Genomic DNA, 144179 nt, shown 5'->3' on the forward strand with positions numbered 1-144179 from the left:
TCAGGAAAACAGAATTCTTCTGCCAGGTAGAGACCATTATGCTTTGATGCCTTATTTCATATATATTTTTTTTCTCTCTTTTTCTTTTTACACTGTGCACTGCTCGCTGTGTTACTGAGAGAAAGCTGTTGCCGTCTCTTTTAATGGGTGCCGTGCACCATTCTCTGCCACTTTAATGTTCCCGTGGTAACACCCCCCAGCTGAGTCTTGTGAGAGCACACGAGAGCAGCAACCTTGCCCCCTCCTCTGCCTCTCTCCAGGCTCCCTGTCAGCTAAATCTTATGTACTTACCTAAAATTAAAGCAAATATAAAGTGCTCCCAGCTGGAGCTTTGGTGTGCCAAAGCCACTGTTGCTGTCCCTTTAAATGGCCAATTGTACCTTTAATTTTTATGTAACAACTTGAAAAGATAGCTTTTGTGAGTACAAGAAGTACCCTTGATTTACTTTTTGGTCCAAATTCACTATTTGCCTAGTTAAACTGATTTCAATAGGAATTATAACTACTTAAGCAGGGATGAATTTGTGTTCTGAAGGAGGCAGTAAGCACAGGAAAGAATGTGAGAAAGGTGGTTGTTTTAGACTTTTTGTGGTTTACAGATTTCAGTTACTATCAGCTCTGATTCAGACTATCTTGAAGCAAAAAACAGAACCAAGTACCATGAAAAAAATGCACCCTGTCCTACACTATAAAATGAAAAGTTACTAGGTAAGGGACATGCAGGTTTGGACACAAACCCAGACAGGTCCTGATGTGTCTAGATATGGTCTCCCTCTCCCCTCTGCTTCCTGCAGAAGTCAGGGTAAAGCACGAAAAAGACCAAGAGACAGGACCTAACATGTCTGGTAAACAAGTCTCCTTTTGCGGTAAGAGCACGAGTACTGGCCACTGCTTCTTCCTGACCAGGCCTATGTTTCTGCTTTTTATGGCCACAGCCTGGGAGAGTCCCTCTTCATCGGGGAACTGTTTGCTGGCTTCAGTTTCCCTATTGGCCCAATTGAATCTCAGGCAAGATATATGTATAGGCTGATTTGTAGTCACGTTTGCCTTGCCTTTGCCTTGCCTGCTTGGACCTGCCTTGCTTGAAGCTGCCTTGCCTTCAGTTGCCTGGCCTCAAGTTGCCTGATCAAAACCTGGGATAGAAGCCGTGAGCCCTACGCACTGCAACCTAGAGAAACCATGAGTCTTAGGAGCTGGAGCCAAGCCTTGCTTCCCCTTGCAACTAGAATTTTGCTGTGCTTCAGTTTACCCAGGAAGATGCAAGAGTCCACTGCAAGACGCATCGTAAACAGCCCGCCATCCTGCTGAAGCCAGATCAGCCCTGACACCGTATAGCATTCCTGCCAGCAAGCAGCTGTGCCTGGCGCACGAGAGCACCCCAAAAGCCTCAAAGGCTAGCACAACAGCAGGACCCGCCCCATCTAGGGGAGAACCTTTAGTGAGTAATTAATTGATTGCCTCCCTGTATTTACTGTTCTTATCGAGTCTCCCCCACCATGGTCGAGTGCCATTTTGTGCCAGGGAATTCTCTTTCCCTGTTATTTCCCCCAGTTTGCTTAAAATTGTTAAAAATTGTTATATTGCATAAATACTGTACATTCCCATGGTAAATATATATTCCAGATGCACATCGAACCTATTTGATATGTTTTTGGTAATTTTCCATATTAATAAAAAGTTATTAATATTTTAATGAATATTCATATTTGCCACATCTTAATTATAAATTCATAAATTCATTATATTATCTACATCTGTTACGTTGACCTAATTTATGAAAAGCAATATGTAAATCAAATAAGCAAGAGAAGTGATGCACACATGTTCATGGTTGGAGCAGGCTGCTCACAGAGGTGGTGCAGGTGTGGGAATTATTCTGGGTTCTTACAGTCCCTATTTGTCGCTATCGTGGCAGACTGAGCGTGACATGTACACATTTATAGTCACAAAACTGAGTAGAGTATCAAACATAGAACACTTTATTATTATTAACAGCACACATTTATATGTTTTCTATGCTACTATGGCCACTTCTAATTGGTTAACAAGTTGTTTTTAACACTCTTACTGGTTATTAATGTATCACTATGGTAGTAGCTATTCTTGCTAACTTTCACACGGGATGATTCAAACCTTTTATCTCCCATTTTCCCAGGCACTTTATGTCCTTGCAAACCACCTGCACCTCTGGGGCCTCCCATATCTCTACTGATACACAGTAATCTGCCCAAGGCCAAGCTCTTCTTTCCCAGGCAAGGAATCTGCGGACCTGCCACAGTCCCCCACAATTCTCCCTCTCTGTAACTGTGCCAAAAATGCTGTGTTGACTGCTCGCTGCAGGGCCCTTTGCAACAGGCTAGCCAGACAAGGCAACATTAACAGCACCACCATCATAATCACCAAAATCAATAACCCTGACTTCATGATCAAAAGGAGCCATCCTGTTATTCCCCATCCTTTAAGCAATCCCTCAAACCATCCCTCATTATCTACTTGCAAATGCATTATCCGCTGTTCCAATTCTTGAGTTCACTTATGTATAGATACTGAATGATCTGACAGGTTCATACAACACATCCCTTCAAAATCCTCTCACCCATGCCCATGTGCTAACAATAAAAAAATCTACCGCTGCTCTATTTTGCAAAGAAGCATGTCAGACAGAATTCACATCCAACAGGAGTTCCTTCAGACCCAGGGAGGAGGCATTATTCTGTTTTGCTAGCCAACACCCCAATTTGTTTAGGCTTGCTAAAGCATGTGCCCTTCCAATTCCAGAAAATATACTTGTTATGATGCGTTTCTCTATCCTCCAAAACTCTACCCTATCATCACAATCCACCTCAAAGGCATGAGTGTTACGCTTTTGCCTTTTCTTAAGATGATCAAGAATCATAGAAGTGTTCGGCATCAGCATGGTTAAATGACCGAGACTACAAGGTCCTCCTCTGATTCGTGAGGGCAGAGCTGGCCAGGCTCTATCCGCACAAATAAGGAAAACACCTGCAGGCAGATGACGAGGATGCCTCTTCACTTCTATGAACTCAGTTCGATTGCACCATGCAGTATAATTTCTGTACCCCCTCCCTGCTGGAATAACATCCTGGATATCTGTGGCTTTGTCTAATGTAGAATTAAACACAACACAGTAATCCATTCTTACCGATCCTAACATACCTATCTCTTGAGGCTCTAATTCAGCTATAGGAAGACATTGAGTCCAATTGTTCCAACCCTTGGCCATATACTTTAGTGTCAGATTTGTCTTTTCAAATCCTTCCCACCCATAACCATGAAAGTCCCCCATGTGTCTTATTGAAGTGTATCAAGAAGCACATGTAAAATGATCTTTTCAAGTTCACTGGCTCAATTTTCTCAGTGATGTCCTTCCACCCATTCACCGGTATGCCCACCAGACAGGTGCTGAAGGGATTGGTGGGCATCAATATGGAGATGCACAGTGTGTCTTGTCCTGTGGCCTTGGCGAGTGTGACTCACACATTTTGCTGTGGCTGCTCCAGGACCTGCAAGGCCGCTGCTGTGGTCAGCATCCGAAGGGTGACAAAAGCACCAGTCGAACACATCTTGATCGGACCCAGTGTGGCCCAGAACCTGTTGAGACACAAGCATATCCTCTACCCCAGGTTATTAATTCACAAGGATCAGACCATTGACATGTTTCTGGATCCCGAAGTTTTACTTTGACACCCAGTGGCAGTGTACTGGTGATGGTCAAAGAATTGAAATGATGTATCATTGGGGTTTCATCCCCATCAGAGAGCTGCAAAAAATTTAAAACATACATAGCTTTGTTTAACCAGGCCTCTGGAGAATCCCCCGCCATTCCCCCTCTTTGTTTTTGCAAAAGTCGTGTGTGGCAGTTTAGGCTGGGTGCCCCCTGCTACTGCCACATATGTTACACCTCTGGTGTCCTGAATGTCCACCCAATAGGGGTGGACACAGGAAATGGCGTATTTCTACCCATAAATCCTGCACCCTATAAACCCATCTGCAAAGTCATTCTCTGCCTCTTTCTTCTCTCTCTGCCCCTGTGGGAGATGCTCTCTCTTATTGGGTAACGGCGGGGGAGTATCTTAGGCCTTTTAGGCCTGTCTAGGCCTAATGCCAGGAGGAGAGTGGAGGAGGGGGCAGTTTCAGACCTGGCCAGCCTAAGAGTTGCCTAGCAGTGGCGGGGAGGGGGGGGAGAAGAAAGAGCCCTGGGGGTTTTGGGTATACCCTCAGGTGGGAGGAGGGAAGGATTGGGAAGCTTGGGAATTATGTAAGGGGCTCTGTATGCATTGGGATGTTCTTTGCCACTATGCTTTGTAGTGTTTTGTAGTTTCACCAATTGCTTTTCCATTTAAACTTTCCATCACTCTCCAATCTGTTTGTGTGAGTCTCATTCTTTTGTCCCTCTCGGAGCAAGAGACGATGTCTGGCCTCAAACCAGTACAGTCATGTCAATGTGCCATGTGCACATTCAACAATAGCTTGACGCATGGGGGAATGGGGAATACCAGTAACATGAGCGACACCCCACAGTTGTAAAAATGAATTAACTTTACCAGGCTGGGGCATTGTTTGTTTTTATCTGATGTGGTACTCCAACAATGGAAAAGGCTCACTGTCAGTGGCAAATGGCATCTTTAGCAGTTTCTCCTGTACGAGCAGTAGCAATGATGACTGAGGAAAATGTATCAATAGTTACATGAACAAATTTAGCTGGCCAAATTCAGCAATATGAGTGACATCTCTTTGCCAGACCTGGAGAGCTCGCAACCCCCTAGGGCTGGTTCCATAGTAATGAGGTAATGCTGGCCCTGGCAGTCAGGGCATGCGGCAACAATGGCATGGGCTTCAGCACTGGACAAATGAAATTGATGCTTCAGGGCACAACAGCCTTGATGAAAGAATTTATGAGAAGCTATGGCTTGTTGTTTAATGTCTGGAGTAGGCCCCATTGCTACGCCAAATACAAGTGCATCTGCTTTTGCATTCCCTTCCACCAAAAACCCAGCAAGGGTCGTGTGGCTTTTAATATGTAAGACATAATAAGGGGAATGCCGTTTTTGGATTTCAGTCCACAGCAACTTTAGAATCCCAAAAAGTCTCTCCTGAGTGACGTGACCAAGGACAGCCTTGTTCAAGTGTTGCACCAAGCCAGACATATAGGCTGAATCAGTGACAACATTGACAGGACAAGAAAATTGCTGAAATACCATGGTCATTGCTCTTAATTCAACAATCTGAGGAGAGCCTTCTTGGTGTTCCACTTTGTTTTGCCATTGATGTCCATCATACCAGATGATAGCAACCTTCTCTGTCTTCCCGGAGCTGTCAGTGAACACTGTGGAATGAAGCACAGGGTCAGAACTACTTCGTTGTTTTTGTGCAAACCAAATTTGACCACCCATTTTTATTAAAGGATGAGAAGGGAGACGATAGCCAATTTGACCTGTATAATTTGTCAGCACTGCTTGGAGCGTTGAACCGTTGGCAAGGCACCACTCAAAGTATTCACTCTGTACTGGTATCACAGTTCTTGCAGGGTCTCTTGCCAGCAGTTGCACACACCGAGTTCTTGTTTTCATGATGATCTGAGCCAAAAGTTCAAAAAGACTGGGGGCAGTTTTTTTAGTTTTGAAGGGTAAAAGGGTCCATTCTAGCACATGCAGAGGATCCTGCCACTCAGGATTCCACTGTGCGAGCGTTGTGATGGGATTAAGAGTAGGTAGTGTCTTTACAATGAAGAATTGTCTAAGAGGGGGCTGGAAGAGAAAAGGAGGAACCAGACAGTTTATCTATGTGTATGTTAACAACAAAGGGGCCTACTTGGTACCTTACCTTTAACCTTGATGTAAATCATTAGGGGATCTGTCAGAAGACATTGAACACAGCCTGAACTTCTGAACTTTTAGGACAGAGTGCAGGCTTAAGAGAGTACTGAATATTAACTTCTCCACCCAGAGAAGTGAAGAACCTAATTTAAATGAAGATACGATGTATGTAGCAGGGGGGTTGCATGTTAAGGGGGACTTGTAGTAGGCGTTCCAGGAAAGACTGTAAATCCTGAGTACCTGAACCAATGGGGAAAGGGAGAGGGAAATTCACATCCAGGAATTTAGGATAAAAGGGGAGCTGTGTCTCCCAGCAGTTTGAGAGACCCCATGGGGAACTTTCCTGTGGACTCTCCCTTTATTCAAATAAAGTTTTAAAAGACTCCTCTGTCTTTGTTGTGAACAGGAACTTCTAAATCAGATTAATTTTTCCTTACAATTGCAAAAGGTATCAGATTGTCTATCAAGACAAACACTTGCACGGATATAGCCAGATCAATTCTCCACACATGTTTTTTGCTGATCACCTGCTCCACCTCTTTAATGACTAGCTTCACTTCTGGAGTCAGGGATCGTGGTGCAGAAATGTCCGAGCCCCCTTTTAACAATTCTAAAAGCAGCTGCAGTTTGAAAGATGTAAGCCCCAAATAGGGACGCACCCAATTGATTGTCCCTGCTAGTTTCTGTACATCCTTTAAGGTTTTAATCTCTAACTGCAGCTGAATTGGTTGTGGCATCACTGTTTGATCTAACACTTTCATGCCCAGGTACAACCATGGCTGTTGGCACTGTATCTTTTCAGGGGCAATTACTAATCCATGATGGTGTAGTGACTTTCGTGTTTCAATTTCCATTTCAGCCAGCATTGCCTGAGAGGGGACAGCCAATAGGATGTCATCCATGTAGTGGTAGCAATACCCAGATGGGAATGCATCTCGGACAGGGTTTAAGGCCTTTGCCATGAACCACTGACAAATGGTGGGAGAATTTTTCATACCTTGAAGTAGGACTTTCCACTAATACCTTTTGGCTGGTTCACTGTTGTTCACTGAGGGCACCGTGAATGCAAACTTCTCCACATCCTGTTTGGCAAGAGGAATGGTGAAAAAACAATCTTTTAAATCCACTACTACAATTTCCCATTGCATTGGTATCATGGTTGGTGAGGGCAGCCCTGGTTGCAAAGCCCCCATGGTTGCCATCACTTCAGTAATTTTTCTCAGATCATGTAACAAATGCCACTTCCCTGATTTCTTTTTTATCACAAACACAGGGGTGTTCCAAGGGCTGTGAGAAGATTCTATGTCTCCTGCAGCCAATTGTTCCTTTACTAGAAGGTGCAGGGCTGTGAGTTTTTCTCAATCGAGGGGCCATTCTTCCACCCAGACAGGCTTCTCTGTTAACCACGTTAGTACCAGTGTGGGTTGTGTGACGCCCTGCAACACAGTGGCCCCTGGCAAAAATCCATCATATTTACCACTCCCCACTGCCCTAGACAGTCCCTCCCTCACAAATTTAGAGGTGCTGTAGTTATGCATGGCCTAACTGTGGCCTTTTGCCCCTCAGGGTTGGTGATCAAAACAGGTTTGACACTCAAGAAGCTGTTCGCAATTCCTCCAAGCCCCACCACACCTGCATCATTTGATACCAGGGGCCAGGCAGGGGGCCAGTCACACCATGCAATGATGGTAACATCTGCTCCTGTGTCTAGCAGTCCTGTTATTCATGTCTGTGCAGGGGATGCATGATCCATGGAGAGTAAACAAGTTATCTGTGCCCACTTCTCAGAAATTGTTTGGGACCAAAAGACGGATGGCTGTCCTGTTGATCCAAATGCCCCGTCGCCACGGACAGTCTGTTCCGTTCTGGAAACACAGCTCATAAAGGGTACAAGTTGAGCAATTTGAGTCCCTTTATCTATTGTCACAGGTGGTGTTGCAGTGGATACCAAGGCGCAAATTTGTCCCACATGATCAGCATCAATTATCCCCACATGCACCATTAATCCCTGAAGGGTGCTACTTGATCGTTAGCAAGGCACTAAGCCCCTTACCAATTGGTGCCCAAGTATCTAGAGGCACTTTATGCACCTCTTTGTCGGAAATAGTTGTTACATCTGCTGTGGATACATCTATCCCTGCTGATCCCCTTGTTTTGCCTGAGAGCCTGTCACATAGGGTGAGACCAGCTGAGCTGGACGGCTGGCTTTGTGGGGTATTTGTATCGTCACACGCCCCTTCGCATTCTTCTTGCCGTTTCCCTGTAGAGGGTGACCATTCATGTGAAACTTAGATCTGCATTGTCTAGCAAAGTGGCCAGGCTTACCACAGTGATTATCACAAAAGCCCCCTAGGTTAGTTTCCAGCTGTGCCTTCCATTGCTGACAATTGGCCTTAATGTGCCCCTCTTTCCCACAATTGAAACACCTCAGTGGGTCTCCTGACTTCAGGGTGGCTGCGAGTGCGGCCATCTTGAAGTCAATAGCGCCAATCTTAGAGCAAGCGGCAACCATATCAGCTACGGATGGCTCACCCGGCAGTGCCTCAATAATTTTCTAGCAATCCTCATTTGCGTTATCTTTTGCTAGCTGTCGGCACAGAATTTGTCTAAGACCCTCATCGTCTACCTGCTTTTCAATAGCAGCAGAAATCTTTTCCACAAACTGCAAGAATGGTTCCCGAGGACCCTGCTTAATCACTGTTTAATGAGGGCGTGGAGATGCAATCTCCATTGTTTTCCGAATTGCAGTCATTCCATGTTCTTTGACTCTGCTTGAGTATTGAGGGATGTCAATGGGCTTGTGTGTTCGGGTTAGAAAACACAGCTCCTGTCCCCTGAGTGCATCCACCCCCATCACCAAAAAAGGATCACCCTGGGCTCTCTGCTTATTCTGAATTGTGGCTTTCTCAGCTAGCTTTTTCCAATTAGATTCAAATATCAAGAACTGAACAGGCTGAAAAATCACTTGTGCAATGTGGTTGATATCAAATGGACACAACAAATCCGTATCTATGACACGTAAAAGCTGCATCGTCTCGCTTGAATTCACACCATACTTTGCCACTGTGGATCACAAATCCTGCACAACTTTCCAGCCCAAAACTTGATGGTTATCCTGCTGACCAGTCCCCAGAGCCGCATTTTCCACAGGGAAAGTCATGGACTCACTAGAGTCATCAGAAACACTTATAAAGGAATATGACTGCACGGGCACGTGGCACGTACAATTACTAAGCGTAGTAATTGTACGTGGCACCTCCAGCTTTTCCACTAAGTCCCAATCACCCTCTGCAGCAGCTCTCTGACGAGCCAACTGCCAAAATCTGGCTGGCAATTGAGGAGTCACACTTACACCACAGGGAGGCTAAGTCCATGAAGTAGACGCACCGGTAAATCGACGTCCCCCCCCTCCCCCCAGTCTTTTGCGACCTCACAGCCCGGGGTGAGACCTCCTTCTCACCTTCTTCCTCACTGTCAGATGGCAGGGGAGAAAATTACTGATGCTTTTGGGGATCATTAGGCTCATTACAATCCTCATTTTCCAAGTACTCCTTCAACTGATCGTGTGGAGTTTGATAGACCAATGGCAACTGAGCAAATTCTCGGGGACTTTTCCACTTCATAAGGATCTTAAGCTGCTCATTGGGAGAAGGATATTTCTGCACTTCAGCACCCTTTTCCTCCAGCGCTGACAGAGTGGCTCGGCAGCTGGGGGTGGGGGGTGAGGGGGGCAGAAGGCGCCAGTATTCCCTCTACCACTTTAGTTATCTGCTTCACTCCCATCTCAATGCCCTTTGCTTTTAGCTCCATTTTCAGTTCCTCCTCTTTTTTATCTTGCTCTCGCGTGGTGTCTTTTAGTGTTTCATTAAGTATTCCAGGAAGTAGCCATATCTACAAGTTCTTTATCTCCTTTTGTTATGGCATCCCATAAATGACAACCCAGCTTCTGCCATGCAGTAACACTAAAGGCAGTGCTGCAAGAGGGCTTGAACCCTTGCTGCTTGCCTCATAAAAGCAGCCTCCTTAGATCATAGTCACTAACTTTTACACCTCTATGCTTAAGGAGCGTTTTCCAAGTTCCAAGGGCTAACTCCTCTTCCTTTGTTAGATTCTGTCCCATTATGTTCCTGGTGGCTCACCTTAACAGGTGTCTAAGCACAGGTCCGGACTATGCAGATTCCCCTCTGCTCTCAGCTTCACCAGGCTCTGCCACACCCGCAAGTCAGCAGCAGGTTATCTAAAAGCACGTCGGAGGTCACCAGATGTCTCTATCATGGCAAACTAAGCGTGACATGTACACATTTATAGTTACAAAACTGAGTAGAGTATCAAACATAGAACACTTTATTATTATTAACAGCACACATTTGTATGTTTTCTATGCTACTATGGCCACTTCTAATTGGTTAACAAGTTGTTTTTAACACTCTTACTGGTTATTACTATATCACTATGGCAGTAGCTATTCTTGCTAACTTTCACACGGGATAATTCAAACCTTTTATCTCCCAGTTTCCCAGGCACTCTTTGTCCTTTCAAACCACCTGCACCTCTGGGGCCTCCCACATCTTTACTGATGCACAGTAATCTGCCCAAGGCCAAGCTCATCTTTCCCAGGCAAGGAATCTGCGGACCTGCCACAGTCCTCCACAGCTATTTAATCTTATTATTTGTGGATTGAATGCATAGTGTACATTGAGGTGAAAATGTATGGGAATTAATAATGGTATAGAACAGTCTAGACTAGACTAGAATTCAAATATTGTAGGAAGGGACCTACAATGACCATCTAGTACAACTGCTTGACTAAAAGTTAAAGCATGTTACTAAGGGCATTGTCCAAATGCCTCTTAAACAGTGACAGGCTTTGGGCATCAGTCATCTTATAGGAAGATTGTTCCAGTGTTTGACCATCTTGGTATTGGTAAATAAATGCTTACTATTGTCAAGTCTGAACCTCCCCTGACAGACACAGCTTTGCATTTCCAAGCATCCTGTCGCTGGATCTCAGGGAGAAGAGATCAACACCTCCCTCTCCACTTTCCCTCTGGGATGCTGTGAAGAGCGATGATGTCACCCCATCTGTCCCCCATCCTCCTTTTATCCAAACTCGACAAACCAAGTCCTTAGCTACTCCTCACAGGACATGCTTTCCAGCCCTTTCACCAGCTAGGCTGCCCTCCTGCAGAAGCAATGAAACACTTTAACAATGTTTTAAAATTGTAGGACCTGGAACTGCATGGTTTGAATCTATGTTTCCTTGTTCATAACTAGTATGCAACCAAGAAAAGTCAGGAGTCTCAGAGCTTTTGGTTTGCTATGTTGTATTTCAAATATCTATGTTCATTTTTCTGAATTCTTTGATTTTCTCCTTTGCAAACGTCAGTAGCTTGTAATGCTGGTCTTTTAAAATAAATGATGGAGATGTTAGATACAATGTTTTAAGTCTACGTATACTCCCATCCCTTACCCAAAGAGGAATGAAAGTTACCAAGAATCTGAGAACAAATGAGACAGGAGTTTCAAATGTGTGAGAGTCGATGGGTTCCTCAGGCCAGAGGAGCTCAGCCTTGATGAAACAAAGTTATGTCATTGAGATAAGGACAAATGCCATAAGGGGAGATTTCCAGTGGGAAACAGAATGTTGGTCAACCTCCAGCAGCTAAAACAAAAGAGAACTGTGCACGGTGGCAGAAGACCAATCACCGTTTGCAGTAGAGTATGTGAACTGAAGGCTTTACTCTATCAGATGCGTGCTGATAGTGTGCAGTTTAGCAGAAATAGTATATAAGTACAAAAAATGTAACAATAAATGTCTCTGATCTGCAGAAAGTCAGGGTCCATGATCAATTGCTGCAAAAATGAACTTCTACTCTGATTTTTAAAGACTCAGAAGAGTTTTAATATTTGTATTAACATACAATAAATAATAATCTTATGAAAGGAGCAGTTATTCTCTCCTCTGGAAAAGTAGATTTGAAGCTTATCTTGAGATTCTCTTATATTACAGGTATTTAGTTTCCTGTACTTATCATTTATATTGCTTGATTAAAACCAAAGAATTTCTTACTAGAACCTGTCAACCACATAATCCTGTTTAGATTAGACCAATTACCACAAATCAGGCCCAAATGACTAGACATCATAATTTCCACATACAAGTTCCTCTTTTCCATCAACTTTATGATAGAAAAAATATACACTGACCTCAACATAGCTAGAGAAAGTAAAAAAAATACACCTAGTCATGTTCAGTGTTATTTTAGAAAGCTGCTTCTTTCCTTAATAGCAGATTACATGAAAATTCTTACAAGTCTGAACTGGAAGTCTATTTTTACATACTACATTCATACATTATGTGGTATTGTAACAGTGTGAGAGCTGAAATCCCTGTCCCACACCAACAATAACCAGGCTAGCTCAGTCTGGAAGCAAAGGAAAGCTATATTTACAAGCAAATCTACAATTTATGATGAAATGCAATGAATATGTACAAATATACACTATTCACAACATTTATAAATGTGTACAATCAACAGAAAAGCACAACCAAGCCCCCTTTACTTCCCCCCAAGGGGCCTCCCCCCCAGCCAGAAGGAACCTCCCCAGACCCCCCCTGGCAGAAGGCAGAGAGTCAAGAAGCAGAGAGGCTGTTAGACTTAGCTTGTCAAGGTCCGTGTGTTCTCTTCAGCCAGAAAAAGAAGAAACAGACAGACAGAAACCTATCAAGCTGAGAACTGCCCAACTCTCCAACATTTTTTTGAGCAGTAGTTCTTAAACATTTCTCTCTCTCCAATGCAAGTGTTTAGAATAATCATTATTTTGCTTTGTTACATCCAATGGTGACTTATTTACATTCTTTCGCTTTCTCTGCTTGACCTTGGTGAAGAAAAATTAAAAAGACAGTCTTAAAACCATCACAGGTGTGGTGGCAAACTGGCTTTCATCTACTCTGGTTTTATTTTATTTTTTAAGCAAGTACATTTTAGAACTGTTTTCTATTATGTAAAGATTCTTGAAAGGTCTTTGCCACACTAGCTTTTACCTCTTTTATGATATGGATGTTCTCCATATTTAGTGCATCCTCTTGCTCAGACATACTTGGATTTTTCTAGTGTGAACTGCAAATAGAATTTGCCTCCAAAATACAGATGATTTGCAGGACTCTCATATTTTATCAGACTTCACCTTCTTCACTGAATGAAAACAGGGGGGATCAGAGATAGAACTGCACTACTCTTCTTCCATGATTTTTTCCAGAACTGACTTTTTAGAAAAGTTTTTGCAATTTCTTCTTTAGCAATTTACTTATGGGTCCACCAACAATGTAACTCCTGTAAATTCATAAAGAAAAAATATGGGGAAAATGCAGGAACTTTATGCTCCCATCTGTGTTAGATGACAGAAACCAGTTTTAAATGCCTGTATTTTGCCCCTTGAATATTCTGTTGCATTGAAATGACTACTAAAAGTCTTTGTTACATCTTCTTTTGAGCTCTGTTTTAATGTTATTGTTCAGTGTCTGATCATTATTTTTTGTATACATATGTGGCAGTTTAGGCTGGGTGCCCCCTGCCACTGCTACATGAGATACACCTCTGGTGTCCCGGGTGCCCACCCAATAGGGGTGAACACAGGAAACGGCGTATTTCTACTCATAAATCCTGTGCCCTATAAGGCCATCTGCAGAGTCATTCTCTTTCTCTTTCTTCCCTCTCTGCTCCCGTGGGAGATGCTCTCTCTTATCGGGTAATGGTGGGGGAGTATCTCAGGCCCCTTAGGCCTGACTAGGTCTAATGCCAGGAGGAGAATGGGGGGGGGGGGGGGGAAACAGTCTCAGACCTGGCCAGCCTGAGACTTGCCTAGCAGTGGGAGGGGGAAAGAAAGAGTCCTGAGGGTTTGGGTATACCCTCAGGTGGGAGGAAGGAATGATTGGAAGCCTCTGGGAATTGCGTAAGGGACTCTGTATGCTTCAGGATGTTCTTTGCCACTATGCTTTGTAGTGTTTTTGTAGCTTCACCAATCACTTTTCCATTTAAACTCTCCATCACTCTCCAATCCATTTGTGTGGGTCATTCTTTTGTCCCTTTCGGGGCAAGAGACGTTCTGTCTGGCCTCAAACCAGTACAACATATGTCCCCAGGGTTGTTTATATGGATTCCTACAAAACTGAACTGTGACAGCACATCTGCTTTCTTTTAAATTTTACTTGCTAGTGTAATTATAGAGAAGTTAAATTTATGTCTTATTAGTAACAAAGAAGCATAAATGAAATAAAAAAGGTTTAAAAATAATGAGTTTTTACAAACATTTTTGTGCTTTGATCTGTTTGGTAATGCTGCTTGACTTTTAAAGGAAATGCTAAAAGTTTACTCAACATTTCAGGGTGGCAGTATTTCAGGAGTTACATTCACACTCAATCATTGATTTTCTGTCAACTTATTATTTGACCTTTACTTGGGATAGGACATACAGTTCAAAAGTTTAGTGTGAGACAGAGTACCACTGCATGAAGAAATTGGACTAAAAAATTAGTTCAAATCAACTCTGTGGTTCTGCCTTATTGCCAGAATAGTAACAGGAAACAGAAGAACATTCATAAGGGTTCTGTATTTAATGTTACCATCCTGGAACATGAGGAAGCACTGCAGAATGTTTGAATACCATTTACATTTTTGAGGAATAATTTCAGTATAAAATGATAAAACCAGTATCTTACCACCTTTTCAGTAATTTTTCTAATATCCAATCTAAATGTACCCTGGTGTAATTTTAGGCCATTTTCTCTTGTCCTATCACTAGATAGTAGGGGGAAGAACCAACCTTCTGCTACAACCTTCTCTCAAGCACTTGTAGAGAGCAATCACGTCTTCCTCCCTTCAGCCTCCTCTTCCACAAAATAAACAATCCCAGTTCCCTGAACCACTCCTAATACTTGTTCTCTAGATACTGCAACAGCTTCATTGCCCTTTTCTGGACATGTTCTCGTAGTGAAGAGCCCAAAACCACACTATTTGAGGTGCAGCTTTCCCTGTGCCAAGCTTGGCAGGCAGGTGGGACTCGATGATCTCTGGAGGTCCCTTCTGACCTCTAATGTTATGTGAAGTTCAGGGGCACGATCACTTGTCTATTCCTGCTGGCCACTGTGGGCATGTGGCCACACTGCTATAGCTCATGTTCAGCTGGCTGTAACTCAGTACCCCCAGGTCCTGAGGCACCAGGCAGCTTTCCAGCCACTCTGCTGTAAGTCCATAGTGTTGCACAGCCTTGGTGTGACTCAAGGGCAGCATCTGGCACTTGGCTTTGTTAAACATCATACAGCTGAGCTTGGCCCATTAATCCAGCCTGTCTGGATTCTTCTGCAGAGCCTTCCTACTCTCAAGCAAATCAACACTCCCACCAAACTTAGTGTCATCTGCAAACTTACTGAGGGCACACCCAACCCCTCATTGAGATCATTGATAAAGATATTAAAGAGAACCAGTCCCAGTACTGAGCTACTAGTGATTAGCCAATGACCACTCTTGGGCCTGGCTGTCTATCCATTTTTTAACCCAGTGAAGTATCCACACATCCAAATCCTGTGCAGCCCATTTCTCCAGGAGGATGCTATGGGAAACAGCATTAAATGCTTTATAAAGTCCATGTAAGCAACATCTGCAGCCTTTCCCTCATCCACTAAGAGGGTCACCTTGTTGTTGGAAATCAGGTTCGTCAAGCAGGAACTTGCCCTTCGTGAACCCACACTGGCTGGGCCTGATCACCTGGTTGCCCTGCATATGCTGCATAACGGCACTCAAAATGATCTGTTCCATAACTTCCGTATTAATGGCTTATTTGTAAATAGTTTTCCACCAAGATCACCAATTTAAGAACTCACTGTACACCACATATATGCTTAAAAGAAAACAAAGTGCAGGTAGGTTGCCAGTAACATTTTTATTTCAGAGCACAATAAAAAAAATTATGCCACAGCTTTGGTTGACTGGAATGATATGCATACTTAAATTTAACAGTATGTTTTTAAACAGTAAACAAGTATACATTCATCATGTGCAAAACTACCACCATCAATTACACAATTACACTATAGAACATTAAATGCCTAAGTATGTAGCTGTGAAACCCTTCATATTTTTGGTATTTACCTAGCATTGCTAGAATTAGCCTGCTGAAGCCATTTCCTGTGCAGTAAACACTGAAAACAGAGCCCATGGCAAAGTGAATTTAATTACAGTTGCACTGGGTCTGGAGTAAGAACCGTATTTAAAAATATTACTCAGAAGATGTCTTCTGAAACCCAAATGTGAATTACCTAACTTGTAGTTTATGAAGTCTGTTATTAGTAGACTGCCACTTGAACTTACAAAGTGGACAATATTTGTTCACATCTGAGATAGTAATAGTAATTAAAATATTTTTCATGCCACAATCACAATAACTGCTGAGACCAGATGATTAGTTTACATAACCCAGTAACTCAAAGTTCTACTAACTTCTAATGCATCTCACAGCTCTTGCAAAATCTGTATTTTTGTTGTTGTTGTTGGTTTTTGGTTGTTTGTTTGGTTTTGTCATGAGAGCTGTTGTCAACCACCTAGACTGGAAGGAGAGAGAGGAGTATCCCCAGGCCATGATTCATCCTGAGTATTTTGCGATAGTAAGCACTGACTTCTGGTAGACCCCAGTCTCTGTCTACCCTGAATGGATAATAACAAAACATTGATGGAATATTTACAATTTTTAGGATAAACTTTCTATCAGATCAGCTGAACCATTTCTCTTTTTACAAAACCTGCTTTTTAACATCACCTTTTTGTAGAAACATATGGCAAAGCAAATAAAACTGCCTTTTCAGTAAACAAAAGGTTTTGATGAAACATACTAAAACCAGTTTTAACTGCTGGATGATACGCAGGTACCCGTATACAAGCATGTATACTAAACAACAAACGAGAATATTTGAATGTTACAGGTCTGATGTAAACACAGAATAAAAATAAGAAGAGTCAAAACTGACAATACATTAACTCACTCTATCATGCCTAATTATTGCAGCATATATGATATAAAATAATTCAAAAGCAGAAAACATCTGCTTATCATCCAAACCAGGCAAAAGAGATCTCTTTGGAAATGTAGTTAATCCAAAAAAAAAAAAAAAACCTTCTGGCCATGATATGTGTTACCTTTCAGCCCACAAAAGAAATTCAGGTGATTATAAACCCATGAAAATAATGTCAACAGACAATGTCTTCATTAGAGTGACATCAACAGAGCCACTGTAAGACATACCACTGCACTGGTATTTTCTTTTTGTACAAGCTTACAGTAAATATTTTAAGACACTGAAGAGGTTCATGTGCAGCTTTTCCATGAAAGGTGTGCCATTCAAACAGAAAAAAATCTATTTCCTGAAGTGTTATAGAAAATGAGAAAAGACATTTGACCTAAATATGTAGCATGCACACTAGTTAGCCATATATAAACTGAAGATTCTTAGGTGCACTATGAACTACAGATATGAATGGCTTTTGAAAGCTCAGTAATTTAGATGAATGCACAATGAAGAATTGTTTAAGAAGTTGTTTCCATTTTTTTACGATCAACTTTATTTCTTCTCACACAGCTTTTCACCACTAAATGCTGCATCTAGTGATGCCTCTTCAAGAGATAACTTAACATTAGATAGACAAACAGAAGATCCAGGCATAGCTGTACAGACAAAGAAAAAAGTATTAGGTTTTACACTTAAGAATATCCATGCTAAAAAGCATCAAATGCAAGAAAAATGCCAGTTACCTAGCACAGAAACACACAGAAAACTAAACTCTGTTGAATGAAATCAGCAATGCAATGGTATTTTGTTCTAGAGGCCCTCTAAACAGCATGACCATCCAAAAGCAGACAGTGTAGCTGGCTGACACTTCAGACTGAATATACTAATGATTGAATGCATCATGTTACTGGAAGCTTTAGTCAGAATCTGGTCACAGAACTGTATGGTAAATGCTCAGAAAACATCTTAGAAATTCTGCTATTTACCTAAATAAATTTCCTTCGTTTGTCTTACATGCAGATAGCTGGAAATACTGTTCTACTTCAAAACAAAAAAACCACAACCCCAAACACCATGAATTTGCAGGCCTTAAAATACTTTCAAACACTTCAGAGGTTAAGAGAAAGTAGTTATTAACACGGTTTAACTAGTAGAAGTATTCTTGCCATGCTACTGAGTTCTCTCTGACCCACAAAAATGATCCCACTTACACAGGGAATTTCTATAAGAAATAATTCTGCAAGTAAGAATCCTTCTGATGGAAATAATGTAATCAGATTGGCAATTCTGTCTCTGACAGAAGTTACTTACATAAGGTTGTTTTCTCTATTGCTAGTCTTTCAGGCAAAGTTTCAAGTGGTGTTGGTTGAATTTTCGCAGGGGTATATGTGTTCAAAGGAATTTTTCGTCCTGACAGTGGAATCATATAAGATGGAGAAGCTGAAATGGGGGAGGAGAAGGTACACATCATTAGTAATAAAAATACTCTCACCTGAACAAAAAGTCAGAAATAGTAGGCACAGAACTGTGTATTTGTCCAGGAACAGAGATGCTACAGTTATACAACCAATATATACAAACAGCATATACAACTAGTAGCTCAGCTACTGATTTTTTTACTCATGTCAAAACTTCAAAGCATGGAAGATAAATCATCTAGTCCACACCTCCATGCCAGAGCAGGTTCACCTAAGAGCAGGTTGCACAGGATGGCTTCCAGGTGGGCTTTGAATGACTCTAGAGACAAAGACTCCACTACCTGTCTGGGAAGCCAGTTCCAGCACTCCACCAACCTCAACGTGAAAAAGTTCCTCCTCATGTTTAGAAGGAACTTCTCCTTTTTACCTCAGAAACCAACACAACTTCATGATGCTAAGGGTGCTAAGCTGAATTTCTGTATCAGCTGCTTTGCCACAAGTCTAGCAAAAGCATTACTACTTCTCATAGGTTATTAAGATTGCACTGGAATAGGCATTTTGTCCAAAATGCCTATAAAAAAATGCATACACAGTGCATTGTCTCTACACATCTTCCAAATGTTACAGGAAAACAGAAGGAGAGCAAAGCACCTATATCTGCAATGCTATCAAGTCTAATTTCCAACCACTCTTTGTAAAAAGGTGACGAGACCACTACAGAATTATGACAGTTTCTTAAAAATACTTTTTTTGTCTTCTGTACTCTGAATTCTGAGCTGATTTTGCAGACACACACACTTACAAACCAGTAAAATCATTTGAATAGCTACGAATTTTAAAATACCTGCAAGTCTGAGTTTTTACAGTAACATCAGATTTCTTAAATTGTTTTATCTTCTCAGATATAAAGCCTGCTCTATCAAATTAGCTACTGATTAAAATCTAAAATGTATGAAATTAAAACAACAAAAAAAAACCTTAACAGAAAAAAAAAGAAAAACAGAAAAAGAACAACTAGGTAATCTTTATGTCAGTACTACAAGTACAAATTTTCTGATGGAAGTATAAGTCTTTAGAAGTTTCCTCAAGAAGAATGATTTTCAATCATTTGACACATGAATTAAAAGCGTCATAATATATGGTAAATCTGACCTAACTGAAACCACTTCCAAAGACAGGAATGCAATCACACTGGGAAGTAACCCCAGAGGCATGCACATAGATAGAACATGCATTTCAAGATCACTTAAACATGCAGCACCAACTATTAACAAATAAGAACCAGAAAGAAACTTCAGAGATGAAATCCCAAGTAATAATGAAAGAAACAGGAAATAAACAGTTTTAAGGTATAAAAGGCTTGTAAAAGGCAACCCTATTCTGCTGATGTTACTGCCAGTAAAACAGTACAGTGTCAAGTTGGAAAGAATGCATGCCCACTAAAATTAATTACAATTTCATTGACTCTTTAATTTACTACCCCAGTCAACAGAGACATTACTTGAATGACATCTAGACAATATTTAACAATTTAAAATTAACATAACTACAAACTAAAATCAGTACATGTCTCCTGTAGATTCTCCCTTGATGGAGCAGCAACAGAGGCCAGAAATTCATCCACCTGCTTCAAAGACAAAGAGTTGTGTAGCGTTTCCAAAGGGCAAATAGAAGGCACCATGGAATAGAGTTCAAAACCTGAAAGAAAAATAATAAATAATAAAAAAGATTTCTAAACACAAGACAGGATTTTAGCTATTACAGGGCCAAATATTTATTGATTACAAAAAGCACTTATTTTAAATCAGCATGTGCAAAGTATTCTTGAAATCCTGGACACTAAATATTATAAGCATCAGAACGCGATCTACCAATTTCCAGGGTGAACTAAACTAAAGGTACCACGTAACATACCATGGGATACAAACCCCACAAGAGTATAAAGTGATAAAGTGGTCTTCAAACATCACAACTGTTCTCTACTCCCAAATCAGTTAATGAAACAAGTTATCCCTAAGACACACTTAGTAAATAATTTAAAGAAAAACAAGTCAGGAAATGGTAGTATTTCTCCTACTCAATTTTCAAATCTGGCACAACAGTAATTAGATAACTCATTCATGTAAGTAAAATACAATAGCTGTGTTTTCAGCTGTTAGAAAAAGAGCTAAAACTGCTGCAACTTCCAAGAAATAAATTTGCAGAATTGATGTTCTATCATCTTCAGTATTCTGTGAAAACAAACTGTTGCCTTCAATATCAAAGGAAAACCACTGTTAGCAATTTTGTACCTTGAGGTTACACGGTTATCTTTGGATAATACATTTACACCTACCTTGGTGCACTTAAAAGCAGTATTTACAAGACTATGTTTCATATGATAAAACAGGTAAGTATAGCAACCCAAAATCTAAAAATTTATTGGAATTTGCTTTTCTACATTAGTCTTGACCATACACCAACCATGCATATCCATATTACTATCATACTTTTGAAAAGCATATAAACATCCTGGCAAAAAAAAAAATCGTAGGTCTCTAAAGTGATGCAGGTTTTGATATCTCAATGAAGAGCTCTTCATTCAATTGCAGTGCAGAAGAGAAAAATATGTCCATCAGTGTTGTCAATATAAAGCTGTAACATTACAACTTTGCAATTCAGTATTGTATGGTTTCTAAATTTCATTTAAGGTAACTAAGTGAGAAACAATAGTGAATGAGATAATGTTTATAAAATTAAGTTCAAGGTACATTTATTGGAGATACCATTATTACTAAGAACTATCCCCTCCCCTAAAATAATAAGCATTGTTATTCCCGTGATATCCAGTGTTGCCCTTTCATTCCCCATTTAATGCCTTGCATAGACAAGTAACTCAAAAAAATTTAATCTCCCTGGTGTCTGTATTTATATTTGCATCTACATTGGCCATACTCAAATTTGAGGGACAGTCATTACAAATATACAATCAACTGAAGTCTACTTATGTCAGCTTCAATGTATTACAAATAAATGTTGCATATCACAGAAATTTGGTTTTCATGTACAAAAGAAACACCATCACATTCTTAATTTCTGTTTTCCTACAAAGGCAGTAGCTAAGCTTCAGTGTAAGCACTAAGATGTTTGGCATACATATTAATATCCTAAACAACTATGCATGCATGCAAAGCACAAACCCTTTCTTTGCATTACAGTAAAATGTAAGATTTACCTCTACCCTGACAGAAAAGTCACCATCACTCAAATGAGAATTAACTTTTTTAATTTTGCAAATAACAATGGGACAATGTCAGGTTAACTTTTCAATAACTACTGCTGTTATAGAGCAGTATTACAGAAAACCAGAAAGGAATTTCAAAATACACCTATGCCCTGCTAAAGTTGGGTTTTTTTCAGTAGTTTCCCCTCCACAGGTTTTTGTTCAGTTTTGAGAACTCTGCAATCAGCCATATTTCAGCATGCTGTTGTAGTATCTTTGCCTAAGGGATATGACTTAAAATGTACCCTAGAATCTATCTGCCCTGTTTTATTTGAATATTTAATGATAAATATTTCATTACGAGAAATTTGAATTTTCATAATTAAGAAGCCTGACAGTATCCCTTTAAAAAATGCAATTTCTTGTAAACTAACAGCCTTTGAGCTCTAGCTGTATTTATTCTTAAGACACTGCCCCCATCAAAAAAAGCAAGACAATGAAAGGGTCAACGCAGAATTTCAAAAAAGCCACCCTGTTGTCTTAAGTTTCAAAACTATAGAAACATACCACTGAAGCCTAGAAATTCCACACAGGAAATGGACCAGCACCTAAAGAGGTGTGGGTGTTCTGCACACAGGCCCAGAAAATAAGGTAAAGCATTGTCAGAAGACACCTGTTTCACCATGTTCCTTGAACTAAAGATGTGGGGGTAAGTCTGAAATGAGTTAAGAGGATGTGATAACAACATAAATAAGAACAAACAGAGTGAAAGGGACAAGGAGAATCAAAATGATAGTCCAAAGGACAGACAAAACAACATCAATATGTTCTTATGTTAGTAGAGAACCCTTGGAAACCTGCAACGCACTTAGGATTCATAGGAGCTCATACAGCATGCACAAATCTTGTAAAAGATGGGTGGTAATACTGCTGTATTAAATGAATCAGATCAAAGCATTTGTTAAAAAACAATTTAGATCCTTTTTCTAAAGAATGTAGCCACAAAAAAGATAGCACTAAGTGGAACAGAAAGTAATCGTGTTACTAGACACTGATACTCAAATGCAGTTCTTACTTTCTGACCTTTTATGTTTTGGAAATGTTATTTGGTTTGAGCCTAAAGATTAAAAATGGACTCCTAAATTTCCTATTTGAAATAGAATACTGGAATTGGCCTTTAGATCAAACACAGTCTTAATTGTATTAATTGAGCCTTACTTCAAGAGGCACTTCAGTGCAAAAACTCACTATGGATTCCAAATGAATGTAATAAAGACTACTTCCACCTACCAAAGCTAAACAAAACCACATTTCTTTTAACCTTGTTTCTAAGATGATTTATTTTGAATGTAACTTGAAAATGCAGGTGATTTCCATTGCAGTTTCAGTAATATTACCGTCACTGTACTCAGCCAGCAGTCACACACATTTTAAAGCTTGCTATTAAAAAATCTGTAAAAACTACATTAAAATCTGGTGTGTAATGAAGACTGAGTTTTCATGAACAGTATACATTCTGGGCCTATTTAATAATGTGTATTGCTAGACACTGAATGTTTTACTGAGGAAGGAAAGACATACCTCTGTCCTGTGTGTTACACCACTTTTTTGTGGTAACTATGGTAGACTGAAGACAAGTTAACCCTCACTCTTGAAGTTCAAGAGGTCAAGGTAAGCAACATCTCTTACTGTGATTTTTTAGTGCAATATTTAAGTATTTTGCACATCGATGAACAAAGAAGTATGGTAAGGTAAAATAAATTTTCATCCCATGATAAATATAGAAATTTAGCAGAAATTGAACCAAAGTTTTGGCTTTGGATTTTTAATTTATTATCACTTCAAGAAGACAGTCATAAACTCCAGTTGTCATTTCAGTGCCTTATTTTAGAATCAGGAGGCTTAGGGGAAACAGCAGAAGAAAGACAAAGAAGAAGTAGCAGCTATCAGGAACTGTATGCCCAACAAAGATCAGATTTAATTCTTTTTTTATCTTGCACCATACAGTCTGAGCGTACAAGAAATTGTGAAGAGTAATTTGTTATGGAGATCACGATTAACAATAGCAATTCAGTTTTTTCAAGGATCTTTGTAAGGAATGGATTTGGATGTATTTATACTAATGGAGGGATTTAGGATATCTAATGATTACAAATATATTCGGACTTGTGCTTAAGTTAGGAACGACAGATGGCTGGATGATACTGTACACCCCGTATTTGAAATAAAAATAAAAGGGATGAAGCAAGGAACTTTCTGGTTTTGTTTTTGTTTTTAAAATAAAAGCAAAACGTACCATTGGTTGGGTGTCGAGCAAATGAGATAGAAAACCTTTTAACAGCAGAACCGCGTGTGGTGTCTGAGAAAGAGAAAAACAGGTACCTGAAATTTGTAACAGCTATCAAAAGAGGGACATTTTTAAAAAGGAAACGAAGAAGAAAGAAAAAAGGATGAGAAGGTATTAGAACTGAGTGTCATGCAGAAGAGACCAAGGAAAAGGGCTAAAATCTAAATAGAGGTTAAGAAGAAGAAAATTTGTTTTGTTGGTAGCTACAGATGTGTAATGAAGTGTGAAAACAAGCAGAATGAGCTGGTGATTCTGGCATACAAAGTTATATCAGGTTAGAGCTGAATACTGAGTTGTGGGGGAAAAAACAGCCTGAATACTGTTTCACCTCGGAGTTGTAAAGGCGTGCTTTGGCATCTTTACATTCTGAAATCTACTATAAGAGTTTCTTCTTTACCCCAGATTATCCCAAACAGAAAACTTTCTGCTCCTTTGTAATAGAAACCCCACCAAAAAACGGTCAGGAATCATAAAATTTTCACTGCCAGTATTTAACTAATTAGTTTATTACTTATTTCATTCATTCTGCATGCTCTAAGTAATTAATTCCAAGATCAGGAAGCAATGATAAAACCCTAAGCTTATAATGAAAAATGAACTTCAAATCACAAATTTTAGTTCACTTAGAAAATGCACTTGCTGAAATAGCCTGGCACGTATCACAAGTCTGTGACCTAGTGTTCAAGAAAGAAACAGGAATTAACTGTGCTAATAAGTTAAAAACAAGCTATGGGCAATAAAGAAGCAATAGAAACTCATACAACTAATACTAAGGCAAAGGATTCTAGGATTCCATTAAAATCACTAACCTAGGATTTATCTTTAGAAGCTTAATGTGGCACATGGGTTTGTGCGTGCATGTGCGAGAGTGTGCACATACCATCTATGAAGCCAGAAGAAGTCAGCTTTTTACGATGAGTACGAGCATAATCCTGTAGGTTAGGTGCACTTGAAGAACCCCCGAGCACTGAGGTGCTAAACAGGCCCGCACAGTGAGACCCTGATGGGAGTTAGAGAAAATACATACAACAACCAGGTGTTCGTCCATTCACATTGGGGATGCATGCAGCATGCAAGCACATGGCTCTTACCACACAAAAGGCAGCTTTTGGCAGTGCCTTGGACAGGTTCACAATATGCTTGTAATGTCAGAGAGGTACTTGTAAGCTGAAACTATCATAATTTATTTTGCTTCTACTTATGACACAGCACCCTCTGCTATATGTGCAAAGAGAGGACTGGCAAAGTGAGTTCTTGTCCTGTTTTCACTTTTAGTAAAGAAAAATTACCAGTTAGCGTCAATGTAAATATAACCAAAGCAACAAAATAAAACCAAGATGATGATGACGTTATTGTTTTAAAACCTACATTTCTGAAACAAACTGGAAAAATATTGCTCATTGATTTAATCCAAATCAAATCAACATTTGACAAGCTGCAATGAATTATTCCCGCATTTCCACAGACTTAATATGAAAATAATTACCTTCTAACCCCAACAAAAAGTTAACCTAATTAGAAACACCCTATTTATATTTCAGCTGCCATCACTAACAGTGTTACAAACTGATAATACCTAAAAGTTCCTTCGTTTAGCTTGACTTCCTTTCCTAAGAAGACTTTTGTAGATCTCCATGCAAAGTCAGAGTACTATTATTACAACTCATACATTCCTGCCATTAGGGGATTTTAAACAAACTACTGAGAGTCACAGAAAGAAAAGTAACTTCTATAATCATCAACCATAGAAAAGTAACTTCTATAATCATCAACCATAAACAAAATTTGCATACAACAATGAACAAAATGGGGAAAATGTTGCAATTTTTTTCCTTTGTTTTTGCTACTAGTGGTTTTTCACTCAGAATTTATCTTTCACATTTTAGATTAGTAGCCAACTTTTTAAAAAACTAACTATCTGTCCAGTGATATATCCTTTCATTACGTTCAATGAACTGGTGAAGGGAAACATTACTAGCACATGTGACCAATCACAGCCAAAATAAATTGGTGCCTGGTCTGTGGCAAAAGCCTTTCACACCAAATGCAATATCTTCATCTACATACAGAAATACATCAACTTCTACAAGCCATATTGTGTCAGACACTGTCAAATGAGAAGTTGTTCAACTTTAGCAAGCACACAATAAAAAACATGACTTTGTTAAGTAAGAGCACCTGATGTATGCATTTTACTAAGGGAAAAATATAATAGAAGAAAAATATTACTGAAAGATTACACATACAAAAACTGCAGCTCTTTCCAAAGAAAAGATACTTCTAAGTTTATGCATATAGCTTATCCATTTTCTACACTTATTTTTTCATATGAAAACAGACAAAGAAAAAAATTGCAATATCGGTTTACAGTAGTGCAAGATTTCGTGCTTTTGCTTATCACTCATATGTATGCCTGTTTCCAAGAAGCAACATAAAAGCACCACTTGGCTTAAAAGAGTTTTAAACAACTCATTGAATTATAACATGATTTATTTCAATGCTGAAAGGAAGAAAATTATTTTAGAAGAGGGAATATGTACAAATCAAGAAACTTGAGGTTTGTTCCCCATTCTCTTACCCTTGGTAAAGCACCTTCAATTCCATCAATTGTCACAATATGAAATGTTAATTTTCAAGAAAATTGTTTTAACGGTCTCCAGTGTAGGCCATTTCAATTCAATAGCTTCTTGCAAAATCCAAAAACTCAGTCATCTACTTATCTATCAAACTATCTTAAATCTAAGTTTTGTTAAAAATAATCCTATGTACCTGTTGTGAGCAGTACAGTCAGTAGTGTGAACAGTATCAAACAATTTTCTCTTTTCAGTTACAATTTATTTAACAACTGCTGCTGCAGAAAGAATTTCCAGTTGATAGAGACTCAGCATATATTATTGATAACGAGTACAACTGGGTCCTGTTAACGTAAAAGCTATTCAAAGAATGTACAATTGTACAGAACAATGGGCAGATGAAAAGCTTCTAATGCCAAACAAAATTTCAATTGTAGGCACATACCTAGACCACTCTGCTTTTGTTCCAGAATAGTTCTTGGTGTTCTTAAGTTACTATTGCTTTCTGATAGGACCTGGATATAAAAAACAGAAAAATAAGGGAAAGTAGGACAGCAGCATGGAATGCCCATGTAACTTGATAGAGCGGCCTGTTTCAGACAGACAAGTGTTAATAAGCCGTATGATAAATGTTAGTAAAAATATGTAAAAGAAACATGAAAGATCATGCAACATCCCCTTCTGAATGGAGTTCATTTCACATACGAGTTCCTTGCAATGATGTGGTGCAAAGCAAGCATTCAGAGTGAGAAAGGACACAGACCAAGACCGATATGAGAACAGATATTTGAGACATTTTATTTAATTTTACCAAATGCACTCGCCTAAACTGCGCCTGTATTGAAAAAAAGGAGGGGAGGGAAGGAAAGACAGACAAGCTATTGAGGACACCATACAATCACTGATCCATGCACGGGCTTAATCGGTGTAATCTTCAGATGCTCACAGCCTTTACCAATACAAAATTCTCCAATGTAAGTAGTTGTAGAATTTTTCACAATAAAAAGAAATTATGAAAATTTTCAAAGAAAAAGGATATGGTTAACAGAACACCATCCATTGCCATACACGTAAAAAATATTTTGACAATCTTTAGGCTTCAGTGATACTTAAAAAAAAAAAAAAATATCTTTTTCTCCTGCTTTTCTCCCCCCAAATCTTTAGAAAAATCTCCAAAATATTGTATAAGTCAATGGATGATGTACTATGTTGTGAGTTTCAGATACCTCCTGATACAGAAGGCAAGAATTATTAGTGTTAAGAGTTTTTTCCCTGCAGTAGTTAATAACAGGCCACTGAAAACATGATATGTGCAAAACAAGTTTTGAATACCAATATGAAGCACCAAATAAATTATTTTAAAGTGTATTGCTTGCAATTATTACTTTTTTTTTTTTTAATTTACCTACCACCAAATTAAGCAATGCTGTTTTTAAAGTCTTAAAGGACAACTAATCCAAAGCAGAAATCTGTTCCATTAGGCAGTATACTAAGTCATTTCTTACTGTGGTAACATTTGCAATTCCTATAAAGAAACCACATTTTTAGGAAAACTTAATACATTCAGTGGAAAAAACATGCACTTGCTATTTTTCCCCCGAACATTCTTGGGAAGTAATTTTAAGAAGTGGAAGTATTTCCTTCAAATGTAATCCATAATAAAGGATTAGATGTCCTTAAAGACAGTTGGTTGTTGCTTGGAATGCATAATAATGTTTAATGAAGTAAAGTTTAAAAACCTGTTGCCATGAGCCAAAAATACTGGATGTGAAAGCCAATGATTTAGGGGAGACAGGGGAAGAAGTGATTTGTTCCCCTGATCTGCGTCTTCGACGCCCAGTACCCACACCACTGGTATAATGCAGCCAGGTACCAATACACTCTGGGCTAGACACACTCAGGGGGCTCTCTTCCTGGAAGTGAGAAAGGGGGCAAAAAACAGCAAAGCATGCAAAGTTAGATTCAACAGAGCCAAATGAACAGAAAAGAAATAAAACTCAATCTGCTTGCACCCTTTTATATACTGCTTTTAAAACTATTAAACAGTGAACAGGGAAAAGTAATATTACAATATTAAGAATTTATCAGTTCCACTTAAATCTTATAATCAAATTCTAGCTTATAATACCACAATCAAATTTCTGGTACACTATTAGGTATGAGAGAAAAGTAGTTGTTGTCAATAGTCGATTCATAATTTTATGAATTTCCCATATGTTGGAAACAGAACATCTGTTATCCTTGACATTCTGTTTAATAGTTTTCCCCCTCTAAGAACATTAAATTTTCCTATTACTTAATAGTTTTAATTTCTAGTCTATAACCTTACCAAAGAGATTCTCATTTTTAGAACTGCATTTGAGAGTTTACAGCTGATTCGCTGGTAGCAGCACTGACATTACTGGCAGTAGTTTTTCAGCCTTATAAAAAGTCCTAAAAATTAGCTCATGCTGGATGCCTATTAAGACTTCAAGGGAGGACAGTGTCAGGCTAAGAGTCGCCCATACTGTAGACATCACTATGTGCCATTACTAATCAATATGTTTAGCAATACAGAATTTGGTATCCAGTGCTGGTATCCAGTGCCTTAATTTCTTGTTTTACTGTTAGAACTTTTCTTGTTTTACTGTTTGAACTGTTTTTTCTTGGTGTTTTTTTTTTTTTTATTTTAATAGCTTAATCACCAATTAAAACTTCCATATAATCTCACACCTGACAGTGTCCTTTCAAATTAATGGACAGAGGTGAAGAAAGAATTGCCTCACAGAAAAAAAAAAAAGGAAAAAAAAAGTTTCAAGGCAGCTGCAGTTTAAGTTGCAATGACTTTTTAAAACATTGTAAAACATCATTTGGTTTAAACATTCCAAATACCAGTTTTGCAGATTTCAGTAGGCCAGATGAAACTTCTCATTTCACTTTTTTCAAAAAAGGTTTCTCAGTGTATGTTTTCTTTAAATCAATTACTTTCTTCCAGCAAGTAAACAAGCACTGAATGCTGACCATTTGAACATAAATGACCTGCACATTAAAAATTTATCAATTATGTTATCGGTAAGTTACTTGAAAGTAACTTCTACATAATTTATGAAAATTAAATTGAGGAAAGTTTGTAGTAGTAAACTATTCAGCTGTATGTGAACTCTTAACTAGGAGGGGAGTTTGCATGATCATAGTTGAAACAGATTTTAAAAATCAAAAATATTGATGTTGTGAGCATTTGTTTGTGATAAAACTTGGAAATAGAAAATGTAAGACATTCACATTTATTATTTCTGTTAATTTATGGAAGTCATGTGAAGTTATACAGATATCCTTTCTAAAAGGGAGCCATGCATCCTTTTCTCTCCAGGCTACTAATAACCAAATTCCTTTCAAATCTGTAATATTTTTATTGCATTCAAATAGCCCATTCCCCACACAAACATGAAAGAAAAAGCTTTTGGTGTGAATCTTCATTTCTGATGGTTTTAAGCAACTGAAAATGAGGCAATTAGAAGCTGTTAGTTTGCTTCTAGCAGTAATATGCCACTATGCACCATCTGAAATTTTGCCACTCAACATACAAATAGTATCAGCGATGCTGCTGTACAGGCCCCCACCTCTGTGACATTAAAGCTGTATCAGTGAAGCACACCTAGATGTCATGGCCTTCAAAACAGGAGACTAGACTGTTCAAGATGTTATCTAAAGCATTCATGACACACAACCCCCACCCACTTAAACAAAAAATAAACACCCAAAACCCCAAACCAAACCCAAAACTTCCAGTTTGTTCTCTTACCTTTGAATGCTTGACAAGTGGAGTCATTCTCACCCCACATGAAAGCAAATATGGTAGAAGACATGTCTCTCACCTCCCGTATCCCACCACCACCCCCAATCCCTCTCTTCCCTGTCAGCATGATCACCTGAAGGTTTGCTTAATTGCCAATAGCAGCTGTCTTGTAAGGATGAATACAAAATCTGAGTATGTTAGTTTAAGGATGTAGGTTTAGATTGAAAAAGTCTAAACTTTAGCTTTTTTAAAATGACTTTAAAAGAAAAATGGAAACAAATCTTATCACAAAACAGTAATTCATCTTTAGAAAAATAAATAATCTTGCAGACAAATTACTGCCATGGAGGATTTCTCACAGAATAAGAACAACCCTTTTGTCAGACGTAACATCATGTAATATGTGTAAATCAAAAGTAGAATTACATTTGGGTTTGTTTTGTTAAAACAAAGTTAATTTCTGTGAGAGATATTATCTGGAACCTAAACACTTACTTCAACAGAACCAATCTTCCTGGATTTTGGAAGTGGAGACTTTCTGTGTATGTGAATTGGGTCTGATACCATTGGCTTGAACATCACTACTGACCGATCTGCTTCATCTCTTTTAGGCAGGTATGCCTCTTCATCGCTATCATTTCTGTGGGAGGTTTTCTTGAAGCCATCGTTCTACAAACAATACATATATAATTTTCACTTCAGCTGCACATCTTGCAACATGCAGACAAAACTGATTGTTAAACAAATCTTCTGCATAAGCATAAAAAATACAATATGTAAATCACACTATCATTCAAGACACTGCTGTAGACTTTTAATAATCTACTCCATATGAAAATGCAGTTCTAATTAATGATGCTGTTTCAGCTAACATATCTTACTCTAATTATATGCGGACACAGTAATAAAATCTTTGCTCCACAACTCCATTGATGAATTCCAGTCAAGCTTTGCTTTCATTAATTTTTCAAAAAGTAGGTGGTAAATCGACAGACCTGCCCCACAGACCAATGCTTCTTCAACGCTCTGTGTTCATAAACATGCCAAACTACATTATTTTCTTAAATATTTCTTTCAGCTACCAGAATATCACTGATGCAACAGTGATGTCAATATCACTTTTCTAACAATGAGTATTTTGTTTTTCTAGCAAAAATTTTGGTAAATCCACAGATATCAAAATTACACGTTTCCATTCAAAGTGGAGAAGGACACTGTGACTGTATTTTACCAGACTTTTTTCTACCAAAATAAAAAAACTTAAGAAAACCCCAAACTAACAACTTCCCAGTGTTTATTCTAGATGTGTCCACATCCAGAAAAACTAGCTTTTGCTTTAAAGAAAGTGTAATTATTACCTCTCTGGAGGCGGGTCTGTATCCATATCCAGCTGGTAAATTTTTATCTTCTTCACAGCCTTTCGCTCCTGGACTAAAGTGCAGCTCTACGTGGAAACGTTCTTCTGATGAAAGTTCCTGAAAGAAAATTATTGAATAGGTTTATACTTTAATACATAGCTTACACTATTAGTTTCTGAAGATATTTAACTATTTTGAATACCTTGTTTGGATCTTCATAAAGCATGATAACAATCTGTGTCATGTAATTGAGTTCATTAACAACATTTAAATAATCCATAGCTCGTTTCCATTGTTCATCTTTTGATTCCTTATGAAGAGGGGAAAAAAATTAAAAATCAACAAATAAAACCCAGATATTTTCTTTAAAAAAACCTGATCATTTCCCTTTTTCCACATTTACATGGATTTTACATTAACAACAGAATTATGAAGCTTTTTTTTAGGGCTAAGGAAGAAATAGAGATACAACCAGAAAAAAACACAAGTGACTTAAAATTATTCATCAAATAAATGAAAAGTAGAGATCAGAACTTTTCATATTTTGTTTCAATGTATCTTTCACATTCTTTTGCCAATGATGATACGTGTTTTATAGATAGAGGTACTTTTAAACTCTCCAGATAGGAAATATTAGTTTTGTAATAAACTCATTTCAACTATTATAGTATGGAAAATGTTTCTATGTATCCCTCTACCAGTCAAACAGATAGAGTAAGTGAAGTTTTCTAGCACATGGAGGAAATATAACCATCACATACTGAACTATTAAAAATAAACTTTCACCATTTTTCATGCTCTAAAAAGAAAGTAAAATATACAACTGAACACACCAATGGAACTCAGCATTACTTTAATGGGCATGCTGATTTCCACCAATGTGCACACCAGCAATTTGAAATATGTCTCTGCACCTATGGTAGGAAATCAAATGTTTGAAAAAGTGCAATGAATTTTAAAGCCACTTCAGAAAACCAGGCTCTCAACTGACAAAACTTTACTAAGACTGAGTACTTTCAGTTCATCTCAAAAACATCAGAGCTTTAAAAGACCATGTGTTCAACTCACATCACATAAGGCACCATAACGAAGGGTGGATAACAGGGAGTGGACATGACTCTCGCTGGTGAAATACAGCCGTGTACGAACATGGCGTTCAGGGGACATAACACCCCTGGAGTAACTTGAAAGAAACAATACAAAAATCTTATTATGAGATGTGCATCCATTTTAAAAACAGCTGTCAACGTATAAATGAATCATACTTTTCAAATTACTATGAGCTAATAAGGTATTTCAAATATGAAAGCTACGCAGTATCTCCATTAAGTCTTATGGAAATGAATGGAACCATGTGAAAAAGTAAAAGACTTACAGAGGGTGAAGCTTGTTTACAGTATCATCATCTTGAGTTCTCTGAAGGTCAGAACGGATTTTTCTAACTAGGGGAGTGCAGTAACCTTTGGCAATCTCTAGTTTCTCAGCTTTTGAAATACCATATTCCTGTGCAAGAAGAAAGTGACTTTTACAATTAAGTTAAAGATTACAATACCTTCTAATTCTAATTGGCTTATATATATTTTTTTTAAAGCAAATTAGTTATCTGTTAGTTTGATCAGGCTGCATACTCTTCTGTTAATATTTTTATTATATTATTTGTATCTCTTCAAGCAATAAACCATTTGCCTTTTGCTGTTTGATTTGACATAGAGAACGAGTTTTTCATTCGGTGGTCAAACCACAAAAGTAGATTCACATTCTGGTAAGATGAAGCACTTTTTCTTAAGAGAATATCTCAGGAATCCATCCCCTCACCTGACCCAGGTGTAGACATCTACGATACCTTTCGTCTCACCCGATTTCAAGTGCCTTCTATATTTTTTTGAAAACAGACTAAAGAGACACAGGTACAGAATCAATTTAATATGTTTATCTTAGTCTGCAGTAAACCATCCCACAGAAGATCTATATGCCTCAAGTAAAACTGAAAAGGGTAATTAAATACAACTGGAAAATACTGTAACTCTTAAGAGTAGCTATGATATTTAAAAACCTGCTCCAGAATCATCACTCTTTGTGCTGCACATATGAAACCGCTCTTATCTTTATGATGGATCATCTGGTTGCTAGATGATTGCTAGAAAGCAACATGAGCATTTTCCCTTTGCATTATACAGACTTACTAAGCTTTCATTGATTTTCTTCCTTCAGTATGTATCCTCATTTTAACCTACTCTTTTCTAACACTATTCAAAATTGAAGCTTAACAGGCCCATGCAACACAACGCATTATTGTCATTGCTCTTTTTGTCCTCCTTGCTCTCAGGGAGTTTGAGAAGAGGCAGATGTTCCCTCACTTGTTGCATAGGTAGCAGCTCTCTTACAAGATTGCTCTGTAACTGCAGCAACACCTGGGGAAAACTTTAGTCTGTTCTATCCTGTCACCACAAAACAATATCATGTACTGCTGCCTACAAGATCTAAAAGCTAGTCTGGCATAACAGCCAGTAGTATATGAAAGTTTAATTTGTCTTGCCCTAGCCTAAAATTCCATGAAACTTAGTATGTACATTTTTATCAGGAAGCGTTAGCATTTCAATTGCTTAAGATGAGTGCAATTACATAACTGTGACATTTGCGAAGAGTCTGAAAATGAAATCTCTGAAAGTAGGAAGAATGAAATTAAATGCAATTTTAGAATACACAGGTATTCACAGGAACTCCACTTAAATCTACAAAGAATAGCTGAATCACTTTTAATATTCAACCTGCAAAGGAAGAAGACATGGTCACAGCTTAAACTGTTTAAAAAATTAACTTTGAACACATCTTAATGAATTATGAATCAAATCTTTCTTACAAAAATAATCAGCTTGCTAGCAGAAAATAAAAGTCAACATTAAAAACTTCTATTACTGCAAAACACAAGAGCCTTCAACAGAAAAGACTGAGTAGACGTTTTCACAAAATTTGAAAAAGTATTTATTCTATAACTTTTTCTATTTAAATAACTGAAAATGCTTACCTGAGGGATCACAATGTCAGCTAAAGCCTTGGAAAGCCTGTATAATTCCATTGTGTTTTCTAATTTTAAGGAGCCATTATGCTGCACATCGTATTTTATACAATCGTAGATATCAGGAATTTTGCTAATATCATATCTTCCATTTTTTGTTTTAAAGTCCTTTTCCAGCTTGGCCCACCTGCGCAGCATCAGTTCTAGTGTTTCACTGTGGTACAGCTGAATATCTGGATAGACACATACCTTCCATTAGTAACCAAGACCAAGTAACAAAAGGAAAATTTTAATCACATCTTAATAACACTTGAATACAGAGGGCTAAAAGGCATCAAATAAGTTAAGGGCATTACTTCTAAGAACAGAAAACAGATGTGTGTATGAAGGTATCACAACTATATAGCTAGTATCAAGATAGAAGAAAGCTTTGCTGCGGAAATGCACCACAAGCCGTTTAAGCAAAACTCCAGCACCAAGAAATGAAGTGTCCTACAGTACAGATTATGTACAAAAAAGAGCAACAACAACAAAAAGCTGTAATAAAATTCTGTGAGGGAGGAACAGGGTAACAACCCTGTTTTAGAACTGACCACACATCTCATCAGTCTCTCTGTCCTGCCTGTGTCAACACCAAAAGACTAGCAGAGAGTAAGGAGAGTAGACCGAACAGACAAAATCCACTAATACTGTGTATAGCAGACCCTTGTACTGTTCAACGTCTGAACAGAAGATGTTTGAATACTACACATTTCAGAACACTGATAGCAAGATTCCCAGCATGTATATATAGTAGCAGAAATGCACTGTCTTCACTTCCAGCTCTATATTTCCTGCACCACTGGCTCGTTGCCATTAAGTATAATTTTATGCAATACTACTCACATCATACAGAAAGCAACTGACCTTCAGCAAAGATACTTAAACATAAAAACATACCTATGGAACTTGGCTTAGTACCATCTCTTTCCCTATTGCTTTTGCTGAGTTTCAAATAATTAGGCAATCTCTGCAAAATTTGAGGACTAGTCTGAACACCCCAAAGAGCCATTACTTGCAATATGACCATGTGTTCTGGCAGCACTTTACATTAAAATTATGCATATGGAATCAGACTGTGAAAATTCCTTACCTATTGTTGATTAAAGTTCTGCTAAAAGTGAGTTTATTGAAAAAAACATGTTACAATTCTCTGTCAGATGTAAACAAGATAAACACTTTTGCAGTTGGATTTAGTTTAAGTACCTGCAGACTTTGGATCTTCCATTCTTTGCCTGATCTGAGAAGTCAAGCTCTGGATCAAGGAATAGACCTTATCACATGTCTTTACAGGATTTTTAATAACCTGCATGGATTTTATCAATGAGATGCTTCCAGACGGAGTAAGCTGCAATTTGAGATAAACATAAAATTATCTAGACAAACTGACTAGGGTTTGAAAGAACTGGGGAGATAAGATGGAATATATAAAAGATACCAAGTACTGGAGAAAAAGCATTCACGTAGGTTGCTACTACTTTTTGAAGTAATAGCATTTCTCAATTAGCTATTCCTTTTGAGGCATTAATATATCACAAAAATAAAAAACTCTCTTATTGTTCAAAGATACAAAAAATTGGAAAGACATTTAGAATATTATGTGTACTTAGCAACTTTTAGCAACTTTCCATAACTTCCTTTCGAGTATGTACTGTATTCAAAAGTTTATAAAAATTTCTGTAAGAAATGTTATTGCTAGGCTGTGTGCCTCACAAAACGATTTCTTGTTCTATAAAGTATGCTCCTGTGCCTAACTGAAAGAACCAGATTTGCAATAGTAACTCACACCTGAAAAAAGGTTTGTCTCTTCTTGGTTTAGGTTTCTATTTCTATAGGACTACTGCATACACACACAAAAATACTTTAAACGGGGATACATCAAGAATACACAAGATGTCCTTCAGAGCTGACTTAATTACAGAAATTGTAGAAGCCACAACTTATTGCCACTAAGTTGAGTGTCTCTAAAACAATGCAACCAATATCCATCCAAGTGAGGCTTCGTTTCTTCAGAAAAGCCTGCATAACCCAAAGTAAGCAAACAATGATAATAAATAATAATAAAAAGAGAGAAGAATAATTAATAAACATAACACACATACATACTGGCACTTTCCCTACCTTCCTCAAATGTACAGGATAATTTGGAAATGGGAAACTTCTATCCCCTACCTAAGGGCAGTACCCACCTTACAATTATGAGCAAGTAAATCAACAGGAAAGGTGCTAGGGTGCAGAACAAAATTCATACTGTTTTCCCAAATCACAACTAAGTCAGTCTCAAAAAGTTATTATCACTTTACAATCCCAAAGGGTAGTTGTAGTAGTAGACTATCTTAGAAGAGTGTAGTTTTAGTTTCAGCCACATTGCAAATCCCATTACATCTATACGGTGCAAAAAAAAAAAAAAAAAAAAAAAAAGAGGGAAGGAGGGGGAATATGGATTATATACAAAAAAGAGGAGGAAAAGAGGGGGAATATGTTATATAAATAAATAAATCCTTCAGACACTGTACCCTCTCACTTCATTTAATAAATAAATATATCAAGCAAGCAAGCAATCCTTCAGACATTGTATCCTCTCACTTTATCCAAGTACTGCTGAATCCACTGCTCAGAGTGGTTTGGATGATACTTCCAATCTATATGTTTAAACAAATCCACGTGGAGTTTAGTAGTAACTTTTTTTTCAATAATTTGCTCTCACTGTCTTTTAGCAAATATTGTAAATTAGCCTATAAACTTCATTTAAAGACTTGTATTTAATTGTGAGACAAGACCGTGTAAGGGCTTGGGAAAGGGAAAGAAGTTTCTTAATAGTAACAAATATTGCTTTTATTTAAACCAGGAACAATCATGAGTTTCATACTAAGTCAGCATTAACATGCACTAATTTGGCATGTTAATGAGTCACTTCCTTTCACTGATTACAAAGTATTCTGGTTTTTGCCATGTCTGTATTCTTAAAAGTAAAAAAGGCTTTGTAGCAGATTAAATATTGAAACAACTGCAGCAGGCATGCAATGCATCTTGTAATACCACACCCTGTCAAAGTAAAGGTTACAGAAAGTGTGAACAATATAGTTTCATTTCTTGAATAATTAAAATATTTTTAATGAAAGAGTGAAAAAAAAAATTATGAAAGAGGTTCCTACTTACTCCTATTTCCAAGTCTGCAGCTGGTTCTGACTACTCAAATCTCAGAATATCTAATATCACAATTGGTACAGCTTCCTTTGTAGTTTAAACTATTTGCAAGCACACAGTTTTTCAAAACAGGTAAAATCAAGGCTACTTACTTCTATGTAAGAATTTGTGTAGCTATATAATTTAATAGAAAAGTAATCAGATGCTAACCTTATCATAATCGTCAGCAGTAAATTCTCTGTCTCTCTGGAGAATTTCATGGAGTCTTGCTTTAACACGATGCTGACAGCTGCTTAAAGAATCACTGTCACTGTCCAACAGACCATTCATATTAGCACTTTTTACCATCTGGACAAGAATAGGCGTCAGCTCGCCCTCTAAGGCCAGGAGTCCCTGAAGCAAATAATACAATTAATTGGGCCAACAGATAAACCCAAGAATATGGAGTATCTTAAACCCACCCAAAACGCTAATTTCAATTCACGATTGTATCATCTGCCTATGGGTTAGATAAAAAGACATGTCAGACAACGCAGATAAATTCAATGTCTTGGTGTGCAGGATTGCTAGAGGTGGTGCAACAGTGATGGTGACATGTCATGGAACATATTGCCCAGCACCAGCTACTGGGACCCTAGCATCTTGGTAGTGCCAATATTGCTTCTGGGAGACCACAGCTGTTGTCTTGGGCTGCAGGGATGTCATGGAGAGGGGGGATTAGGGATGAAGGATGACAGTTATTAACTATGAAATATGAAAATTATTATTAAAATTATGAATAACTGTTAATCACCTTATATATATTGATTCGGATGCACGGTTGTAACAATATAGTCCATAACTGGTTCAGTATATACAATTATACCCAATTATAATATTTACAGTCAATTTGTAGTTAAGGGAACGAAAGCTGCAGTTCCGCCGCTTGTCCACAAGATGGGAACTCGACAAGACACTTGCAGCTTGCAACTATGTACAGAGATATTTATAATGTTATCACGAGGCAAGTTAAGCTAGAAATATCATGCGGCTACGCGTGGGCGCTTTGAATAGAATGTTACTGAATGTTGCACACATGAAAGATACATTCTGTCCTGTGTAGCGAGACAAGTTGCTGGGTTACGCTGGCTGCTTGCTGCTGCCGGCTTTCTGCCCAGGGCTGGTCACATCTGGGTGGCCACTTTCTTTCTCCCCCTCCGCCTCCGTGAGTGGGGGCAAGGCTTTCTTTCTCCTCCGGCGGTCTGCGGGGAGGGGCAGCTTGCTTTCCGCCGATTGGTGGTTTCCCTTAGCAGGATTGGAGCGGCTCCCTGAATGGAGGGTCGGCTGGGCAGGGCTGGTTCGGAGGAGTGGTTCTCCACGATGGGGCCGGGTCAGGTGATGGTTCCTGGTAGGCAGGGTCGGCCCTCGCGACTGAGATGACGCTTTCCCCCTCGGCACGGCTCAAAGTGAGCTGACTCTGCCGAATACTGGCAGGTGAAGGGTGAAGCTAGAATTATGCCTTTAGATGGAAAGAGCATAAGCATGTCATGCGATGGATGCATGCAGTTGTTTACCCCTTAGGAGACAGGTTGGTGCCTGGGCCTTTGTCCCTCCTCTCCTGAAAGGAGGGTGGAAGGGGGGACTACCAGAACATGTTGGGACAAGTTAGCTGGTATTTGGGGGCATAATTCTGGGCATATGGTGCCTTCACTACAAAGGCAGCCCTGAGGCTGGAAGCAAAAGCAGTCTGACATGTGGGGGACATGCTCTGCAGAATGCATTGAGTCACCAGACAGTAGTTATGGGAAGAGTTTAGCAAATCAAATAGCATCTGGGAGGACAAAGAGATGATAGGCAAGGTTTATTGCCAGGACTCTACAGATGCAAAGCCCTGCGTGGTATGGAAGGAAAGTAAAAATTTACATTTAAACAAGGAATGGAGACTTCTAAAATGGAGACAGCTGGAAACCTTTGTTTCTTTTCTGGCAACAGAAGGTCTCTGGGACAAGGAAAGAAATAAAATTTTTTTTCCCCTCAAGCCTGCTCGCTAAGGAGAAAGCAGGAGAGCTGGATGAAATACTTCTACACCAACACGTGCAGCATGGAAACAAATAAGAGAAATAAGTCTTACCACTTGCAGAGCTTTAAATTCACTCAAATTACAGAGATGTGGTGGATCAGTTCACATGAACTGAATTTGGCTATAGCTACGTACACAGCCTTTTGGAAGCCAGGAAAGTAAGGAAGCAGAATTAAGCTCTATATAAAGAAGCTTGAACATTGAGACCTTTGCTTTTAAACCAGCAACAAGCAAAGATGAGATCTCCTCTGTATGGATCTGTAGTGAAGGCACCATGTGCCCAGAATTATGCCCCCAAATACCAGCTAACTTGTCTCAACATGTCCCCCCTTTCCACCCCCCTTTCTGGAGAGGAGGACAAAGGCCCAGGCACCAACCTGTCTCCTAAGGGGTAAACAACTACATGCACCCATCGCATGGATTCTCGTGCTCTTTCATTTAAGGTCATAATTCTAGCTTTCTATAGGTCGAAGCAGGTTGTTGACTAGTGTGCCCATTGGCCAGATCTGGCCTCAAGAAATTTATAAGTACTACTCCACTTGTTACCAGCTTGCTCTCTCCTTTTGCTTTCTCTCGCTTTGCTCAAGCTACGTAAGCTCGCAACCCCTACGTCTTCTCACTCCCACATGCAAGCGTACTAGAAGCTTCTGCAATACGGAAAGAAGCCAGCTCCCCAAGCTGCTCGAGGAACCAGCACTGGAGATCCCTTCGCTGAAAACCAGCGCTATAAGCCCAGTCGAGAGGACTGGAAGCCCTGAGTGTAAGTTTTAGCCCAGAAGGGGAGGGACTAGCCCAAGCCTGGCAGTCCAGAACTGCTGCAGCCATAAGCAGCTGTACATCTTGAGTGACCCCCACTATTTGCGGGAGATAAGAGGACCTGCCCACAGTTGCCGCTCTGCAGCCCTGAGCCATCAGGGTAATGCAACCTGGGATGAGGGGAGGGAAGGAGGGGAGGGAAAGAGGGGAGGGAAAGAGGGGAGGGAAAGAGGGGAGGGAAAGAGGGGAGGGAAAGAGGGGAGGGAAAGAGGGGAGGGAAAGAGGGGAGGGAAAGAGGGGAGGGAAAGAGGGGAGGGAAAGAGGGGAGGGAAAGAGGGGAGGGAAAGAGGGGAGGGAAAGAGGGGAGGGAAAGAGGGGAGGGAAAGAGGGGAGGGAAAGAGGGGAGGGAAAGAGGGGAGGGAAAGAGGGGAGGGAAAGAGGGGAGGGAAAGAGGGGAGGGAAAGAGGGGAGGGAAAGAGGGGAGGGAAAGAGGGGAGGGAAAGAGGGGAGGGAAAGAGGGGAGGGAAAGAGGGGAGGGAAAGAGGGGAGGGAAAGAGGGGAGGGAAAGAGGGGAGGGAAAGAGGGGAGGGAAAGAGGGGAGGGAAAGAGGGGAGGGAAAGAGGGGAGGGAAAGAGGGGAGGGAAAGAGGGGAGGGAAAGAGGGGAGGGAAAGAGGGGAGGGAAAGAGGGGAGGGAAAGAGGGGAGGGAAAGAGGGGAGGGAAAGAGGGGAGGGAAAGAGGGGAGGGAAAGAGGGGAGGGAAAGAGGGGAGGGAAAGAGGGGAGGGAAAGAGGGGAGGGAAAGAGGGGAGGGAAAGAGGGGAGGGAAAGAGGGGAGGGAAAGAGGGGAGGGAAAGAGGGGAGGGAAAGAGGGGAGGGAAAGAGGGGAGGGAAAGAGGGGAGGGAAAGAGAGATCCTGTCCTTTGAGACCAAGCCAAGGACTGTGTCGTAACCTTAAATGGAAAGCAGTTGCCAAGAGATTCGGCATAGTCAGCTCACTTCGAGCCAAGGGGGAAGCACCGCTTCACCACAACCCCTTCCCAGAGGCCTGACTCTGGGATCAGAGACGGCCAACCTCACCTATCAGGAACCATCACCTCGATCGCTAGGCCTGACTCCGAAGGACAAGGACCTGGCCCCACCGTGCAGGACCACTCCCCCAGACTGGCCCTTCCAGGCCAACCCTGTTGAGGGATACCACCAACAGGCGGAAAGTCGCCCCTCCTCCAGGAGGGGAAAGAAAGCCTTGCCCCACCCTCGGAGATGGGAGGAGAAAGAGAGTCACCGCCTGGATGGACCAGACCCGGGCAGACAGAGAGACCGTAAGCCGGCAGCAGCGAACAGCCAGCATAACCCAGCAACTTGCCTCGCCACAAAGAAAGACATAATGTATCTTTTCATGTATGCAACATTCAGTAACATTCAATTCAAAGCGCCCATGATATCCCAGATTAACTTGCCTCATGATAACATTATAAATGTCTCTGTACATAGTTACAGCCACCAAGTGTCTTGTCGAGTCTCCATCTAGTGGACAAGCAGCGGAACTGCACCCTTCATTCCCTTAATCGAAACTGATTCTGTAAATCTTCTAATCGGATTGAAGTGTATACACTAAACCAGTTATGGAATACATTTTTACAACCGTGCATTCAAATCAATATGTATATAAGGTGATTAATTGGTTATTCATAATTTTAATAATAAATAACATGTAATTTTCGTAATTAATATTTCGTAATTCATAGTTAATAACCATCATCCTCCATGCCTAATCACCACAGGATCGGAGAACAAATAAGCACTGGAAAACATCATAGAAGGCTTCTGCAAAAGACCAGCCAGTTTGAAAGCGGAAACCGATGAAGTTTTCTTAACACAAATGGATACAGTCTCCTGATTGCAAGTGCCTTGAAACCTAAATTTTTCCATCACTTTCTGTTATTACTAAAACTCACTGATCGAAGACTTATTTGCACAATACTTGCAGTGTGTCCTCTCACACACTTAAAAGATCCGTACCACTGAAATGAAGAAGTGTACAAATTATTTAAGAGCAAAAAATATTATACATGCAAAAGGGGAGAGGAACAAAAAGAGGAACCTGCTTATCATGAAGAAGGGTAAAAGAATACTTTGGCAAGAATTACAGATGTAGGAAGTTCTGAATTATGTATTTTATATTGACAGTTCCTAGAAATTCAATTAGTAATGAAAAAAAGCTCATGCTTTATAAAATATCAATACATTAAAAAAAATCACATCAAAAAAGACATGTAAAAAAATATTTCATAAAGTGCCAAGATATAGTGCTGCTACCATGTCTTATGTATTAGGTATGCCTTTTGATAGACCCAAAGTAAAAAGTCTCCTGTCAAAACAACTTCTATTAATTCCAAAAAACCCCACAAGTGTACTGTCTGTAAAACTTCCCATTAAAATTTATGCAAAATATCTTATTAATTCCACATTTCTAATAGCTTCAAACTGTCTAATTTCTTCTATAAAGTTAAAAATCAGTGAATGAAAGATGGTTTGCATAAAAAGTGATGCCTTTTGAACTCCAAATCTTCCAGTCCAAATCACTGAAGTGCCTGAAAAAAGCAATTTTGCTCACATAAAATGCATGTATTATCTCAAGTAAGTTGTAATGCATCATTCTTCCCCTGATTTATGGCCCACTGGGTGACGAATGAAGGCACAAACCACATTGCCGTATAGCAATGAGATTCCAGAAATGCAGAGAATCTCAGAAATCCTCCCAGAAGTCCTGCATTCTAGAATCCCCAGCATTACAGTCTCAGAGTCCCACCTACAGAAGTAGTCCCAGAATCCCTTAACAGATGAAGCAGCTAACAGAAGTCCCAAGCATATCCCTCGCAGTATCCCTACACTGAAGTCCTACCCAGCAGAAGCAGCGAACTAACAGAATTCCCTAACCAAAGATCGAACCAAAGTTAACTATTGCTCAAAGTGGTTCTTTATATAGTCTTTGCTATCAATCCCCTAACCAGTAAAATCCAACCACGTGTATAAGCTAAAATATTTTCTGAGTAAGAGCTGCCAGCATGTCAAGGAGGTGGCTTCTGCAGCATGTTCCAATCAAAGACTGCCAATGTGAGGATGTTCTTGGCACACGTGGAATGCTATTGTTTTGCTCTAGGCAGCATGCTACGGAATTGGTCAGCTAAAGAATTGGTCAGGTAAGGAATCACGCACTCTGCACACACCAGGCAGCTGCCCTTGGAGCAGCCTCAGTTTACACTTTGGACTCTAATAAATCATAAATCTTCCACTCCTTTAAGTCTTCAAAACAAACCCCAAAACATATCATAATTTTAAAAATTTAAAATATGATTTCACATTGTACCTTTGCAAAAGCTGCTGCAGTCATTTGAACTCGTCCCTCATCGGAAGCGTAGATTTTGAGATCATGTCGGTAAGTGCTATGTAATCTAAGTAAACCACATCCAGGAAATCCAGCATAATCCCCTACCAAACAAACATTTTGTTCAAACTCTTTTTTTGCACTTTATTATCTAGATTTATTCCTTGCAATACATTTTTAAAAAATAGGGTTTTTTTACCTTGTCCACCTGGATACATACACCTGAAAGCCCTTCCAAGCTCCTCTGCTTGAACCCTGCCTGCAGGGGTCAATTCTCCTCCCCATTTTAGAACCAGAAGCAGGGATGGCTCATTTCTTCTATTATCTAATTGTACAGAGAAAGGAGAGTTTAGTAGCACAGTATGTTCTAAATACATTTTTTTCACATGATAAAAATATTTGGACTTACATGGCTTCAGAAAGGATTTCTTCAACATTATGAATGGTTAACAGCATTCTAATATGAAGAAAATATTTAACTAGAGAACTAAATAGGTCTTTCATCAGAGTAGTTAAATTACGAAGAAAGCACAAGTGCAAAATATTTAGCATGAAGTCTGAAGCAAAAAGTAAATCAAGACAGAAAAATTAAAACAAACTGTACACTAAATACCCTAGGGTTATTTCAGTCAGTTAGTTTATGAAAGTTTTAAAGATGGCAGTAAACGTTGAATGAGATTCTCTAATACTGTTTATAGTAAATCACTGAAGCTTCTTTTCACCCTACCATTCTGTTACAAGAAAGCACAGTTAGAATAAAAATTTACTACAAAGTTTTAGATGCACAATACAGCAGATTAAGAGACTCTGAACATCTGCCAACAATACAAACAAATTTGAAACAACATACACCTTCTTAACATCATGACATTACACCACTAATCTGTGACTATTTAAATGCACAATACTAAGTGATTAGGTGCAAAAGTAATACGATACCTTCCTCTTCACTGGAAGTCTTTGGGCAACCATGAGGAAGATATGTTAACTGAACTTTGCGATTTATGCCTGAAAAATGCCCATACCTGAGGTAGAACAGGGGAAAGTGAGAGGGGGAAAGATAGAGAAACAATTCAAGTATTTGCCTCCAAACCTGCTATGCTTCTGTAATAGCATACACTAAATCAATGCTGGTCCTTGATTTCTGCACCTTAAAAAAAGTATTTGCAGTAATAATTTTATCAATTCATAGCCACTATGACAGTAGCTATCAGGATCCAGAATTTGGTTTGGCATTGTAGATGGCTATTATTTTCCTAGTCAATTAAATTCTCAAACAAAACTTGGTATTTCAAACAACTGTCATAGATTTCACTAACTGTCTTCATCTTTTTTAAAATTTATCTGCTATCATTCAGAGTTTTGAGACCCCTGATCTTTAACAAACCTTCAAGCCTTAGGAATGGGGGTTTTAAATTACTAGATATTTCAGGATTAATATACAAAGCCTTATTTATTTGGAATCCACCAAAGTAGACAGTACACACAACGAAAGTTCTTACTGGCTCCATCCAACTTCATTTGGTGTCACATACTTCAAGAAGCAGACCCTCAAATACTTCCATTTAAAAAACATGCAAGAGGATGCAGTTTGAGATAATAGAAAGTAACTTTTTAATTAGAAAGTATATTGCAATACTAGATAAAGCAGTAAGTTCAATCGAAAAGACTAAAAGAAAAACCAAATAGATGGTCATGTTCTCCTTTATGATGCCAAATAAAACATTCTTATCTTGATAACCCTTGTGCTTGAATGCACTTATCGTTACATACTTGAAAATCATTGCAATCCAAGCAGTAAGTGGTCAAGCAAATCAAAATAGCACAGAGAACTTCATCAATAAGAAGCCTGAAAATTAGACACTTACATTTCTAACACAGTCTTCAGCTGTTCAAGTTTTGCTTTACTTTCTTCAATTTCAGAATCATTGTTTTGCCCAAGTTCTACAAGAAGTTGCCTTGCTATATCAAGAACTTCCTAAAAATAGAAACATAGGATTTATTAAAATGATAATCTTCTACTTACCAAACACTACAGCAAAAAAACAAAGACAAACTTGCCTGTAACTGCTTTGGTTTTTTCAGTTTTAGTTTTCCAGATTTATATCCATCACATTTTTCAAAGAGATCAAAAAACCTTGAAGAGAAAGAACACTGATTAAAAACCACATTGATAAATTAAAATATTACTTGAACAAGTGTCTCGCAAACTTAAAAGTAGTCTGAAATTAGCACCTTTACACTATTTTAAAAGCATGTTAAAATCTGCACTGGAGGTCAAACCAAATTTCATTCAAATCCCATTTCCCAAGAAAGCTTTCAACACGTTAGAGGATTAAGTGCACTAGAAAGTCTCTTATTGACTTGCTGTTACATAAGGGAAGGCATTCTATATATAAAATGACATAAAATTTGAACATACGTGTGTATCAATTCTTAATCTTCAAGAATCATCCTGAACAAAAGCAGGGAACAAAAATACCAAATGAACAGTCCCACACAGCATGTACCTCTGAAGGCAAGAACTTAGTCCCAAAACAAATACTTCTTACTGAAACAGCACCTAATTCTTACATGATGTAAGGCACTTTATGAATGCTAACATAAAGATGGTATCTATCAGAAATCCAGAGTCATCAAACTTTTATGAAATTAAAAGACAAAAAGGTGCTGCAGTAAGATGAGAGCTCATGCAAGAACATGGATTAAAAAGGAAAGGCAGAAGTACTGGTCAAATGCTACGTTATATTGAATAAAGGCATCTATAGAGACAAGTGGATTCCCATTAAGATGAAGCAAGATGCTTCACAAGGCACAGCATATGAGGAGCCTGCACAAGTACTTTGACAGTCCTGTCAGAGAGAGGCCCACACTTGTTAAATAGATACAACACAGGCTAGATTTAAAACAAAATAAAAAAAACCCAAACACTTGTATGACACAATTCTTATTCAATTCATCACCAAGAAGTGAGCTCTGGTATGAACCATCCAAACTAATTTTCACCACTAATTTTACTTACTTCTGATGCTTTACTTCCATTTTCATTTTTTGTTTTGGTGTTCGGTCCCCATGGCGTATTACAGCTATAACACACCTAAGCTCCATCCTGAAATTGCAAGAGAGTTGTATTTAACAACTCTGTACATGGAAGCCTTTTATTTAACATTAAACCCACCATGAATGAAGACAACTGACGAAGTTGAGGTTATCTGACATAACTACAAAAGAGATGGGAGGATATGCAAGAATATATGGTTAACTGAAAATTATTTACGGTATAAAATATAAATACTGATTTTAAGACTTGGGTAACTACTGAATATTTTAAGAAGTTTTTAAAACAATGATTTTGAGATTTATCACGAGAGAGTATGTAGATTAGAAGCATTTATTAAGCTGGCGCTGGAGCAAGGATTAGCAGTGAAAGAAGCTACACATAAAGAAATGCCACACTTGAAAATCTGCTCTTCTATACTCAGCTTGACTAAGGGTCATAAACTCTGATTGCTGGCATAGTAATTGTGATTCTTTCCTTGTTTTCATCACACAAAATAAGTTTTCATAGGCCAAAGTGGGGACACCTTGTGAAGAGAAAAAAAAATTTGAACAGAAGTTGTATTACGAGTTTGTAACAATTCAAGTGTAGATACTATTTTCTTACATTGTTCCAGAGGTGGTTGGCACAATAGGGATGTCTTCCGCTTCCAAAGGAATTGACCATGGTATCTGAAACTGGGGAGCAAGTTCTCTCATTATGATATTTCTGAAAAAGGAGTTAAAAAGAAAAACAAATACTAAGTTTAAAGTATACCTCATGTAACACATAAAAATTCCAAATCAAATAATATACATTAGCTTAAGGAATAAAGCATAGTGAAAAATGATGTAATAGATTTTTTTTCATAGAATTTAATAGCTACAACTGGAATAGAGAGAAATCAAAATGAGTCTGACAACTGCAACTCCAACTCACAAGAACTACAATTGTCATCTGTGATTTCAGATTAGCTTATTCTTCATTCAGCATGATCCCAGACCATTTGACAATGAAGAAAGCCACTTTACATCTCATCAATGCAACCTTATTGTAAAGCCAGTTGAACTTGCCAAAACAGGATCAGCCTACTTTGAGGACACCACTTCATTCTTTATGAATCCCTGTTATATTTTTCTTTGTTGTCAGTGGCAGAGGGAAGATGCAATGACAAGTGATATTTTGATGCTACATCAGTTTGGATCTACCTGTATGAAATCCACAAATGTCCTTCAGAAATGTACAATGTCCTTCAGATCAAAGATAACGTACATTATCAGCAAGTGTAACTGTCCAGTGGTGCTTCTCTACTTGGGGAAAAAAAAATCTCAACTACTTTAAAAATGTAATCTGGATTACAAAGTATTTTTTCCATTTTTAAGTGTTCAAAACACACTTCAAGTCAGATGTTTTGGATGATTTTAAGAATAAGGAATTTATTTACGATTTATTTATTGATTTAGCCTTCTTTATTGTAATTTATTACTTATTTTTTGTGCTACTTCATTTAAAATAATTAATTTAGGATTAAGGAAGTATGACACAAACTATAGTCACAGACAAGAGTGAACAACCAAAACTCCTGAAATAAAATAGTCAACTCTTACCCCAGTATTTTAGCACAATCATCATAGTATTTCATGGAGTTCTTCACAAAACTGAAGCCATTCACATCACAGACATAGGACTGTCCATTAGCACGCAGCAAATCAAAGCCACAAACTGTTTGCTGTTTTTAAGAATAAAAGTTCAAGTCATTAATCACCTTCCTTAGGATTCCTTGTCCTAAATAAACTTTAAATTTTAACATAGTATTAATGTTAATACTCTGTGAAAGTATGTTAATACTCTGTGAAAGCATGACAAAAATATGACAGATTTCATGCTTAGTACCCTTCCTATATATTACTAGGAGTATCAGTGCTGAAAGTCATGTTCACCTGCATGAACTTATTCAAGACTTAAGAGCATAAGCAACAATGGGCCTACAAATTCCCCATTTTGACAGTGGTTTCCCTCTACACATAATTTCTAAGGCTGGCAGGTAAGAAATGAGAAGTTGTCATCAAAAACATTTTTGTCCAAATTTAAATTTGACAGGATAGTTTTGACATTGACATAATATTTACCTTCTTAGTGTAAGATACTAGATGCTATTTCAACAGATTACTTTTTCACATCTCAAAGCCCATTTTGCTGGCTGATAGAGATCCACACTCTACAAGCTCCAGAATGTCATCATAGTTACATACAGGTAATGAGTCAGATTGCAAGACAGTCTTTTAATAAAGACAAGTGAAAGAAGGGTAAAAGATTGAAGTTTTGAACAACGAATTAAACAAAAATGTCAACTATAAAATACTTCAAATAAGGACCTAGTCATGCTAGTACCAAATTAACATTTAATTGGGCTCAATGTAAACACTAGTTAAAAAAAGTTACTGAAACTGTATTTTGTCAACTTAGAAACCATTAACAAAATGTGTGAACCTGTTATGCATGAAACAGTTAAACTGTTGGACTAGCAAAGCACAATAGCAACATCTGAATTAAGTAAATTTATGCAGCATAAGCAACCTTTTCAGTCTGACAAAGAACTCTTCCAGATTAAAAAAAGATGTGATGAGGAAGTCTAATGTTTCACCTTCGTAGGAGTTCAGCAGCAATTATCACTGCTAGCTCTGCACTGAAACCTTACAGAAATTTAATGTTATCAGCAATTAATTAACACTAAAGGTTTGCTCAGATAGGAAAATAATCTGCTTACTTTAAAGGCAAGGCATACTTTCCAAGCAATTAACTTCTCTCTTGCATTCAGGATGACTGGATACCTCACTTCTTTTCCTTCACTATCTCGTTCTACCTTGCCATCCAGAGCTGGAGATTTCCGGGCTTCAGCATGAGCATAGTCTGGACCTACTGTGTACACCTTTATTGAAAAACATATAATCATACATTTAGCTAAATTTATGCCAAATATGGTAACAACTTGAAAAGAACACCCATCATTTACTGACAACCTAGCATAAAGCTAGAGGAGAAAACATGTACTGGAAGAGACTTGGCAGCAGCCCTCAAAAATGGGCTACTGTCACTTATATTAAAAACAAAACTCTAAGCTTTGATTAAAAAAAGCATTCATCTAAAACAGGTAACTGGAAATGCTTCCTGTTTAGTCAGTTCAGGCAATAGGGTGAGTTGGTTGAAGCTGCCCAATATAAAATTGACAGTATTGTTACTTGAAGAAAATCCATTATTTATTTGGGGGTGTTTGAAGCCCACAGGGCATCCTGATGGCTAAACTACAAATAGTCCCCACCCTGTGAGTCATTTGCATCTCTCCAGGTAACAGGAAATTTGTCTTCCTGGAAGCAGTCTATAAAGCCCTTACACAGATGTCTCTGTAAACTCAGATGAATGTATTGTTAAGTGTTGCACAGTATAACCACCTTTTCATTAGTATAGCTTATGAAAATGTAGCAATTTAAAGAACAGGAAATTTGTCAAAGAAATAAAATGAGCATTCCCCTCATGTATCACCAAGTGGAAAAATTTGACTGGAGTTGATAAAGGCTCTCTGTCTTAAGATTGGATAAAGCTTACACTTTCTAAATCTCAACATTTTGTCTGAATATAGTTATCTCTCATGCATATTATACATTTGTTACATCTTTTGTAATGGTCTTAAAACACTCAGAACTAAAACAAAGGGAAAGAAAGCAATCCTTGTACATGACTGGTTTAACACCTAATCTATTATTGCTGTATTTTAGCATTTTTTAATGCTACCTAATCTTTACATCCATTAAGAAAATAAAAGAACAAAAAGTGGAAAATAATTACAGATAAGGGCAATGCAGATTTCTTTGTAACCTTCAGCAGAGTATCTAGCAACTTCTGTTTACATACGAAAGTATATGCTGTCTGGTACTAATGCAATACAAAAAAGGAAAGACAATGTGTTTCGTAGTAAGACTCCAGCACTTGATTATAACAACATAAGTCAAGCTGCTCTATGTTACAAGTACTGTGTTTACGTAAAGTAAAAATTAAGTTTTTTATGAACTGTATGAAAACTTCATTAAAATTAATACCTGACACAACAATACTCTAATCTTTAAAAGAAACAAGCCCTTTGGACACATGATTGTTCTAAATACAAGCAAGAATGTGCAGTTGTCATACCTTCACATCAGTGCCATCTGTAGGCATGAATTCCTCATAAATATAGGAGCCAGTTTTTCTCACACTGCTCTCAGGGGAATAAACGCTGCTTCTGCTGCCAATCTGAAATTAATATTTCTCTGTTAAAAAACTCACTAGGCTACTGTCTGAGATACTTTTACTGAGATACTGCTGAAAATAGCACATGCATACCGAGAAAACAATTCCTGTACCAAATAAAGCAAGCAGGTTTTGAACATTCAAAAAAGATTTTCCTAAGTCTAAAAGCACACTGACAGCATATGCTTCTTTTACCTATGGGAATATGCAGTGGCTGACAATCCACTGTGAGAAACAAAGGTCTTCTTTCAATCTGCATTCCCCTGAAATTAATTTCTCCGGTCTGCCACTACTCCTACACAAGCAGGACATGCTAAAACAGCTAACAGATGGATAGGCTAGAATTATTCTGCAATTCTGTTAGACATCTGCAACTACAACACTCTCACCTTCCGGAAGAGCCTCTGGCTTCCACCTCCAGCAGATGTTGGATAATAAATGTAAACATTGTGGTCCTCAGCACTAACTGGCTTTTCTACAAAAGGCTTTTGAAAGATTTCTCCATTCACTTCCACATGATCTTCTCCTTCAATCAAGTTACATTCTGAAGAAACGGTGAAAATAACAGAGACACAGTAATATATACATTGAATGTCTTAATGAATTCATGAAATCAACACATTTGGGACAATGTACAGTGAAATGAAAAGATTGTATTAGGTTTTTGTTTCACTAATTTGTTACTTACTGCACAAAGTCAGACGATAATATCCTGAACACATCTGCTGTACCATGTATGTTTTATGTTACTTTAACACCATGTTCCAGGATTTCTGCTGATTCCCTTAATTTCAAACAAGAAATTGTCTCCTACAGATACATAAGCTTGAATGGGTTGTATTTTTTTTAGAAATGTTTTCAAGACAGAAGGTAGGGCTGTTTCTTTATTCAGCACCTTTCTTTGAAGTACCAGGATGGTGGATGGGAAGTGAACATGGTGTGGGGCCAGATACAACAGTACATTTAATAGGTGGAGAACTGTCTCATACTGTGCTTGATGGACCTTGCAGAGAAGATTAGGTTCTTCTAAAATCAAGAGTCTCTTTATTACAGTTGGCTGTTAGCAGCAGCTTTTTATTTGACTTTTGTAACATAAATGAGTCCTTTACCCCATAGATTATGTATTTTAACCTAAAATTCCCTACCTCTGAAGAGCTACACTGCAGTAATACTTCAGTATTATTTTTCTTATCTCTTACTCTATTGTCTTAAGGTATCCTTGCAATCCCCTATTGTTGCTGTAAGTCTTCATTTTCATGGAATTGTAGAATCACAGAATGGTATGAGATGGACCTTCTCCAGCTCTTTTCTAGACTGAACATACCCACCTCCCTTAGCCTGTCCTTGTAGGAGAGGTGCTTTAGCCCTTTGATCGTATTTGTGGTCCTCCTCTGAACCCTCTCCCACAGATCCATGCCCTTCTTGTGTTTGGGGAGTCCAGGGGTGGACACAGTACTCCAGGTGGAGTCTCACAAGAGCTGAGTAGAGGGGCAGAATCACCTCCCTTGACATGCTGGCCACTGTAACGGTCCAATGGTGGGTAATTTGGCAGAACTTAAAACTCTCTTGTGTTCCAGCTTGTCTGCAGATATCAGAGGGGCTGAAGGAGGCTGAGCTTAACTCCTGAGTGATGCCCAACTGGATCTTTAATGTGACTAACTTAACATTCTCAGAACCAGAATTAAGACTCAAATGGAGTCAAGTGCCAAACCAGTTTATTTGACAGGCAACAGGGATAAATACCACAGTGCTCCAGTCTGTAAGGGGTTTGCATTGCAATCACGTGAGTGGGGGTGACACAAACAGGGGTGATGAGAGGGGATCTAGGCATCTCTCAGCAGGCAGGGCAACAGGCAGAGCAGCATGGCAAGCACCATGGCAGTCCTCAATGGTCCCAGTCTCTAGCCACTGACCTCTCAGCAACTGATTCTTCACATTCAGCTCCCTCACAAACAGCTTTTCCCTAGCAGCAGCACCTCAGGCAGGCAACGACCCCTGCTCCCCTTGTAGATCATCTCCAAGCAGTTCTCTTGTATGCTATTACCCCTGTAACTTCCCTGGCAGGTGACCCCCTTGGCAGATGGGGTCTCCTAGCACACCATACTGTGACGCCTTTTATAGTTTCACACTGTTGCTAAAAATAGCCACCCGCCCTGACTGGACAGTACAGCACATGCCTGATGCAATCTCCAGGCCTCTAAACTCTGTCTCTGTTGCCTCTGCCTCCAAGGAAGTCCCGACAGTCCTAAAGTTCTGCCAGGCAGCCTCCCAGGTCCTAGCATCCCTCAGCTGACCCCAGGGGGTCAAGGTCAGGCTCCCCACATCCCAAAAAATTCTCCCAACAATGTTGAGCGACATATATAATGATTTCCAGTCCCTTTTGATGCAGCTCAGGATACAGTTGGCTTCCTGGTCTATCAGCAGACTTTGCTGGCTCATCAACCAGCAGCCCTAAGTACCCCTCTGCAGGGCTGCTCTCTATTCACTTGTCACTCAGCCTGTATTGTGTTTGGGATTGCCCTGACTCAGGTGCAGGATCCTGCACATTGCCTTGTTGAACTTCCTGAGGTTGGCACGGGCCTATCTCCCAAGCCTGTCAAGGTCCCTCTGGATGGCATCCCTTCCGTCCTGTGTGTCAACCACACCACACAGCTTGGTGTCATCAACCAACTTGCTGAGGGAGCACTTGATCCTACTGTCTATGCCACCAGCAAAGACATTAAACAGCACCAGTCCTAACACTGACGCCTGAGGAACTTCACGCATCACAGGTCTCCACTTGGACATTAAGCCATTGAGAGCAACCATCTAGCCAATTCCTTATCCACAGAGTGGTCCATCCATCAAATCTATGTCCTTCCAGTTTAGAGATCAGGATGTTGTGCAGAACGCTGTCAAATACTTTGCACAAGTCTGAGAAGCTGACCCCAGTTGCTCTTTCCTTGTCCACCGATGCTGTGAGGCCATCATAAAAAGCCACCAAGTTTGTTAAGCAGTTTCACCCTTAGTGAAGCCATGTTGGTGGCCACCAATCACCTCCTTTTTTCCCCATGTGCCCTAGCAGAGTCTTCAGGAGGATCTGCTCCATTATCTTGCTAGACACTGAGATCACAGAATCATAGAATCATCCAGGCCAGAAAGGATCTCCAAAATCATCAAGTCCAGCCATTTTGCCCACTCCACCAAGTCTGTCACTACACCATGTCCCCAGGCACTAGATCTATACAGCTTTTAAACAGGTCCAGGGACAGTGATTCAACCACCTCCCTGGGCAGCCTGTCCCAGTGCCTGATAACCCTTTCCATGAACATTTTTTTCCTAATGACCAGTCTAAACCTCCCCTGGTGGACTTTGAGGACATGCCCTCTCATTTTATCATTAGTTACTTGTGAGAAGAGACCAGTGCTTACCTCTCTACAACCTCCTTTCAGATAGTTGTAGAGAACAGTAAGGTCTCCTCTCAGCCTCCTTTTTTGTAGACTAAACATCCCCAATTCCCTCAGCAGTTCCTCGTAGGACTTGCTCTCCAGGCCCATTCACCAGCTTAGTAGCCCTCTTCTGTACCCACTCCACTCTTTCATCTACTGCAGTGCCCAAAAGTGAACACAGTACTTGAAGCATGGGTTCAGGTGCAGGACCTGGCACTGGGTATTGTTGAAGCTCATACAGCTGACCTCAGCCTATCGGTCCAACCTATCCAGGTCTGTCTGTAGAGCCTCCCTACCCTCACTCCCACCTAATTTTGTGTCATCTGCAAACTTACTGAGGATGCATTCAATCCCCTTATCCAAGTAACTGATAAAGAAATTGAACAGGACTGAGCCTTAGGGAACACCACTTGTGACTGGCTGCCAGGTGGACTTAACTCCACTGACCACTACTCTCTGGGCCTGGCCATCCAGCCAGTGCTTTATGCAGAAGAGCATGCATCCATCTAAGCCATGAGCAGCCAGGGTTTTTATGAGAATGCCATGAGAAACAATGTCAAAGGCTTTACAGAAGTCCAGGTAAACAATACCCACAGCCTTTCCCCCATCCACTAGGCAGGTCATGTTGTCATAGAAGGAGATCAGGTTCATCAGTCAGGACCTGCCCTTCATAAACCCATACTGACTAGGCCTGCTCACCTGGTTGTCCTGTACATGGTGCATAATGGCACTCACGATGACCTTCTCAATAACCTTCCCTGGCACCTGGTCAGACTGACAGGCCTGTCATTCCCCAGATCCTCCCTTTGCCTTTCTTATAGATGGGAGTCACATTTGCTACCCTCCAGTCCACTGGGACCTCCCTAGACAGCCACGACAGCTGGTAAATGATATGGCTTGGCATGTAAACCCACCAGGTCCTTCAGTACCCTTGGGTGCAACCCATCTGGCCCCATAGACTTGTGCATGTTTAAGTGTTGTAGAAGGTCACTGACCATCTCCTCTTGGATTGCAAGGATTCATTCTGCCCCTCCTCATCTTCCAGCTCAGGAGGCTGGGTGACTAGGGAACAACTAAGTCTACTCCTAAAGACTGAGGCGTTAAGTACGCAGCGTTTCCCTCATCTTTCATCACTATGTTACCCACTACATCCAGTAAAGGATGAAGATTCTCTCTGGTTCTCCTTTTGATAATTTATATTGTTGTCTTTAACAGCAGTAGCTAGGTTGAGTTCTAATTGGGTTTTGGCACTTCCAATTCTCTCCCTGCATAACCTCACTACATCTTTGTAGTCCTCACAAGATACCTGACCCCCCCCTCCAAAGCCCATAAACTCTTTGATGAAACTGACTGCAGTTCCTAGGATCTTCCTTATCTCCCCTTTTGAAAATGGGGGCTATCTTTCCCCTTTTGCAGTCAATGGAAACTTAACAAGACTGCCATGACTTTCCAAATATGATGGAAAGTGGCTCTGCAACTTCATTAGCTAGTTCAACAAGGACCCACAGATGGATCTCATCAAGGCCCATGAACTTTAGGTTCATTAGAAGGTCTTGAAGCCAGTTTACTCTTACAGTGGGCAGATCTTCATTCTACCAGTCCCTGTCCTTGCCTTCTGCGACTCAGATGGTATGGTTAGATTTGTTCGGACTAGATTTCCCTTGTATTTGCTTACACTTAGAAAGGAAAGTACTCAATAGCTTCACCTATTTCTGTGAATATCACTTTCTCAAGTAAAAATAATAGTTATTGTAGACAATATAACATTAGCAATGCTGTTCTCTTTAGTGATGTATTAGAATTCCAGTTTGAGTGTACAAGCTCTTCTGTGGTGGCTGTAAGAGGATTGTAACCCCAGACTTCACAAACAAGCTTGTACTGTGTTTGGTGGGGATGGAGTTAATCTTCATTGCAGCTGTTTGCTATGTTTTGAATTTGTGATAAAAACAGTCTTGATGGGTTTTGTTATTGCTGAACAGTCCTTACACAGTTTCAATACCTTTTGTGTTTGAAATATTGTTCCCCCCAATCAATACAGGTTAATTCATAACTATAATTTAAATACTAGAAGAGACATAATTTTCTGCACAAATGAATCGATCGTCCAGCAAGTGAAAATGAGCTTTTCTCTATGTATGTATTGTTATGCATCTGAAACAAAGAGATACCAATTGTTGGTATTTTAGTCATCAATTTTTACCTTGAGGATTGTTTGGATCACGGTTCAGAACTGCATAGCGAGGAAGTAAAATGCCTTCAGCTTTCAGAATACCATACACTTCTCTCCTGGAAGAAAAGAAGTTGCATAATAAGACAGCAAATCCTGTCAATATTGGTATTTTACAGTCCAAGATTAAGGGAGGAGAAAATACCTGCAAATGTTTCTTTTTAAAATCACATATTATTATATATATGTAATATATATATTATATATATATATATATAATATTATATATAATATAATAACAGCTGTATCTTTGCAGTGATCTCATCAATATAATTAAAAATGTAATCTGCTATGCCAGTCCTGTTCTCTCCATTCCGGCACTGCAACAAGGGAACCCTATCCCACTCAATTCAATTGCTAGTGCCATTCAATGCAATAGATGACTGGCGTCTCAAGAGAGATCATAGGTCAGCAGGACAGCAGTTGAAAGGCCACACAAAGATTCCAGTCACTCTAGCCAGTAAGCAAGCTTCACTGGGGGCACAACTGAAATGCTTCTATGCAAACGCACAAAGCATAGGCTTTGATCAATGGGCTAACATTCATGGGATGAGCTTCAACAAGGCTGAATGCCAGGTCCTGCACTTGGGTCACAACAATCCCAAGCAATGCTACAGGCTTGGGGAAGTATGGCTGGAAAGCTGTCTGGTAGAAAGGCACACAGGGGTTCTAATCAACAAGCAACTGAATATGAGCTAGCAGTGTGCCCAGGTGGCCAAGAAAGCCAATGGCATCCTGGCTTGTATTAGAAATGCTGTGTCCAGCAGGAGTAGGGAGGTGACTGTCCCCTTGTACTCAGCTCTGGTGAGGCCATACCTTGAGTATTGTGTCCGGTTTCGGGCACCTCAATACAAGAGAGATGTCGAGGTGCTGGAGTGAGTGCAGAGGAGGGCAATGAAGCTGGTGAAAGGCCTTACGGCCCTGGAGAATAAACCTTATGAAGAGCAACTGAGGTAGCTGGGGCTGTTTAGTTTGAGAAAGAGGAGGCTGAGGGGAGACCTCATTACCCTACAACATCCTTTCAGGTAGTTGTAGAGAGAGGCTGGTGCTGATCTCTTCTCCCAGGTAATCAGTGACAAAACAAGAGGGAATAGCCTCAATACGACTGGGTAGGTTTAGACTGGGCGTTAGGAGAAAAATTTTCACAGAAAGAGTGGTCAGGCATTGGAATGGGCTGCCCAGAGAGGTGGGCACCAACACTCATGTTTAAAAGTCATTTGGGTGTGGTGCTTGGGGATATGGTTTAGGGGTGAACTTTGTAGAGCAGGGTTACCGATTGGACTTGCTGATCCTAGGGCTTTTTCCAACCTGAATGTTTCTGTTATTTCTGTGAAATGAGCTAGTATGTGCACGCCTGCAGGGCCATCTTACTGGCATCACACAGAGACATGGTAACATGTCTCCTTTGACTGGAGTATTAGAATGCAAGGATACAAGCTCGTCAGGAAGGACAGGCTGGGGAGAAGAGGAAAGGATTTCACCCTGTATGTCCATGACCAGCATGAATGAACAGATCTCTGCCTGGGGATAGATGGAGCTGACTGAAAGCTTAGGGGTCAGGATGGCAGGGACAGGTGACATTACAGTGACTTCCTGCTACAGGAAGTCAGTCAACCAGAAAGACCAAGTAGATGAGGCCCTCCATAGACAGGTAGGAGCTGCATCACATTCACCCCCCATCATCAAGGATTTCAATCACTCTGGTATCTGTTGAAGGGACAATACAACAGGACATAAGCAACCCAAGAGGTTCCTGGAATGCCTTGATGATAACTTCCTTCTCCAAGTGATAGAGAGCTAATGAGGAGAGGTGCTGTGCTGAACTTTGTATTCACCAACAAGTAGGGGATGGCAGGGAACAAAGTTCAAGGGCAGCGTTGGTTGCAGTGATCATGACATGGAGCAGTTCAAGATTCTTAGGGCAATAAAGAGGGGGCACAGCAAGCTCTGGAGTTCAGGAGATCAGACTTTGGACTCTTTAGGGACCTGCTTGATAGAGTACCATGGGATAAAAGTCCTGGAGAGAAGAAGGGCTTAAAAATGCTGATAAATGAGTTCAAGAATCACCTCCTCAAAGCTTAGGAGCAATGCATCTCAACAAGAAGGAAGTCAGAGAAAAATGCCAGAAGGTATGCATGGATGAACAAGGGCATCACTTTTTGTGAACAAACACAAAAAGTAAGCCTGCATAGGGTAGAAGCAATGACAGATAACCTGGGAGGAATACAAACTGTCAGCAGCAGCTCCTAGAGATCACGTTAGGAAAGCCAAAGCCTTGACAACTAAATCTGGCCAGGAACATCAAAATCAACAAGAAAAACTTCTATAGGTATGCAATGATGAAAGGTAAGACTAGGGAAGATCTGGGCCCTCTCCAAAACTAAATAGGAGACCTACTTACCTGGGATAAGGAAAAGGCTGAGGCACTCAGTGACCTTTTTGAACTACCAGCTGTATGAGAAGATCAGGTTTGAGACCATCTAAGGAACCTGAAGGTGCATAAGTCCACAGGACCTGATGAGATGCACCTGTGGTTCTTGAGGTAACTGGCAGATGAAGCTGCTATGCTACTATCCATCATATTTGAGAAGTCATGTCAGTCTGCTGAAGTTCTCAGACTTGAAAAGGGAAAAATAACCCTAATTTTTTGAATGGGGAAAAAGGAAGACCAAAAGGCAAGAGCATGGAGTGGATCCTCCTAGAAGCCATGCTAAGGTACACAGAAAATAAGGTGACTGCTGACAGCCATCATGGCAGTGTTCACTATGAGCAAAATAATACCTGACAAAATTGGTGGCTGCCTACAATGAGGTTGTATCATTGGTAGGTAAGAGAAGAACCAATAATATCATTTAATGTTGTAGCTGTTCTGCAAACAAGGGCAGCTGCTGGGATGTGTGCAGAGCACATGATTCTTTAGCCACCAAGTCAGATGCTGCAAAGAACAAACCCAACAACATTCCTGAGGAAAGCATCCTGCAGAAGCCAGCCTCCTGACATGCTGACACTGTTTATTGGGGGATGCTTTTAGCATATATATAGGGGTGGGTTTCAGTGGTTGAGTGGAAGAAAGGGTATTTAAACAGTTACTTCAAGCAACAGAGGTAGATTGGGGGGGCAAGGATACTGCTAGGGATATATTTGGGACTTGTACTTCTGACTCTGAGATTTGGACACCAAAACTCTGTAATGCTGGGGATTCTGCAACGCTGTAATAAAGGACTTCTGAGATACTCTGCTCTCTGCATTTCTGGAATTCCACTGTGGAACAGTAACAGTGTTTGTGGCTCACTCATCATGCAAATAGCCCCCCAGTCATCAGGGACTACAGTCTAACTGGACTTTTGCAAAATATTTGACACTGTCTTGTACAACATCCTTGGAGGCATGGATTTGACAGTCGGATCACTTGGTGGATAAGGAATTAGCTGGATGGTCACACTCAGAAAGCTGCAGTGGATGGGTTGACACCTGAGTGTAGACCAGTTGTGAGTGGTATTCCTCAGGGGTTGGTATTTGGTTCAGAGCTGTTTAACATCTGTGTTGGACAGTGGGATTGAGTGCACCCTCAGCAAGTTTGTTGAAGACATCAAGCTGTGTGGTGTGGCAAGTTGAACTGCTGGAGGGAGGGCTTGAGAAATAGGATTCTGCAAACCTCATGAAGTTCAACAAGGACAAGCATTATCTTGTTAAAGATTATTAACATGAATGGTTGAAAAAGTTTATACAGGACAGCAACTGAAGCCATCCAAAACAGCAAGTCTTTTCTCTATTCAGAAGGCTCCAATGTTCATGTATTTTGCTTGCTATTGTTTTGTTAATATTTGCTATGCATGAATGCAGCTACAAAAGAAAACTCTCTCTGAATACCACATAATCTTTGAAGACCAACAACTCCTGTAAGTATTCACTTAACAGGAAAACCCACAATCTCTTGTAAGTCCCAAGTTCTCTAGTTATAGGAGGTTGTAGAGTTGCTATACGTATCTATGCCATACATGTTTTCAGCTTAAATATTTGCTAAGCTTTAAGGAAATGTACCACCAAATTTCTACTTTGCTGAATCTTCAAATGTCTCAATAAAGAAGATTCAAATGAACAAACCCACACTTAAAACATATCCCAGACACCTATGCATACATTAATAAAACATAATACGGACTGTAATTTTATTTAGACTGTTGTGCAATATACAGAACTTTTGCTATGCAGTAACAACAGATTTTCAGTCTCCACCTTAAAAATAGTTTGCTTTTTACAGGTAGTTAGTGTTACTTACCTGTCTTGTATGTGATACTGCATATTCAAGTCATTGATTATGAATGGATTCCTGAGTTTTGCATAGGCCACTGCTTTGTCCAGTGGAAATCCTAAAATAATCAACACCAGTCATCAGCTTGGAATCTTTATATACAAGTTTTAGAGCACAACCAGAGATAATGCTTAAGTAGGGGATGCTCCCTCAAATACAGACATACACAACATCAGCTTAAGACGATCATGAATCTACAGCAACTGATGTCATTTACCTGGACCTGAGCACAGCCTTCGACACTGTCCCACACCACATCCTGGTCTCCAAACTGGTGACACATGGGTTTGATGGGTGGACCACAAGATGGATAAAGAACTGGCTTAATGGCCACACCCAAAGAGTGGCTGTCAATGGCTCCATGTCCCAGGGGAGGCTGGAGACAAGTGGAGTCCCTCAGGGATCAGTCCTGGGACCAGTCTTGTTCAACATCTTTGTTGGTGCCATGGACAGTGGCATTGAGTGCACCCTCAGCAAGTTTGCTGATGACACCAAGCTGTGTGGTGCAGCAGACACACTGGAGGGAAGGGATGGCATCCAGAGGGACATTGACAGGCTGGAGAGGTGAGCCCAAGCCAACCTCATGAGGTTCAACAGGACCAAGTGCAGGGTCCTGCATCTGGGTCGAGGCAATCCCAAGCACAAATCCAGGCTGGGCAGTGACTGGCTGGAGAGCAGCCCTGAGGAGAGGGACTTGGGGGTGCTGGTGGATGGGAAGCTCAACATGAGCTGTCAATGTGCACTTGCAGCCCAGAAAGCCAACCAGGTCCTGGGCTGCATCAAGAGAAGTGTGGCCAGCGGGTCAAGGGAGGTGATTCTCCCCCTCTACTCCACTCTGGTGAGACCCCACCTGGAGTACTGCATCCAGTTCTGGAGCCCCTATTACAAGAGGGATATGGACATGCTGGAACGTGTCCAGAGAAGGGCCATCAGGATGATCAGAGGGCTGAAGCACCTCTCCTATGAAGACAGGCTGAAAGAGTTGGGGCTGTTCAGTCTGGAGAAGGGAAGGCTCCAAGGTGACCTTATTGTGGCCTTGCAGTATCTGAAGGGGGCCTATAAGAAAGCTGGGGAGGGACATTTTAGGATCTTTTTAGGTAGTGATAGGACTAGGGGGAATGGAATAAAGCTGGAAGTGGGGAGATTCAGGCTGGAAGTGAGGAAGAAGTTCTTCAGCATGAGAGTGGTGAGAGCCTGGAATGGGTTGTCCAGGGAGGTGGCTAAGGCCCCATCCCTGGAGGTGTTTAAGGCCAGGCTGGATGAGGCTCTGGCCAGCCTGATCTAATATGAGATGTTCCTGCCCATGGCAGGGGGTTGGAACTAGATGATCCTTGTGGTTCCTTCCAACCCTGACTGATTCTATGATTCCACAGTCTAATGTCAGCATGGGCTGCCTAAAGTAGTGGTCCTGTTTCCAACACGCTCCTCCTGGCTTCATGTGCCCTATACTTCCATAGGGCCAGAATTACAGCTTTTATTGCTTCTGCTTGAAAATATGATTTTTAACTTCAGCCTACTCATCTTTAGTTAACTGCCCAACCCCATAAAACACCTTAGCAGAGATACATCAACAAGTGTCCAGACACCCAACACTTCCATTGAGAAAACAGCATGCCTTCACAGATATTGCATCGAATAATTATTAAACCATCATTTCCACTGGCTACACATTTATCAGTAGAATAGCTATTTTAAATACTATGTCAGATAGGCAATGGAAAAGCAATGGAAAAAAGGAAAAAAAGAAACCTCCAAACCAGTTAAAATATTTAGATATCAAAAATATTTATAGTATCATAAGATTTACCTTTAGAATGAAAAGAAATGAGACAGTCACATAAAGGCCAGTTTTCTACTGGCTCATTCAAAATGATATCCTCTTCAAATACTACCACAGTTATGTACTTAAACATGGAGAGGCGTTCAAGAATTTCTTTCATTGGTTTGGACTTAGATTTCTTAGCCATTGAACAAATTCCAACTGCGATTTGTCTTTCTGGTGGCTGAAGTGGGGGAAGGGAAAAAGCAATTATTAAGTTTTCTCAGAACACAATAGGGTTTTAGCAGTAGAAGACATTTTCTGATAAAACTTTGTAGTACCTTTGATTAAGTGCTCAAACAGGTAAATTGCTAGCGGGTAACAAAACGCACCACTGAGAGTGTGCTGCGCTGCATCTGTACGAAAAGCATCCCAGGGAGCTAAACCATTCAATAGCTCTACAATACTTTTGAGTATTGTTTCAGGAACAAATTTATAAGACCAAAATCTGAGTCAGAAATGTCAACTCTGAATTAAATCATACCTATCGTTTACTCTGAAATTAACTAGTTTTAAAACTATTTAATTCTTCTGCATCTCCATACTAGTCACAAAGCATCTCGTCTTATTAACTAATATTATAAATAAATTAATAAAAGGAAAACTAGTAAACCAGAAAATATTATTCTGGATTTCTGAGCTATTTGGTACATAAGCAATTTCACTTCTGTATATTCTTTCATGTTCTAAGCCTTAAAGAATTTTATAAGTGCAACAGCCCATATCCTGCTCTATTTAAAAAGAATCAAAAAAATCCCTCCAGAGCAATCTTTATCAGCCTTCCCTTGCTAAAAGAGACTGACTGAATTGAGCTGTATAAGCTGCTAATTCTGCACCACTTCTCTGCATTTGCAAGTTACCCATGATGAAGTCTTTAACACTTCCTTGCATTTATTTTTTTTTAGACAGGCTTACAATCAGCAAAGATTTAATCTGAGTATTCCTGAAAGTGAGCTGTTACAGCAAAATACAGCTAAAAAAAAAAATGGAACAACATGATCACTCATGGATAACACAATTAAAAGTTCATCTTAAAACTAAAAATGGATAATCACAGTGCTAAAATATAATTCAGAACACTCTGCATGGATAATAAACTACAGCATAACTCAAGATTAATTTAACATATACTTTTTATACAAGAATGAAAACATGTCAGATCTTCATGAGAACAGTAGGGAAAAAAAAAGAAATGTTAAGTCTGTTCAAACTGATAAATCAAAAGTGAACTCTGCAGCAGCAACACAGAAAAGAAACCCTTGATCATTTTTTGCTACTAATTATCTGAATAAATAAAATGAAGGCTTGAGCCATCAAGCTCATTCCCAGAACCAAATCAAGTCTGCAAAGCTGGCATATCAACATCACCTGCTCTGTATTAAAGTCAAGCACATCTACTTTGAAGTTCAAGGTATACTCACTTTTCAAGTGTGCTGCATTTACAAATATAACTGACATATCGTTATCTGAATATGAACAATTTCCCAACACAATATAATTTCAGTATTAGAATTCTGTGATCTAATGCCATTTTAAAGTAAAATAACGCTAGAGAACACACAGAATAGTACACACATGCTCCTATGGTACATACAGAGTCATACTCTTCCTCCTCTTCTTCCCCATGATCATAGAAGTGTTCATAATCTGTAGATCTGGCTGAATCAAATAATTCTTCTCCATCTTCTCCACCCACAAAGAATCTAGGAGGATCACTCTGTGGTGCATTAACAGACATGGTTACAAGACTGGGAACAATCTATGTAGAAATTACAGCCACTTTGGAAGCCGAGATACTGGGCATGTTTCCTTCTGTCTTGGGAACATGAAAAGTCCCCTGCTCGTGGATGCTGTTTTTGTAGTACTGCCACTGTGACGACGTTGTCTGCCAGACACTGTTTAACTGGAATCATCTGCTCATTATTGGTTATCTGCTCCAAGAAGCCCAGAATAGGTTACTGCTTCCCTGAGATCATAACTTTTTAACCTAAAAGAAATATGCAAACAACAAAGAGAAAAAAACACATAAAAATAAATCCTTCTGACTTATAAAAGGTGTTTGGACATGCTCTGAGGAAAGCATAAGAAATAGAACTGTGCCTCCACTAAGAGTATTCTTATATACTGTTCTTAAACCTATTATTTCAAAAACAGTGACTCTTCAGAGAAAAAGCAGAATATGTGCCAGCTTGACACTTGCTTATTTATTTTCAACAGAGACTTTCTTTATTTTCATATGTAAAAATCCATATTTAGGGAGATGTACAATACCATTGCTTTTTGTCAAAAGTACTTCTAAGCACTGATGTACCAATGAAGCGAACACATATTGCATTCTACTAACAAGTCATGAAAATAAAATCTTGGCCAAATAACTTGTATACAGAAAAAGGCTCAAAGCTCAATATTCTGGTGTTTCAACTGAGTAACTGTTCCTGCTCTACATTGTGGATGACTTTATACTGTTAACTAAATTCCATTATTGCTACCTAGAATATTGATAGGCAGCTACTTGTTTAGAAGTTCAATTACATATTTTAGGTTGTTTATTAGTCAGATCATTACACAACTGACATTCAACAATGATGCTTCAGCAGAACTGAATTTGTCTTTAAATATCTGCCAAAATTATTTGGCTGTTCTATGAAGCAACAGTAAATTCCCAAAGGTGAGCAATGATTCAGCTTCCTGTGAAAAAGCATGGTAAACAGGGTAAAAGTTACCCAGAAAAAAATCTGCCCTGAGTCAAAGAGCAATAGGATAAGCTTGGGTAAACAATACAGCTGCTCCAGATCCTGAAGCTGAAGAACAAACAACAGACATAAGGATCCTGGAATGAGAAATTTCTTAAACGTATTTATGTATTTTCTCTCCAATTCCGCTAATGAAAAATTACTTTCTCTTAGAATGTGAAACCCCAGCCACTTGTCCTTCAAGTGACAGGAATAAAGTGAAACTTCAAACACCTAATTCATCTTGCTTACGAGAGTCATAAATTAGGTACTGAGATAAACCATTCCTGTTTATGACATGGTGAAGAATGCAAGTTTACCAAATCCTATTTCTAGCAAGCTTCAGAAAGGCAGAGATTATTACCGATATATATTGGCAACTAATAGAGAATTTTAATATTATATTAAAACCAAAAAAGACCCATAAACACTGTCAAAGCTTGAAAATTAAGTTTAACAGACCTTGCACCAGCTTGCCCCCTCCGTCTACCCAAATTCTGCACACTGGAAACAAGTATGTCAACAGCTTTTTTTAAACCTAATGATTTTTCATAAAGGAAAAGCAACCACTTGAGCAGATAAGCACAAGGCCATCAAAGGAGGGGTTTTAAGCCTTCTTTACCTTTCTCTTTATCTGTAGCGCACTTTGTGAGAGCAGCAGCAGTTGTGAAGTTTGTGTGTAATTACTGAATGGTTGTTTTGAGTATCTCTGGCACAACCCAAGTCTCTTTAACCCATTACTTCTAAAGGAAGCAGAAACCACACAAAAAACAACTGATGGGAAAATACAAGCTTTTTGTCTACAAATGACACAAAGATATAACCCGACAAGCTTAATTCCCTAACAAACCTATCTGAAATTCAGTGGGTTTCTACCTTTGTAACTCAAGAATTTGAGGAGTATTGGTGTTATTGGTGGCAAGTAGCTCCATTAGGTTGAGTTCCACTTGCAGAAAACACACTTCAGTCACACGTTCTGCTGGAGTTAACAGATTGTTTTCTGCAAGATTTATTACATTGCTGACCTGTCTGAAGGTGGATGAATTACTAGATTGCCACTCCAGGCTATGGTGACTGGGCCATAGAGTTTTCAGATAGTTTGTGAAAACAAGACCAAAGACAATGACAATTTTCAGGTTTGTTAATTGTTGCATGGACTCACTGAATTTTATGTAAGTTGGCATTCTGATGATGGTTACCTGTTTATTTCCCACACAGCAGCTACTGTCATTAACCTCAATTTAAGTCAGGATATAATTAAGAATTTTTTTTTTAATAAATGCTTTCAGAGATGGGAACTAAAGCTCTTTCCCTTCAAACGCTTTGGCTACCACAAAAATTGAGGAATCTCCTTTCTTCTCATAGTGTGTTACAGAAAGAGTCGAAGAAGAGTGACACAAAAAGAAATACAAGAGTAAGTGCCTGCAACCACAGTGAACAACTTATCCAAGACTTCTAAAATCTATAGTTATCTGACAAAAAAATGCAGTAAGACCATATTTGGATAAAAACATGGTTTTCAACTTGTATAACAAAGAGAAATTGTAAGTGACAGAGCAAAAAGATGGAGCTGCCTTCCTGCCTCAGAAGTACTGTCAATGCTGATGGGAGAAACTACTAACACATGGTGCCCTACACAAAACTCCATTTTGCTCCCCCTGAGTGGGGAAGAGTACTGCCAGTACCATTTTTCTGTTTTAAGAAGGGAGCAGCAGCAATACAGGGGCAGAGACATATGTTAGATCCTCTCATACTTGGAGTGCATGAGCGTTAAAACTTATTAGATAGTGAAGATTAGAAGATTACACGCATGTCTACCATGGAAGATTGCAATGCAAGCAAGACAAAACCCAGAGCTTTGTGTTGAAATATACACTGACCCATTTCCAAAGAGATAGTATCGAGACTAATTGGGCAACAACATCCTACCGTGCAATGACCTTTCCAGATAAAATTAGTTAGACTATGTTTCCTTCAAACCTCAGATGTTACACAAGGCTTCTGTTTTACAGCTTAATGATAAAAAATATATTCCCTAATTTGGAAGTCCTTTATTAGTTAAATTTAACTAATAAAGAAGTTCCAAACAAACATGTGGTCTGTTCATTACACCTGTCTTAAAACCTCCTACTCATGACCACCAAATGATAAAACTTGATTAAAAGGAAAAAACAAAAAAATGCTTAAACATTAAATCCGCTAATTTTATATTTTCATCTTAAAAGAAACTCATCTGAACATTTCCCTAGTACCTTACACTTACCAGTGGAAGGTAAATAAAATAACACATAAAATGACACATAGACAAGCTTAACATTAACATACAAACAGGGCTGTACCCAAATCATAGCTTTTAGTAGCTTACTAAGCAATTCCAGTCGAGCGTTCACTCCAGCAGTGTACAACAGGCTTTTTTCTAACACAGTATTTCTCCACTTCCACAAGTATATTCTCAAAGAATAATTCAGAACTCCTCTATTAACAGACAGTTTTCCTGTCCTCAGTCCACACATTTCTTCAGCTCAGGAATCCAACCCTGGTGCTTCCCATATATACTTAGAGCATAAAGATTAGCATTCCAGTAACTGTCACAAACAAATCAGCTCAACATAGCAGCAGTGGTCTGAACAGCCATGTAAAAGGGGTTCAAAGTTTTAACAGCCATGTTCCAAATACCAATAAAAGCACATACAACTCCCATATAAACAGAATGATTTCACTGGTGTTTCTTCTGTGTCACTACAGCTATCAGAACAAATATAGACTGCCTAATGGAAACTAAAGAAAAAAAAAACGAGTAAAAATGCTGCTCATCTGTTAAGAGTAAAAAACAATACACGATGCATTAAATAGCTATAAAATATTTTAAAATCATAAACCACTCAGGAAAATACTTTTGGAAATGCCACTGTAACAAAATAACTACCAACCACTTTGTGACATTTACACTGTACCTGTTCAAGAAAGGTAAGTGGTGCTCATCTGTTACATGATTCTGTACATATGCTAAGATATTATTAGTTGTTTAGCTTAAATAAATTTAAATGGAATTAATCATAAGTTACAATGTTGTGTTATATAGTATGCTATTTGCTTAGCCTTATTTAATGTGAGTACTAAATTGCTGAAGCCTTAGGACACATGTCATCTCCCATGGGAGGGACCCCACAGCAGGACAGAGGAAGAAGATAAGGAGGAAGGAGCTGCGTAAACAAAGTGTTATGAACTGACCACAATTTCCATTCTCCACCCGCCCTGTACTGCTTAGGGGAATGAAGTAGAAGAGTTGAGAGTGAAGTTGAGCCAGGCAAAAAAGGAGTGAGGGAAAGGTTTTTGTTTATTTTTTCTTATTTTTCATTATCCTATTCTGTTTCATTGTCAATACACTAATTTCCCCAAAGAGTGTCTGCCTTGCCCATGACAATACTTGGTGTGTGATCTTCTTGTCCTTATCTCAACCGACAAACTTTTTGTCACATTTCCTCCCCCCGCCCTGTTGAAGGAAGAGTGATAGAGTGGCTTGGTAGGCACCTGGTGGCCGGCAAAGGTCACAGAATCTTATAATCCTAGAATTGTTTCGGTTGGCAAAGAGCTTTCAGATCATCAAGTCCAATTGTTAACCTATCACTTCCAAGTCACCATTAAACCACACCCCTGAGCACCATGCCTAAAATATGTCCAAGTATGGCAATTCAACCACATCCCTGAGCAACTTATTCCACCAAATAAATTTTCCCAAATATCCAATATAAACCTCCCCAGGCACAACTTGAGGCTGTTTCCTCTAATCCTATTGCTTGTTACTTGGGAGAAGAGATCAACACTCACCTTGCTACAGCATGATTTCACGTAGTTGAAGAGTGATAAATTAGGTCTTCCCTCAGCCTCCTTTCCTCCAAGCTAAACAGCTCCACATCCCTCAGGTACTCCTCAACAAGACTTGTGCTCTAGACTCCTCTCCAGCTTCACTGCCCTTCTTTGGACACAGTCCAGCACCTCAATGCATTTCTTGCAGCAAAAGGCCCAAAGCTGAACACAGTATTCGAGTTGCAGCCTCACCAATGCTGAGCACAGGGGCACAATCACGTTCCTACTCCTGCTGTACACACTGTTTCTGATCCAGGCCAGGATGCCACTGTCCTTGGCCACCTGGGCACACTGCTGGCTCACATTCAGTCATCTGTCAACGAATACCCCAGATACTTTTCTGTTGGGCAGCTTTCCAGCCACTCTTCCCCAAGCCTGTAGCATTGCACAGGGTTGTTATGACCCAAGTGCAGGACCTGGGACTTTGCGTTGTTGAACCTCATATCACTGGCCTTGGCCAACCGATCCAGCCTGTCTGGATCCCTCTGAAGAGCTTTCCTATCCTCAAGCAGATCACGATCTGGCCCAACTTGGTGTTATATGCAAGCTTACTGGCAGTGTACTTGATCTCTTCATCCAGTCTGTGGATAAAGACATGAAGGAGAGCCAGCTCACACACTGAGCTCTGGGAAATACCATTTGTGACTTGATGCCAGCTCAGAGGCCCAGCCTTCCGGACAGGTTTGTAAGCCAGCAAAGACTACACTCATCCAAGCCATGTGCTGCCAGCTTCTCCAGGACAATGCTATGGGAAACACTGTCAAAAACTTTACTAAAGTCCTGGTAGACAATATCCACGGCATTTCCCTCATCCACTAAGTGGGCCATCTTGTCACAGAAGCACATCAGGTTAGCCAAATAGGACCTGCTTTTCACAAACTCTTGCAGACAGGGCCTAACCTGGTTGTACTGTGTGTATTACATAAGGGCACTCAACATGATATGCTCCATAGACCTTCACAGTCCTGAGGCCAGACTAGTTTCCAGTATCCTCCTTCTGGCCCTTCTTGTAACGAGTCTCACATTTGCTAACTTCCAGCCAACTGGGACCAGTCTTCCTGGACTCCTTTGCCCTTCAGGACTGCCTCCCAAGGGAACCTGTCAACCAATCTCCTAAACAGGCTGAAGTCTGTGCTCCAGAAGTCCAAGATGGCAGTTCTACCAACCTCCCCTCCTTGCTACCCTAAGAATTGAAAACTTAACTTTCTTCATCACTATGCCCAGGACAGCCTCCAACTTCACAGCACCCGGAGTCCCTTTCTGTTCACAAACAGCAGGTTTAGCAGGGTGTCTTCCCTGGCTGGCTCACTCCCCAGCTGTGTCAAGAACTTAGCCTACACACTTTCCAGGAACTTCCTAGACTGTTTTCTTTCTGCTGTACTGCATTTTCAACAAACACTTGGTAAGTTGAAGACCCCCACAAGAAGCAGTGGTAGTAACTGAGACTTCTCTCAGCTGCTTATAGAATATTACATCTGTCTCCTAATCCTGGCTGGGTGCCCTATAACAGACTCCTACCAAGTTACCTGTCATGTTGGTCTTCCCCATAAACACTCAAAGCTACTGTCACCATCATTAAGCTCAAGATAATCAAAACACCCCCTAAGATACATGGCCACTCTGCTCTTTCTCCTTCCTGGTCCATCCCTTACAAAGAGGTTATAGCCATTCATTGAAGCAATCCAGTTGTGCAGATCATCCCACCATGTTTCCGTGATGGCAACTATATCATAGTTTTCCTGCTGAACAATGGCTTCCAGCTCCTCCTGTTAGTTTCCTGTGCTGCGTACATTCATGTAGATGCACTTCACTTCGGCTACTATCTTGTCACCTTCTTGAGAAGATAAGGAAGGCTTAATTCCTACCTGACCAATCCCAGGCACTTCTGTGATTACTAGCCGATCAATACACTTTGTGTCTTTGGTACTGTATTGGCACTCCATCCCATACCTCCACGAGCATGGCAGATTGAAGGCCCTGGCTAGCACCATGTCCCACAAATACTGAGGTGCCACCCTCAGGCTTATTGCTAGTAAGCCTGGTTTTATCCATTCTCCCCTTCAAATTTAGTTTGAAGCTCTTTTGATGAATCCTGTCAACTCCTGTGCAAAAATTCTTTTCCTTCTTTGTCAGAGGTGTATGCTGTGTGCTGCCAGCAGGCCTGGTGGTGTGTAAATCAACCCATGATCAAAAAAACCAAAGTTCTGACAGTGACATTAGACTTGGTGTGAGGTATCAAACTGCTGGATCTTCCAACATCACACTTTGCAACTGGAAGGATAGAGGACACTACTTGCTCTCCTGTTCCCTTAACCTGTCATCCCACAGACCTGAAGCCTCTCATTTCCCAAAGATTTCTTCTTGTCAACCCACCACAGTGCTCCAAATGCAATTCCTGTGAAAGAAAAACTATTGCACTGTTACCTACACTCCATCGTCAGCAGCAAATTATACATATATGAGCTTTTGCCCACACTTTTTTCAGCTTAGTGGTTAAGATTTTTTTCTGATAAACAGAAAAAAGACTGGAAACCACAGAGACAAGAGGGAACAGAAACTGTATTTGCTTTGTTCTGTTCAACTGTTCTAACTATGAGGCTACCATAATCCAATTTCACTCTCCTCATGTACCACTTGTTTTCTTTGAAGGTGACCACTGGGTTTCTTTCCACAAGAGAGGGCTCGCTGATCTGGATTCCAAGCAGAAGGCTGGTGCAAAACTTTACCAGTGAGATATCTACACTCTCAAGCAACAGGAATCTAGAAATACCCACCTTATGGGCATTTCCTATTGGGAACAACTTTCATCAGTGTTGCTCACAGGGGCATTTACATTTCTTGAAATGCTGTATAGCTAGGCCAGCCAATTAGCTGCATTTACTTCAATCTTCTCCAAGGGAAGAATTATTTCTCAAGAATTGTACCATCTAAATATTTGTGTCTAAAATAAGACTTCAATTTGACCCTCCATAGTTTAGCCCAGGGGAGTAAAAAGAGCTGCACTGTGCCACGCAAATCAAGATTCTGTTAAAAAGCCAGCTTTGCAGTAAGCAAAAATATGCCTCTTAGGTTGTTGATGAATGTCATTTCTAGCTTTAAAGCACAAAAGTTACAGTTTTCAAACAGTAATTATTTGGCTGATTTCTCTATGTTCACTTTGTTTTTCAGGAATCACAGTTAGTTAAGCAAAGTATTTCCAATCTTAAAGTGAAAAAATTTCTAAATGCATCTTACCAAATTCTCTACCTGTAGAACTTATTTTTTGTCAATATCCCACCAGCAGAAGTGTGACTTTTCAGCAAGAGTAATTCCATTTGCTACAACTCTCGAGTTTTAGCCCCAAATGCTGTATTATCACAAGGCATCTTTCAGCTCCTTAGCAATCATCAACTGCAAAATGAAAGAACCACTACCATCCTTCAACAGATGTGTCAGAACAACCTTTAAAAGTCTAGAAAAACCTTGTCTGGTAAACATCACTGTCTTCCCTTCGAGACAGAAAGGTGTTCTTTTTTTAAACTGGCAAACACTATTACAAACTGACATCAAGCGTGCTTTACAAGCCTCTCCTGCCCAGCTACAGAACAGATAACCTTCATGTTCATTAACCTCTAGGTTCCTTTCTAAATTGAACCTTATCAAACACATCACATAAAGAGACTTATATTTGTGGCAAGTGTGAATGTTTCAAGAAAGGCTGGTTTCTGCACTTCTAGAGATCTACTCAAAGATGTCAAAACAGCTTCAGTGTATTTTCATTAAAATCTTTTTCCTTCAATTTTGTAGAGATGAGAAAGGTTTTGCAAAAAATCACGTACCAAAACTTAGCAGGCTCAGTCTCTGGAGGTTTGGTCTTTTCTAACTACAACTACCAGAAAGATGAAACTCTCTTCTACAGAAGGAATCAGCCAATCAGTATAAAAATTCATACTTCCCCCAAACAGAACCATAAAAGAGGCCTATTACTTCAGTCACATCCTAATGCCAAAAACAGTTCTATATTGCAAGAATATGTTTATTGATTGAATCAAAATTTGTTCATCACAATGAAAGACTATATGCGAGTTTTGAGATTAAAGGCAAAAAACCAAGTTTGACTTAATACTAGAAGAGCAAAATTGTGCAGAAAGGAGAGAAAAGATGGAAACATAGCAGCTTAAATACATGAACTGAAACAGTAATTAGATGCACAAAATGCAGAAATACTATAACAAACAACTGTAACAACTAGATTTTCACTTTAAGATACATTATGAAAGTGGCTTGCCTGAGAAAGAAAAACACTTTTTTCACTGTGGTTGTGATACTCATCTCCCCCAGTCCTCCTGCTTCTGTAAGGAGACTGGCTAACAACAAAATCAACTACTACAAGGCAATAATAAAAGTGCCAAAATCAAAGCATATTCAAAGCTTACCACCAAGTAGTGAAGTCTCGTGCTTCAGGGAAACACCAGTAGAACAACAAGAAATATTACACAGCTACTCTATACATCTCTTCCATCTCACCTCCCAACAGGTTGTTTTTCTGGGTACTATATATAACTGATTCTCAGCCTTGGGCCTCCTGCTTTTTTTTCCTAGCTTGATTAAAGCGTAGACAGCAATCTCCCTTGCCTCAACGGATTTTACACTTGAATTCACCATCAGCTTTTGAAATACTAACAAAATGCCCCAAATCCAGCGGTGATATTCCACACCCACACATGATCTGCTTAGGCACACTGCCTTTCACCCCAGACTGAAAGTCTGCCTCGCCTTTCCCACAGCACAGCACGCTGCGAACTCACTCCACTACTGTTACAAGTAAAACTATTTCCGAGACCATAAGTAACCACAAAATGCATCAGAAAGTTACGTGTGCTTACTGGCCATGCCTACAGCGTTTTACTGATGATTACAGTTTACTGAACAGCACGTTTCAGGTCTGCATGAAAGACACTGGCCTACACAGGTTTTGCCCATTCTGCCTTCAGGTACTGGGGCCAGATGCGGCCAAGCGACTCCACCACAGAAGCAGACTGCCCGCTGGCTCGACTCCGCTTCTCACCTGACCTTCCGCTGGCTGCAAAGGCGGTCAGAGCGCGGCTGCCGCCAGCACCGCGCCTATCGCCCTTCCGCCGGGGCCGAGCCCACTGAACACAGCCCACCGAGCCTTTCCTTGCAGGCGCTGCTGACACCGCCCGGGGAGCTAAAGCACAGCCTACTGAGCGGCCGGCACAGGACACCGCCCCTCCGCCGGCTACCGAAGAAGCTGCCGCATCAGGGCGGGAACGGGCTCTAGCACCTCGTGCGGGAGCCGGGCGCGCGGGACAGCGGCAAGCGCTGCCGGTCCCCAGGCCGCAACCGAAGGAACTACCCGCCCCGCTATAATGCGGCTCTCCTCATCCTAAAGAGGAGCGCGCGGCAGGCGAGGTCGAGGCAGCCGGCACCCTCCTCATCTCCTAGAGGGAAGAGAAGCAGCAGAGAGCAAAGGGAAGCCCTAAGCATCACTAGGAACGAACTGCCTCACCTGCACGCGGCACGGCCGCACGATGCACCACCTGCGCTTCCGCGTCCCTTTGAGGAGCTGCATCCCCCGCCCGCCCCAGCGCGCTCCGCGCCGCCCCGCCCCCCTACCCACCCCTCGCACCGACCCGCCTTCACCCACCCTTCCGCTACTTCCGGGAGCGCCACAAAAGTCTCGCGGCGCAAGGACCGTCGTCGCGACGTTAAGTCAAGTCAGTGGGCTGCGACCCTAGGACAGGCCGGGCTGATATCTCTGCTTGAAGTAGGTGTGTGCTCAGGAGCCCGGCGGCTCTCCCTGAGAGCCCGACATGCCAGAGACCTCGCCGCGGAGCCGAGAGGAGGGGGTGGGGATGAGGATCGGGATCGACGGCGGAGGGGGAGGGGAAGGAAAAAGATCGCGTGGTTATTGCTTTGCGCATGCGTCAGGCCTGCTACGCTACCGGAGTTGCGCGTGTTGACGACTTGGGACTACAGCTCCCAGCGTGCCCTGCGCGGACATAAGTATTTCATTTGGCTACCTCGAGGTTTTTGTCGGGCATGTTGGGGGCTGTAGTATTGTTGGCGAGAGGGAATAGAGGCTTATGCGTGGATTTGGGGCTGTGGTGTCGCTGCATCTGAGGATGGTGAGGGCGGGGGGCAGTCCTCTGGGAGGTACATCTGATGCTGTGGCAGGCGATAAGCACTTGGCTGAGTGTACCTACCTTCTCAGTTCCACTGGCCTCTGTGCTGGATCTCTCCCTGCCATGGAAGACCGTGCCTGTTCGCGTCTCCTCGTGTGGTGGTCGCAGTAAACAATAGAAGGGTATCTGCGACGCGGTAGTCAGGGGTTAGGGCAGAGGTTTTATTTACCTGTCTGCGCCAAAGAGGTTGCACTGTTTGCCATCTGCAGTGCAGCTTCCATCCTGCACTGAGAACCGTCTTTGATATAATAGTGCCAACGCCCGGTTAGATGGTGTCACACTTGAAAGTGGAGATACTAAAGCAAAAATAGTCGTTAGCAGGTATAACCGTTTCAGGCCAAGGCACTGAACAAAAAAGACCGCTGGTTAAGTGGAAGTTCTGTTTTTCTTGCCGAAATATTGTAAAGCAGTGTATTCTTTTCTAGCTTCGAAGGTATTAAGAATTGCTTAATGATGGTGAAAGGCTATGTCCAGGTTTTGGGTAGGATAGAGATAAGGGTTTGTTGGCGGTTTTTTGTTGTTTTGTTGGGTTGGGGTGTGTTGTTTTGGTTGGTTGGGGTTTTTTTTTTGCTTTGGTTGGTTTGGTTTTGTCTGTGTTTTTTTGGGTTTGTTTTAGGGTGGGTTTTTTTTGAGTTTTTTTTGGTGTGCGGTTTGTTTCTGTTTTGTTCATTTGGGAGGTGGGAGCGGTCGGGGAGAGAGAGATGTTATGTTGTTCTTTGTTGTTGTTTTTTATTTCACAAGTAGCTTAGAGAGCCCGTAGCCAAGACAAGCAGCTGAACCTGCCAATGTGTTTAATTTGAGGGGTATTCAATACCATGCTGATGCCAGGCCTGCTGCATAAGGGAAGAACTGGGTGGGGCAAAAGGGAGCTTTGATCTTGCAACTGTGATGTGGCAGTGTCTTCTGCCTTGAGACCCAGCAGCAGGCACAGATGGTATCTCATTGTACTGTGCAATTAAACTCTTTTTGCCTTAACACCCAGGGCTTTGCACTTCTTTCCCCCTCCTCTCCCCCTTTTTTTTCCTTTCTTTCTTTTTCTTCCTTTCTTTGAAACTCCTGATTCCTATTCCACTGTGGGTTGGGGGCGCTTGTGTGAACAGCCATGTGGTGCTTGGCAGATTGCTGGGCCTGAACCATCAGAGTCTTTGATTTTTTTTTTATTAGACTACTCAATAGAGCAAGAGTATTGATAGAAATAGCATAAAAATTATTTGAAGTATTGCAGTTTATTTTAAATAAAGACTGAAGATTTTGTAAATTAAAAACCTTTTAATTTTTTTTCCCCAAGATTAGACCAAACATAGTAGGTATTGGGGGAGGATGGGAGATGGGGCGTGGAAACAAGTAGAGATGTAGCAAACTAAATATCCAGAAAGGAAGTTTGCTTAATGGTACTCTTTTAGCCAGCAATATGGCAGACCATTGAAGCAGATAGCAATTTGTTGGATCAGAATCTGACTAATTAGATAACACTTACATGCATTCTTTCTTTATTGGATGATGCATATTTTTACAGACTTTTATAGTAGAAACTGCCATTGCAGGAAGGAGGATAGAATCTTTGCTTAACCAAAGTATAAGGTATGTTTTTTCTTACATGTATCTTAATGCTGTGCCATGCAAACGTACAATCTATTACACAGAGAATGTTCCCTGTTTTAGGCAAGAGTTTCGCAAGGAAAAAGTACAGGGAGAGTAAAGATTTTCTTGCCCTGTATAAAAGTCTATGCCAAGCCAAAATAGTTCATCATCCGAGTAATTAAGTGATAAATCCTACCTTGCTTTTGACTTGCAGCCCTACTTGGATAGCTGCAGGGGTGACCTTTAAGGAGAGTGCTGAAAAAAGCTTGAATGCATCCCCCTGACATACAGGAATATTTTAACTGCTTTTCACTAGTACACTTTTACTGTCAGAAATGGTAGTTAACCGACCTCTTTAAACTCCAATTTCGTTGTGGTAGCCTTACCTTCCTTTCAGCTATTAGTTACCCTATTTAACCAGCTCTGAGTTACTTCGGTTTGTGCTATCAGATGTAAAAAATTGCTGTACCAGTCAAGACCACTAGAAATAGTACACTGTTTTGCCTCCAATGCTTCCCTGTTCTGAAATACTCCCTTGCAAGCAGGACTGTAATGCTTAAAAGTTCTCTCCAGTAGTAGAATTTTACTTTAAGACATCAGTGTTGTATGACAAGAGACTTGTCTGGTTTTGAAAGCCAGCTGTGAGCTGTGCAAAGTGAAGTATTCGGTGTGGCAAAGGTCTTGTCACTGTTTGAATGTGAAGTCCCTGGAATACATCTGACATTGATAACACAGCAAAGTTTATCTTAGCTGTCCCTATAGTTTGGAAGTTTTTAAATAGAGGTGGCCAAAAGTAAGTTTGCATAGAACAAACTTAGCATCAAGCAATGTTCCTCATTGCTTTAGTTAATGGCATGGGGATATTAAGAGCAGTGCAGTGGATGATGCCACATCTTAGATACTACATTATTGGGATACCCTTGAACTACAAAACTCAGTAAAAACTAAAGATTTGCATCTCTGACAATTGCTCTATCTGACAAATACTGTGCATTTTGTTCAGGTTAGCAATGGTGCGTAGTGGAAAAAATGGTGGGCTCCACCTGAAGCAAATTGCATACTACAAGCGAACAGGGGAGTATCATCCCACAACATTATCAAGTGAAAGAAGTGGAATCAGGAGGGCAGCCAAAAAATTTGTTTTTAAAGGTAAAAATGTTATGTCAAACTACTTTGAAAATAGATTTTTAGGTGAAGGCTTACTGATACAAACAAAAAAAAAAAGGTGGTTCTTACTCTGCAGCGTACTGTGATTTTAATATATTCTGTATGAAACATGAAACAAAAGGTGCCTAACATTGCTAATATATAACAGAATGTTTGCAGAAATGGAAACTCAATCTGCTTTAGTCCTTTCCAGGAGGAATTTATGTATCTATCTAAAAGTCAAACCTTGCTCTAGGTACTGTGGAGGTACACAGCCATTGTACTGTATAATTCAAAGGACTACAGAAAGGGAAATCCAGATCAGCAGCTGTAGACAAGGGAGTGCTTGGTCTAGTCAAGTTCACTGCATGTCGCTGGACAGAAGTGCAAGGATGGCTTTGCCATCTGTCACCTTGGAGCGTTTTGACCCTTTTCAGTTTTAATGCATTCCTATGAGAAGCCTTTATAGTCTCCTCTGCTCTCTCAGTTGCATCAAACTGGTTAAATGTATGTAGAAAGAAGACAGGGAGAAGTTAAAGCTGCAAAGCACAATGTCTGGTTGCTGGCAGACACACAGTAAGTTTCATAATGAATCCTATCTCCTTTTCACACCCCTGACATTAGCTTGTATTTCAGTTAGACTTCCTATGGGAATGTTGTTTGCATTCTGACTTGCCTTTGTAAGGCCTTGTGTCCAGAATAATAAACAGGTGAACAATTGTCTCTTCAGAGGAATCACAAAATGCTAGGGATTGGAAGGAACCTCCAGAGATGAAGTGCAACCCACCTGCAAAGCAGGACCACTTAGGGAAGGTCAGACAGGAATGTTTCCAGGTGGGTTTTGAAGATCTCCACAGAAAGACCTCTCTGGTCAGCCTGGTCCAGCGCTACATCATCCTCACAGTAAAGAAGTTTTTTTCTTATGTTGGAATTAAAAGTATTTGTAAACACAAAGCTACATTTGTCCAGAAGTGAGTTGAAGTTGATTTCATAAATTCTGTACTGAACCCAGTAGTTCAGTAAACTAAACAAAAGGCAAAGCAGTTTTATATAATTTGCTTGTACTTTTATTCTTTCAGAAAATAAATTGTTCTATGTTGGACAAGACAGAACACAAATGCGCCTAGTAATTGTTTCAGATGAGGAGAAGAAAAAGGTGCTTGAGACATGTCATGAAAATGCTGCTGGTACTCATCATGGCATATCAAGGACACTGACTTTAGTGGAATCTAAGTACTACTGGACCTCTGTAACAAATGATGTCAAGCAATGGGTATGATGTCTTAGCTGCAGGATACTTTTTAAATGTAGTCCATTACAAACATTTTGTGATCATTACTTTGATACAGCAAACACAGCAGCACAAAGCTTTATGTTGAGGAAACGTAAGCTTACAATCAAGCTTGGCAAAGCATAGTGTTTTCTTTTGCTTTTTTCTTCTGCTACAGACCACAAGCTCACGTATTAGTGTTCTGTGGTGGGTAGCCATGCTGCATTTAAGTATGCAGGGCACATCTGGTCTTTGATAAAGATTTCTCTTGCAAAGACTGTCTTGTATTTCTTTGTTAGGATGCAGTGTACAATCCCCAGGATACGTGGCCACAGTAGCTACTGGCAGATAAAAAAATATGAAAATGCTGCCTTTGCCTCATAGATTTGGCATGTTCAGGAAACAGTTAAAGACTTCACTACTTCAGAAAATTCTTTCTCCTCGTTCAGGCAAAGATGCATGGACATGATCCCCAGACAGACTGTCATCCTTTATGGACAAATGTTCCTGTCATCTTGCTGCATCACCTGAGTGCTTTGGATTTATATGCAATTGTAGCATGAGCTGAAAATTAGTTTTTGCTTTCAGTTCAGAGTTGGACAAAGAGGCTCTGTCCTATAGAAAAAGATGATCTATATTCATGTAAGCTTATGTATACTGTCACTATTTTTCAGCCACAGCATACACACTAGAACCAAAAGGGGAATGATCAGGATGTTCTTTTGATCTTGTCTACTTTGTAGTTTCTTTAGTATTTTCAGATGGTAATGCACATTTGAATTTATACTGTGAACTGAAAGAGGACAGTGCTCACAGGATGGGTGGAGTTCACCTGTGAATTCCTACATGTGTCCTTTTCCCAGTCTTCACTGTTGTTTGGGTTTGTTTTGGTTTTATGCTGGGACTGAAAACTCTAAGGGTAAAAAATAATAAAGATGATAAAATGAAGTTTCACATTTCTTAGTCTGACCTACCTTAACAGAGGGATTGTAGAGATTTATGAGCCCGCTCATTGTCTTAAGTCTTCGCCATTGCGTTTTATTGATAGCATCTTGATATTTGCACTAGGTGTATGCTTGCCGGCATTGCCAAGTGGCAAAGAATACAACCACCACAGCACCCAAAACACACCCTATCAAAGCAGAGGACCCATGGACAGCAGTCACTATAGACCTAATGGGACCTTTTAATGTTACTGACAGGAGCCACAAGTGCATCATGGTTATGACAGATTTGTTTACAAGATGGACTGTTATCCTGCCACTGCTTGACACTTCAGCAGCTGAAATTGCTAAGGCAATTGTAAATGTGCTTTTCTTGTATGGGCCACCTCAAAAAATGCCTATTGATCAAGGGAAGGAGCTTGTTTATCAAGTAAGTATTTGCATGGCTAGTTTCTCTTTATCCAAGAAAGAGTATGTTTCTCCCTATATTAAATTTGATCTTGAGACTATTTGTGGAAAAAAAATATTCTTCAATGAAAAAAAATAAGTTGGCACGTACAGAAAATGACAAAAGGTTATTTGCAATGGTAACATTCTGCAGTGTTTCTCAGGGATAAAGAGCAAAGCAAAATGATTTTTTTGCAGCAGGTTTTGTCATGCAGTTGAACCAGTACAAGCTTTCACACTCCAACATGCTGTATGTCATTCATATGAAATACATGTTTTCCAGCATAGCAGATACCTAAGGGTATTTTTTACATTAGCCTATGTTCCTCTCAGAGGTGATGAGATCATAAGGCTATGATACACCAAATCGAATTAGTGCAGAAATCTGTTTAGAAACTATCAATTACTGGCTCCTAAGCCATACTGATCCTTTAGCTCTCACTCTTGATTGTGGACAGTTTGGTGGGAATACATATGTAATACTTTTGCTCACTCACCATCATTTCAACAAAAGGGATGGAAAACTATTTACTTGAATTATAAAGAAGAGGGAACCTTTCAGTAATTGTGCTCTTTTTCTTTTGAAGATAAATGAAGAACTGTTTGCAATGTTTGGAGTGAAAAAGATTGTATTATCTTATCCTCAGATAGATGATATAAATGAAAGAACGTGCAAGACAATAAAACCTTTCCTTAACAAGTACTGCGTTGACCATCCAAATGACTGGGATGAACATTTGTCTGCTATTGCCTATGCTTTTAATTTGATCAATTTGGTATGTGAAGGTTCTTCCTCTTTTGACTGAAGCCCCTCCAAATACCTGCGAAGTTGGATGTTAAATTTTCTTTCTTTTTTGCTCTCCATTAAAATAGGAGCCGGATCAAAATACCCCGTATTTCCAAATGTTTAATCGTAACCCACATGTTGCTGAGCCAATGAATGCACGCGTGGAAGGAGAATACAGTATGTTTGATGAAATATTTGAAGCAATTAAAAAAGCCAGTCAAGCGCTTGAAGAGAAATCCTCAGGTTGCCAGGTAATCATTAATTATATACTGAAATTTTACTAGTAAGAAGACTGAAAATAAAAAAAGGTAAAAAGGCTTGAAGTGTAAAATATAACTAATATTTTAAAGTAATGTGACTTTTTAGGGTTTGTTTTGTTGTTTTGGTTTTTTTAACCTTCAGCTGTGAGCTTTATGTTCCGTTGTAACAAATTTCACTTATATTTGGAGGAAGTGACCTTAAAAGAGACTTGTTACCACGTCATAACTGACTTAGAGGGCTGTTTACAGAAGCCCTTACAGAAGCTGAAAACTGTCACCTATGAAGGCAAAGATCAGTTTATGCAGCATTTAATCAATTTTTTCTTCTCCAGATCTGCATCTTACAAACTAGATGTATCTAAAACCACTTAATGTTATGGTCCTGTATTATTAACCAATGTTATGAAAATACATTATTACTTTTGGAAAAAGCAAATGTGATTCATATGTATCTTTCTTCAGGTGGAGAAAAACACTTCAGATGAACAAAAAATCAGAAACAAAATCACTGTGAAAAGGAAGCCGAAGCAGTTAAATACGTTTCGACTTAAAGTTGGCCATGAAGTCCTCAGACAAAGGAAAAACTGGTGGAAAGATGGTCGTTTCCAGTCAGAATGGGTTGGTCCTTGTATTATAGATTATATCACAGACAATGGCTGTGCAATATTGAGAGATGCTACAGGATCGAGATTGAAAAGACCCATCAAGATGTCTCATCTCAAGCCATACATAAGAGGGTCTAGTGAAACAGGTATGTGCCCGTGTGTGTATTTTTTCTATATATGTGTACATATATAATTTTGATTTGTTTTGGTGCTTTTTTGGGCTTTTTTGTTTGCGTTTTGTTGATTTTTTTTTTTTTTTTCTCCCTATGGTTTTGGGTTTAAGCTTTTCTGTCATGGTGAAGTATTAGGTTATCTGAGTGAATAAGGATCATTCACTCACCAGCATGATCTGAAGTTAACACTGGATATTAATACTAAAATATTAATAATTGCAGTTTTCAGTAAGGAGACTTTTGAATGTGAGTGGCTATGAAGCATGGTACAGAGCTAATGAATTTTGTTTATATATAGTCTGTTTAAAAATAGCTTCCACTAGAGTTGCTTCTAAGCTGAAGTCTGGCCCTGTTCATGCTGGGTAGTAAACATGAGTTTTCTGACTGTTTTTGTTTTGATGCAGAGAGAATTCAAGTTTAGTTTGCTAGAAATTCCCAGAGGCTTGAGTAATCAGCCAGCACTCTTTCTTTTACACAGTTATTGTGTCCTTTTGCAATACTGCTGTGATAATCAGACAGTGGCAGTTGTTTCTTTTATGCTGATGCTGTTTTTCAGTCACTGCAGGTATTTTGAGGAAAATGAATGCTCAGTGTTTAGAATTCTCTCACAGAACAAAGTACTCTTTGGTTTAGGGTTCTGGAAAAGTAGAACAATTCCCAAGCTACTTGGTATGTATGGTTACGTTTTCATTCCTGAAAATGCATAAAGTGTAATGAGATGGTAATTTCTTTCACTGCTTCTTAAAGCTGAGGGATTTGTAAAGCTGAAACTAATTCTGGAATTTCATGTGAGAAGCTGATACTTATGCTAGTTGTCAGTTACAGATTTCATAACCAAGATGCCAGTTACATGACACTACTTTTACTGTTGGATGATCACTCTGTGATTTCCAGTTCTTCATTAAATTGCTGATCCTGTAAGGAGGAAGTTGCATGCATGTCAAGCATGCAGGTAATTTCCAGCTATTACAATGACTTTGGTAAATTATATCACAGTATAAGTAGTTAAAAGTAGTTGTCTTTTAAGGATCAGAGCCTAATATGTTTACCATTAAATACTGCAGAAGCAGTACATAAACATAGAATTTCTTTCCAGGAAGTGACAGAGGGTTAGTTGTCTGACACAGGAGAAAAATTGCATGGATTATGAATGCTTACACACCTTAAAATTATAGACTGATAAGCAAACAATATTTACCTTGTGTGGAGATACAGACCAAGCTTTGCCAAAGTAATTGCCAGTAAGGGTGGTGAGACGCTGGAATAAGTTGCCCAGGGAGGTCATGGATGCCCCCTCCCTGTTGCTGTTCAAGGATGAGGCCTTGAGAAACCTGGTCTACTGGAAGGTGTCCCTGCCAGTTCCAGGGAGTTTGGAAATAGATGATCTTTAAGGTCCTTTCCAATCCAAACCATTCTATGATGTTCAACTATGATGATCAACAAGGCCAAGTGCTGGATCCTGCACTTTGGTCACAACAATCCCATGCAATGGTACAAGTTTGCAGCAGATTGGCTGGAAAGCTGCCCAGCAGAAAAGAACTTGGGGCTGCTGGTTGACAGATGATGAAACATAAGCCATCAGAGTCCTCAGGTTGCCAAGAAGGCTAGCAGCATCCTGTCCTGTATCAGAAATAGCGTGGCCTGCAGGAGCAGGGAAGTGATTGTACCACTGTATTCAGCACTAGTAAGGCTGTAACTTGAGTACTGTGTTCAGTAGGCTTCTTGCTATAAGAAGGACATTGAGTTGCTGGAGCATGTCCACAGAAGAGCAGTGAAGCTGGTGAAAGGCCTGAAGAGCAAGTCTTAGGAGGAGTGGCTGAGGGAACTGGGATTTTTTAGTCTGGAGAAGAAGATGCTGAGGGAAGACTTTACTGCTCTTCAATTACCTAAAAGGAGGTTATAATGAGGACAATGTTTGTCCTGTTCTCCCTAGTGCCAAGTGATAGAACAAGAGGAAATGGCCTGAAACTATGCCAGAGGACATTTAGATTGGATGCTAGGAAAAACCTCTTTCCTTAGAAAGTGGTCATGTACTGCAGTAGGCTGCCCAGAAAGGTGGCGGCTTTGCTATCCCTGGAGGTGTTACAGAAATGTCTAGATATGGCACTCTGGAACATGATTTAATGGCCATGGTGATATTAGGTCAGTGGTTGGACTTAATGGTTTTGGTGGTCTTTTCCAACCAAAACAATTCTATAATTCTATAACAAAGGACTTCAATTTATTAGTACTGGTGGACTGTTTTTAATCTGCATTGTATTTATTATGCCTGCTGCTGTGATAGAAGTCTGGTGGCTGTTCCACCAGACTGTTGGCATAACCTTGAGTGTGAAAAATAAATGTGGAAAAAGCACTTTTTAGGAGTGTTAAGTGTTTAGCTTACCTTGCTCCAAAAATCCCAAATGTATCTTGCGTGTATCACACTTTAATGTGTGAACTTGGTGAGGTTAAACGTAAATATCTTATCTTTTGTGTGTGTGTGTGAGAAACTAGTCAACACCTAGCAAAGAAAGACTCCTTAATGTGGAGCATTGCATCTGTTACTGGATGGATGTGATGAGATGTAGCCGAGCTTTCCATACTCAGTGAAATTAGAAAATTTACATTATCAGACTGCTGCCACTCAAACATTCTTGTCTTCTTACAGAAATTATTTTGAAAAGTAAGTTTGTGCCCCAGTATGGTTTTAAGTATGGCTTGGAGGACCTGATTTAATGGCTTCTTTTCTTTTACAGACAACCATTACTGTTTGCAAGGTGCAGTAGTTGTTGACCATGACTATACTGGCTTATCTGAAAGATCCTGTAATTCAAGCCAAGACGACTGTTGCTGAAGGGGAAATAAATGCCTACACATGAGATGTTATGTCTGCTGTACAAATGCTACATGCAGCCTGAAAAGACCAAGAATCAACAGATGGTAAAGATCAGTCTGAGCTGACAGAAGATGATTGCATTTAATCAAACACTACCAAGTCAGAGCAATGCCATTTTGGACATTTCAGACCAAGACAGAGGATACTTAAGCATAGTCTTATGTTACATTTCATTACCAAACAATGTGGAATTTCTGTAACAGGCTAAAAAATGTGATAGTTCTGAGTTCTGTAGCCACAGGAGTACTGGTTAATTCGTATGGGCATAGATACAACCTAGTAACAGCACATTCTGCCACTATGTGACTTCAGGAGCATTATAGGTGTCCAGTGGTTAATTTAATGGCAATATTGAGAACAATTCACTTGGTGACTAGAAGTTCAGGCACAACCTAGTGAAAGCACATGTCCTCATCATGCATTTGAATTTCACATTTTGTTGGTAGAATGACAGTATGGCCATACCTTACTGTTACTGTCTCAGGACACAATGCATTATTTCTATGTAATGACCTTTTCATTACTCCTTAGATGGCTCATTCCTAACGTGCAGAGATATTGTGGAATGAATAATTTTACCTCCACTGTAGAGAAGCTCCTCCTTTAGAGAAAGTCCTCTTTTTCCTGTTAGAAAACAAATTCCTATTCTTCCTGAGAACACACAAACTGTGACTCTCATAGCTTTTGATTTCTAGTCTAACCCACAGCTGCAAGATCTCTCAAAACAATAAAGCTGCCAAAATCAAGTACATACAGAGTTCTGTGTGTGAAAAAATGAGAAATTCAGTTGCTCCCAATTTACTGATCTCTGCTGGAGTAGGCAATTCTAGTTTCTCACATGTGTCAAAGTCTTAAGAGCATTCAACATTCATTTGTGCTTTCATCACAAAAGTAGGTTTGTTTTTTTTTTTTACGGTTACAACTTCTCAGAGCCAGTATGGGCTTGGAGATTTCCACTGACAGTGGTCTGGGAAAGATGAAAGACTGGTATGACTTAATCTCTGAATTCCTTGAGCAAGTTGTTACTGGTATGGATTTCCTGCTGAGAAGACTATTTCAAAGGGGCTAGTTTGGTTATAGCATGTCTGATGGAATCATCAATGGTCCCACTGACTTCCCCGCCTTCAATGTGAAGAATGCGAATATTCATCAGTGCTGCAGATGTAGCCAGGGCCAAAGCATCAAATCTGTCCCCGTGAACAATCATTATGTCAGGTTTCAGGCGGTTCAGGACATCTGGCAACTTGACTAATGCAAGGCCTACTGACTCCACCATAGCTGCCTCATCCTCCCTTCTCACAGTGGTGTGCAACCTTGTATGAATATTGAAGTCATCTTGTTCAATTATATGATAGGTATTGCTGAAGGCAAGAGGAAAAGGGTAAATACAAGTTCGGTTTACAGCAACATAGCTTGACAAAATAACTGTATCAGAATAGTTTCACTTGGTTTTAACAGAGGCCTGCTTATCACATGTCCTTCATTGAGTGAACTAGTTTTTAAGATTTTAATAAATTGTTCTCATCCATCTGAAGACGATCCTGCACTGGCAGGGGTGTTGGCCTAGATGATCTTTCAAGGTCCCTTCCAGCTCCTAACATTCTGTGACTCTGCAAATGTGTGTGATCTGGAAAACTGATGAGTGCAAGTCAGTTATTTTTACGTGGGACTGATATGAAGAGGAAGAAAACTAGCAGAAATTCTAAATTCTGAATTTCTAAATTCAGAAACTTTTGATACTGTGGATGATTTAGAATGGGTGCATTCCCTCTCATCTTTGCTGTTGACTGTCATGTGACTTTTAAGAACAGGTGGAAAAAATGCCATCTTAACTGAAAAGTCTATGCCATCTATTAATCTTAGGTAACAAGATGTCCTCAAGGCTGATGTGGTATCTAACTAATACAGAAAATAACACCTAATGTACAGAATGTCTTTGATATCATAGGCTGCAGCTGTGTAAGAAAAGTGCTCAGTACTCTGACAGGATCTTTCTTAAAATTCAAATGAACTATTTTATGTCTTCTGAAAATCCAGTTCTACATATATACTTTTTCCCCACTGTGACTGTTTCAGAAAGAAGGCATTAGGAGGCAGTTTTGGATGCTGGCTTAACAAGCTCTTTCTCTATGCCAGCTCCAGGGAGCACTTGGAGGTGAACAAGTTTTGTGTTGTCATTAACAAACACGGAATAGCCAAAAAGTCCATTTTCTGTTAGCTCTTTTTACCTTCAATCAGTGCAAATATGGCACTACCAGTAATAGTGAACAGTGGCCTTACTTTAATTTTTTTTAGTAATGAGCACTGTGGTCATACAGTATTTTTTTACTGTGGAGTAGTAGTTTAAAGACAATAACCTGCTTGAGGGCCATGTGCCATGGGTTCTGGAGCTGCATTTCAGGATAATGACATGACATGATATGACATACTTAGTTGTGCCTGTGCTAACCTTTAACAGAGATCTTTAAGACCAACCTGTCTTCCTCTGTATGTATTTTTGTTTCTTCTATGGTTGTTACCAACTAAAGTGACATTGTCTGCTAGGGTGGATTTATTATATTAGAAACGTGCATGCACGCAAATGTAATATGGATCTAGTGCGTGCAAAAAAAAATGTCAGCCATAAAATTGGAGAAGAAAGTTTTCTGCAAGGTTCCTTTCTGCTTTGTTAAACACAAAACTGCTTCTACTTCTTTTTCTGTTTTTGTTTGTTTGTTTGTTTATTTATTTGCTTATTTGTTTCCTCCACTTGAACTGTTTAGCTCTTTATTCGCTCACAACACAGTGAGCTTTATTCTGGGGAAGCTCTTGGGCAATGCAAGTGTATTTATAACAGCTGCATTGAAGGGAAAGAAAAGGCTACAGTGACAAGGCAATGGGGAAACCAGGAAACACTTAATGTACTCTGTAATGCTGATCATTAAGGCTTCCTCCTAATTTTGATCTACTGCATTAACAAGCGGGTTTCAGTGCACTTAAATAGGGCCACCTTTGAATATGGGAGGTTCACGAAACAAAACACATGGATTTCTCACAAACTAACCATGTGAAAGACAAGCAATAGAAACTGACTACCTACCAGGAAACCTGAGAGAGTGCAAGCACCACACTCTGCTTGGGAAAGCTCAGAGAAAACCTTTGGACACTTGCCATAAAGTTGTTCCATGTACAACTTTTTCACAATTTGTGTACACATGTACACAATGACATGGCAGGTTAAGGCACAATGTGGTGATTGAAGACATTTAAGATACTGTATTAACGCATCTGAGGGTATTTATATATCCCCAAAATGGCTGATGTAACATGTGGGCTAAGATACAAAAACTGCAGCTCTATGTTTAACAAGCAGATATTCTTTCACTACCCAGGGTCATCTCTGCTTCCTTGTCTACAAGGTCAGGGCAGCCACAGACAGCTGCCTCTTTTAGACAGCATCTAAGGGCTTTGGATTTACAAGCCTAACATCATCTTTGTTATCTGCCTGATCTCTTAAAGGGGACTTAGATCCTGCTGGTCCAGTTCCCACACTGACCTGCTATAATAAAATGTATATTTTTATATATTTTATATTTAATATTTCCTGGTGGTGGTATCTTAAAACACCACCATAACTTATTTACAAAGTATATTTACAGGTTCTATTATTCAGTTTGGGGTATTACATTCACAGTATCACAGTATAGCAGAGGTTGGAAGGGACCTCAAGAGATCATCAGGTCCAAGCCCCCTGACAGAGCAGGATCACTTAGGGTAGTCCACGCAGGAACACATCCACATGGGTTATTGAAAGTCTCCAGACTTTCCGGAGAAGGAGACTCCACAATCCCCCCTGGAGAGCCTGTTCCAGTGCTCCGTCACCCCTCACTGTAAAGAAGTTTCTCCTCATGTTGAGGTGAAATCTTCTTGGTTCAAGTTTGAACTCATTGTACCTTGTCTTACCACTGTGAACCACCAAAAAGAGCCTGGCCACCTCCACTTGACACCCATGCCTCAGATATTTATACACATTGATGCCTTTCCCTCTCAGTCTTCTCTTACCCAGACTAAATAGCCCCAGGGATCTCAGTCTCTTTTCGTAGGGGAGATGCTCAATTCCCCTAATCATCCTCGTGGCTCTCCGTTGGATTCTCTCCATACGCTGGATTCCACGTATGAAGACAGTTAAATAATTTAAGCACAGATCTAAGAATTTCCAATACAGTGGAAATAAAGGTGCTGTGATCTGTGCTTTCCCACAAATGGGATTCTGTAACAGATTAGCTAGGGACTCACAGCTTGCTCCTCTGTCCAGTATCTTCCCAGATGCTGTGACTATAATTAGAGTTGCCCTTGTCTTGGAGAGGGCTAGGGGCTTCTCTCCTGTCATGCTCAGTTCACGGTCTGGAGCTTTCCCTTGGCTCAGAGAGGGCTAGGGGCCTCTCTCTCTTGTGTGCTCCATCGCTGGACTGTAGCCTTTCTGTGGCTCCTCTAGGATTCAGTTCTCTTGGAGCTCTCCCCTTTCTGCCTTGGCCCAGGTGTAGTTTGTTGCCTGTTAGGATGGACAATGGCAGCATTTGACTCTTGTCTTTTTTGTGATAAGAACAAGACAAAGGCTTATCTTCTTATCTGATTTAAATACTGTCCCAAGACAGGTAGCAGGAAAACCTGATAACTGACCCTATGGGATGGGGCATATCCAAACATGGCCAGAGGCACACAGAGTTCACAGGTGTATTACAAAGTTAATTACATGTGCAAAGTTAATTACATGTACTACGTGTTTATCTGGACCATCTTTACCCCAGGACGTGTCCAGGTTTGCACATTTACAGGTGCTTAACCCATTGTCTGGGTTAGGGCATGTTTTGGGGTTTGACCTTTCAGGACATTTGCCTGCTGTATTTTGACTATCCCAGATAAATACACAAATGTTCAGCTGTACTCCTTTTCACTGGCATATGGGTTTGATTTATGGTAGGACAAGAGCATAAGACTATTTCATATGAGAATTCTTAGAAATTTGTTTTATAATACAGCTTGTGGTCCCTCAGGGCAAGTTGTTTAGAGAGGAAGAATAGAAGAAAAAAATGCACATTTCATTATACCTCCCAGGAGAGAACTATGAATGTTTATCTTTTGGGATTGCTAGTAGCTCTACCTACCTGCTCACAGGTTGATGAAAAACACCATAAAAAATACCTGCTACTGCAAAGATTATTTTCCTGTGGAACGAAACCTTTCTCTTGTTAGAATACTTCCTGAAGTTTTGTGTAGCATTTACCTGTTCTGTGTTAAGTTGTTCTTGTTTTTCTGCTACAGACTTATTTTCCCCCCTTCTTTTCCCTAGAACTGCCTCTGTGGGATGTCATTGTCACTATTTGTTTTTCACAACAAGCATTTAACAAATTTTATGGAAATACCACTTTTGGGTGCACCATCTCTTGTAGCAGATATAGTTACTCAGATGAACCAATGTCAAAGTTAGCATAATAACCTTCATGTTTTCAAAATATGTAATATGGTATTTTTGGGGAGTGGAGAGGATTTTTTCAATAAAGTTACTGGACTAGCTGAAAATAAAATGTGAATTCTAAAGTCTGAGTGGTAGAAACTCCGTAAAACCTATCAGCAGCTGTCATCATCTGTTGGTATCAGAGTGCTGGACACTTAGACAGCTAAAATTGACACACATGAACAGGATTTCGCAACGTCTTCAGGAAATGGATATTAGACTCTTCTATACCTATTAGAAGGCCTAGTGGTCTACTGTTTAAATCTTGGTAATCGACCTATGTGGATACTTGGAATGTAAAGCAGTACAGAAAAAAGCTTTAATTTGAAAAGGAAGGCTCTTCCAGATGGAATTAACCAGACAGTAATTTTAAAACCTTTGATTCAGGAATTATTAATCCTGAGAGAAGCATTAACCAGTCATTTCTCTTTTCCTCCTCCTACTTGTGCACAAAGACTGTAGTTGCATTCAGGTTGCCTGAGCTGCCTACTTGATTGATCCATTGTAGTAGGCGTCACTTCACAAGTTTATTTTGCCACTGCTTCTGGCTGCAGTTGTGTGCAGCCCATTTTACCCTGGTGCTATGCGAAGCACTACTGTGACTAAGAGATCTGCAGGAAACTTCCTGCACTGGTAGCAGAAATAGTTATGCTAATAAACATGACAGGTTGTAGAAAACAGCACACCCAATCTGCCCAGCAGTGCTGCCCTGCTACAGATTGCTAGTGCAATGATCCAAGATCACTTATATATGACTTTACCAGTTGTTACTCAGTCCTCTTCTCGGTGCTTGACAAGGATCTCTCAACTTTTATTATCAAAGCTTGTATACTCAAGAGGTGCAGCTGATGGCAAGCATCAGTACCTTGAATATATAGTGATATCTAAGTAAGGGGGTCAAAAGGAAGAAGACTTCACAGATGCAGTACTTACAAATAGTTTGGTTTGTTGTTTAGTTTAGGTTTGGTTAGGTTAGGTTTTTTTAACCATTCATGTCTTTAATCTCTCATTTCCCCCTTTTGTACAAAGTGCACTATGCCAGCTCCCAGGCATTTATTACTCCTCACAAAGATGGCAGGCCTAGTGGAAGTGGTAGAAGGCCCAGCAGAAAAGTGCACAAGAAAACTAGCTCTGTATCTTATGCAGAATTTCAGTGATATACAGTAAGTAATACATGGGTTTCCTCAGCAGATTGATTTTTCAAGTTTGTCTAGTCAGAGTCATCATCAATCACTCCCACAGATTAAAGATGCAGGAAAAGGAGAGCAGACGTGTATGATAAACTGGCAAATTGAAGTTTCTAGATTCTTAACTTTAAGAGGTTCAACTCTGCAGCTGTTAGAGATTTACTTTGAAGCATACACTTGAGCCCTGGCTTTCTCTGATTCCTTGCTGATAGTCACACGGTGGCAGCCTGCCCCTACAGGAGCTAGCCCTGCACAGCCAGCACTGACTCCACTACCATGACAGTCCTTGCAGAAACAGCTTCCCAGTGCCTTATTTCTCTCAGTCTTTTTTAGTCGTGTTTTCAGCAAAATTATCATGTGATTACAACCAGATTGTAACTAGATGTAGTTATGGAAGTGTATTTCTCAGGGCAAAGTGACCTGTATTGTGTCAAGGCTGCATGACTGACCTTTCATGTAAATTAATGAGAGTACAAAAACAAACTGCTTCTGCATTAGGTGGTTTATACCATAACTGCCAACTGTGGCAAACATTCAATACAGCTTTGCAGCTTCCTAAGAACTGGGCACTTTTCAGTACTTACTAAGCCTTGGTTGCTGTGAGCAGGATTTCTTATACATAAAAGTGCTTGAAATCCAGAGGCTATCCCTCCTGTTTCTTACTCATAGATTCAAGGAAATATGGCAGAATTGTCCTTTTAGTTGTGGGATTCAGTCCTTTGTAATGCAAGTAATTTTCTCTTGAGCTGCAGCATTATGATGTGCCATGGCTGAAGAAAATGGTAACAAACATGGTAGAGAGGGTATCAAAGCATTGAGGAAAGCAGTGACGAGGGCAGTGTTCTGCTTTTAAAAACCCCATAAGTAGCACCAGCTTTATGCCTGTGTATATAGGTTTTCTTATCTTCATTCTGACAAAATTATTAAATTTCAGTAACCACCCCACCCTCCCTTAAGCAGAAAATTTATTTTTCTCATGTTTCAGTTTGAAAAATGAATGTAGTTGGTAAGTATTTTCCTTATTTTGCTGAACTATTACCACTGACTATTTGCTAGGAACAAATCACTGCATCTTTAAAATAGTAGTTTTGGCACAATGCCCTGGAAAAAAAAATCCCTCTATGTCATCTGTATTTTTTTTTTTTAAAGTTATACTGAAATCAGGTAGAGCTTCCCTGGCAGGATGTTGTACAACATATCCCACTAATTGGAAACACTTGCAGAAAGGAGCTAAAAAGGGGCAATTCAGCAAACATGCCTTCATGACCTCACTCCACTCTTGTGAGACACCACAGCCTGAGGCCCCAACACAAGGACATAAAATTGTTAGAATTTTCCTAACACATTTTGGTAATTCACAGATTTCACAATGGATGAAAAATATTCTCACATTTAACAGTCAAAAAACAGGAAAAGGCAAATCAGGGTGCTAAAACTATAGCATTTAAATAGCATCTATTTTATATAGAAAATACAGTGGCTTTATTTCAGGTCTTAATTTCAACTGACCTGGAGATTTGGTTCTGGGTTTTTTTATTAGCGCATACAAATCCACATGAACTGTGCACAATATCATAACATAGTCTTTCAGATTTAAAAGTATGTCCTAATGTGCAGTTAAATAATAAAGTTGCCTTTGAATTGCTGCTCACCAGTGATCTGCCCTACAGAACTTGTATTGCTAATACATTCACAGCCTTTCCTACATGTGTTTGAATGGCAACATAGAAAAGAAAGTCCCCATGGTACAGAGGTAGCATGACCCACACTTAATTGTAATCCTTTGTAGCATGTTAGAAAAAAAATACACTTACTAATCACTTTCTGAGAAAAGCCTGTATCTTTTAGAACTGATGCCATATACACCACCTATGATAGCACTACCACCAGTTTATCTGCTCTGATTCAGAACTTTCTGTAAACTAGTGACTTGTCATCTTTGCAGACAGCTTCAGAAGATCCTTCCCAACTACCTTATTTTTTTCATATACCATTCCATTTCTTACCATTTGGTGATTCTGTGATATACAAATGCATCAAGGCCACAGCTAAAAATAACACTGCCTTCCTTTCAAAAGCAAGACAGAAACGGGCCTCTCTCCTTGTAACATGGGGCAAATTGAAATCAGCAGAAGCAGTAACTAATTTGCACTATTTAGGATGCAATCAACACAGGTGACATGAAACTAAGCCTGTATGCTGGCATTTTAGAAACTTCTCCTGGAGATTTTGCTATACTTGAGAAAAATACAGACTGCCAAGAATTTTCCAGTTTTCTAACAGAAAAATATTTATAAATATTTATAAAATCTTGCTGGGGGAAGGAATCTTACTTTTTGCTTATTCCCATTAAGCACATGTGGTGATTTGAGCTCTAAGTTTAGGAGCTCAAATGATAATAAATTCCTCCCCCTGCCCGTCTCCCTTTTTTCTCGGCAGGGTGGAGAGAGAGAAGAAAGGAAAACAAAAAGAAAAGGGGTAGGGAAAAGGGAAAGAAAAAAATTTATGAAAGAAATATTCTGAAGTCGGTTTGGAAGTAGGAGTAAATTTTTTTTTTCTGTTGTCACAAAAGGGAAAGGAAAAAAAAATAATTTTTTGCACATATATATATATATATATATATATATATATATATATATATATATATATATATATATATATAAAGTAACAGGGGGGGGTTCACAGAGGTGAGGGATGAGGGTAAGTGGGAAAAAATATACAAAACCCAGCCTGGATGGCCTTGTGTTCCCCTGGATGTCGGTGGATTCAGTTGAGAGAGAGAAAGGGCCCCAGCCACGTGGTCCGGTGCCAGAGACAGTGACAGCAACAGCAGCAGGAAGTCCTCTCAAGCAGACGAAGCAGGAAAAAGGGAAGAGCAGCAAGATGTCCCCCCTTTTTATAGGCTTGCTAGACAGGAAGGGAAAGTGGAATAGACCACCTCTGAGTCAGGGGACCACCTTCTCCCAGCAGGGGAGGGGCCAAGCCCTCCCCAGATTAAATTTCTTTTGTCCACCTGGGGCTGGGTTCTTCTCAGCCCCACCCAGGATGGGTGTGCCCCAGCACAGCACACCATCTGAAAAACCCTGAAAGTGTTCAAGTCCGTGGGACCCAATGAGATACACCCACACTTGCTGAGGGAACTGGTGGATGAGGTTGCTAAACCCCTCTCTATTATATTCCAAAAGTTGTGGCAGTCCAGGGAGGTCCCCACTGACTGGAAAAGGGGAAATACAACTCACATTTTCAAAAAGGGAAAGAAATACGACCCAGGGAACTATAGACCAGTCAGTCTCACCTCTGTGCCTGGTAAGATCATGGAGCAGATCCTCCTGGAGGTACTGCTGAGGCAGAAGAATAATGAAGAGGTGACTGGGGACAATCAGCACGACTTCACCAAGGGCAATTCCTGCCTGACAAACCTGGTGGCCTCCTATGACAAGGTCACAACATCAATAGATGAAGGTCGAGCAACTGACGTCATTTACCTGCCCTGATCAAAGCCTTCAACACTGTCCCACATGACATCCTGGTCTCCAAGCTGGTAAAGTCTGGGTTTGATGGATGGACCATTGAGTGGATAAAGAACTGACTTGACAGCCACACCCAAGGAGTGGTGAGGGACTTTTTAGGGTTTCAGGTAATGATAGGACTAGGGGGAATGGAGTAAAAATAGAAATGGGTTTTAAAAGGAGATTAATCATGCTCTGATTCTCAAACTAAACTGATAAATCCTGATGATGTCATACAACAGTTCACACTTCAGATGATCTATCAGGATAATTATCTATCTCTTGTGCAATGACTAAGCACATTATAAGCTTGAGAACTCCTGTCATATAAATGAAAAATAAAGCATGGAGAAACAAAAAAGCTGATAGTACAAATCAGGTTGTATTAGATGCCTACCCTGACTAATTTGCGTATTTAATTTAATTTGAGACACAGGTTTCCTCTTGGCTGTGACCACATTTTATTAAATACCCTGCAGTTTTATTATACAAGTAAAATTCCTGTTGAAATGCTTAGCTTGGCTTTGTACTTGTATGTAAGTTATTAGTCTTAAAAAAATCCCCTTCCATACAAAATGCACTTTTTCTCTGCTGGTAGAAGACATTACCTGTATTCAGTGGTCTGTGTAACATTTATAAGTTGTATACAAAAACGTAAAAGTATGCAAAAATTCCAAAGTACACTCCAACAGCTAATGCTCTGTGAATACTTTATTACACAAATTACATTCAGCTTCTGAAAATAGTGATCTAACAGTGATACCATCTAAAAATAAGACATTCCAGAAACACATCAATTTAGGGAGAAGAAAAAAAAATTAAATACTTTTTCCTTTTTTTCAATGCAATATAATGCTAGTGATTTTAAAAAAATAGAAGAAGATTTAGCAGCTTCATTTTCATGTGGCACTGTATTTTCTCTGTACTGCAACAGGTTAAGGACATTGAAGAGGAAAGGCACAAAACAGAAACTGGCAACTGACTGGTTAAGGGAAAAATATTTTGATGAAGCAGATAGTAAAACTTATTTACACGATCCCCAAGTTCAGACGAGAAGGTACTACTGCTTTAAATCAGTGCAGCAATCAGAAGACTGCTTGCTTTATTAAGATGTTCACAAAAACCAATGGCACTGATATGGAACTTCCATGCACTTCTCTACTTAAAAAACAAAACTAAAATCAAACAAAAATTAAAGGAACCAGTGTACAGCCAACACAGACTAGTACAGTGTACAATTAAATACACAAAATCTGAAACATGCTTAGGGGAAAAGGAATCTGACGTTCTAGGTGGAGTTTTATAATGGAGAACTCAAAGGCTGGTTTCAGGATGACGAAGGTGCTGTTGGAGGTGGAGGTGCTGAGCACTCTTCCTCTGAATCTGTGCCATCATCATCTTCATCTTTTTCTTGATCACTTCCTTCAGAAGTGCTCAGTCGGTCAAACTCTTTTCGGCTGTAGCTTTTGTGACTTGCAAAAAAAGTCCCAAGGTTAAGGACACCACCACCTTTCCCTGAGAAAAGGAAAAGCTTGTCACAAGGTTTGCTATACTGTACAGTGGTGGGGAATAAAAATCTATCTACTCATTCAAGAGTATACAGGAGATTATTTCAAGTGCCTTTCCAGAAACTGTTTCTAAAGACCAGCATATGAGCCACAAAAGCTATGTACAGAGAGATTATAAAAGATGAAGTTAGCCTTTGAAGTAGATGTTTCTAACTATTTCTTCCCCGCATCATTAAGTCTGTGTGCAGACTATTTGTGTTCCCACCAGTTTGCCCTTAATTTTGAAGTGCTTGCTTTATTCACCAGATTCACAGATAACTCATTGTAACAGCTACTGCACACCCACTGATGGTGACACATCCTCTTCAGCCAGCAGATAAAGATGGATGAAAGGTGTTATGGAAGGCATTTCTGCAGAACACCTGAGTTTTGCCCCACAACCAGTCAAATCTGTAAGTCAGCTAGTATTGAATACAGAAAAAAAAACCCTTACAGTTTCTGCATTCTTAAAAATTCTTCAATGATTTAGACTTACCTCTAAGTCTGCCTAAAATTCTGCCTGAACTTGAATCAAGCTTGTGTTCCCCATCAGCTGAAAAATAAGATAGATTTTAAAAATAAGCAAAAAAAAATCATATTCTGTGATAATTATCTGTATTTTCTGATACAAAGCACAGACATTCAACAAATCGATCAGCAGCTCTAAGAAGCAAAACTGATACTTAAGGTGAAATTATAGTGAAATTATCATACCACGAATGATCAGTTTATGCCAATTCATCCACTAAGAAGATTTGCACATTAGTTATTTCTGAGAATTTAATTTCCTTAACTGTTCACTCATGTTATCATGAGTTTACAGGAAGAACAAGAACCTTGTCATTTATAATGAGCATGACTATATACCAGCACAGTACAAAATGCAACTTGACATTTTAAATGGTGTAGTTCTCTTCAGAGAAGACTGGCTTTCTGGAAGACAATGATCTGTGAATTTCCTCATGTATTTTGGAGGAATTTTTTATCCCCTCTCATAAACTGAATCCTCCAACCTCTTAACTCTCTCCATTCTTCATCTGAAGAAAAATTAAAAGACATAATAAAACTGTCTTTTCCTTACATACTACTCAGTTTCTATCAATCTGTGCAAGTTTATTGTTACCAATGTAACCATATATCATGCTGTCTGACACAGTGAATTCAAACACTGCTTGAATCCAAAAGGAATACAAAGATGCTATTATAGATCATATCCATTAACAGCAGTACTGCAGTAGTATAGAGTGTTAGCATGTTTGATGTGCTAAACATGTTTGAACACAAAGAGTCAGGAAGCTGCACACTGAAATCCAATTCAATTGCACAGCAATATTAGATTGTCTGAATTATGTACTTTGTTGTAGTATGTCTTAGCCAGTGGCAGAACTGTGTTATTTGTCTATTCCACATACCTTTTGTTGCTAAAACTATTTATACAATACAAAATAACAACTGTAATGACCAAAATACTACAACTGTCTACCAGGTTCTCAAAAATAGTATTATATAATATGAGTTAAGAACAGATGTGTTATGGAAACAAGTCTGACTCAGAAAATGAACAAGGTAAATGTTATCTCTTTGCATTTTGCTTATACATTTATAATACTCACAGAGTCATTTGTTCTCCTAAATGGAAAATCAAGCGATGGTCAAACTATTAACATGTATGTATTCTAGACAATAATGTGAATATATTCTAGTTGTTTCTGAAATAACAACTTTCAGCTTTACACCAACTGAAGTTTAAGTTTAAATTTAACTGGAAGGTGGTGGCTTGAAATGTGATACTAAAGACACAGGGGGAGGCAGTTGCTTTGTGCACACTGATTCTTAGTTTGTATGTAGCATTACAGTAACTGTTTGGAAGGGTAAAGGGACTTCAAGAATTTCTTTTCATACATTCACCCCACAGTGCCTCAGCAGTGTTTTGAACTGGAATAATAAAAGCTTGTTCTCTAGAGTTATGTGGTTACCTCCATAGGCAGTTGTCTTCCTCCACCGAATAAATACTAAAATTGCCAGCAGGGCAACAACAGGAATAATTAGAAGAGTTGTAATAAGGACAAACGAAACTCCAGTGCTGGCCTGTTGGAACAAATGTTGTTTTTCCTGCTTCTTCAGAGGGTCTGTTGATTCTGGGTTGTTTTTCAATCTGGCTTCTACAACTGTATCAGATTCTTTAAAAAGAAGACAATTTCAGTATATAATCCATATGCATCATGAAACACATAAAAAGATGCTAAAGGAATGAACAAGCTAGAATACCTGAAGAGTTAAGTAAGAAGGAAACAAAAGACAAATGATTATGGGACATTTTTAGCTCTTGCTGATGTTATCTAAAATGTAAGGCATAGAGAGCCTGAATTTTATCACTCAGTAGCAAAGATGCTCTTCCCTGTTCTCAATTGGGAAAAGGAGAGATATCAGGGAGAGTTTTGTCTTACAAGTATCTATCACTTAAAATACAGGAATTTCCCCACAAGATTTATTTTTACAAATAGGCATGTTATGTAACATAAACTAAATATCTCCTTGTGATAATAACACTTCCACAAGACATATAGATTTCACTAAATTGTAACAAAAAGTAAAACATTTGAAGTTCTTTTCAATAAACTTGTGACAAAGGGTTACATTTTCAGAACTGCTACATCCCATGGAAGAGCTTTGGCTCTGTAAATCTGGAGACCTTTGAAAACTGCATCCAGTGATTCCTGACTAATTTATTACCTCTCCACCTACAAGAAGAAAAATCATTTCAATAAAACCCTCTATGCTGTTTTGTGTGTGTATAAAGGATCACATGCTGTAGGATAACTTTTAATGAGTAAAACTGTCTAGCTAAGTACTTTGAAGTCTGACTTAACTATGTGTCTTAAGAAGTAGCTGTCAAAACACACTGAATCAACCATGCTTTGATTCTGTACCAAACTTCAAATGACGTTCCACTCTGGTGTGACTGGCAAAGGTGTGTACTGAAAGACTATGCAGAAAGATATGTCAACTGCCATTTCAAATAACCTTTTTTTGGTGATTGAGGGTTGTGGAGCAGGGGGAGGGGTGTTGGAGAACAACTATCACAACTGCATTTCAAAGCTATTTCTGCATCTAAGACAGCTGACAGAGATACCAACCTGAACAATACTAGATGGTGGCACACACTTAATCCACTAGTTAAATTATTACTTTAGTGTCTTTGAAGCACTTGCCATCACTGACAATGAAATGTTTCGACTGGCTGTAAAATAGCATCTACTACACCATTACAAGCTGCTTTCTAGTGCTTCCTATGCCAGCTCATTTTATCTGTATGAAATGATGGTGAAAAATAAAACAGTCAAATTAGTTAGCATTTTTCCTTCCAAATTAACAGAAAGAGTCCTAATCTATGTGAAAATACTGGTTCCTTCATTTCTATAAGAATCAGACTAACCTTTTATTTCCTGTACCTCAATACCAGCCTTTTTAACTGACCGATGTTCCATTTCTGTAAAACAAAATTATTCTTCAGGACAACTAACATTTCACACAGACAGTGACATTTTTCTGCTAGCTTTCTCAGATGTACAGTACACACCTACAGTAATCCCATCCGCATCTGAACTTTACAAGGGGGAGTCAATGCAAACCATTCAATAGCCCTCACAAGGCCACAGAAAAAAAAAAAAGACCTGGGCTATGTAAAGATTCAGGGAGTCCCTCAAAAACAAAACTGTTCATTATAATCAAAATCATGATGGATTTAAAGGCTGGTTGAATTAGGGCTCTTCAGCTTAATTTAACTGCAACAAAAGCTAAAGAGCAAATAGAACACATGGACTTATCTAACCTGTATGTGATGAAAAATACTAATTTTGGTCTCATGTTTTTTTGAATAAAATCTAGAAGTGTTGCTGTTCAGGTTACTATATATGGAAAAAGCAATAACCAGTCAATTGCCATCTATCTGGTCCAGTTCCGTGTTACTAAGAGCAGCTGATATGAGACACTCCAAAGGAAAATCCGTGAATTATAAAAAAAAGGGGAATAACTAACTTTGTCAGAAGTTCATTCACAACAGCAGAATCTGTCTGATTGACTAACACCCTGAAGCCTGAGGGCTTCTCTCTCATTGTTTTAGTCCAATATGATGTAACAGTAGATTATATTTTTATTCCTGTGAAATATTTAATCTTCCTGAATCCTACTAAATTGAAGCCTGACTAATCCCTGTCCCTCTCCCTTAAGTCAGGCTGCTTGCCTTGGGGGTTACTAGATTGGAACTGAGAAGTGTTTCCACTTTGTGGAAACAGGACTTCAAATTATACTAGATTAATATTCTATTGATATATACTCCAAATGAAAGCATTATAAATTTTAAGATGACTTGTGTTTTTACTTCAGCTCTCAGAGTCTCTTGTATGATAACTTCAAAAGAAACATTTGACTTGTCAGCAAATGATACATTAAAATTACTAAAACCCTAAAGAGTCATGCTTTTGCTCAAGCAGGTACTGATGTGACAAGGGATAGATCTATCATTAGGCAAATGCATTTTGATTCCTCCTGTGACAAATGAACTTGTGCTCAGGACGACTCTTTGACAGAGCATGCAGCAGTGCTGAAGAATGGTCTTTTAATGAAAACTGAGCAGTAGCACACGACTTTCTCAGGCAGATCTTGTAATGTACCTTAGTAATTTTCATTAAGCCACCAGGTTTTTGGCCAGTGGTACCAGGTAAATCATACAGATCTGAAGATACAACATGTGAAGTTGCGACATTAAGAACATAAAGAACATACTTTCTGTGGATGTGAACTTCCACACTGCTCTGGCATGAACATCTCCAACGAATACAGTTTTATCTTCTGAAGCAACAACATCATGTGGCATCTCAAAACTCTGTGAAGATAAGCAGTCACAGATTACTCTTAAGTGTCTACACATTGAAAAGGCCTCATTAAACCTTGAACTCGAGACGGGTCATATTCAGTCCTCAGACTGGAAAACACAGTAGGTGCTGGTGTGAAGGCCTAAATCTTGGTTTCAAGCCCACATATTTAGTACTGTCAGAGACTATGCAACACAGCTATTTGCTATACTCAGAAAAAAAAATTAATATAATTTAAAACTGGAGTGCAAATAGCACTGTACATGTGTTACCCAAAATGGAAATCTTAAGATTCATTCCTTAGTCTAAAAAAATCTATGGAAACTTTAAAAACAAAAAGCCCACATAATTTTACTGTTCAATACTGTATGAAAAACATTTAGCCTTAACTTTCACACTAATATTTTGTAAAGAAAGGTTGTAACCACACAGCTGAATATTTTTCTGCTTACAAATATACTCTATTTTTTTATAAACTACTAGCATCTAAATATATGAATTATTTTTAGTTATTAATTCTTCTCTTAAATTACTTTTTAAGAACTGTCTGACAGCAATAAAGTAGGCTTATCCTGACTGAAGGTATCATCAGCAGGAATCATCTTGAGGGTAGTATAATTCTGAATGTGTATCACATGTATCAACTAAGACCTGAAATTCTAGTGCCTTTACTAAGTTAATATTATAAACAATTCCTTTTGAATACCTTACATTACAAAACACCTTATTTCCTGTAATAGTCTTAGGAAAATTGGAGAACTAGGATGTTACCAGCATTCTCACCAGGTGCTCTGTGCAATACTCTACCTTTCTAACTGGAATGAAAGTATCAATTATTTCTCCAGTGGAGAAGTTCATCACAAATCCTTGAACTGGTTCTGCCTCTCCAGGATAAGGCATTCCATTAATGGCAATGAGGAGACCACCTGCAACAACATTAAATTTGCTTTACCAAAGCCACACACAGCTAACTACAGTGAAGATTAATTGTAACAGTATAGATGAAGAGAGGCTGTCTGAGAGAGAGATGGACAGAAAGGTAACTCACTAGGACACTAAATCACAAAAGGACAGTTAAGCAACATGTAACAGGTGAATGTTTGGCATTTAAGAGATGCACAGTTTGTACAAATGGGAAGAACATGCATGACAGTATTTTACAAATTAAGTTAAATGCAGAAATAAAGTGAAGGCTTTCAGAAACACAATCTGAAGAATACCTTGATAAGGATGCTTGATCTGATAAGAAAGTTATTTAAATGCATTAAATGCAGAAAGTCAGTTAGGGAACCAGTGGAACAAGAGGAAAAGATGTGAAAGAGGGACTTAAGGGTGACAGGCCTGTGGCACAGAAGCTCATTTTTTGTCATTTTTTTCTGTTGAATATATTGGGGAGATTCTGACACTCAATTTTTTCATAGCAAAGAGGTCAGAGGAGCCAGCTCAGCTGGAAGCAGGTAGACAAAATGTGTTAGACTAGTTGGAGGTTAATGATTCACCAGGTTTGGATGGCATTTACTCAAGTTCAGAAGGAAGAAATATGTGAAGTTACAGATCTCAGGACAAGCTGAGTAACCTAGCAAACAGCCATTCTTTGACTTCATGTATAGTGGCAAACAAAACTTTTACAGAATGTCAGGCATCATCAGGAAGAGAATTAGGATTGCAGGGGACAGATCTACCACTACGCAATAACTTAGTATGCCTGCTTCTTGAATATTGAGAGCTGGTTTACTCTCTGCATCCTAATGAAGTTAAAGATGCTAGAACAGAAAGGCAACTACAGTAGTCAAGGGCCTGATGTAGTTAAATGGCACATGGAGAGAGATTAAGATGCAACAGGTTCTTTGGTTTGGAGGAGATGGCTGAGAGGCAACAGACTTGGTGAGTATGGAACTGTTATTCACTAATTCCCAAAATACTGAGACTGAGAAGTACTCCGTGAAACTAGGTCAGTTTTTTTAAAATTAAAAAAATGAAATGGCTAGTAAATTTCTGGAGCTTATAACTGCAGAAGATCAAGGAGGCAGACTATGCAAGTCGGTTCAAAATCAGGCTAGGAAAACTCACAGGCAATAGGCCTATAGAAAGACACTAGGAAAAAGAGGTAAAGACCTGCCTCCTAACACTCTCAAATAAAATGTTTGTGGATGCATGGGGACTAGGAGAGGTACAGACCCAAAATGCAGCCAGGCTTACACATTCTCCTTAAGAATGCCTCTCTTGCTGCCACTGTCAGAGACAGGGCTATAAGTACGACGTACCAGTTACAGAGTCAGAAGCCTGACAAGCCAGTTCATCATCCAGTTCTTTATGCTCACCTTCAGTAACAGTATTAAAAATCTAACCAAAAGTCTTAATACAATAATTGTTAACTACATTGCAATATTAAACCCCACAACTCTGTCAAACTGTTTGCTTTCTGATTATTCATGAAACTGAAAAATTTTCTTGATATTTTGGAACATCTTTATTTTGCTGTCTTGTTATTTTAAAACAATAACAGATTATTGACTGTGTAGTTACTAGGAAGACCATCTCCTTGTTACTATCACATTTAGGGAGTCATTTCTCAGAAGCATAGATTACAGGCAAGCTTCCCTCATCCTGCAAGTAGGAAACCAGGGTAGTTCTAAATATTCCATCACATCAGCTCTACTTTGAAACGGAATAATTATCTCACTTAAGGTAACATGACAGCAGCCTTTATGAAATAATACTGTGTACTACACTGTGTACTGCCACATAGAAGAAGAACGAAAAGATTACCTGGAACATAAGAAACTGCAAACAACTCTCTTCCAAACGATTTGTGCTTGATCTCTCTTATGAACTCCCCAGTTTCTAACCTGAAACACTGAATTCGGCCATTTTCCCTGTCTGCAACACATAGCTGACGGAATTCGGGGATGAGGGCTAAGCTGTGAGGAATATGAAATTGTCCAGGTCTGGCTCTGCCTAAAAAAGTCTCTGCAATACAAAATATCCATGTTTGGGTTAAAATACACACTGAAACTATCAGGTTTGCTTAGAAATGGCAGTATGGAATGTAATGCAATACAACATTGAGTAAAGAATAAAATCAAGTTGCTTTCTTCTCCTAGTTAGCTAAGTAAACTGTGGTAGTCTTTTGTGTAGTCTTTGTAAATCCTGAATATATGAATTCACCATTTCCCTGCAATATTTGGCATAGTTTAATGTTTCATACATAAATCTGATTCAGGCTGAAATGCAATTATTCACAGAATTTAAAGTACATGGGATTGTGGCATAAATCTTGCAGAATTGGTAAAGGCTTATAGTATTTGATCAAATGTTTAATAATAAAATGAGGTTTCTTTGGAAGTCAGAACATTTTCTTTGTAAGATACAACACGCCAGTACTTCTACTGAAAGCATGCTAATGAATTCCATTTTTTTATTTTTAGTGAATATATAACTACTACAAATAGCTCTATGACTAGAAGAGAGAAAATTGGAATGCAATGACAAGGCTGAAATACAGCTAGGGCCAGTAATAGAAATTTATAAATATAAGTTAATAGTAACACCAGCAATCTCATGGTTTACAGTGAGTCCATGGTAACAGCAGTATGGGTAAAGTACCAAGAGCTCTGACCTGTGCCTTCTCCCCACTGCATCAAGTACAATCCATTTGGAGAGAACTGAATGATTCGACTGTTACAGTAGCCATCAGAGACATAAATGTTTCCAGTGGTTGGATCTACAGCCACATCAGTTGGTTGACAGAAATGGTTTCTGTCACTGCCCGGTTGCAAAGCCACTCCTAAGATCAGTAATGGTTCTTTGTCATCTGCTCCCAGTTTGAAAACCTTTTTTTCCAGTCAATAGAAAAAAAAGAAGAGGTTTCAAATTATGGAAGGTGAACTGTAAGAGGGATGACTGCTTATGGAAAAATATCTATTACTGTGTATAAAATAAATTCATATACCAAACATAATGTTAAGATATTGGCTATGACATCTATAACCAGTTTTTCCAATAGTGTTGATTCTAGGAAATTTCTGCCCAACATATAAATTTCCTGTGATTACAGCAAACAAATTAATTTCCTATTCTGGATTCAACTACATAGGAGAACTGATAAGGAATGATGGAACAGAAAAATCTGTTCTTTTTCAGAAGAATAATTGTTTTAAAGCCGATACTTTTATTTCTGAATATTATGTCTATGTAGCAAGTTATTCAATGCAACTATATTCCATGAAGGCCACAGGGCTCAATTTCTGTAGGCATTTTCTTAGTATTTATCTTAATAGGTCTAGTTAAATAATTTATGCCAAATCTCTCGGAAAATAAACCCTTTTCTTTTCCTGGCAAAACATTTAAGGTCCTGATGTTAAAGCTTCAAAAACATACCTGATGAAGAGCTACATCAGTAACCCAGTAGTTACCGTTTTTATCTATGCTCAAACCATGTGGTAAATAAAATCTGCAAGCACAAATGTAGAAGAATCAGGTTAAAAACACCTTTTGGGAAGATGTGAAAATTTCACTTTTTATCTACAGATCAACAAATGCAGTACATACTAACTACCTGTAGTATTTAATGAAATAGCGTCACAGAATAGACTTTGCTTGACAAGAGTTATCTCAGCTCTTAAATTCAGTTGACCTCTGTTATCTGACGCAGGCTAATATTTAGTATACTTGAGGACAATACACAATACTCATGAGCTCTGCATTGCTGTTAATTTGTCTGGTAGATGAAATTGTATGAATTGCTAGAAAGCAGAGGTGGCAAAGATAGCAGATTACTTTAACTAGGTGCTGATTTTGTAAATTATTTACTTATTAATTTAAATAAACTGTGAAGTTATAATCACATGATGTAGTATTAAACATAGGTGAGGACTGGACTTTTTGGGGTAAAATATACAGAAATGTTAATTCTATTACTAAGAGCAAAAATAACTTACAGACTTTTGCCTGTGGAATGAAGCAGTTGTGCATTACTTGGATTCAGGACAAGAATTGTGTTCTGTTCAATTGGGCCAAGTCCTCTTTGCTGATAAACAAATTTGCTGTCAAAGGAACTACACAAAAATAGTAGAATAGAAACGTAGTATTACTAAGTTCCACTGATCAACAATACACATGTATATTAACACAGAGTTTCATAGTTTAATGCCAATGCAGGGTTACTGACTTTTACTCCCCCCACTAAAAAAGCCTTATTATATTACTGCATGATCATAAGAGTTACAGTGTTCAATGTCGCCATTTCTTAACAGGATTTTGACTTTCAAACTCAGGGAACAACAAAACCATAGAGCAACACTTAAGATAGTTCTAAAGCAAGCAAGCAAAAAACCTTCCTTTTTTTTTTTTTGTTTTTTCTTTGCTGTGGCAAATCAGAAATTGGAAATCAAACAAGGCAGCCTAAATAAAAACACAGCTAATCACCAGAGCGTAACTGCCAGTTGTGAGATAGCAGGTATATTTTGTTCTGCTAAGACAATGTGTGCATGTTTGCATGTCTTTTTTTTTCCCAATCCCTTTCTTGTTTTAATCTATTTTAATAGAATGCAGTGTGGAACTGCACACTAATCTTTTTTCTTCATAAAAATAGTTCAACTACTTCAGATAGTATCGAAAGATCTCTTTTCCTTTGGTTACCATGTTTGCATACTGTCTACTCCAAAGAGTTCACTATATAAAACAAGATAGAGTCAACAGATGCAATAAATAGAACTAAGAGGTATGTTTTAGAATACTGGAGCCATGATCTAAGGAAGTGTAATTTTTTTTTAATTTTTCAAAAACTTAAAAAAAATTCTCATATACAACTCAGTATTTTCCTCAAGCTTACTATTGTAAGATTCAGGTCTTAAGGTTCTTAGCCTTCTCAAGAGTGTGCTTGTGGAAGACTAGCATATGATGTGCTTTTCTCCTACCCCCACAAGTTGACATTCAATTTGCAGGGTACATGGAATATATTAATAAACAACATTTAAACATGTCACTACTGCAGACATTAAGAACCAGGATTAACTTTCCAGAAGACATTCACTAGGCACAAAATTACCATCTGCTTAACAAAGAATATAGTTGCCTGTACCCTACAGAGAAGTTGGTTATTACCCTAAGTTGTTGAAATATAAATTCACAATTTAGTGAAGGTAATAGAGTGAATTTCTGGACAAAATATAATTATCAGTGTTAGAAAATGGCATTTGATTGTGGATAAAAATTGTATGAATACAAGACATACTCACCCATCCCACCTTTTAAAAGGCTTTTTTAAAACCCATTTGTTGATCCCCACACAAATCTGGCTATGATTGATGCAACTTGGTAAAAAAAGAATATACTTAGTAGTCACAGAGAAGGCTATTAATAAAGTTATTAGAAGTTTATATTTTACATTCCCAGCAGCCTCCTCTCTTCATAACATTAAATATTTATATGCCTAGAATTTTTAATGTGGAAAATAATGCTTTATTCATATACAACCAGAAAAATCTATGGCAGGATGTGTTTAAGTTTCTAAACAGGCTACGATTACAAAATAGTATTTAGATATTGCCATTACATGTGGTAACTATCTGTGACTATTTAATATCTGATAGAAATCAATAAATCCTTTCCACTATGAAAGATTACACACAAAGTGATATTTACTAGTTATTAAAACTCTACTAAGTCACCCCAAAACCTCTGCCAGGATGCTCTAGGGAGACACAGGGTACTGGCACACAATGGCCTAGTGAAGTGTATGTGCTTGTCTGACCATGGTTCAGCACGTGTTGTTTTATTCTGTACCATTACCAACAGTAATCTTCCACAAGTTCTCTTGGTTTTGAAAAGTTTTATTTAAAAATCTGTCTAATGCTTGTAAGGACTTGCTCTGAGTATGGATGACCACAACTGGAGAACCAACACTGGACAGACTGAATTAATGTTATTATAAATCAGCACAGCTAAATAGTCTAAGTGACAGTAGGTATTGTAGAAAAAAAAACAACACAGAAAACAAGATTACATCTCTGGATAACTGTCGACGTAGACAACTTACAAAAAAAAATATTGACTTTGGTGCAGTGCTGCCCAGACTTCTAAGCATTCCCTGCTAACAACTACCCAGCTGTTTTGGAAACATGTTTTTAGCGTAAATAAAGAGTCCATATGGCACTGTATGCAAAGGAAGCCTAGTGAACTTTGAAATTAGTTTGTGGGAATGATCTTCCACACATTTTCTTCCCGTAAAATTTCCTTTTCTAGAATGAAGACTTGTATGCTACAGTATCATGGTCACTTTTCCCAATGTTTGAGACAAATTTCCCTGGTAGTCAGTATTTTTTTGTTTAAACTAATAAATGAAGACATGAACATTGCTGACTACTGTTAGTTTAAGAAAAAAAAGCAAGACCAGAAACAACCAAACAAAATAACGAAAGACCTTACTATCGTATGTCATATTGCTCTGCAGCATAGTTTTCTAATAAATTCTGCATTTTGGTATCAATGGACAACTAAAATACGCTGCATATCACTTCTTCTAATTTCAAATGCCAAGTAATGCCACAACTATTTTTCTACTTTTCAGCTGGCCACTTCAAACTAATAAAATTTATTGATAAATTTAATCTCCTTCTGGTGGTCTACACATTTAGACAAGCCACCTGATTATGTAACTCCTGAAGGTACAACCCTGACCTCTATTCTTGATCAATATCTATCACTATTGCAGTGCTGTGCTTGACCTAAATTATGCTGCCTAGATTGCTAAGAATGCACTATTATGTCTTACATAAATTTCCACAAAGTGCAAAATAACTCCCAACTGATTCATTGCTTAGCAAGCTGAATACTTCTGTTTTTTTCATTCTGAACAGCAAATGCTGCATGTAGCAAAGGCAATTCTGAAGCTGGAGAGACGTTTTGTTTCAAAGAACCTGACTTAACAGAATTTTTTTTTAGTAATGCACAGAACAAATGCTACAGCCACTGAAAAGCTGGTACTGGATTATAGGGCTTGCCACTGCATGAGCGCTTTTGCACATCCATTAAATCACACCGAACGTGCCCTGTAGAACAGCACAGATTATAGATTCATATAATGGTTTGGGTTGGAAGGGACCTTAAAGATCATCTACTTACAACCTTCCTGCCATGGGCAGGGACACCTTCCACTAGACCATGTTGCTCATGGCCTCATCCAGCCTGGCTTTGAACACTTCCAGGGAGAGAGCATCCACGACCTCACCGGGCAGCTTGTTCCAGTGGCTCATCATCCTCACTGTAAAGAATTTCTTCGTAATATTCAGTCTAAATCTACCTTCTTCCAGCTTAAGGCTTCCCTCTTGTCCTAGCACTACAAACCATTATAAAACATTCCTTCCTGGCTTTCTTGTAGGACCCCTTCAGGTACTGGTAGGCTGCTATGTCTCCTCTTCAGGCTGAACAGCCCCAGCTCTCGCAGCCTGTCCCCATAGTAAAGGTGCTCCAGCCCTCTGGTCATCTTCATGGCCCTTCTCTGAATCTACTCCAGCAGTTCAACGTCCCTCTTATTCTGGGGGCACCAGAATTGGATGCAGTACTCCAGGTGGGGTCTCATGAGAGCAGAGTAGAGGGGGAGAATCACTTCTCTGGTCCTATTGGACATGCTTCTTTTGATGCAGCATAGGGTATGGTCTGTCCTTCTAGGCTACAAGCACACATTGCTGGCTCATGTTGAGTTTTTCATCAACTGGCATCCCTAAGTCTTTCTCTTCAAAACTGCTCTTGAGCCACTCACTCAGCCTGTATTTGAACTCAGAACTGTCCCCACCCAGGTGTAGGACCTTGCAGTTGGCCTTTTTGAACTTTATGAGGTTGTCTTGGGCCTCTGAAGTCAGTCCAAGTCTCTCTAGAATGCATCCCTTCCCTCCAGCATGTCAACCACACATCTTGGTGTCATCCATAAACTTGCTGAGGGTGGACTCAGTTCCACTGTCCGTATCACTGACAAAAATGTTAAACAACACTGGATTCCTGGGGGATGCCACTTGTCACTGGTCTCCACTTAGACACTGAGCCATAGAACACAACTCTCTGAGTGCAGCTATCCAGCCAATTCCTCATACAGCAAGTGGTCCATCCCTCAAGTCCATTCTTTTCCAATTTGGTGACCAGCATGTCATGCAGGACAGTGTCAGATGCTTTACACAATTCCAGGTAGATGACATCAGTTGCTCCTGCCTTTTCCACTGATGCTCTAACTCCATCAAGGAAAGCCACCAAGTTTGTCAGGCGTGGTTTGTCCTTAGTCAAGCCATGTTGGTTACCACTAAATACCTCTTCTTCATTTTCTCTATGTCTTAACAGAGGTGTCTGGAGGATCTACTCCATGATCTTGGCAGGCACAGAGGTGGGACTGACTAGCCTATACTTTCCGGGGTCTTCCTTTTGTCCATTTTTGAAGATGAGGTTTGTTTCCCATTTCCAGTCAGCAGGGACTTCACTAAATTGCCATGACTTTTTGAATATGATGGACAGGGGTTTGGTAACTTCATCTGCCGGCTTCCTCAGGACTTCTGGGTGGATCTTGTTGGGCCCTGGCTCATCTTCAGGTTCTTTAGATGGTCTCAAACCTGATCTTCACTTATAGTGGGGGTGGATCTTCCTTTTCCCACTCCCCACCTGTGTATTCTGGAGATTAGGCAGTGCAGCACTTGCTGGTGAATATGAAGCAAACTATTCACTGAGTACGTCAGCCTTCTCCATATCTGTCATAACCAAGTCTCCATTTTCCTTTTGGAGAGGCCCCACATCTTCCTTCACCTTCTTAGGTTAGATGTTAAGGAAAACTTCTGTAACAAAAGGGTTATCAAGGACTGGAACAGGCTGCCCATGAAAGTGGTTGAATTGCCATCCCTGGATGTATTTTAAAATCATCTAGATATAGTGCTCAAGGAGATGGTGTAGTTATGGCCCTGGTAGAGTTAGATAATGGTCAGACCTGATGATCTTGAAGGTCTTTTCTGTGATATTCTGCACCCACACCACAAGAAAGTTGAAGTACAAACTGTCTCTAGACATGGCTGATTCACTATGCTCATTTGCTGTTTTAGGGAACACTAATGTCCCTGTGTTTTTTTTTAAATATGCATGTTCTCCAAATACTGCCTGGTCTCAAAACTCTAGTTTTGTGCTCTGAGTTGTGGGTATGCCTCAGTTGGCAGAAATATACACATTTCAGAAGCAAGAAATGAATACAACTGCAAGCTTGCTTTCAAATATTTTTGAATGCTTTCTTCAATGATATAAAGAACATCACTTATATTCATGTGTAGGAGGATGAACAATCCAAATCAATACCAGCTGTCACTTGAAGCCTGAATAATACAAGTTGCAGCATGAGTCATCCTTTTAAATTTTACAGTCTATATTTATACACTCAAGCTGGAGAGATCACTGATATAACGGACAAAAAACACATGATTGTCTTATCTGCTGTATTAAAGTATATAGCCAAAGCCCCAGCAAACTTACTTTCTTTCATGAAAAAGTATTCCCACCATATCATTATAAGGTTGAAAAAGCTGCGCCCACTAATTTTCAAAAACTATGTTATCTTAGAATGAATTCATCATGGAAAAAAAACCCTACTGTTCATAAGTATATACACGGAGAACAAAAGCATAGAGAGGAGAAGGTCAGAAAGTCACATTTAAAAATGGCACTACATAATATTCTGTTCCAGGCTTATACTAGTGCCTTTCAGTGTTCTGTTACAATTTCATGGAATTTTTTCCAAAGTGTCCACCTAAACAGTTGTACTATTTTAAATCTCCAAGATACAAAGATGCTACACGAATGAGGACACTAAACTTTATTTGGGATCTTGTGTTCTTAAATTAATATGCATTTGGCATATTACTTCAGAAACACTAGAAAAGGTCATTCTGAAGATGGGACAATTGTTCGGAGCGACACTATATGTAGCAAATGTTATTGAATTAGCAGAACAAAGACCTTGCAATAACCTGGTTTTGTTCAGTGGGCGTAAACACAAAAAAGAGTGATGATACACTGTAGCTATGCTTGCATGTCTTAAAACCTAGATGCTAATAGTAGCATACCATGCTAAAACACCCTTCTCCCAGGCCAATTTGTCCTGCTGAAAAAAACATGGAAAAGCAGAGATAACTAAATCTCCTTGAATATCATACTAACATGGTCATACTGTTCGAGGGCCTAATGTACTATGCTATTGTTATCTGGAAACATTATTTTGATCTGAAGATGAAGCAAACCCATCATCTTGAAATATTATAAAGCTCCCACTTTGGCACTTTCAGCCACAGAATTAAATTTTAAATGAAAAAAAAGAACTGCAATCTGTCTTTTCTTGAGAAGACATACAAAGAACACTCACCAATGTGGCAGAGTATCTACTTACTTTTCATCCCAAACATGATCTCCTCTATGAAAGATAACTAGGTTATTTTCAGTGTCCAGAGCCAACCCAGAAACTTGGCCTAATTTGAGATCTAACCCAGGCCACTCCAGAACCTCTTCTATGTGAAAATCTGATGAAAGAAAAAGATAAACAAGAGACATACATTTATGTAGCTTATCTATTAAAAAAAAACCCTGGTTAACTGGCATTTGGTATAGACTGTAGGGACATTTTCCTACATGCAGTATTTCCAGTAACGCATGGCACTTTAATTTGAAGCATGGTTTCATTAAAGCATGCACAAGCACTGGCATCCTGCTACATATAGCATGACAGAAACTTAAAAACTGTCATATTGCATTCTTTTCCCCACCTTGTAAGGATACAAACACACTTTTTTTTAGGAGTTCTGTGAATACTTTGTACATTGAAAGACTGCAGAAATGTATAACTGATGTCCTAAGTCAGCAGGCAAATTCAAATTTTTTATTAAAAAATGCAAAATCAAGACTATGAATCACTAAAACAGCTACATATCAGAAGTGGCTGATCCATGATATTTTTTTAAAAAAATGCTTTTTAAGACTAAGAAAATAAAAACAAGGAAGTAAGAAAAACAGGAACAAGAACCAAATAAAACATTAATTCTGTGAAGTTTGCCTATGACATTTCTTACAGCTAACATATGCATTAGTTCTAGGTAGTGGTACTGTCCTAATCCAAATACTATAGGCATGAATAGAGAATAGATGTCTAAATCTGAATGAGATAAAGGGGGTAACATTATCATTATTGATGCTGTAACACATTGTTTTTAAGAATAACGGATAGTTTTTGAATAATGCAAATCTGATTTTCACACTAAAGCAAAGGATTCAGCAAGCAAACTAAAAAGTCAGATCCTTCTTGTGTTTGTCTTAAGTTGTAAAACTCCCCAACTAAGGGACATAAATTTGGATTCCACTTAAAAATATAGAAATGTTTATTTTTATCTCTGTTTTATGTAAAAATAGACTTACAGTGATTAAAGGCATGAACAAAATTTCAAAAGTTACAGAGCACTGGCTACAAGGATTAGTTTTTCACAGACTGCTTAAATGCTATTTGAAAGAGGTTGTTCTGGCTTGCTCTGGCTGCATTTAGAGACAATTGGACAATATTGTCCAAATTAAAAAAAAAAACCAACTAAAATGCCTTCCATATGTTATGAAATCCATCACTCCTTCCTTTCAGAAATTAATTTTTTCAGCATAATTCAGGTATTCCTAATGCACAGACTTTCAATGGAGGTACAGATACCCAAACTGAAGGTGAACAGAAAATAATTTCTTTGCAGTTATGTGAAACTGGAGCTGCCTCACTATAATTCAATGTGTACAACAGCATCATGCTATATGTTGCAGTTCTTTCAGTTTACCCAAAGTTTGTGTGATCCTAAACTGAGGTACCATCTAGGCAGATGAAATACGTATCCCCATTCACAAAGCACCAGGGCGTCAGTGCTTTGGAACAAGGCAGATGACAGACCTTAACACACAGCAACAAAGGCATTTCAGAGGCTTTAGATGGAATTGATCTTCTAATTAAAAGGAGAACTGAAAAGGGAAACAATGTCCAAAATCTTCAGGTCACCTGTGCAACCCAGCTGTTCTGATGAACATCCACACCACACACCCCTGCTTTTCATTTCACTTGCAAGAGATACAGTCTAAGGAGTTACGGAAAGGAGGGAAAAACATTTGCTACAAACTATAAAACCACTCCTGAAAACCTACCACAGGCTAGGAGATACTTTACCTTTGTAGTTTTAGATACTGTATGTACAGCAGGTGTCAGAGGCTAACACACAAACCTAATCAGCAGCAGGACAATCAGCAGCTGCAGTGAGTCCTAGACAGCAATCAGAAAATTCTAAAATAAGAAATTCTATGCTGTAGCCATTTTAGCTGAACAAAAGCTCCAAGCTAAAGGAAAAATTTGGCTGATGCCCCATCACTAGTGGTGTCTCCCAGGGTTCAGTACTGGGGCCTGTCCTCTTTAATATCTTTATTAATGATCTGGATGAGGGGGTGGAGTGCACCATCAGGAAGTTTGCAGATGATACCAAGCTGGGTGGCTCCGTCAATCTGCTAGAAGGTAGGGAAGGTTTATAATAGGATCTGGATAGGTTAGACTGATGGTACAAGCCTAATTGTATGACATTCAACAAGGCCAAGTGCCAAGTCCTCCATCTGGGTTTGAAGAACCCTATGGTAAGCTACATAGAGATGTGTGGTTGGGAAGATGCAACTTGGAGAGGGACCTGGGGGTTTTGGCTGATAGTCAACTGAACGTGTGTTGGCAGTGTGCTCAGGCAGCCAAGAAAGCCAATGGAATCCTGGCTGGTATGAGAAATACTGTGGCCAGCAAGAACAGAGAGATCGCTATCCCTCTGTACTCAGCACTGGTGAGGCCACACCTTGAGCACTGTGTTCAATTCTGAGCCCCTCACTACAGGAAGGATATTGAAGTGATGGAGTGTGTCCAGAGCAGGGCAATGATGCTTGTGAATGGCCTGGAGCGTATAACATTTTAGGAGTGTCTGAGGGAGCTAGGGTTGTTCAGTCTAGAGGAGGCTGAGAGGTGACCTTATTGTTCTCTAGAACTACCTGAAGGCAGCTTGGAGTAAGAAGGGGGACAGCCTCTTCTCCTTGAGGACAAGCAACAGGACTAGAGGAAATGGTTACAAGCTGTACCAGGGGAGGTTTAGGCTGGATATTAGGAAATATTTCTTCACTGAAAGGGTTATCAAACATTGGAACGGTCTGCCCAAGGCAGTGGTGGAGTCACCATCCCTGTAGGTGGTTTAAGCAGCGTGTGGACCTGATGCTTAGAGACATGGTTTAGTATTGACCCTTCAGTGCTGGGTCAAGGCTTGTACTGGGTGACCTTTGAGGTCTCTTCCAAGCAGATATATTCTCTGATTCAGTGAATAGCCATTAAGAAAGAACTTATACATATTCATAGTTCTTTACCATTCACTTGGTCACAGAAAGTGCAGTACTTTATATATGCATAGATGTTAAGATTTTGAAAGGAATAAAATGGCTGGAAATTCAGGGTTTATTTCTTCATTTGCTCATCCCATCTCAGTTTTAAATTAACTTGCATAAAACTCATGTATGTTTAATGTTACACTGCCCCTTGGCCTCTAAGCCTTTTCCAAAAAACTATAAAAATTTAAAAAGCTAAACAAAAAAAGCCTACATTTTGGCCTCTGTAAAATTCAGTCAACTAGCTTTTTAAAAACCATCCTTAATAAACTTCGATTTCACTTATCTAATGTTGTTAATTCTCTACAAACTAAAAGGTCCATGCTTACAGATGAAATTAAAGCAAATTACTTTATTAAAATAATTTACAACTTTAACCAAACCAAACCAAGCAACCAACCAAAATAATTACCAGTTTTGAGATTTTAAAACTAAATACCAGATTCTCTACCTTGGAATTTGAATTAATTCCTTTCATTGATAAACCTATATAGAATTACATAAATGTAGAACACACAAATCAGCCTCTAATCTCTATGCAAAAGAAAAGAGCCTTATTTATTGGGGAAAAAAATGCAGTTTACTATGTAGAAATCCTTCAAAGCTCTTTCCAGTTTTTAACTTCTCAAATTTTAGTGTGTTGCACTTACTACCTGGCAGCAGAGCAGTCATGTAAATTTGGACAAATGTTAAGTGAGCAGTGCACAAAAGGAGTTTTAAAAATTAGAAAATTACAGTTTGCCTTAATTAGGAGGTATAATTGTGCTGGCTGCAGTAATGCTGTACAACCTGCCTGATTACAGACTTGTTACAGGGTAACAAGGTAGTGCAGGAAAAGCAGTATAGTTTAAACACTTGTAATAACCTTACTTAATGTATTGGTCACTTGCTATTTCAAGCCAATTACATGTTTAAAACCGTAATATTTACAAGACTAAAAATATTAAACTATTTTCATTTTGATATTTTTTAAACAGTTAAATGAAATTAATCTAACAGTAACTACAGTCTTAAGAAATATTGAGAATTTCTTAAAATAAGCATAATAAAGAATCTTATGAAGGGTATAAAGATTTTTATTAAATCAAGAAAAGTTAAAACAATTTACGTACCACTTCTTTAACTGAAGATGCAAATTCTTTTATGGAAGGTTTTGTTCTCCTAGTACATAAATACTTCCCAAGCCAGCAACTAAACTTGTGTTTAAATATTTTATTGCTACAAAGGTTCTTTTGCCAAATATGGAGCTGAAACACTTTTGCAATTCAGAATTTCTGTAGCTAGCAGATTCACAAACGTTGGAAACAACCTAACCCACAGTGCGCTCTTGTGGCCAACAAGGCCCACAGTATTCCTGGGATGCATCATGAAAAGTGTGACCAGCAGGTGAAGGGATGTTCCCCTCTCTCTCTACTCTGCCCTGGTGAGGTGACTTCTGGAGCACTGTGTCTGGTTCTGACCAGCATTTCTTTTTCAAGGAAAGGCTGAGAGACCTGGGGCTCTTTAGCCTGGTGAAGACTACAAACATTTAAAGGGCAGGTGTCAGCAGGATGGGTCCAGATTGCCTTAGTTGAGGGGGCTGAACTGAATGATTCTTGGAGGTCCCTTCCAACCCCTAACATGCTGGGATTCTGTGGCAAGGCTAATTATTATAAGTTCAGTTTTCCTTCTTGCTATGACTCAAAACTGCATCACATGCAAGTCTGTTTATTAATTAGTACTTAGCTAACAAATTCCTTTAAAATTAATATGCAACTACTAAAGTAGCTGAGTAAATGCTTTCTGTAGTTAGAATTCACGTGACACAGTGTGCCAACTAAACCATTTATTCAGTTCACTGACACTCCCTCCTCTGGATAAGTTAAAACAGAAAGGAAATTTCTTTTTTCATCTCTGCACACCACATGGTATTAGTTTGAATTGAACAAATTCTCTTTGCAGAAATGCTATACACATTATTCTTCGAGTGTTTAACTGCAGTGTCACTTATGGAATCATTTATTACTTACAGTTATGTCAGGCACATTCTAACATCTCATCTGGGGTTTTTGCCCCTATGCCAATAATCTGAGAGACTCTCATTTAACTGACTAGCATAACACAACATTGGAAAGTCCTCACCTTTTTTTTTTTTTGGTTAAACAGAAACCCAACATTTTGCTGAATCTGAACACTGTAAGAGAATACCACATCAGTGAAGACATTTTAAATGGAAATAAAAATCAAATGGATGATGAATGGTGTATGCATGTGTACAAGAGTACTTGGAAACATCAAGCTGGCTGCTTGCAACATAAATGCAAGCATGTGCTGCTACAGCTTATGCATACAGATGACTTTCATGCAGACATACCATTTTCTTTCATGAGATACTCATCACATGCTGTGTTTAATTGGCTTTCCACATTAGCAAGTAAGACTAAGCACAATTAATATCACAGAGACCAAAACACAAGTAAAACAAACACAATATTTCCATGGTTTCTGCTGTCATAGAAACCTGAAGGGAATTAATTATAATTCTAATATAATAAAACAATGTTCGGATAGCCAAGCCCAATTTGAAATAAATACACAGAAAATTTTACTTCTCAAAATTTTTTTAGGATGAACCTGAATGAGAGAATAAATGTCTGACAGTACTACAGCAATAAATTTTGTAAAATCCTGTACCTGAAAGACCAAGGCAATTAGAAAACTCATGATATGCACTGATTATGTCAGTGACCATTTTATAGTATTTACTTGTATTAAGGAAATTCTTCACTTCCCATCATTACCGTATCCTGCATTTACCTTGTTTTAGCATAATCAATATCAAATAATTAACTGAAAGTCTTTAAAGTAGAAAAATTCTCCATGTTCCAAAAAAGTACTAATATTGTGCCATTGGCATACGTTATTTCTTCACCCACGGAGTGGGAAAGAACCCCTCCGAAATACCTCTAAAATAGAGGGAGAACATTTCCATAATTAGGAAAAACATCATGTAAAATACTTCCAAGCATCAACTGGTATTCCCTTCAGATTTTGCTAATGTGGATCACAGCTCTTGAATTGCATTTCATTGTATAAAATTAACCCCTAACCCACCTCCTGTATGTTCTTTTTCCCAGCTTCCCTCACCATGTTTAGGCTCTCGTAAAGAGAAATGTTTGCTCTCTTGTGGCCTCACGGTAGACTCTAGCCTGTGAAATTTGCGAATTCTGTCTCTGACGAGAATAGTATTGTCCCTCTCATCATGATTTGTAATCTCTCTGGCAAGATCCTTCTTTTGGACTACATTGGCAATCTCAGCTACAAGATCTGACTCTGCCTTTTCTGTAGGGTTTTGCTTATGCACATGTATAATATCTTCCCTTTCTCCTAGCAGCTTGGAAAGGAGTGAATAGAAATCACCTGTGCGGAAAAGAGAAAAGATAAAGAGGAAAGGAGGAAAAAAGCAATTATAACAGATCACGTAGTTTTAGAAAGCTTCAGCAAAGTATAACGTAAAAAAAGTTATTCGACATTGTCAAAAGTAGTACAAGAGGGATGTATTGCAGCCTCAAGAATTGAATGTGTCAAATCTCTAGCATGAAAAGATAATGTCAAATCTTTATCAACTTTAATTTACATATAAATGTCCACTTCGTCATCAAAAAATCATCACCTCTGCCAAGATGTTCTTGGGAACAAAGAAATAAAAACAAAACCAAACACCACCACCACCACCCTGCCAAAACCCCAAACATACAAACCAAACCCCCCTCAAACACACAAACAATAAAGAGTGCAAATTTTGGTAAAATAATGTTTATGGTATCATTTTATGGATCTGACAAGCTACTAGAGACTTATTCTATTTTTATAAAACAAAGAGGTAAAAATTCTACAGTTTTATCAATTTTTTTCCATTTGCAAAGACAATAATAAGAGAGTCCTGATATATTTAAAAGCATTTTTTAAAATAATCTGTCATCACATAAAAAGCGTGGCTGTAAGAAAACAAACTTTCATATTTGCACACAGATTCTATAACACATATTGCAGACAGAAGGCACACTAGCAGAACAGAGTGACCCATGAAATTTTCATTTAGTAAATTTGTCTGTGTCCTGCCCCTCTTCTTCTACTCGACTGTAACACTCCTTAGTCACGGTTATCACCTGGCACTGCAGAGAGTTGATAGCTGCTTGCTATCAACATAGTTGTCATTATAGCTTTTTTAGACACCAGCAAGCACTTCAGTAAACTCAAGATCAATAGCTCAAAGCAAAGAACTGAAAATCAGATAAGCAAATTTCAGAACCAGAACTTTTTTCACAAAACATTCAAACCACTTGAACAGGTTTTGATGAAGTCAGTGTTTAATTCTTTCTACAGGATTGAATAAAGCTATGACATGATGACAAGTATATGCTTCTCCTTGGATTCTCTGCTGACCCACAGGTTCTGCAGTTGTCAGGAATTTATAAACAAGTATCTTGGCTGTGAGAAAATATTATCAGATCTGTTAATTACAACTACACTATTTCACTTGAAAGAGGCATTCGATATTTATGCAAGTACATATTTCTATTTCATTTTAATTACAAATCACTCATAATTAAGAATTTGTACTATGATAGGCTATATAAGACATTTTCTAGAAAAGCAGAACTAGAAGTAATGAAGCTTTCAACAAATAAAAACTCCACCCAGAACCAGAAACCATCACTTGCAGCCTGGCATAGAGGAAGTTAAGTCTTTTGGAAATGTTCTCAAGAGGATCTGTCATGCTTCTAAATAGTCCTAGTTCAATTATTTGGGTAGGATTCCATTCCTTGCACTTGGAAATGAAATTTCCCAGATGAAATCTTGTGTCAGAAAATAATTACTGAAGTAGCCAAAGGCTAATTCCAATGAAAGCAAAATAGGTAAGACAGAAAACTGTTATATATGCAATATAATAAATGCAAATGATTTGCTTCAAATACAATTGTAAACCTAGAATCCTTCATAATCCTGTTATTCAACTAGTCCAACTACTGATTCAGAAGAAATCCAACTGTTCAAAAAATATAATACAAGAGAAGTTTTGGATTCAAACAGTATTTACTCTGAGAAAGGTTTATAGTTACATTAATCAAGTTCAGCAACCTCTACTTAAAACATCCAGGAATTGGTGCTGATGTACAAACACATATGGAATTTCCTTTATTTAGGAAACAGAGAGTATGAAAATACTCTCCACTGGCCTTAACTATATTTTTGCATAATTAAAAAAATTAAACAATTTTGCTATGTTCAGATATTTTGGGTTTATCCATGGCTGTACAGACTCCTGCAGACTTCTCTATATGGAATTATTTCTAGCAGAAAGATCTGAATGATAAAAGCAGTGTTCTGTCCTGTGTAACTGCAAAACGTCTTCCAAAGCTAGGAGGTTTGGTGCTATTTTAAATTGAAGACCATTTAAAGGCAACTTCAGTAATCTTTGCCAAGTTCACTCTTTCCTAGTTCTACATAAACAATCTGATTAATTTACTTGTAATTCTTGGTCACAAAAGGAACAGTATGCTACAGTTTGTATAAAGGTTTCATGTCCCTAACTCACAGCTCTTGCATTCTACGTCTGTTGTGTAGTAATTGCAACAGAATTAATCAAATCACTCCCTGAACAGATACTGTGTGTTGAGTTAAAAAAAAAAACAAAACACAAAAACAACTGCTTGGCTTTCAGGATGCCTGGAAATGACTAGAAGACATAGGTGAATGAATGGTTTGCTTTTGTTGAAATAACTATGTAACAACTGGAGTCTATTGGTCCAGTCATAGGAAAGATGACTGATAAGGTTAAGATTCAGGAAGAAAGGATAGTAAAATGCATTTCTTATGTGTAAGCTATCATGACACTTCCCTCTATATGATACAGTAAAAGATGTTTGATTACACCTACATTTTATTAACTTCTGAAAGAAGTGGTAGCTGTCAGGTCCAACGTCTCCAGAACAAAACGATGCACAAGCATATTCCAGTAAGTTTAAACTTAATTTAATGCATTTTTTCTACACTAGGAAAATTCTTTTACAGAACAGTGTTTTGGAAAACTGCTATACTAACAGATAAAATCATAATATTGATGATTTCATTGTAAACTGTGAAATGAACCTCAACTGGTATCGAAGGCCAGATTAGTTTAAGGCTAATAAAAAAGGTTCCTCTGTTGACCACCAAGGTCAGGGTAGAATCCTAACCAGGGTAGAATGCTGCCCTATCCACGTCTAAAAAATAGTATTTTTTTTCAGCGCTAGAACCCAATTCCCCTAGTATGCAACAACCAGTTGCTGTGCATGGTCTTCACCCAGCATCAAGATTCTAAGTACCAGTGTCCATGGCACCTAGCCATGGTGATGCAGGATCAAGCTATGAGATCCAGAAAGCTTGAATGTACAGCTGTTACATATGTGAAAATTAATCTTACTGCATTTTAGAAAAAAAGATAAGAACATTTTGGTCATATTTGAGAATTCTCACTCCAGAATACATATTTGTTTCATAATGCCTGTATAGTTTCACTGGGAGAGTTCACGTAAGCTCCTCAGTCTGCTACTGGCATTCCAGAGTTCTTAAGAATCAGACTGAACAGGATTTCAAATAAGAAAACACTATTACAGCCTTCTGACAAATGATGTCTTACCAGGTAACAATCAGAATTGAGGGATTAAGAGCAAAAAGCTAGAAAGCAGTCCTCTGAGTTTACAGGAGATTGGTACTGTGAAGTCCATCTGTGTGTTGCTGCAGCTCAGCTTCTGCGTATGTTTGTACAGAAAGTGTCCTTGAGCATGTCTGACCTGACACGAAGCCGTTACGCTGGTCCTTCCAAATTCATGGGTCAGTTGTACTGTGATTGCAGTAAGACATTTTTTATTAGTTGACTTTGGGTTTCCCAATTATCTCTGAATAAAGCAGTGTGTACTCTGAGATTGCATGTTTCCATCTTACCAGGATGTGCTTCTGTTTAGTGTGTTCTTCAGGGAAAAACAGTCAGTGCTTTGCTTTTTCAGAAGTACTGAAATCAGGATCCAAATGATATGGACTCCAACTGTTACTTTGCCCAATCTTACATCTCAGATAATGCCTATGTTAAGAGTAATATCAGAGAACATGCATTTCAGATGAAGAGCTGGAGATTTGGCTGGAAGTATCACCTTTGAGACTGTGTTACCATGAATAAATGCCTTCCAAATAAACTCATGAGCATTTACGACATAGCTAAACTGGCACATTTGATGAACAAGAACTGTATCTGCTTTCAAAGATTTTCTAAGGGGTTCACAAAACTAAAAAAAAAAAGGGGGGGAAGGAAGGTTAAATCATAACATCATTAGCTGTTTTATGTCTACATGTGCCTAAGAAGGGCTTTCATTGCTACTGCAAAGTAAATGCACTTTCTTTGTTGTTAATTCTTTTTTTTCCCTCAACTATCAAAATGTTTTACTGTACAAATATTTCAAGAGGTTAAGCATAGTTTATAAAATCACTACATCAAGTCTGCAACTGGGAAGAGAGTTAAAGGTAAAAGAAAATATGAAAGAAGATGAATCCTTCAGTGAGGATTACATTTTGTTACAGATGCAAGTTCTTCATCAAGAAATCAGAACTTGAGACTCAAAACCCAAGCTGATTGTAAAGGATCATCTCTTAGTTACAACCTCAGGTATGATATTTCAGTGTTGAAACAACAAGAAAGTCTTATGCAACTCTGAATCTTCCTAATTACACTTCTTTGATATTGCTCTTAATAGCTTTCAGTATCTGTTTCTTCTAAGGTGCAATTCAGCTACTTTTCTTTTAGTTCTTTATTTAAGAGACCTCATATGATCTCTGAGTACGAAACATGTATCTTAAGCCTGAAGACATGTAAGCATTTTCTCATGTCTGGCCTTATTCTAAAAATGTCTCTAACACTCCATTCTATTCATCCCACATCAATATCTCTCTTCTGTTACAAGCCTTATCCTTTGCCCATCAACCCAAGAAACGTTAACCACCTAGCAAACTGAACTCATCTCTTTTCTTACAATCACACAAAGGTAAATGATGACAAAATTATTTTAGAAAGTAATGTAATTTATGGCTACGTATGCTGACATAAAGTCTTACTGGTTGACTCTGCTGCCATAGTTTTTCCATGTAATAAATACAATCACAGAAATACACTACACTTAACTACCTGAAAAATCAAGGACCTGATTCTCCTTTCCTCTTCCTCAACACCTATCCTGCAAAAAAATGTAACCCTTCCTTATTTCTTCCTCCCTTCTTCTTTTTCTTTTTTTCTTTTTTTAAGGAAATGAAAGACATGAGGCAGAAAGAAGAGGAGCTATACTTCCTCCTTTCACTTCAATCTTGTTTCTACCACAGATACAAAAAAGCTTTGTTCAGTACATTTTTTATTGTAAAAAGCTTTTCACAGAAATGCAAGAGTAAACAAAAAACCTCCACACCACCAAACAGGCATTTCAGTTTCTCAACTCACAGATTCAGCTACACCTAGCAAAGTAACAGTAGAACAAGTACACTGTACAAACATATCTGCATGTGTGTGTGTGCTCACACTTACATGTAAATACACCATACAACAACTCAAAGTAATTAAAAGATGGGTTAGGCATAGAACAGGTAATCATTAGCAGAATTATGTGTAGCCATAATTCAGCTCCCATTCTGTATGGATTATGATGTTAGTTTTTTTTTTACAAAGACACCTCTTCATAATCAATAGGCCATAATACATATTTATATTTAACATCATTCAAAGAATCCATCTCCAAGCACTTCTGAACAAGTGTTTTAACTGAATAGAAAGACTACTTTTAACATCTCTATTTGTGAAACACTTACTTACACTAAATAACTTCATTATCACAGCCTGTCCTACGACATATGTCCATATGAAACCAATACATTATCCACCCTTTATTCTACACCATCATACAACATATACAATTTACAACGTATTCTCGCCCAAAGTGAGATCACCTTCCCGCACACAACAAACTTCTCTACCCTCCCACACTACCCACCAGGTGCATCCACATCATGGGAATTCTATCATCTTCTACAGTGTGTGGTACTTTGGATTGGGCAGGCCCAGCTCAATTAGTAGATCTCCAGTGTTAACCAGCCAAGTGGCTTGTGCTAAATGTGCATCTCAGTTTTTAAAGGTCTGTCATGCCATTGCTTTCAGGATTTTTAGCAGGCTATTGTAATGTCCAGCCTTCCCAGCAGCTGGTGTGTGATAGGGGAAGTGATACACTCAATGCTGTGCAACTTGGCCCAAGTGTCTATAAAAGGCTGTTTAAAAACTGAGCCCCATTATCAGAATTGGTTCTTTCTGGGGTGCCATGCTACCATAGGACTTCTTTTTCAAGGCCCAGGATGGTGTTCCAAGTAGTGGCATGGGGCACTGAATGTGTTTCCAGCCATCCAGTGGTTGCTTCCACTAATGTGAGCACAGAGTGTTTACGCTGGCAGGTTTGCAGCAGTGTGAAATAATCAATTTGCCAGGCTTCCCCATATTTGTATTTCAGACGTCATCCCCCATATCACAGAGACTTCACCCACTTGGCCTGTTTGACTGCCACACACATTTCACATTCATGGATAACCTCTGCAATAGTGGCCATGGTTAAGCCCACCCCTCGATCTTGGGCCATCTGTAGGTCGGATCCCTTCCTTGATGGCCTGAGGTATTGTGAGCCCATTGAGCTAGAAGTAATTCACCCTTATGATGCCAGTCAGTGGGCCACTTTAATCTTAGCAGCTTGATATACCTGTTGATTGTGATGTTCTTCAGTGGCTCTACTCCTGGGTACACAGGCATCCACTTGAAGTACTTTCATGATCAAGTTCTCTGCCCGGGCAGCAATATCTTGCCACAATTCAGTTTCCCAGATGGGTTTACCTCTCCACCGCCAGTTGTTTTCCTTCCATTGCTGTAGCTACCCCCACAAAGCATTTGCCACCATCCACGAGTCTATGTAAGAGATACAAGTATTGGCCATTTTTCTCACCCAGCGATATCTAAAGCCAGTTGGATGGCTTTCAGCTTTGCAAACTGACTTGATTCATCTTCTCTGTCAGCAGCTTCTGCAATCTGTCTTATGGGACTCCATGTGTACAGCCATGGTAGTCCACTGTCAGTCTCCATTCACCATTGAGTTTCCACACTGGCCATATAGGGCTGTTGAAGAGTCAATGAGTTTTATTGATCATCATGAGTGGTGGTGAACTTCCAGTTGGCAGCCAGTGACTAGTGGCGTCTCCTAGGGCCCCGTCCTGTTCAATATCTTTACTGATGATCTGGACGAGGGGATTAGGTCCATCATCAGTAAGTTTGCAGATGACACCAAGATGGGAGCAGGTGTCGATCTGTTGAGAGGGTAGGAGGGCTCTGCAGAGGGACCTTGACAGGCTGGACAGATGGAGAGAGTCTAACAGAATGAGATTCAATATATCTAAGTGCCAGGTTCTACACATTGGCCACAACAACCCCATGCAGCACTACAGGCTGGGGACAGAGTGCCTGGAGAGCAGCCAGGCAGAAAGGGACCTGGGAGTACTATAGGCTGAACATGAGCCAGCAGTGTGCCCAGGTGGCCAAGAAGGCAAAAGGCATCCTGGCCTGTATCAGGAATAGTGTGGCCAGCAGGATCAGGGAAGTCATTCTGCCCCTGTACTCAGCACTGGTTAGACCACACCTTGAATATCGTGTCCAGTTCTGGGCCCCTCAATTTAAGAAAGATGTTAAAGTTGCTCAAACGTGTCCAGAGAAGGGCAACAAAGCTGGTGAGGGGTCTGGAACACGAGCCCTGTGAGGAGAGGCTGGGGGAGCTGGAGTTGTTTGGCCTGGAGGAGGCTCAGGGGAGACCTTATTGCTGTCTACAACTACCTGAAGGGAGGTTGTAGCCAGACGGTGGTTGGTCTCCTCTTCCAGGCAACCAGTGGCAGAACAAGAGGACAGGATCAAGCTGTGCAAGGGGAAGTTTAGGCTGGATCTTAGAAAGAAGTTCTTCACAGAAGGAGTGATTGCCCATTGGAATGGGTTGCCCAGGGAGGTGGTGGGGTCAACGTCCCTGAAGGAATTTAAGAAAAGACTGGATGAGACACTTAGTGCCATAGTCTAGTTGATTAGTTAGGTTTGGGTGATTAGTGGGACCTGATGATCTTGGAGATCGCTTCCAACCTGGTTGATTCTGGGATCTCTCATCTCTCCAGTTGTCAAATTAGTTTACAAATAGGGATCCTGCTGCAGTAGCAATTGGCACCTACTGATCTCTACTGTTTAGCAGCCTCATCTCGAAGGGGTCCTCTGAGAGACTGAGAAAAGCAGTCAGCTATTTTCTTTACTCTGTTCCTAAGGCAGCTATACCAAGAGCCCACCAGTATCCTTTTGGATCCTTGAAGTATCCTCTCCCAGGACAGTCTATATCACGGATGCACAGGGCCTCTGGGCCAGTAACAATGGGGTGTTTGTGCCATTCACTCTCAGGTTCACCTCAGTTTCTCACATGCTCAGCTGCTGGGATCCCCTTGTCACACCAGAAATACAGGCAGGTTCCGTCTCCTCATAGTTTGATGGCGTCACAGTACATTGTGCACCTGTATCCACTAAAGCTTTATACTCTTGTCATTTTGACATACCAGGCCCTCGAATCCAATAGATCTGACCATCCCTCTCCTCTACCTGGTTAGAGGCAGGGCCCCTTCTAATCCTGATCAGAATCACTTGCATATTATAAGAATGCCTTGGAAGTCTTTTCAAGATGATCAGATGCAGTTATCAATCTGTCTGCTCTTTTTTGGAGATTCCTTCACTGGAAACTGTGGCAGTGTTCTTTCGGGAAGGCTCTCCCTGCAATTCACAGACTTGTGCAGCTAAGGCTGAAGTGGATTTTCCATCCCACTCTTTCATGTCCTCCTTCTGGTCATGTAAGTAAAACCAAAGGATATCTCATGGTATGTACTTCCCAGATTCTCTCTCTTGGACAGGGCAGGCAGGACATGTTCTCTTGGATTCAGCTGACCCTTCAAGACAGTTCCTCCGTGGCTGAAACACAAGCCCATACATTAGAAGAGAAACTTCCCTCACATTGCTGGTGCATGCTAACCATTTCATCCACTGTTTGTCCCTGGCCATCCTTCATGACCCAGGGTTTTGCCCTCAGTGAGCTGGCATATAACGGTGGTGCAGTTCATAGAAATTTTCTCCACATGGCTGGTGTCCATACTATGGGATGTATGCTGAGGATTGTCATTAGCGTCATTACAGAGCAGTTCCAGAACACCTAGTGTTCTCAAGTATTGAATGCCTTTCTCCACAGTAATCTATCTTCCCAGATGATTCATATCTTCTTTGAAGGGGTACCTATCCCTTACACCTGCTAGAAGTCATCTCCAGAGGCTGAGGTTTTGCACCAGTTTTCCGATAACCTTGTCAGTGCTCCCTTCCCTAGACAGGGATATCAACTGCTTGGCTTCCTTGCCTTCTAATTCCAAACCACTGGCTCCACTATCCCAGCACTGGAACAGCCAAGTGAGCTAGGGCTCACCTGGATAGTGGCTATAGTCCTTCCATATGTCTGACAGCTCACCCAGAGATAGAGATCAAGTGATTACCTTCGGCCATTCCTCTTGTTCTCCTCATGACCCCGGTTCATCCTCACCCTTTGCAAGACAAGTTGTTTCCCTTGTATATTTCTTTTTCTGCACAAGGGTAGCTGCCATACCTGTTGGTCTGTTTGTAGGCCTGTATGTTGAACAGCACTGAGAAGAAGTCGAGAAGCACAAGCCAGGCCCCAATGCACTGCAGTGATTTGCATCCGGCCTCAACACATTGCAGGGATTTGTATCTCTCGGGAATTTCTGGCCAACAGCATCCTCTTTCCAAATATTTTACCAGTTTATCAGGATTCCACACTTGGTCAGAGGTGAAATTCATAAACACTGGAGGTGACCATGAGCCTAGGCACTTGTCCATAGTCTCCCACATACCCTGCCACTCGTAATTATCCAACTTCAGGGCATCTCTCCAAATGGTATTCTTGTAAAAAAAATGGGTTACTTTGATTGAGACCAGGCACACAGTTAAGGGACACAACAATAGAAGCAGTCTGGTGTTGGTGTCCCAAGGATATTTGAAACCCTGAAATGGTGGGTATGTGCTCTCTTCTGTTCCATTCATCAGCTGAGTGAGATGAGTGATAAATTATGATGTTGCATACAAAACCAAGCTTAACCTAACAATCAGTGAAATAATCCCCCCCTCCATAGTCCCCCCCACTTATGGGGGGAAAAAGAGGCCCAGGAGACAGAGTTATTAGTTGAATTAAGGACAATTTACTACACTATTGCAGGAATATCAGACTACACAAAAGATAACAGGAATGAAAAAAAGGTACCAACATAAGCAGCAGACTGACAGAACTTGAGCCATGCTGCCAATTGGGCAAACTGAAATTGGAACAAAGGAGATTAATCCCAGCCCAGAAACCAATGAAGAAACACAAAAAGCCTGAAACAGGAAAGTTTACAAACTACAGAATATAATAAAAGTCCCATAAACCCCAGCCAACCCCTTTCCTGCCATGCAGTGAGCATGACATTTAGCATGGTGTAGAATATACGACCCAGTTTGCTCTGTTGCTCTGTGCCATTATTGAGGGGAGGAGGGATAGCCCCACACCCCAGTCCCTCATCCCTGCTAGTGGGGCCAGTGAGCTTAAACCAATAAACCAGAACAGTTCTCTACTCATGTAGGAGCCACTGCTCCTAGACTTCACTATGCATACCTACCAAAAAAAGATTTCTTCTCGCACCTATTTGTAGCCACAAAGCATTCTAGGCTGGGGGCTACAATGAAGTTTGAAGGCACAATCTCTGTTCCTTCAAGAGTCTGGAAGAGAAAGACCAGACCTCCACCACTGCATGGCAGAAGTAGAAAGAACAAACTGGTGGCAGGTGAAGCAAAGGGATGAGCATTCTTTTGTTCCAGGGAACCAACAGTGGTGACTTGACCTTAGGAGGTGGAAACCTCCATCTTTGCATCACTTCTGTCTTTCATTTGATGTTTATGAAGATGTAACTTTGACTCATATTTCAGATTCCATCAACAGAGTAAAAAATATGTAAGACACTATTGGTACCAACTTGTAAATTCCCTAATCCAGGAATAAACGAGAATATACTTTTTAAAGTGTTATGGTAAACATTAATACCAAAAGTAAGAAAAAATCCTTTCCCTATTCTATCCCATGTGTAGAGTAATTTATACATGTGTATGCAAACAACAAGAACAAATCTATTTTTTAGTTTGTATGCTGTGAGTTTTCTGTTCAAGCCAGCCTTGACTTTTTTTTTAAAACAATGTAAACATTATTATATTGGGTTTACTAGGAAAAAAGAATGCCCTTTTTGATTCAAAAGAAAGTTTATGATTACATCTACTGCACACAAAATCATAGAATCATAGAATGCCAGGAGCTGGAAGGGATCTCCACAGATCATCAAGTCCAACCCCCCTGCAAAGTAGGAGCACTCAGGGCAGGCCACACAGGAATGCATCTATCATCTCTCTGGGGCAGCCTGTTCCAGTGCCCTGTCACCCTCACCAGAAAAAAGCCTTTTCTCATGTTGAGGTGGAATTTCCTGTGATTGAGTTTACATCCATTGCCCTGCCTCCTGTCACTGGGTATCACTGAAAAGAGACTGACTCCATCCTCCTGACAGCCACCCTTCAGACATTTGTAGACATTTATACGATCTCCTTTCAGTCTTCTCTTCTTGACACTAAACAGCCTGCAGTCTCCAAGTCTTTCCTTGTAACACAGGTGCTCCAATCCCTTAATCATCCTTGCTGCCCTATGCTGAACTCTCCCCAGTATAGAATCATAGAATCATAGAATCAAGAAGGCTGGAAGAGACCTCAAAGATCATCGAGTCCAACCTGTCACCCTAAACCTCATGACTATCTAAACCATGGCACTAAGTGCCACGTCCAATCCCCTCTTGAACACCTCCAGGGATGGTGACTCCACCACCTCCTTGGGCAGCCCATTCCAATGGCCAACCACTCTCTCTGTGAAGAACTTTCTCCTCACCTCCAGCCTAAACCTCCCCTGGCGCAGCTTGAGACTGTGTCCTCTTGTTCTGGTGCTGGTTGCCTGGGAGACCAAACCCCTCCTGGCTACAACCTCCCTTCAGGTAGTTGTAGACAGCAATGAGGTCACCCCTGAGCCTTCTCTTCTCCAGGCTAAACAGTCCCAGCTCCCTCAGCCTCTCCTCATAGGGCTTGTGCTCAAGGCCTCTCACCAGCCTCGTTGCCCTTCTCTGGACATGCTCCAGCAATTCAACATCTTTCCTAAATTGAGGGGCCCAAAACTGGACACAGTACTCAAGGTGTGGCCTAACCAGTGCTGTGTACAGGGGTACAATGACCTCCCTGCTCCTGCTGGCCACACTATGCCTGATGCAGGCCAGGATGCCATTGGCTCTCTTGGCCACCTGGGCACACTGCTGGACAGTAGTCCCCTGGAGATCTTGAACTGGGGAGCCCAGAACTGGACACAATATTCCAGATGTGATCTAACTAGGGCTGAGTGGAGGGGAAGGAGAACCTCCCTCAACCTGCTAGACACACTCTTCCTAATGCACCTCAATATACTGTTGGCCTTCTTGGCCACCAAGGCACATTGCTGTCCCATGGGTAAGTTATTATCAACCAGGAAGCTAAGGTCCTTCTCTCTGGAGCTACTCCCCAGCAGGTCAGCCCCCAACTTGTATTGGTGCACAATGTTATTCCTCCTCAGATGCAGGACTCTACACTTATCCTTGTTCAGCTTCATTAAGTTTGTCTTTGCCCAGCTGTCCAGCCTGTCCAAGTCTCACTGAATGACAGCATAGCCCTCTGGCATGTCAGCCACTCCTCCCAGTTTTATATCATCAGCAAACTTGCTGAGGGGACACTCTGTCTCTTCATCTTCCCCTTGGTAAACCAATGTTGGCTGCTCCTGATAACCTTGTCTTCCTCCATGTGCTTAGAGATTACCTCCAGAATAAGCTACTCCATCACCTTTCCAGGGATGGAGGTGAGGTTGACAGGTCTGTAGTTTCCTGGGTCCACCTTCTTATCGTTTTGAAGACCAGAGTGACACTGGCTCTCCCCCAGTCCTCAGGCACCTCTCCTGTTCGTCCTGATCTTTCAAAGATGATGAAGAGTGATAGAGCAACATCAGCCAGCTCTCTTAGCACTCCCGGGTACATCCTATCAGGGCCCATGGATATATATGTTCAGCTTACTCAAATGATCTCTAACCCAATCCTTATTGACCAGTGGAGAGTCTTCCTTCTTCCAGAGTCTGGGATTTCAGGGGACTGGTTCTAGTACTAAAGACTGAAGTAAAGAACTCATTCAGTAACTCTGCCTTTTCTGCATCCTCAATTACCAGGCTCCCTCCTCAATCAGCAGTGCGTCTACATTTTCCCTATTTTTCCTTTTTCCACTTTCGTATTTGAAGACCTTTTCGTTGTCTTTTACTTCTTTCACCATATTTAACTCTAAGAGGGCCTTGGCCTTCCTTGTTGCATCTCTACATATCCTGACTACCTTCTTATAATTCTCCCAAGTAGCCAGTCCCTTTTCCCACATACACTGAATTTCTTTCTTCCAAATGACTTTTCTCAGCAGTTTTTTACTTATCCATGTAGGTCTCCTGCCTGCTCTACTTGATTATTTATTCAAAGAAATGCACCTATCTTGAGCTTGGAGGAGTGGCGTTTGAGTATTAACCAGCTCTCCTGGGCCCCACTACCTTCTAGAGTCTTAGCTCATGGGATTGCTTCAACTAGGTCTTTAAAAAGGAAGAAGTTAGCCCTCCTGAAGTTTAGGGCTGCAGTCCTACTTACTGCGTTCTTCCTCATGTGATATTGAACTCCACCCATGTCATGGTCACTACAGCCAAGGTACCCCCAATCTTTATGTGCCCAACTAGTCCACCTTTGTTTGTTAATACAAGGTCCAGCAGCACACCTTTCCATGTTGGCTACTCCACGACCTGTGTCACAATGTTAGCACCAGGGCATGTGACCCTGAGGCTGCCTACAGTTGACTGTATAAAGCTTCATCTACCTCTTCCTGGTCTGGTAGCCTGTAGTAAACACTGTATTGTCCATTTTAGCCTGCTCCTTGATTCTTACCCGTAAACATTCATCAGGTTCTTCATCCCTGACTTGGCAAAGCTCAATACATTCTTGTTCCTGACACATATGAAGAGCAACACCACTGCCACACCTGCCTGGTCTAGCTTTCCTATCAAATAATGAGACAAAAGTCAACAAATCTAATACCACATAACTGAATAACCTTCACCTCTATATTCCTTCCTTGCCATTAGGAAGCTATTTCTGCTATTCTGCATACACAATTTTCTGGTATGGCAGCAGCTTCACTGTTTGGACAGCAAAACAGATCTGAACAGACTACATCCAGGAAATTGTTGAATAAATATAATGATAAACATATAGGACTTTTTACTACAGGTAAAGAATATATATCATTCAGATACAGTGAATGCTATGAACAGATACTAATTTTTTTCCCTACTGCATATACTGAATACAATTTAACAAAACTTCTACTGATGAACACAATTTAAATGCAAATAACTTTCGTTTGACAGAGACTTTGTGCTTGAACAGAAGCAGAAACTCTCCAATATGCACAAATGTCTAAATCAATTCCACTTCCCAGAATAATTAACTTCCTGTGAGCAGTTCATCTTCACCACTGACAATGCTCTTCCAGAAACAATATAATGAGGTCAGTTTCATTAAGGTAAATTCAGTTTGATTTTAGATTTAGCTTCATCTTCATGCTGAGCGGTCATTCATTTTGTGATTAATATTACTCATTTTAATATATGTGTATTGTTTATTATTGTTCTTATGATGAGTGAAGGTGATGACATTGAAAATTTAACATAAAAGCAACAGTAACTCCTGGAGGTGCCGATATCATGGATAGCCTGTGTGTAGCAGGAACACATCTTCTAAAGCTATGCCCAGGCAATAATGTAATGTACACATTATCAGCAGGCAGATACTTCCGCATGGCAGGCTTTTTTGTTTTCCTTTTTTGAGGCAAATGCTTCAATACACTCACATCAAAATTTGTCTTTCTGACCACATTTGTACTCCCCAGATTTTTAAGCATCTCCAGTGAAGTATCTAGTGAAGCAATAGTGTTTACTTCAGTTACCTGAAACTAAGGAGGGGAAAATTAAGTTGCTACAACATAATGAGTCATCACAAAAAAACCCCAGGCAAGATAAGACACAGAATTCTGGAAAAATCATTGAAGCATTATCCTCAGAGCAAATCAAAGGCTGAATTTACTGAGCAACACCTCAGTGGCAACAGAACTAATCAAATCCTGAGTTTTGCTGGATCTGTGTTTTGCAGATAAGCTTATCATATAAAGCATGTCATACCAGACCATAAAGGGAGAAATTTATGTTAGAATCTTTACCTCTGTAAACCTGTATTTGCTTCTGTGCAGTTTAGGGGTCCTCTGCCCCCTTTATCCAATTGAATAATTTTTCTGTTAGTTAGATCACATTAAAATTTGGTTAATATTGACTAACACTAAAGTTATTTGACAAGATGGACAAATTGGCAACACAACTGCATAAAAATGCTTTGCCCCACAAAACTAGACTCAAATTTATAAGTAATTTTTATAGGCATATTTCAGTAGAATACTTTCAGCTCATGGTTTTCCCAATGCATTTTATCAGGTGCTCCTGTGCTTGTAGAACCAAACACTGCTTTCTAAAATAGCCACTCAAATTTTGCTCTTTGGAGATAAAAATAAAAACAAACCAAATATGACTTTAAATATCTGTAAGCAGCTAGCTCATTCTGCTCTGGAATAGACTTAAAAATTTAATATTCCATTTTGTTTCTAAAAAATCCATCTTGAATTGACTAAAGTAAGTTTCAGGCATGGAATTGTAAATATTCTCTATAGTAGTTTAAGGTACTTCCAGTCAAGACTCACTTACACCATAGTTTTTATGTAACTTTAACTTCATTATTTGAGTCAACTCTGCAAAACAGCGAACTACACAGAATATCTAATCCCTTCGGGAGATGTTATCAAAAACTCTAAACACTGGCCTAATATTTGCTCTCATTAAGGGCAAAAGGAAATTCGCGTTCTCTTTATTCTACCCTTGAATCTCAATATCCTTCAATGACAATTGTATGAAACTGTAGCTGACAAGATCTTCTCTTCAGTATCAAGATCTTGATACTAAACCAGTATTTATCTACTACCACATGACCCACAAGAGCATTAAAGAACAGTCTTATTTAAATGTATCTTAAAACCAAAAACAACATTTAGCATTTTTGTAGAAGCTTTGCAACAGTCATGGATTTCTTCCTGCAATTAAGCACTGAAAACATTTTTCCATGAGTTGTTATGTGTAGATGCATATATATAAATACAGTAAAAAAAACCCTCAGTATTAAATATTACCTGTAGTCAAGCCACTACATGTAAAACCAATATTAAAGAATAAGAATATATTACTCCGTAATCATACATAGCAATGCAAACCAATAAACAGGTGAAAAGCTAATAGCAGACAGTTACATATAGGATATAGATTAGTTATGCACTATAGGCTACTTCTCTGTATCTGTTTTAAGGATTACACTTACAGATAGACTCAACTTTCTTTTGCAAATCAAACCAAGAACAGGAAAATGTGGTAAGAGTACATAAATTCTAGCTACAAGACTAGATCAGTGGGAAATTATTTTTAAAATTATTTCTTATAGAGCATTTAATCATATTAAGCATGCACACTGGCACATGACATTGCAAATTGGATCAGTTATGACAAAGAGATTGAAAACTTCACAACTCCTTAACAATCAGGACATAATTTATCAGTTTTTTACACTAGTCAGTCCCTTACTTGACAGATAAATGAGCAAGTACATACCCTGATCCAAAATCTCTTCCTCTTCATTTTTGGTCTGCTGCAGCAAAGTACTTCTATCAGTATCCTTGGTTTCTGAAACATGGTTTTAGGATATGATGTTAACTTCTGCATGTGAATGGGACTGACCATTTTCCTACTTGCTGAAAAAAAGCCCTTATGAAAAGAACATTTGGTACGTTTATCTATCTGTAGTAGTTGTACCAAACAGTGCAGCAGTAAAACAACTGGAATAAAAAAGAAAGACTTGTACTTGGCTATACAGACATATCGGTCAGATTACTTCTGTATAATACTATTGCTGCAACTTACATGCCTATTAACATTTAATATAAACAGTTTATTCCATTCATAACAGAGCAGTGGGATCCAGTAAACTCCGGAAATGTTATAACACAGATTTATTGGATCCAATATATAACAGGTACTAAGAAACTGATAATTTAGAGTATTGACACTTGGCATAGAAAAAGGTCAATCTTTTGTGTACATAGCTCAAGTATCTATTAAAATATGTTGGAAATTGAAAGACTATAGCAACAAATAGAAAAAAGACTATGGCAGACATTTCCAACAAAAACAAGAACAGAATCCTGTGATTGTCCGTAATAAGCTATTTGAATTTTATTTGGAATTGCATTTACTTTTAATGAAAATTCAGCATACCAAAGCACCACAAACACATCACTGAAAGACGTTAATAAAATGGATTACAAGGTTTTTTCACCTTCATGATGTCCATGTGTCATCTTTAGCATATTAGACTTGACTGGAATAGGAATATTTGCTTCCTGTGGTATATTTCTGAACATCTCAGGGTTTACATTCTGTGTGCAGGTCATATATGAGAGAGCATGCCTGGCTTCCATATAGTACATAATGTAAAAATTACACATTTCATCATTGGCTGTTCCCCTACATAATACAGAAAGGATGTGGCAGTTAGGAAAAGTATATCTGTTATTCAATTAAACTAAATTGTTTCACAGAATATTAGTAAATTGCAATGAAATGTTTAGAAGTCTCCCCCAAAAACATTTAATGATGTAATTGCAGTGGATATCCAAAATTAATCTCAGTTTATACTAGAAAATACCAGTTTGCACAAACTCCTCAGGTATTATAGGAATTCTTAACTATTTGGTCTTTTGATTCTACAGAAAATTGCATCAACTCTTTAAAGTGCTTTCCCTTCTCCTTTCCTCAATATGCTCCTCAAAGTCTCCAGTCTGTCATCAACTATGCATCATTCGTGATGTCATAATGTCAATCTGGGGCAAACCTAATTTAAAAATGTTGCAAATAATGTCTATTTCAGCAGCTATCTTTTAAGACAGGTTTTTGTACCCCATGTTCAAGTGCATCTACTCATTAGCCCATCACACTGGCTCTAATGCCACAAAACTTACTATCATTAAATACTAACACACTACAAACATCTCTTGAAAAGAAGACAGCACTGCCATCTTGAGAGTAACTAGATCACAAGTTTCTGTAAGGAAAACATGAGTTCCAAAGGAATGATTAAACAGCAAAAATTAATTTATTTGGTAAATGTTGTGCACATACTTGAAACAGAAGAGGCTCTTCTATGTTGCTACATAATCCTGTCTTTCACAGAAACAAGAACGGAATGAGAAAATTATTTTTTCCTGTGACATACACGTTAGTATCTTCTATTTACAGCTACAGTCCTGACAATGCTATTAACTATGACTTTAAAAAGTTTACAAATTAGAGGGGGTTACATTAAGACTTTTTAAATTAGCTTTCACAATTAACCATTGAGTCCACATTCACAAAAAGATACAGAGGTGGCCTCTATTAGCTGTTTGCAAAAGACGTCAGCACTGACTTTTCCAGCAACATCCACTGCAGCACTCATTTATTCACCATAGCAACCATAATGACACCAGCCAGAGGGGAGATAGGGGGAACATGGGAGAAGAGACTGTTTCAAAAGGGGAACTGCTATTTTTCCATGCATTGAAAATTTACCATCCCTTGGAGACCACAGAAGTCACACTCTGACTTGGCAGGCTCTGCTGAAGCCTTTAGAGAGCATTAACGTCACTGTTGGACTCCTAATACCTGCCACTCTAATTGCCTCCTCTATAAAACTCCAGTAAAAAAGGGCATGTGAAACACACACAAACTCAGGTTCACCTGACACATGTTACTGTATCTAAACATTTCAAAGCTGATAATATCCAATATTTACAATTAAAAGAAAAACAAAACCTCTGTCAACAACAGTTTTAGTAAATTCACAGAAAAACCAGAATCCTTCCATCAGATATTTTAACTCCTGAGAAACTTATTTTATGAATGAATTTAGTTAGTAGAAATGATGATGCATAAGTTAAAATGAAATAAAGTAAAAAAATTCCTGCTAACTACCTTAAATCACTGTATTCAGGTCTTGGTATACTAACAGTACAGAGAAAAGAGTAATCAAATAGAGGATTTAACATTGAAAAGCAAGATAATGCAGTTAAAGAATCCCACAGGCACACTTCTCTTGAATGATACAATACTCATTAAATATCCTTTGAAAGGGAAAGATACAGGTTGCACTAATTTCTGTCTGTTTTTTTAAACAACACATTATGTTGCGACTGGAAAAACAAGCAGCCACACTGGCACTTTCCTTTACAAACACATGATCACTACAATGAATGGGCTCCAGTTCTTTGATATCCTTTATACTGATAATGTACTACTTGACACTGTCTCAACTCTAAAATATCGCTACATGTTACAAAAAATGGCTGCTTGCATGGAGTACTCACTGGTCTGTAGCAAAAATTAGAAGAAAAACTCCTTTCTAATTTAAGAGTAGTGGATGTCCGTATTTGACAAAAGGCAACCGAACCCTTTAATTTGCAGAAGTTTAGCCTGAGGAGAAATCCAGCTAACTAATGGATGATGTATGAACGTTTTGAAAGATGGGTTGTGATTTATCTTTTTACACCAAAGACATCAAATCTGTGCTCCTTAATTACTCTGAAATTGTGTGTATTCATTGGGAGAAGCATAATTAGGTCAGTTTGCTGAACTCTACATATTTAAGAGGCATGCCTCAGTATTTTATTAAATTTCTTTGGACCAGCAGAGGAAGCAAGATGAAAAAGGTTAGTGTTAACCACAGGCACCATGAGATAATGTAAGACAATGGAAAGCAGTTAGTGTAACTAACAAAAGACCCCCAATAACACCAAGACTATAAATATGCAGAAAAACAACCAGCACAGAAAGAAAGGTATAAAATAAAAAAAGAACATAAAATGGAATCAAAGAACAGTTCAAGTTGGAAGGGATGTTAAAAATCATCTAAGCTGGGAGGCTTGGCTGATACAGCTGAAGGCTGTGCAGCCATCCATCGTGACTTGGACAGACTGGAGAGCTGGTAAAAGAGGAAGCTAATGAGGTTCAACAAGGACAAGTGCAGAGTCCTGCATCTGGGGAAGAATAATAAACTGCACCAGGACAGGTTGGGAGACGATCTGCTGGAGAGCAGCCCTGTGGGGAGGGACCTGGGAGTCCTGGTGGATAACAAGTTCCCATGGGACAGCAATGTGACCTTGTGGCCAAGAAGGCCAATGGGATCCTGGGGTGTATTAAGAAGAGCGTGTCCAGCAGATCAAGGGAGGTTCTCCTCCCCCTCTACTCTGCCCTGCTGAGACCTCATCTTGAGTACTGTGTTCAGTTTTGGGCTCCCCAGTTTAGGAGGGACAGGGTCCTTCTGGAGATGGTCCAGCGGAGGGCTACGAGGATGATTAGGGAACTGGAGCATGTGCATTATGAGGAGAGGCTGAGGGACCTGGGGCTTTTTAGTCTGGAAAAGAGAAGACTGAGAGGGGATTTAATAAATGTTTATAGATATCTGAGGGCTGGGTGTCAGGAGGGAGGGGACAGGCTCTTCTCACTTGCTCCCTGTGATAGGACAAGGAGCAATAGATGTAAGCTGAAGCACAGGAGGTTTCACCTCAGCACAAGGGGGAACTTCTTTGCCGTAAGGGTCACAGACCACTGGAACAGGCTCCCCAGAGGGGTTGTGGAGTCCCCCTCTCTGGAGACTTTCAAGGCCCATCTGGATGCATTCCTCTGTGACCTGACCTAGATTGTATGGTCCTGCTCTGGCAGGGGGGTTGGATTCGATGATCTCCTTAGGTCCTTTCCAACCCCTAACATCCTGTGATCCTGTGTGATCCTGTGATGCAGCCTAGGATACCAGGTTGCATGCACACATTGCTGACTCATGTCATCCACCAACACCCACAAGTCCTTTTCCTCAAGGCTGCTCTCAATCCACACATCAGCCAGCGTGTATATGTGTTTAGGACAGCCTTGACCCAGACACAGGAGCTTGCGCTTGGCCCTATTGAACTTCATGAGGTTTGTACACGCACACCTCTCAAACCTGTCAAAGTCCCTGGATGGTATCCCTCCCAGCATGTTGGTCACATTACACAGCTTGACGTCTTCAGCAAATTTGCTTAGTGTGCACTTAATCCCACTGTCCATGTTCCCAACAAAGATGTTAAACAGCTCTGGACCCAATATTAACCCTTGAAGAAAGCCACTAGTCACTTGCCACACGGGCATCGAGCCATCAACTGCAATTCTTTGAGTGCAACTATCCAGCCAATTCCTTATCCACTGAGTGGTCCATCTGTCAAATCTGTGCTGCTCCAATTTAGAGAAAACAATGTCATGCAGGACTGTGCCAAACGCTTTGCACAAGTCCAGGTAGATGACATCAATAGCTCTTCCCTGATCCACCAGCACTGTATGTCATGGTAGGGCCATGACATGGCCCAGTACAAACCAGACAGGCCTTAAGATGTGTAGACAGGGTCCCTTTCTCTTCCCTCCTTCCTGCAGAAAAACAGGGCAACGCGGGAAAAAGAACAAAGGGGACAGGACTCCTGCCTGTTTATCTGGGCGAGAGCATGTAAGCTGACCACTGTTTCTCCAGATATATTCTGCCTTTTATGGTCATAGCCTGGCAGAACGCCTTTCCATTGGGCAGCTACACGTTAGCGTCTGTGCCCCATTGGACTAATCAATCTTTGGCAAGATGTATATATACAAGTGACTTGGGAGTCACCTTTGCCTTGCTCAAGCCTGCTGAAGCCTTGCTTCAAACCTTGCTTCAAACTGTGCTTCAAGCCTACTTGGATCCGTCTCGTAGAATTTGCCTTCAGTTGCCCTGCCCTGCCTTGAGTGCCTGGTCCAGAGCCTGGGATAAAGCCACGAGCCATACACAGCAAGCCAGAGAAACCACAAGCCTAGAAGCTGGATCCACCTAGCCTGCTTCCCCTTGCCACTAGAATTGTGCTGTGCCTCAGTTTACCCAGAAACCAAGCAAGTGACTGTTGCGAAGAGCGTCGTTAAGTGCCCACCGTCCATTGAAGCCAGATCAGCCTGGGACCACACGGTAAACTCTCACACAGTAGCAGCAGCAGCATCACTGTGTGGGTAAAACTAGCTGTGAGTAATTAGTTCATTGCCCTTTGGGTTTAAAGGTTCTTATCAAGCCTTCCCCCGCTGTAATCAAGCACCACCTGCTCTTGTGGACTTTCTCTTTCCAAGTTATTGCCTCCCAGCTTGTATTGAATTGTTTGTACTCTGCCCTAAGACTGCATATCCCCATTGTAAATATATTTTCCAACCGTACAATGATCCTATTCAACGAGTGTTGGCATATTTTATTAATAGTTACTATTTTTACTTATACCCGTTTGTCATATTGTTTATTATTGTTGTGAGAGTAATTAATTAATAATTCCCCCCTTGACCACAACACTGTAGCAGCATCAAAGAAGGCCATCAAATACATCAGGCATAATTTGCCATTAGTGAAGCTATGTTGGCTGTCACCAGTCACCTACTGTGCCCTAGAACAGGTTCCATAATCTTGACAGGCACAGATGTGAGACTCATTGGCCTGTAGTTCCCTCAGTCTTCCTTTTCCCCTTTCAGAAAACGGGGCGTATGATTCCCGTTTTCCAGGCAGGAACTTCACCGGACTGCCATGGCTTCTCAAGTATGATGGATAGGGAGTTAGCAATATCACCTGCCAGTTCCCTCAGGGCCCATGGACTTGTGCACCTACAGGTTCTTTAGGTAGTCTCAAACCTGCCCTTCTACAGTTGACTGTTCTTCATTCTCCCAGTCCCTGACAGTTCTGCAAACCTGGGTGGTGTGGCTGGAGCCCTTGCCAGCGAACAATGAGGCAAAAAAGTCACTAAGTACCTCAGCCTTCTCCATATCCCAGGTAACTAGCTCTCCCATTTTGTTCTGGAGAGAGCACAGATTTTTCTTTAGTTTTCATTTTATTCCTGATATACCTATAGAAGTTTTTCTTATTGCCTTTGATGTCCCTGGCCATATTTAGTTATATCAGGGCTTTGGCTTTCCTAACCTGATCCCTTGATGCTCAGACAATTTCTCTATATTCCTTCCAGGCTACTTGTCCTTGCTTCCACCCTCTATAGGCTTCCTTTTTGCTTTCTACTCATTCCCCTTCCCCAAGTTATACACTAAGTAATAGACCTGGCTAGAAACGACACTTCATTCATAGGAAAGTGATTAGTTGACTATCACAAAAATGTTTACACAATTAAGTTTGTTTTAGCTCTGCGTTCTATGTTTATTAAAGATAAATCATAACAGTAATTTAGGCTATTTTTTGGGCTAGTTTAAGAAAAAACAAAAACACAGGAAAAAAAATAAATATAGACTGGGAAAGTGAACATCCAGACTTGATCTGATCCTTTTCAGATCAGCTTCCTTAACATTTCCATTTTCCATTTTTTCAGTGTTTGTACTTGGAACTCAAAGGTTCTTTTAGTATTTGTTTTTGACCAACAAGCTAGTCTGAATGGGAGCAAGCTATATTTTCTGAGATTTAAAAAACTTTCATACAATTTATTTCAGCTCTGTATCTTTCCATATGTCCACCACTGATGTGATTGCATTCCTTTTCATCTATTCATTTCATATTATGGTGATAATTATTTTACAACCACATGTATTTCCTTATTATGCATCAGTTTTTGTGTAATATTTTAAATATTTGCTTAAAATTATTATATATTTTTTTCAAAATCAATAGGTAGAAACAATGCAATAAAAATA

General features: G+C 39.6%; 3 protein-coding genes across 3 annotated transcripts in view; 1 reads left to right on the plus strand and 2 right to left on the minus strand.

Moving 5' to 3' along the window:
* Positions 1-15898: 15898 nt before the first annotated feature.
* Positions 15899-75354, minus strand: PPIP5K2 (diphosphoinositol pentakisphosphate kinase 2). Its single transcript, XM_054397502.1, has 32 exons — positions 75325-75354; positions 64673-65065; positions 63067-63262; positions 61227-61317; positions 56921-57006; positions 51682-51836; positions 51194-51295; positions 49776-49937; positions 48616-48737; positions 47636-47737; positions 46994-47080; positions 46033-46108; positions 45840-45949; positions 44911-44996; positions 44171-44296; positions 43954-44075; positions 37982-38164; positions 35831-35972; positions 34595-34818; positions 32945-33072; positions 32638-32752; positions 31772-31879; positions 31570-31686; positions 30707-30880; positions 28176-28349; positions 26882-26951; positions 24744-24863; positions 23813-23875; positions 22084-22143; positions 19881-20012; positions 18208-18336; positions 15899-17552 (listed from the first exon to the last, which is right to left on the minus strand). The coding sequence occupies exons 2-32, from the start codon at positions 64814-64816 to the stop codon at positions 17449-17451; spliced, it is 3810 nt and encodes a 1269-aa protein (XP_054253477.1). The 5' UTR covers positions 64817-65065; positions 75325-75354; the 3' UTR covers positions 15899-17448.
* A 71-nt stretch (positions 75355-75425) lies between these two features.
* GIN1 (gypsy retrotransposon integrase 1) lies at positions 75426-86010 on the plus strand. The gene is made up of 8 exons (XM_054398096.1): positions 75426-75448; positions 78447-78592; positions 79669-79862; positions 80928-81233; positions 81838-82026; positions 82124-82288; positions 82760-83048; positions 85811-86010. Exons 2-8 carry the CDS (start codon positions 78454-78456, stop codon positions 85906-85908), a joined length of 1380 nt encoding a protein of 459 aa, XP_054254071.1. The 5' UTR covers positions 75426-75448; positions 78447-78453; the 3' UTR covers positions 85909-86010.
* Positions 86011-97413: 11403 nt separating this feature from the next.
* Positions 97414-144179, minus strand: part of PAM (peptidylglycine alpha-amidating monooxygenase) — a 74975-nt gene continuing 28209 nt past the window's right edge. The window contains 14 exon segments of the mRNA XM_054397935.1: positions 97414-97655; positions 98184-98240; positions 99664-99867; positions 101124-101177; positions 102473-102572; positions 103369-103487; positions 105331-105509; positions 106168-106394; positions 106942-107014; positions 107502-107618; positions 113969-114098; positions 120094-120399; positions 137037-137108; positions 137761-137948. Of these exon segments, the coding sequence (XP_054253910.1) occupies positions 97468-97655; positions 98184-98240; positions 99664-99867; positions 101124-101177; positions 102473-102572; positions 103369-103487; positions 105331-105509; positions 106168-106394; positions 106942-107014; positions 107502-107618; positions 113969-114098; positions 120094-120399; positions 137037-137108; positions 137761-137948 (2014 nt within the window). The 3' untranslated portion in view covers positions 97414-97467.

Source organism: Indicator indicator, chromosome Z, assembly GCF_027791375.1.
Source record: "Indicator indicator isolate 239-I01 chromosome Z, UM_Iind_1.1, whole genome shotgun sequence".
In the NCBI taxonomy this organism is placed as follows: Eukaryota; Metazoa; Chordata; class Aves; order Piciformes; family Indicatoridae; genus Indicator; species Indicator indicator.

Bases quoted from the DNA above. Each gene is read 5' to 3' on its own strand.
- PPIP5K2 (XM_054397502.1), bottom strand. From the start codon at position 64,816: ATGTCTGTTAATGCACCACAGAGTGATCCTCCTAGATTCTTTGTGGGT. The intron at 44,076-44,170 runs GTAAAAAAACCC...TTTGTTTGGTAG, and splicing joins TATGTATCCAGGTGGACAAG to GGGATTATGCTGGATTTCCT. The intron at 33,073-34,594 runs GTAAGCATTTTC...CTTCTTGCACAG, and splicing joins CTGACATTGTGATCCCTCAG to GAATATGGTATTTCAAAAGC.
- GIN1 (XM_054398096.1), top strand. From the start codon at position 78,454: ATGGTGCGTAGTGGAAAAAATGGTGGGCTCCACCTGAAGCAAATTGCA. The intron at 81,234-81,837 runs GTAAGTATTTGC...TTTCTTTTGAAG, and splicing joins GGAAGGAGCTTGTTTATCAA to ATAAATGAAGAACTGTTTGC. The intron at 83,049-85,810 runs GTATGTGCCCGT...TTTCTTTTACAG, and splicing joins AAGAGGGTCTAGTGAAACAG to ACAACCATTACTGTTTGCAA.